General features: G+C 39.8%; 3 protein-coding genes across 5 annotated transcripts; 2 read left to right on the top strand and 1 right to left on the bottom strand.

Moving 5' to 3' along the window:
- The first annotated feature begins 15034 nt into the window (after positions 1–15034).
- LOC137276744 (adenylate cyclase type 3-like) lies at positions 15035–58573 on the top strand. The gene is made up of 20 exons (XM_067808382.1): positions 15035–16069; positions 16941–17090; positions 19252–19370; positions 33268–33379; positions 33587–33714; positions 35156–35314; positions 37147–37285; positions 37762–37905; positions 38857–38951; positions 39670–39831; positions 40688–40775; positions 40930–41049; positions 43668–43930; positions 47849–47933; positions 48257–48415; positions 48894–49040; positions 49984–50085; positions 54135–54255; positions 54396–54520; positions 55228–58573. The coding sequence occupies exons 1-20, from the start codon at positions 15425–15427 to the stop codon at positions 55381–55383; spliced, it is 3219 nt and encodes a 1072-aa protein (XP_067664483.1). The 5' UTR covers positions 15035–15424; the 3' UTR covers positions 55384–58573.
- Positions 58574–64607: 6034 nt separating this feature from the next.
- On the bottom strand, positions 64608–80105 carry LOC137276743 (uncharacterized). 2 transcript variants are annotated; one of them, XM_067808380.1, is made up of 10 exons: positions 79899–80105; positions 75187–75347; positions 73728–73896; positions 71556–71724; positions 70736–70927; positions 69763–69895; positions 67332–67507; positions 66632–66754; positions 65192–65409; positions 64608–65066 (listed from the first exon to the last, which is right to left on the bottom strand). In XM_067808380.1, the coding sequence occupies exons 1-10, from the start codon at positions 79901–79903 to the stop codon at positions 65045–65047; spliced, it is 1368 nt and encodes a 455-aa protein (XP_067664481.1). In that variant the 5' UTR covers positions 79904–80105; the 3' UTR covers positions 64608–65044. The 2 variants fall into 2 exon arrangements, with proteins under 2 accessions (XP_067664481.1, XP_067664482.1); XM_067808381.1 differs by lacking the exon at positions 64608–65066 and having other exon boundaries at positions 65094–65409; positions 79899–80075.
- A 3392-nt stretch (positions 80106–83497) lies between these two features.
- LOC137276741 (platelet-activating factor acetylhydrolase-like) lies at positions 83498–126780 on the top strand. Of its 2 annotated transcripts, XM_067808378.1 has the most exons (9): positions 83498–83796; positions 91386–91500; positions 93065–93230; positions 119011–119188; positions 120311–120424; positions 121960–122051; positions 123181–123354; positions 124208–124356; positions 125003–126780. In XM_067808378.1, exons 1-9 carry the CDS (start codon positions 83626–83628, stop codon positions 125101–125103), a joined length of 1260 nt encoding a protein of 419 aa, XP_067664479.1. In that variant the 5' UTR covers positions 83498–83625; the 3' UTR covers positions 125104–126780. The 2 variants fall into 2 exon arrangements, with proteins under 2 accessions (XP_067664479.1, XP_067664480.1); XM_067808379.1 differs by lacking the exon at positions 123181–123354 and having other exon boundaries at positions 125003–125183.
- Positions 126781–127212: the final 432 nt, after the last annotated feature.

The following is a 127212-nucleotide window of genomic DNA, read 5'->3' as shown; positions in this document are numbered from 1 at the left end:
TAAATCTATAATCTGTTTTGATATAAGTCTCCATTACACGGCATTAGCGTACTTTTTAGGAAGATTCTCTTGGCACAACGTAAATAATCGCCATGTGAATACATACACCAGCTGTCATGGGCAGCAGCAAGTGATAATGGAACCATGGAAAGATATACACTCTGACGTCATTTCACAAGGGGAACTGCTGGTAGTAGTCGCCCCCATCACCCACCCAACCCCCCCCCCCCCCCCACACACACACACACACTCTCGGCTACAGCTACCCTCCAGCTTGTCACGCCCACGCCTTGCTTTGTCTAGCAGTTACGTAAGGTATACTGCGCCAGTGACTTCGAACTTTCATATTTGGGCGTGCCTGTTGGTGGTGTTAACAAGAACAGCTTGATGAACAGAACATTGAACACAGAAGGTGTGATTTGGCGTAGACACCGGGATGCAGAGGGGCACATTTAGTGACTGTGTGGGTGTAGACTGCTGTTGACACCTCCAAGCTTTTATTGGAAGGTGCAATTTCCGAGTTTGTTCTGCGATTTGTATAGATTCTGTTTGATTGCCGCACCCAGTAATGTCCGAGCATTGTTGTGGCGTTCTGTAAATAATCGAGTCACACACACAATCCAATGATCAACACTATGAGCATATCAACACTATGAACATAATTCACGAAGAGAAAAACCGTGGTCACTCGGAGCAAAAAAATGACTCCGTCTTGTCGCCTTCAGCGACCTAAGCGCTCGAGTGTTAAGCAAAACGAGTGACCATGCGGTGTTGGTGATTACAGTAATCACAGGCTAAGGTGGTCCAGACCCCAATGGTTATAGGCTGGAATAATTATCAGGAATGATCCTCACTGCGACTGAAAATAAACTAACCACTAATAAGTGCTATAGACGCGAGAGAAACTACCCACTCACACAGCGCAGTGATGTAACGGCATGAGTGATATTGATCTTACTGAGGACCAGACCACAGGTAGTGATGGTAGCTCTTCTCACCTGAGCGTTAGCCGCTGGACTACTGAGCCGTGGTTACAAAGGCTTCTCAGTGTGCCCAGATGGCTATCTGTAATTGACGTACACAGATGACCCGGCAGGTTGTTTCACTGCGTGTGCATCGTGCACACTTTCCTAATACGAGGTGCTAAACGGATGAATAATTAAGTCGCTTACAACAACGTTGTTTGGCGTAAAGGTCGCACACCTCAATCATGAGGACATCGCCCCAACTGTTACTGTTGTTTCCACGATGTCTGGATAATGGTCAGTTTCGTTCCTTGCAGTAGTGTGTTTTGGCTCAGAGTGGAATTATTTCGGAGTATGTGACTTTGGGATTTACTTGAACATGGAATGATCCCTCAAATGCACGGTAAGTAGGGATATTGTAACCTTTGTTAATGTTTGACATGATCTTACCGGTTGATTTTTTCAGTGAAAGCTGTCTGAAGTAATTATTTTCTTGGATCAGAGGTCATAATCAGGGAACACTGTGGCCTAGGTGTTGTTGTACAAAACAACCATATGACTACCTTAAGTCTATGCAAGGGTATTGGGTTTACGATCGCCTTTGTGCTAAGAGCGCTTTGTACAGCAGGGCCTAGATCCTCGAAGCTGTCTTAGCTCTAAGATAGTCGTAAGTTAATGTTAAAGTATGGCACTTACGACTATCGTAGCGATAAGAGAGCTTCTAAAATCTAGGCCCAGCACCCTAGTGTCGTCTTCAAGCACTAAGATGACCGTAAGTCACTTAGGCGCCATCGGCGCAATGTAAAAGAATGGAGGTTAAGTTTAACGTTAGTGAAGGTTGCATCGTGAAGGGAGGCTCAAGTTTAGGAGTTGTAGATACAATGTAGATCCGACATACAGTAACACTGGTAACTAGGCCATTCGTTAACATCCAGACTGATCTACACCATACAATACAAGTTGACACACAAAGTGTTTTGCTTGAACGACCTTATTCAAACTGTCTGAAACAAATAGATTCTAGGAGCCCTGTTACCCTTTGTTACTAAACAATGGAATGCTATCACCATCCACAATGTTTTATTATTCTGGAGACATGCATGTTGTTATATAATGAAAAAAAAAGAATCAAGATGAGAAACACACTCCTCCTGGCTGGTTACAAAAGCATCACAACATGGACCTTATGTGGCAGAGACGTACTTGTGACTGTCAAAACAAAATGGATACGATTTTAGATTTCTTCCCACAACATTTTAATATACGATAGCATTCATCCCATTTCCTCTTTCCCCAACACGACGTTATAATGACAGTTTGTGAAGAAAAAATGCGTTATGCGTTGCAGCCGAGGTTTTGGTTTTACGGATTTGTTTCGATCTAAAACGAATGGATCGTCTTCTGTGATATGAAGATGTTTATAACTTGTCTCAACATAATAAGGACCAGTGTCTCAAGTTTCTGTCGAAATATTATGTCACGCAACCAAATTTAATCTTATATAAATATATAACCAGATATATTGAAATAAATCGTAACTTAGAAATGATAAGCAATTGGTATTTAACGAGATACAAACATTATGGATGTAGGGCCCGCTCGCACAAAGTGATCTTACTATCACTGAAAGTTTCGCGATATGCCTTCAACCCCCGAGGGAAGCGCTGAGTTGTTTGATTTGCTTGTATTCTTCAGTGTAGACTTACACTTGTCGTGGAACTCGGCCAGTGCTAGAGGCCAAAGCTCCCCTGAACTGTGCACATGGAACAATGACAAGACCAAAGTACTGAATACATACAGTTCTAGTCTTTTCAATTCCAGGTGTAGAACTGTCCTTAGATAGCTGTTTTAAAAAGGGTATAATCTATAAAAAGCGTTAAATATATACAAACAAGATAATCGTAATTATTTCCTACTGACAGTGCCCTCTCCTTGCAATATTCTCTCGCGCCATCGACGAGACCACTCGTAAGTCTATATAACATCATCCAGATAAGTGTGAAATGTGTACATAATGGTCTGTGCAAATCTGACAGCATTGACGGGTAACCTTGATGACGCGGTGACGTTTTGAAAATATCAATAATATGATTTTTTGGTCCACTTATATGAAGGTTGTCAATATATAATGTAAGGACTGTATTTCCTCACTGAATTCCATCGGAAGTCACCATCCAGGAAGTCCGCGTGAATGGTTCAGTGATGAAAGCTACCAATCAAGAGGACACAGTGAATTTCGTGAGGGATATGTGCTGCGGATAGATGACTGGCCAAAATCTCCCTTGGAAACAAATTAGCACGGTAACAAACCGTAGGGTCCTAGACAAATGTTGCATTTAACCACCAATTCTACCCAGATTTCAAACCAGGACCACACCCAATGCTTGTTGGTTGCTATGCAACAATGGTTACATATTCTGTTCATGTAACCGACAAATAGACTTTATAGTATTTGATCAGTGTCCCTACATGGGTTGGCATTATCACTGATGATTAACAAGTTGAGTTCTACAGGAAATGTATTGCTTAGGCATGAGTGAATTTTTGTCTTACCTAAAGCACATTATCACAGGCATTAAGAGTTATTTGTTTATCTATACTTACGAAATAACTAGGTGGATATCTCGAATGGGTGAAATGGTAAGCTCTACCACGGTACGGTACATATTGGAGTACAAGGCACTCGGTCCGTTTCGGTTCGGCATATGAGGTATGATCATAAGGCAGAAAAATGACAAGACCTAAATTTTGCAACGCTTCGGTAACATAAAAAAAATAAAAACATAATCTGCTATTTTGAATGAACAAAATTGTCATTTTATTGCTAGATAGAACTAAATCACTGGAACCTAGGAGCTCACAGTTGTGTGGCCAAATTGCAAATAGCCAAGTATGATTAGAAAGTTACTAACATCACATCAACGTTTGTTGCAGTGAAATCACCACAATGTCCCAGATATATTCATGTTTTGAAACAACAATGCACAAATCAGATCTTGTCGAATGTGACCCACAAATAAAATAAATAAAACAAATTTAATTAAAGTGGTCCGCACCCCCATCTGGATCCGCCCTTGCTTAAAACGGAATAGAGGCCAAGAAAATTGTATTTTCCATTGACATACCAAACTCTGTGAATGCAAATAGAAATGTGTATAGAAAACTTGTAATCAAACATCGTTAGAAAATGTTATGCTACCAGTTATATTCAGCTAGCAATCACAATCAGCAATCACGAAATGGCAATCAGCTGTGAGTACGTTTTGGTCCAATCTACCGCTGATCCAGTTAAAGTTAAAAACGACACGAACGTATACCACCAAAGAGTTTCCACTCAGTTACCAGAATAATTTATATCTCAAGCAGTTATTGTAACAGAGAAAATATATGTTGCTATCTCAAACAGTTACTGTAACAGAGATAATATATGTTGCTATCTCAAGCAGTTACTGTAACAGAGATAATATATGTTGCTATCTCAAACAGTTATTGTGGCAGAGATAATATATGTTGCTATCTCAAGCAGTTATTGTAGCAGAGATAATATATGTTGCTATCTCAAGCAGTTACTGTAACAGGGATAATATATATTGCTATCTCAAGCAGTTATTGTAACAGAGATAATATATGTTGCTATCTCAAGCAGTTATTGTAACAGAGATAATATATGTTGCTATCTCAAGCAGTTATTGTAGCAGAGATAATATATGTTGCTATCTCAAACAGTTACTGTAACAGAGATAATATATATTGCTATCTCAAGCAGTTATTGTGGCAGAGATAATACATGTTGCTATCTCAAGTAGTTATTGTAACAGAGATAATATATGTTGCTATCTCAAGCAGTTACTGTAACAGGGATAATATATATTGCTATCTCAAGCAGTTATTGTAACAGAGATAATATATGTTGCTATCTCAAGCAGTTATTGTAACAGAGATAATATATGTTGCTATCTCAAGCAGTTATTGTAAGAGAGATAATATATGTTGCTATCTCAAGCAGTTATTGTAGCAGAGATAATATATGTTGCTATCTCAAGCAGTTATTGTAACAGAGATAATATATGTTGCTATCTCAAGCAGTTATTGTAACAGAGATAATATATGTTGCTATCTCAAGCAGTTATTGTAGCAGAGATAATATATGTTGCTATCTCAAGCAGTTATTGTATTGAAGAGATAATATATGTTGCTACCTCAAGCAGTTATTGTATAGCAGAGATAATATATGTTGCTATCCTATTAGCATAATGAATGTTCTCTACAAACATATTCGACGTGGTATTTAACACTTTCTCAGCACTTTGAGTTACGTGGCTGGAAACATTTTAGGTAGAAGTCACTATTGACTTATCGAGTACGTGCCACGGTGTTTGTGAAAACAAAATGCTGGCAATTAATTGTGAAACATGACTTCACTGAGTCCATGGGTGACGAGGTGGTATTCAGTTTGTGATTGCTGAGAATAATGTGAAATCGGTGCTCTCTCAGTAGGCGCGAAAAGCGGACCATCACGAACCCGACAAGCGGAAGTGGTGATCGTATAGAATGTGGGGATGCCATTTCACATACATTTCCCCCACTGTTACTCTAAATAGTGGGAATGGAATTAAATGCAATCAAATAAAATGAAATCGAGGGAGATCGTTTTACTATGCGTTTTCTGTCAACATATCGGATGACAATTTCAACACGCGCTATAAGGCGGTGTGATGAATCGTAGGTACTTGGCTGATGGCGTTGGTATATGATAAGGTTGCGTTTTGTTAAGATTGTTATTAATAATTTCCGTTATTCGTCTGATTTAAATAACTGAAAAAAGAAATGGTACCGAGTTACAGATCTGGCATCTGCAGTTGCAGTCTGGGCGGTCTCTGCTTGTAAGGTGAGCAGACGACTTGAAGCGAGCTCGAACTTACTTCCGAGAAAATAGCGGCATAGATTTTGACAAAACGATTTGTTTTCTATACATTTGGAAAAAGTTTTAAAAAAGGTTAATAAAACTACGGCAGGAAAACCGTTTCACCCCTGATATCTCGCATCGCATATGTTTTAAAGAAAGTAGGTGTTTAAAACGAGTGTTTAATACGCGTTTCAACATTGTCCGAACAGAGGCATGGGAGATGGAGATGCAATTATTCATATTCAGTAAGTTGCCATAACTCAATAAGACTTTATTGCTCTACGGTCGTTACATAGACGTAAAACCACAGGGGGTAAACCCTGTCCATGATCAACCGGAAGTCGGTCGCCATCAACTGCCATTTCCCGATCTCGGTAGATAGTGAATCCCAAACTTTGTACGATATTGATATTTCCAAGCTATAAATGTTTATGAAATCGACTTGTCTTATAACCTGAATGACCATGGATTATAACCCCTATATCATTTGATCATGACACGTATTTCATTTACATTTGCAGCATTTCTTGACAAGTCTTTCGGTGCGAATCATAGAAACCGAGAAATCTACCACTTTCCACGTCTTTACATTCAACATCAATTGAATTCATTTAAGTACTGTGCATTTTTAGGCTAAATGCGGTTATGTAGTCCCTGTGTCAAGATTTTAGCTTCTTATGTACAAAACAAGATGTAAGTCCAATAGTTTTGGGTGAACGTCTAATAGATATTACCATACCCAAACTAAGTATTGAACAAAGTACTAATATGGAAGGTGAATTAACAAGAAGCGAAGTTTTGACAGCCTTAAGAAATATGACAAAGGTCCAGGTCCTGATGGTTTTACAGCAGGATTTTTAAAATTCTTTTGGAATGATCATGGTGAATTCTTGATAAGATCTCAAAAGTTTGCTTTATCCAAAAGAAATAAGCGTAAAAGGTTTTTAAAGAATTGGCGGCCACTTTCATATAAGATTGCTGCTGCAACCATTGCCAACAGAATCAAGCCTATCCTCCCACATATCATTAATGAAGACCAAAAGAGCTTTGTCAGTGGAAGATACACAGAAGTAACTAGACTAATTTATGACCTTATGGAACATACCGAAACATATCAAATCCCTGGACTACTCCTTTTGATTGACTGTGAGAAAGCCTTTGATTCGCTACCCGATGTTCTCAATTTCTATCATTTTGGAACATATTTGATTCAGTGGGTAAACCTTTTCTACCATGATATTGAATCTAATGCATTAAGAAATGGCTTGCATCACCTTTCTTTAAAATAGCTCGGGGCTGTCGTCAAGGGGATCCTCTGTCACCCTATGTATTTTTGGTTTGTGTAGAAATTTTGGCCTTAATGGTAGAAATAATAAGCACATAGGAGGAATAAAAGTTGACAATAGTGAACACATTACGTCACAATTTGCTGATGATACCACGATGACACTGGATAGTTCTGAAAGATGTCTTTATTCTGCTTTAAATACATTACAATCCTTTGCAAGATTCACTGAGCTAAAAACCAATATTGAAAAATCAAAGCTAATTTGGATAGGATAAAAAAGAAGAGATCAACACTAAAGTTATGTACAGAATGGAATTTCGACTGGTACCACACTGAATTTACACTTTTAGACATGATCACGTACTCCTTTTGGAGTTTTGAAATCACTTCTGCTTCCTAAATTAAATCCCCTATTTGCAATACTCCCAAATCCTCCAGACCATGCTCTAGATAAACTTCGAAAGCTATGAAGTTTTATATGGAGAGGAAAACCAAAAGACAAAGCTAAAAGGACATTATCGCATCTCTTCCAAAACATGGCGGATTTAAGGTACCCAAAATTAAAGAGACAATTGCTAGCCCAAAGCTTGAATGGGTAAGAAAATTATTACAGAAATCATATATCTTTTTTTAGACAGATAACAGGTAAAATTTACCTATGGTCCAGCAGATAGTAATTATATACTATCCCCCAAAAAGAAACGCATAGATCGGAAATCTGTTGCGAAAATGTTGTGTTTTGAAACATGTATAACTCGTCCACAAATAGATTTTCGTGTATGGATTTTTACACCAGTTTAGAAGAAGGTGATGTCTATACAACCAATTGGATACTTTTAGACAACGGAGACGCTGAACGTGATAGTGATGACGTAGCACGACCCGACGTCGGGGATGATGGCTCTCAGACCAATCTCTTTCAACCTGTTCCGCACAATTTGACCGGATATCCTGCGAAGTACAAGCACCCAAGCTGCTGTGATCTCACCCGTGGCAGTTCGATCACACAACTGTAGTACCCGAATGTACCGATCTTGAACTGCATTGGTAACTCGAGGTCTGCCTGTACAGGGACGGTCAATTGTTACACCTGTTTGGCTGGAACGAGCTGCAACCCCTGATATCTTGCTAAGACTAACATTAAGACTAACATTAAGGCTAACATTAAGACTAACATTAAGACTAACATTAAGACGCCGGCAACAAAAGATTGGTAATCTCCAGCGCGCAGTCTTTCAATGGCGTCGTTCCGTGTCGCCGAGTCAAGACGTTGCCTAGTGATTTGACCTTGAAACCCCTTCAAAATTAATGCCAATATTCAAAAGTAATCTCGATTTTTATTGTCAGATAATGCATGCTCTTTGCTGCACTATTCCAACTGGCAGGTGATTTCTGTTGCGGTGTGGCGATGCCTCTTTAATCCGTGTCAGAAATCTCATCAAAATCAACATTTCAGGGTAAAACCGATCTTTTACTAGTGCAATTGTGAAAACCATGACATCAACACTTGTCTTACATATTTTGACGACTTAATAGATTTTTTTTCAAAATACAAATCGCCTGTGCGTTTCTTTTTTTGGATAGTATATCAAAATTGTTGTTACTCCATCCTTAACTAATCCGTTTTGGAAGGATGTGTTACTTGCTTGGACCTGGTTCATATCTAAGTATAAAGATACTACTACAAGTGAATTTGAAATCCAGTCACAGGCTATCTGGTGTAATGACGACATACCGATACTAGATAATAAACCTGTTCTGCATTCATACTGGTATAAGAAGGGAGTTGTATTTGTATCCGACATGCTGACAGCAGAAGGGAAATGATTTGATGACTTTATGGATCTATTCAAACTCAAAACTAATTTCCTGAACTATGAAGGTGTCAAACAAGCAATTACTACTTATATGTTAAAGGCAAATATTTCACATTTCAGAACCCTGGGCACTAAACCGACACACCCTTTTAATTCGCCTAAACTTAAATTCAGTGGAAAAGGTAACAAATATTTCTCTGAAACACTCCCGTGCTCTAAATTCAAAACAAAATGCTATAATAAAAACTGTGACAGCTTGAATCTAAATATTTAATATTATCCCATGGAAATGCACTGATCTAAGATGGTTACAATACAGAATTATTCATAAAATTCTACCCCCAAAACAGCTTTTGGTTTAAGATAAAATATATAGACTCTCCCATATATAGTTTTTGTAAATATAAAATATCAATTACCTATCTCTTTTGGCACTGTGAAATTGTTCAAAATATGTGGAAAAAAATCGTCATGGCTCTTAACTGACTTGTGTATTCCGTTGCATTTCACAAAGCAGAATGTCTTGCTTGGGATCAAAGGGAAAAACAATAATTCAGTTAATGCCAGAATACTTCTTGTGGAGCAAGTTATCCTAAGACACAGTAGAAATTCAACTGTATTCTTTATGAGTCATGTGAAAAGGGAGATAAGTAAGTGTTATGATATTACAAAATATGTTTGTTCCTCTTCTTGTGGTGTTAACAAATTCTTTTCATTTTGGTCATCTCTACATGCACTTTTCCAGCACTATAAGGAGAGCAGCGATGGATAATTTCGTCAGTGTTATCTATGTTATCTATGTTATCTTTGTGTCACATACATCTATCCGACCGTCCGTCCATACATCCATCCATTCATGCATACATACATCCATTCATGCATGCATGCATGCATACATACATACATACATACATACATACATACATACATACATACATACATACATACATACATACATACATACATACATACATACATACAGCATGCAGCTGTGTACTGAATGACATATTTAGTCTGTTGTTACTCATTTCAATCTACGCAAACTTTTATTACGATACTACTGAAATATTCTGAAATCTTTGCAAGAACCTCATTTAAGATACCTGGGGCATCTGTTGTCCTTAACGTTTTTTCAACCTTGTCCAAACTGTTAAGTTAACCTTCGCCCTCTCGCTTTACATCACCATTATGAGATTAAGTGACCTGTGTTTTAACCCCACTCATAAAACAGAGAAAACTTCGGTGAAACAACCTTTAACCGATTCTCTGGGATTGTTGAATCTCACATCCGTATCTCATTTGAGTCCTCCAGATCCCGTTAGTCGCCTCTTACGACAAACATAGTCGCCTTTTATGGCAAGAATGGGTTGCTGAGTAATGAACTTTACAGAAGAAACAAACAGAAATTCACTTCAATGTTTATTCGTCAATGTGCATATTGCATCTGTCGTGTGTTTTCTGAAGCTGTAGCTGAAGAGCGTAGAAGAAAATCTCTGAAAGGTTTTACTGAAAACTCTGTGACACCAAGTTATAGGAAACGTTTTAACGTTGTGAGGAGCCCAAAGTACAACATTTCCTGAATGTTAATTATCAACGTTGCTATTACGTTGTGACGTTACGTTATAGAATAGCAAAATACTAACGTTATGATAATGATTTTACCAGTCTACGACCAAGTAAGGTGATCCAGTTCTTTCAATGACACCTATAAGAAGTTCGGTGACTCAGACGTGGGATCCTCCTCTGTATGTAAATGGGTCTGATGTACCCGACTTGCCACATGTTTGGATTTCTACGGGAATTTGTATTTTCAAATGCTTTTGTTTGGCGTATTTTCTGACTGCAACATCCGGGATTGAGCATGAACGGGGCTTACCCCTTGTGAATATGCATAATGCAATACACACTCCTATTGTCAAAAGTCACGATGACAAAGCAGTTTTAACGGAAAAATATTCAATAAAATAATATCGTTAAGGTCGAATGACGAGCCCAACAATTTACCAAACGATACATTGTAATAAAAGGATAAGAAATCAATCGGCAGATTACAAGCTGCACCCACTGTCACTCCAAGGTGCGACACGGACTAGTGGCGGTGGCAAGATGCTTCTTGTCTCAGCAACCGTTTGACTGACAGTTAAGCGGCATGGAGTTCACTATATAAAGGTGCGTTTCTAGAATTAACTTTCAGCAGAAAAGGGTGGTGCGCAGCCATGCATCCCCGTCTTGATCAGTCTGTGCATTACCCTGAATATACAAGTCCTCATGTGTTTATTGACATGTTAGCTGAGTGACCTGCACACTGATATTTCTTGCAGTTTATATTTTGTTGTCCACTTTGAATACATAACGATGCAATCTGGTTAGAGAAGACGAATATTCCCTTTAATGCATGACGTTTCTTTATGGAAAGAAGATGTTATTCATAAATACGTGTCATGTATTCATGTCCGTCAAACTTCTGAATGCCTTTCAAGAACTTCAGTATTCATTTGTGTATATTCTTTGAGGATACGAATTTGCATTGTAAAAGTAGTTGAAGCATAAAGTGCAACAAAACAGTCACCGTGGGATATTTAAAATATTCATTTTATACATATGCTATGGTACCATGTGCATCCAGAAACACGTTGCTCCTTAACATTCATATACGTCAGAGAATCATATATTCATGTGCAATATAGTTTCCAAATTCTGCTAGCTAGTCGCGCTAGTTCTGAATGAAATTCACTATCATACAACAGTATTCACCAGCCTGAAATTTGAATGTAGAAATAAAGCAAGATCTCTTAAAAATATATGAGAATAAGATATTGTGAGCATGACACGGGTTTCATCATTAAGTTGCGAACATTTGAACATGATGAACATGATGAACATTTTGTGTCAGGCCATAATCATGCATAAATCTGAAATTCAAAGAGTGATGTATTTACAAAAATGAACGCATGAAATTTCACTAGTCAGTTGGGCATGTGACCTACGAGATCTCCTGGCCAAACTGGAATTTTTCTAGGCACGAACCAGCGGGCCAGTAGCTATTTCGCACACTGGTTCAACTGCTGTTTTTCATTTTCCTCCCATTGGAATCATTTCCGTGTGTCTACATTCTTTGACCTCGATCTATTGGTAAACGCTACAACGAATGTATCTTTCAATATATTACAGTCACGTGACGGCATGTGGATTTGTTAAAATATTGTTCTTTTGACAAAATAACGACAGGCCGATACTTGTAATGAACGTTATCAATAGCACAACTGAGCAAACCGATAGCTCGATCAGTTTCTGAATACCTGCGATCTTTATTAAAAATTGTTAGATTAGACATGTCCCAGCTGTTTCCAGGTAGATACTGGCAGCGACAACGTTTACCAGATACTTTTGAATTCGGACGGCTGTGGAAGCACGTGCGTGAACCTTAACCGGCAATCAGTGAGTTATTGTTTTAATGTGATATAATCATGATAATACGTGATTAATGTGATACATTAATATGATTCGTGATTCTGAATACCAGGGTCCCTGTCAACAAAGCGTTCGTAACGTTCCGACCTGTCGTAACTCTAAGGTTTATTATAGGCTTACAAACGTCATAACGTTTCGAGGATCGGGAAACTGGATCCAAGAATAACCCTCTTGTCGGTGATGGGTATCCTAGAACTGACCTTTAACAATCAATCTTTTTCGTACGAGGCGATTAACTCGCAGACTTGGATGATCTACCAATCGCATCTCAGTTGCGTGGAGTGATACATACGACGCCACTCACTGGCTTTCTGATGAATACCTATTTGTTTACATACCGCCATCTTACACCTGGAATATTGCTGAGGGCGGTGTTAAACAACAAACAAACACTACTAAGTGTACATTTGTATGCATGTGTGCACTAGTGTGTGTACGGTGTGTGGAGCTAGCGGGGTGGGGGGGTGTTCCACAATCTTCTGTTGAATTTCAAGTTCTGAGCTATTAGTGCATTGGAACTGAGGCATTATCCCTTTGTGGCCATGACAGGTGTGAGTCGATGTATATGCTGCTAGGACCTTAAGCCTTGTCCCTTCACAGTGGTAAGAACGATTCATTAATCTTAAGAACGATCGCTACTACATGTGTTTGTAGTCAGAGCCATGAAAGATTTTAAATGCGAAAAATTATAACGTTACACACATATACATTCAAACAAACATAATGTGCTCAATGTATGGAGGTATGATCGGGATCCCGAGAAAACAGACCCCTCCCCCTCCTCCTCTCCCCTTCCAAAATCGAGAAAACGGCCACCGAGCAGGAGAGAACGGCCTCCGAACTCTCGGAAACGGCCAACATAGTTGCATCAAAGGAGATTATGTGATTATATATATCCTAAATAATTGGGATTTACTTCATTGCGGATAAGCTTTTAAGAATTGATTGGTTTTGTTAAGTTTCTACCTCCATAGCGATTTAACCTTAGAAGTCCGATTGGTTGTTTCGACAGTCACAAGGAACAAACAAATTTGATTGATTGTGGAGGAGGTGACGTCAGACACGCTTGACCCTGATCATCTAGACGGCATCCATTTATATCGCTTTAAGAAAGAATTGAAATAGTGTTATTTGATTGATAGGGTTCTTATCTGTTCTAGGTATCTCTTAAGCATACGTATGGCCACAATATTATCAATAGCAAGAAACTATGTAAAAACATAGCATGTTAGTATATTTTACATTGCTCTGAAACAAACAAATGAAGAGCGGTAAATAAATAATGCATAAGTAAAACTTGTAGATGTACGATATGAAACCATGACAGTGTTATCATTGCTATTATGGTACTTATTTATAGATGCATAAAAGTAACCTAAAATATATACATGCAGTTTTATGTATTATGGAGTAACTTTATATATATTTATTGCATATACACCTGCAGAAATCACTGTATATATCCACACACTGCTGTATTCATTCATCACCTCATGCTTGAATGCCATAAAAGGTGACTGTGCTTGTCGTAAGAGGCGACTAACGGGATCGGGTGGTCAGCCTCGTAGACTTGGTTGACACATGTCATCGGTTCCCAATTGCACAGATCGATGCTCACTGGATTGTCTGGTTCAGACACGATTATTTACAGACCGCCGCCATATAGCTGGAATATTGCTGAGTGCTGCGTAAAAATAAACTCACTCACTCACTCACTCATGCTTGAAAACGGGATAAGTATCTATACCGAAACGTCACTTTTTGCACAATGAAGAAGTTCATCATTCATTAAAAAAATTCACGAAAACATCCATGTCCAGCCAGTGCCCCGTCACAAACACATGCAAAGACAAATCAATTATTCACCTGGAAAAAAAAACCAGCAAAAAATAGTCAGAGGTGGTATAATTCAACACTGTGAATAGTTACACCCACAAAGGGAACTATGTTCACTACGACTACGTACGACGGCTGTCGTACCTCAAAGTTTAAACATACTTTAGTCAGTATTGACAGGGATTGGGCACAAGTTATTCACCTTATTAAACCCCGCTTCTGACAATTACTTGAAAAAAATATGTAATGGAAAATGAACATACGGGTTACACATTAATTGAAACGCTTACTGCGTACAATGAATTTAGACTTGCCGTAAAATATTTTCCTATATACTTTGTGTCACACTAAGACTGCCGCACAGAGTGGTGTCAGTATCTCAGCTAACGTTTAGGACTTTAAAGCCTTCTATCAAACCAAACCGACAGCTGACATACTTTGGACATGGTTGGTATGTTCTACCATGTTTCCTCGGATACCGTAACATAGACTTACGACAGTCGCAGTTCTACCTTAGCTTTGTGAAACAAATAAAAAAGAGATACACTTAATGGACATCGCAGAGCTTTGCATGTCTGAAAACGGTTAGCGATTTCGGGCCTTCGACTTCTAAGAGATCGTTAACTATAGGCATCTTTGATAAATGCTAACATCACTGGTAGTCACGTTTAAACCACTGATACTGAACATGATTTATGGACTTTCGGGTTAATCAATAATTTTGCATTATCATCGTGTGTTTTTGTTGCAGATACAACATGGAGGAAACAGATTCAAGTACAAATTCCCCAATGGGTCTGCGTATTGCGTTACCCTAATGGATTGTATCATTTGACTCACCTAATGTGATCAACAAAGCATCCGGATACGTCAATCATGTGGAAGAACATTGACATATACATATGTTCATTCCACAAGGAGTAAGACGGTATTATTTCCAAGTAAATAAGTGATGGTTTTGTGATTGGAGGCTGTTGCTTTTTGTGATTCCCGATATCGGATTTCGATGATTACCAGTCTTGTAATTGCAACTGGTGTCATTTGAACCTTCGCGAACAAAAGAAAAAACACGATTGTATCAAGGATTAACTATAATAACACTTCTCGATGAACCAGCTGGTCATTCAGTTAGTTCCTCAACATGACGAATGGCGATGTCTCTGACAACAGCAAGACGTGTGACGGCGTCATTGATGTTCCAGTGAAGGTCATGCATATTATGAACGCCCGTGTGGGGCCACTGAAAGACCCGGAAGTCATGTCAAACGATCCTACTGGCCGGTTATTCACCCACTTCCGGAACGTCATGGACGAGAAGCTGTATCGTATTTATTATAAACGACAGAAACTGCATCTGGTTGATTCGTTTGTGTTGTTGTCATGTATTTTCGACGTATATGTGCTCATCATGGCCATTCTGAAATATTCGGAAAACGAAATTACCAAAATAGCAATTGTTGCATTGCTTTTATTTGTCAATATAGTTATATTTGTCCTTTGCCACATCCAGAGGCTATTGGTGGTTGTGCGATCTAATGTGGTGTATGTGATCTGGATATTATTGATCATTCAAATATTTTTCGACTTGTCTTGGAACTCAAACTCAGGTTTACCTAGCGAGGGAGTCACGTGGATTGTGGTGCTCGTATACATGACCTATGTAATGCTTCCGGTTACGCTAGCGCTGTGTATTTTGCTCTCTTGCTTGGTCAGTGTAGGTCACGTGTGTGCTGTTAGCATCATCTGGATCCAGAAAACAAACAACGTCACTCTTCTAGGAAATCAGGTGTGTTGCTTTGTCAGATTCACTATTTTTTTTATTGTAAACGAGTCAAATTGAGAGAGAGGTAGAGAGAGAGAGAGAGAGGGGGGGGGGGGACAGAGAGACAGAGAGGGAGAGGGAGAGAGGTAGAGAGAGAGGTAGAGAGACAGTGAGACAGAGATAGACAGAGAGAGGTAGAGAGAGAGACACAGAGAGAGGTAGAGAGAGACAGAGAGAGAGGTAGAGAGGGAGAGAGAGACAGAGATAGGTAGTGAGGGAGAGAGAGGTAGAGAGAGAGACAGAGAGAGGGGAGAGAGGTAGCGAGAGAAAGGGTAGAGAGAGAGGTAGACAGAGAGACAGGGAGAGAGGAAAGAGAGAGAGAGACAGAGAGAGGTATAGAGAGGTAGAGAGACAGGGAGAGAGGCAGATAGGGAGAGAGAGAGAGAGAGACAGAGAGAGACAGAGATAGGGGGGAGACCGGGACTGGAGCTGGTTGTGTAGAGGGAGGGGGCATTGAGTTTCACATAACATGCAGGTGGTGTCACTTCGGGTGTTTTCTAACGCCACATCCAGCAATATTCTAGCTATGAAGCGGCGGTCTGTAAGTAATGAGCCAGTCTGGACCAGACAACCCAGTGATCAACAGCATGAGCATCGATCTACGCAAATGGGATACGATGACATGTGTAAACCCAGGGAGCAAACCTGACCAGCCGATCCCGTTAGTCACCTGTTAGGACAAACATGGGTTGCTGAAGACCAGTTCTAACCCGGATGTTCACAGGTATTCAGCACAACGACCCTAATTAACGGAAAGGCTCCATTAGATCCATTGGCGATCGATGTCCTCACCTGTTTAAATGACCGGTGTCCAGATATTTATTGTTGTTGACAGGTCGGAGCCAACATCCTGCTTATCACCTGTGCCCACGCTCTAGGCATCATCTCGTACGTCTTCTTGGACAAACAGCAGAGAAGGTCGTTTGTCCAGACCAAGTCCTCATTAAGCGTCAAGGTCACCATCGAGAAGGAATCTAAACAACAGGTAACAGTTAACCACACTGAAATATAACTGAATAAGGAAGTGACGTCGAATGCTATACAAGTGAAACATAGCAGGCTGCAGTCTTCCAGCAACGTCACGGAACCCGAAAATAGTCTTTATTCAGGAAATCCGACTAAATGGATGCAGATGGAGTCCAAATGGATGTCTCATTTGTAGAAATGCTTAGCTCAACGCTTTTCCTGATTTATTCCTCAACCTGACATCTCGACAGTGTAAAGGTTTGGGTTGATTTCCAAAACAGGACTCATTTGTGTCAAAGCAGTGCAAATATGCAGAAAGGTGCGTTTAACTTAAATATGTATGTGACTATCAGCACTAATTCCTCACGAGTTGTGTAACTATTCTATTGAACAAGTCAAGAATAGTCAAATGTAGTCACTTTGATCTTAAACCTTAGTGATATTATTTATGATGATGTTTATTTATATTGCCGATTGTCTGCAGATGACCCTTTTCGGCAAGTCGTTATTCACCAGTCCTATATATTCATTTCTAAGCACGCGTTGCAAGTGCGTGCGGTTGTGTATGTGCTCTTGGTAGAAATGAGTATGTGATGAAATTTGAGTTAGTCTGTCGTGTAACGCCGCTTCCAGCAATCTTCCAGTTACATTACGACGGTCAGTAAATATTTGACCCTTACCAGACGATCCGGTGATTGAAACCATGAACATCGATCTACGTTATTCGCTTACGATAACACGTGACAAGCAAGTCTGTGAACCCATCCTGTCAGTCATCCCTTACGACAGTCATGGATTTCTGAACACCGAGGCACACATTACTACGAAGCTTAATGTAAAATTAGGAATATAGCTTGGTTAACGCCGCTTTGAGAAATATTCCAATTATATGACGGCGGTCTTTAAATTATCATGTCCGAACAAATACAACGTTATCAATAGCATGAACATTGGACTAGACCAATTCTAACCTTGATCTTCACGGATATGAATACGAGTGTAGAAGCACATTGATAATTATGTCTTATACGATGATAACAATCGTCCAAAAACGGGTTTCTTGTGACCTAATGTTCCATGACTGTGTGTTGTGTAGATATCCGTCTGAACGCAAGACAGTGAAAATCGCCTTGTATAATCCGTATGGAGGACAGGTGTACTCAATGCTTCATTGTTCTCTATTCATATCACACGTGACATCCACTGACCTTATATGGAGTTACGTCGCACGACATCACCCATCACCTGTCGTTCAAAAGGTCTATTCAATACTGTAGCCATGGTGACAGCAATGCAGTAATTAGAACTAAATCGAACAACATAGGACTTTTTCTGGAACTTTTTCATTGAGCATTGATCCAATATCACAGTTTGATATGACTTATTCTAGATGTTGCTGTTGCTTCATTTTCTGTGCAGAGACAAATTAGAAATACTATAAAGAATTTTGGCAAGACGTTAGTGCTATTGATGAAGTAGTCGCTATTACTTGCCGGGGCACTGAGGGTAGCCTAATGGTTAATGTCTTCGCCCGTCACGCCGAATACCCTGGTTCGATTCCCCACATGGACACAATACGTGAAGCCCATTTCTACTATCCCCCGCAGTGATATTGCTTGAATATTACTAAAAGCGGCGTAAAACTAAACTCACTCATTCACTCACTCACTCATTCGGGATTATCTACCGACTGTGGACAATGATCCTAATTAGGGGAAATACAAATACAGAACAGTCATCCATCCAAATCATATTACATAGCTATTTGTAATGAAGACCCGCGATTCGCTGTACAGAGTTGCGTCCCTCGCCTACGATCAATGTGGGTTCGAAATTCCGGTTCTGTTATCATATGTCGACCGATTTATCAGCAAAGAAACCATGTTCATTTAATTGACGAAATTGACTGAGATCCACATCACTACGACAAGCCGCGAATACTCCTGATGATCACTGGATTGATTGATCACTGTAATATTGCTGATTGCGGCGTTAAACAATAAACAAACGTTAAATGTGGCGTTAAGCCAAAATAATTCACAGAACTGATTCACCTTGTTCCATCCAGCCCTATACGGGCATTGCAAATCAAACTTGATTCAACGTGTTTGAAATTTTTAAACCTCTACCGTTTCTCAATATTCCTGGTAATCAATCACTCGCTGTGATATTTTTTTCAGGAACGTCTTTTACTGTCAGTTCTACCAAAGCACGTTGCTAGCGAGATGTTGCGAGACTGGGGCGAGGGTGCAGACGGTCAGTTCCGAAAAATATTTTTGACCAGATATGAAAACGTGAGGTGAGTGTGATCTCAGCTATGACTGTATATTGTACGACATACACGCACGTGAGACGGGGTGTACCTTGTGTCTGCGACCCGTCTGTACTTCACAACATGGATGGCGGATTATCTCTTCAATGTAAATATTTATTTGGAGCAATATTCCAACAGCTTTAGCCTTTGGTTCGGGTTCGATTCCCAACATGGGCACAATGTGTGACGCCCAGCTCTGGTGTACAATGATATTGCTGGAATAGTGCTAGACGCGACGTAAGCCATACTGGCCCACTACCTCGGTGCAGGTCTCTAATGATAAAAAAGTGTTTTTGATTTTACATTTCGCATGTCATATCAAATGAACAAAACTGCAGACAATAAATAACAGAGAGAATATGGACAAAAAGCAGTGATAATCTCTAAAACTTACAACAGCTGTTTTGTTTTCACTGTATGTGAAGCCCATAGAAACGTGACGTCATGGCAACGCATTGTCCCAAATAACTGAGACGACGTCATCGCCAAGGCTTGGTACATGGTCACTTAGCAATTAATGCGTTCGTTGGGTACAAACAATATGTGTTTCCTTCTCTGTTCTACGTAGATGTACTCGCGAGATAATCGCACAAACTGTGAGTTTAACAAGCAATCTCAGGAGGGACGAATGTTGACTAGGTTCGTTCATGATGATTAATACAATCTAATGAAACAAGCACTGCTTATGGCGTGGTCGATGAATATGTAATGGACAAAATGTGCTTGTAATCTGTGTGTCTATACACATATGTCAACACATTAGTGAGTAGAGTGCCCCAAACATTTACCCTGAGACATTCCGCTGACGCGTTGCATACTTGGTTGCCTATGACACGCTGTCTCCATGGAGATTAAACTTTGGTGCATTACGTATTCGCGATACTGATAATATAAAATACGCATCTAGCTCAAAACCCACTTAATCTCAATTGTAGGATTATTAAAAGGGTTACAATCAAGGCTGACAGGTAATGCTCGCAGTTGCATGCCGGACACACCTGCAATCATTGCGGGTAACGTTATAGCAAATGTTGACATGTGATTTCTGAGGCAAGATTCTTCGCAACATTTACCATTTTTGCCATTTTGTCACTGGCATTTTGTTGTTCTGCTGCTATATTGCCTTTTTATTTGTATCTCCATTTTATATTTAGTGCTTTGATAAGATCGTTGTATCCAGTTGTATTTGGTTTTTGAGAGCAGTTACGTTCAACATACAATCGTTGATCATGTCACATTCTTTTATGTTTGTTGGTTAACCAATAATTTCAGATTTTTAATCAGCAGGTAACATCTGTCAGCAATGCACACAAAACCAATAGAGCTCATCCAAATTTCCGGGAACATTGATGTTTGATGCTAGCGCAAAATAAAAAAACCCCGAAAAATATTCAGTCGATGGTGTTTCAGTTGAAACAAGTACCGTAGTTTTTCGGTTTCTTTTCGGAAACTGTTTAAGCCTTGTGACGCTATGAGAATGCTTCCAATGTTTTGGTCAAATCCAGCAGTCAGTGGGTATTGTGAAGATTACAGTAAACTTACAGCTTCGCTGTCATTTCATATCTGATGATTAATGCACGACACGAATTTTCGCAATGTCTATAATAAAAATAGATGTTCAGGTTTTATCCATGCTACAGAACCATGCTAGCTATTCTCGAAACGTTCGTAGCCGGCTTACGAACGCCTTAAACGCTATTCTTAACGCACTGGCTAGCATCAAAGATGATTATCATTATACCCATTATATACACAGTTCATTATCAAGGCTATGGCTGACAACAGTTAACGCGCCACCATATATACAACAGCATACCGTTGTGCTTGGCCTTTGGTATTAGGATAATCACATCATACAATTTATTGGCCTGAACGTGTTTTCATTTCTCGAGATCAGCAATTATGAAATCGTTCCAAAGAGACGCTGATGTGTTTAGACACTGGCAAATAGTGGGATGTAGATGAAAGTATACTAAACAGTAAAACAAAAGCAAAAAAATGAAATCTTATAAAAGTTAGCGTTGATATTTACTTTTTTACATTAAAACCTGGCAAAAAGTAACAGAGTTGCGCTTTTTTTTCTGTTCAATATATATGTGTTTTGGCCCCCTTGTGAGACAAAAACACCAACATGTTCAACTGTATAACATTGTATTGAAGCGCTATTTGGAAGTTTATACCAAAATATTGTTAATGATGGGCCTTTTTTTATTAAGGTACCCCGGCAAATCAACCCACACCCTGATCCCCACCCATATTTGACTGCCTGGCCTCTCTCAGTATTCAAGATCCCTGTCGTATCATCTGTATATATTCTGTCTCAAACAATCTCCCAAACCAGTGCCCTCTTCTCCCATCTCACGCCCGTAAGACCGTTAAGTGACGTCAGAATAATTAATACACGAGGATTGTTTTTCCTTGGAAAATGTTACCAGCTCCTCCTATGAATATTAATTTATATTTACATAAAGTATTGAATTATTGATCAAATAGGTGTGGTGTTTGTTGAGAGAATCCAACCATGAGTAACCTTTTCATCCTTAAAAATAAATAAAAAAACAGTACCAAACGGATTCATTCTGTGTTAAAACTAGGGAGTCCACAAGCAGGCAACTTTATTTCCACTAGATTTCATGTAGGTGAGTCTGGGCAGCTAAGTTTATGGCAATGTTAGTGACTTATGGTAACAATGGCGTAACTTTCCATTAAAGCAAGCTGTATTAGAATAATGTTGATTGAGCGATTGAGTTTTAATTTTACGCCGCTTTTAGCAATATTTCAGCAATATCACGACGTTCACCAGAAATGGGTATTGGGAATGAAACCCTGGATTTCGGCGTGACAAAGAAAACCCTTAACCACTAAGCCACAACGTCGTCCCTAGAATAATGTTTTGTATCAACCAGTATTTGATTATATTATACCTTTCGTGGGGTGGTCCTGTGGCTCGCTTATCTAACAGCGGCGTGGCCACCCCCTCCACGCACGACATCTTCATAATATAATCACGTGCACCATCATCTCACCAAAACAAAACAATTTCCGATGATCAATGATAGTACTTTTGTAATTCTTAACAGCACTTATGTGTTATCATAATCCAAATTAACTCACATACTGGTATTTAAGTCAGTATGATTACAGTCTTTTGGCTTATCGACCACATGGAAATCTGATAAGACAGGTGCGAACTCTAGGACAGATGGGTTAAATGAATGGGCACAGGTGTTTTGTGTGAACGTGTGGGAGTAAATCTACCCAATGGAGGGGGAAAACAGGTGGCAACGGAAGCCAAGATCAAGGTGAGAATCAGGGCGAATGTCACTTCCTGGAAATGTGATTAGGGTCTATTTGTGACCTGTTCAACTCAAACGCACCCACACACGAACCAATACAAGTACGATCGTTCGCTCAAAATCACAAACGTACATACATAGGGTATAAAACTCCCCAAATCTTCAGCAATGCAGACCACAGTGCCGGTAAGATGTAATACTTGCCAGCCCTGACCAAAATTTACCTCCCCACAAAATATCTTCATATACAAGTCTAAATTTGGAAGTCCGTATTGAAAATAACTCTTCCCAAGACCAAGCAGTCTGACAGACGCTGACATAAAACCAAACGAATTGGTATTCGAATTTATGCTGTTTTGTTTTGAGATAGAATTTGATGACGTATTTCGAATAGTATCGCTTCTGTCCGGAAAATGGTACTTTTCATAAATAATGATTATATAACCTCATTACATGCCTCGTTAAGTTTAGGGTGGTCCCCACACTCCCCGAATGTTTCATTATCGCAGTAATACTCGCCCTAGTGTTACCTGATTTTAACGCCCTATACAGGTACTCTGTTAACAAGTGGTATGTTCAGGTAAATGTGACACCGACACATCGCTTTGAAGCACTTTTCCATCAGGTCTCTGTAGTCTATAGGAATATCGTTATCCGACCGGGGTTGTAGTGGAAGCAGTTCAATCGAAGTATATTGAACGATATATTACACTAACACAAACAGGAACCTTTGTGTAATGTGATCATTGGCAGGGAGATGACAAACGTGACCCCAATTAGGCATCGAGGTAATGGCGGATGAATTCACCTGTAATTAATTATCTGGACAGGTGAATCAATATGGACGTGCACCTACCAGGTAACGGAGCTCTCGGTGGTTATGTCGTTTGATCTTGCCTACGCCTTGTTAACAAAGCGTCCAGTACAGATGCAGAGACTTTATTTAGCACTAAATCAAGTCGACTGATCACACTGTAACAGCTGGTAATTTTGATGGGAGTTGCTGGTCACTTTACCCTAGACGGCAAACCCTGATTACGTTAATAGTGCAATATTACACAGCTAAGATGCAGACTTAGTTAGACATTATGACTGAGATGCAGACTGTAAGTAGGTAGTGTCACATTACAGAGCGGAGATGCTGACAGTAAGTAGGTAGTGTCACATTACAGAGCGGAGATGCTGACTGTAAGTAGGTAGTGTCATATTACAGAGCGGAAATGCAGACTGTAAGTAGGTAGTGTCACATTACACAGCTGAGATGCAGACTGTAAGTAGCTAGTGTCACATTGCAGAGCGGAAATGCAGACTGTAAGTAGGTAGTGTCACATTACACATCTGAGATGCAGACTGTAAGTAGGTAGTGTCACATTACACAGCTTAGATGCAGACTGTAACTAGACATTATGACTACACAGCTGAGATGCAGACTGTAAGTAGAGACTATGACTTTATTCAGCTGACGTGCAGACTGTAAGTAGGTAGTGTCACATTACAGAGCGGAGATGCTGACAGTAAGTAGGTAGTGTCACATTACAGAGCGGAGATGCTGACTGTAAGTAGGTAGTGTCATATTACAGAGCGGAAATGCAGACTGTAAGTAGGTAGTGTCACATTACACAGCTGAGATGCAGACTGTAAGTAGCTAGTGTCACATTGCAGAGCGGAAATGCAGACTGTAAGTAGGTAGTGTCACATTACACATCTGAGATGCAGACTGTAAGTAGGTAGTGTCACATTACACAGCTTAGATGCAGACTGTAACTAGACATTATGACTACACAGCTGAGATGCAGACTGTAAGTAGAGACTATGACTTTATTCAGCTGACGTGCAGACTGTAAGTAGGTAGTGTCACATTACACATCTGAGATGCAGATTGTAAGTAGGTAGTGTCACATTACACATCTGAGATGCATACTGTAAGTAGGTAGTGTCACATTACAGAGCGGAGATGCAGACTGTAAGTAGGTAGTGTCACATTACACAATCGAGATGCAGATTGCGAGTAGGTAGTGTCACATTACACAATCGAGATGCAGATTGCGAGTAGGTAGTGTCACATTACACATCTGAGATGCAGATTGTAAGTAGGTAGTGTCACATTACAGAGCGGAGATGCAGATTGGAAGTAGGTAGTGTCACATTACACATCTGAGATGCAGATTGCGAGTAGTTAGTGTCACATTACACATCTGAGATGCAGACTGTAAGTAGGTAGTGTCACATTACAGAGCGGAGATGCAGACTGTAAGTAGGTAGTGTCACATTACACAATCGAGATGCAGATTGCGAGTAGGTAGTGTCACATTACACAATCGAGATGCAGATTCCGAGTAGGTAGTGTCACATTACACATCTGAGATGCAGACTGTAGGTAGGTAGTGTCACATTACAGAACCGAGATGCAGATTGGAAGTAGGTAGTGTCACATTACACATCTGAGATGCAGATTGCGAGTAGGTAGTGTCACATTACACATCTGAGATGCAGACTGTAAGTAGGTAGTGTCACATTACAGAGCGGAGATGCAGATTGGAAGTAGGTAGTGTCACAGTACACATCTGAGATGCATTTTGCGAGTAGGTAGTGTCACATTACACATCTGATATGCAGACTGTAAGTAGGTAGTGTCACATTACAGAGCGGAGATGCAGACTGTAAGTAGGTAGTGTCACATTACACATCTGAGATGCAGATTGGAAGTAGGTAGTGTCACATTACACATCTGAGATGCATTTTGCGAGTAGGTAGTGTCACATTACACATCTGATATGCAGACTGTAGGTAGGTAGTGTCACATTACACATCTGAGATGCAGACTGTAAGTAGGTAGTGTCACATTACAGAGCGGAGATGCAGATTGGAAGTAGGTAGTGTCACAGTACACATCTGAGATGCATTTTGCGAGTAGGTAGTGTCACATTACACATCTGATATGCAGACTGTAAGTAGGTAGTGTCACATTACAGAGCGGAGATGCAGACTGTAAGTAGGTAGTGTCACATTACACATCTGAGATGCAGATTGGAAGTAGGTAGTGTCACATTACACATCTGAGATGCAGATTGGAAGTAGGTAGTGTCACATTACACATCTGAGATGCATTTTGCGAGTAGGTAGTGTCACATTACACATCTGATATGCAGACTGTAGGTAGGTAGTGTCACATTACAGAGCGGAGATGCAGACTGTAAGTAGGTAGTGTCACATTACACATCTGAGATGCAGACTGTAAGTAGGTAGTGTCACATTACAGAGCGGAGATGCAGACTGTAAGTAGGTAGTGTCACATTACACAATCGAGATGCAGATTCCGAGTAGGTAGTGTCACATTACACATCTGAGATGCAGATTGGAAGTAGATAATGTCACATTACAGAGCGGAGATGCAGATTGCGAGTAGGTTGTGTCACATTACACATCTGAGATGCAGACTGTAAGTAGGTAGTGTCACATTACAGAGCGGAGATGCAGATTGTAAGTAGGTAGTGTCACATTACACATCTGAGATGCAGGTTGGAAGTAGGTAGTGTCACATTACACAATCGAGATGCAGATTCCGAGTAGGTAGTGTCACATTACACATCTGAGATGCAGATTGCGAGTAGGTAGTGTCCCATTACACATCTGAGATGCAGACTGTAAGTAGGTAGTGTCACATTACACATCTGAGATGCAGGTTGGAAGTAGGTAGTGTCACATTACACAATCGAGATGCAGATTCCGAGTAGGTAGTGTCACATTACACATCTGAGATGCAGATTGCGAGTAGGTAGTGTCCCATTACACATCTGAGATGCAGACTGTAAGTAGGTACTGTCACATTACACATCTGAGATGCAGATTGCGAGTAGGTAGTGTCACATTACACAATCGAGATGCAGATTGCGAGTAGGTAGTGTCACATTACACATCTGAGATGCAGGTTGGAAGTAGGTAGTGTCACATTACACAACCGAGATGCAGATTGCGAGTAGGTAGTGTCACATTACACATCTGAGATGCAGACTGGAAGTAGATAATGTCACATTACACAACCGAGATGCAGATTGCGAGTAGGTTGTGTCACATTACAGAGCGGAGATGCAGGTTGGAAGTAGGTAGTGTCACATTACACATCTGAGATGCAGATTGCGAGTAGTTAGTGTCACATTACACAACCGAGATGCAGACTGCGAGTAAGTACTGTCATATTACACAGAGAAGGTGGAGTAGCCCAGTGGTTAAAGTGTTCGCTCGTAACACTGAAGACCGGGGTTTGATTCCATACTTGGTTACAGTGTGTGAAACCTATTTCTTGGGTACCCTGGAATAATTCTACCAGCGGTGGAAAACTAAACTCACTCACTCGCTTTACACAGCTTAGATGCAGACTGCACCTCGTAGGTGCATTCATCAATTGTTTAAAAAATACCGCCAGGTTTGTACGCTTTGGGTTTACAAAAAGAAATACCCTTAGATGTTTTGGGCAGTTTCAAAATCATTTCTCTGTGTCTAGCAAGAAGGGCTGGTATGACAAAATAGAAATGTACAGCATTAAAGATGGATATCGAGGTACACAGGTTACCAGGTGTTTATAATGATAACGGATCGTCATCCGAACAAAGAAAGTTGGTGTCCGTCAGGGTTCGCTCTTTGTTCCTTTTTGTTCCATTATTTTTGAACGCTATATCTGATGGAGATGATTGCGTAGCAACGGTGATTGCGACGATTCGCCGTTTGGTTCAGTATATAAGATACACGTTGCTCAAATTGGAAATCTAAAAGAATTTGAAATAATTATACATATATAGGCAATAGTTCATATCATGTAATAATGATAAAAGAGAAGCAGTAAATTTCTGGGGAGGACCAAATTTACGATATCACTGTGAAGCTAGAATTCTGCTATGTATCTTCCTCGGGATAAACATATAGTTTTCTTGGAAGGGTATCTCTAGATCCCTGGCCTATATATTGTTTGTGATGCATTGACAGGGCCTAAATTATTTGCCGAGAGTCAGAACAGAAGAATTTCCATTTGTTATTCAAACTTGCAGTGAAGTAAATTTCAACCAGTCGATAATGGCTACCAAATGTTTCCATACTCGTAAGGAATCTTAAAGAAACAGCTGCACGATCCCGATGTATGTGAAGTTTATGTTTATGAACCACTGTTAATGCTAAAAATCATTGGGGCAAAATAAGGACTCTCATATAGTTTCTGTCAACTGGGCGTCAAATGAGGAATGTCCTTGGTATAACGAACCACAAATATGACTTTGTGAAAGTTTTACTGACGTTTTGAAAGACTGAGTGAGTGAGTTTTGTTTTACGCTGCACTCAGCATATCACAGCTTTATGGCGGCGGCCTGTAAATAGTCGAGACCGGACCAGACAATCCTGTGATCTATGCAAATGGGATTCGAAGTAATATGTCAACCAAGTCTGACCATTCGATCCCGTTAGTCGTTTCTTACGACAAGCATAGGTTACTGAAGATCAATTCTATCCCGGATCTTCACTGGTTTGAAAGAGTGTAGAGATTCAATATACAATATGTCTTAACATAAAGGGAGATTCATTACGAGAACGAGTTTAACGGCAACCGTCTTGTCATACAGTCTTCTTGAAGGCTTCTTTTATCACTATCGATCTTTGTGCATGTATCTTAACTTGAAACAATGGAGAAGACTTTTCGACTTTTTTATATTTCAGTTCAGGTCGTGAAATCCGTGACAGCGACTTAACTGTTCGGCTGTTATTGAACTATGTCAGATCGTGGCCAACTTGCTTTGTTTTTATTTCACCTGGACACGCAAAAATCCAAACTCATAAGCATGAAAAATAAACATATCAGCAAAGGTGAGCACACAGTGTTTTCAGTGACGGCCTATCAGCGTTCTTGGGTTACAGAAACGCCAAGTAGCTGTAGTGTAACTCATTTTATAGACCAAACTTCAGTCCACGTACAAAGTTAATGCGCAGTAGTGGTGTGTTTTATTTTGATGGCAATCAATACCTATTCAATATCCCAGTGGACGTGGCACACTTATTAATTACTTTGTCAACAGCTGAGCGTGAGTGACGTGACGATTCACAGGTTTGTAGAGGCACAATTCCTAACGTCGGTATAGGTGTTAACGTATGTCGTTGCACGTCGTGTTACATGTGGAAGCGGTGATGTCCGTGGATGTAGTCTCAGGGAGCAGTAGACGTTTTATTTCATTCTAATGGGTTATTTCTCTTGTTCCCATTGTTCTCAGCTCATATCCATCCGACGTCGTTGCAATACATTTGACGTCGCAACCGTTTTGATGTGACGTCGCTCCACCTATAGTCTAAGGTGATATATAGAGAATCTCACCCATGTGTCTTCTGATATCAAATATATCAACACAAGTTGATAAAGTAACATATGTCCGAGGCTTGCCGAGATTATTTCATGACGTCATAGCCTTGTCAGGACATTGAGCAAAATCTACCATCAAAGCGATATCGTCCGATCTCACACAAGGGATATCTTCTGTGGTAATTATACTTATTATCCGGAAACACATATTTTACGTATTTTTGAAAGAGACCTTTTTGGGAATACATGATCGCCCACTCATGACGTTATGTGCAAGGATTTTGGCTAAGGCTCGCGACTTCCACAGTGATTTGCTCATGTAATGACTGACACTGGAGACTCAGTGCCAGCTTTGTCGAGCAATGAGAAAATTGTCAACATTCGTTAACATCCATGAGTTGTGTTTTACAGCAGTGGCGTTATGTTTCTCCATCTCCTCTAGGGACATTTGTATATTACGCTTTTCATTTCAATTACTTCACATCCATTAACTCTATTTAAGGCGATGTGTCGCAGGACAACCCTGAACCTTATGAACCGTGGTGGGCAGAAATGTGGTCAGCTGGTTGGCTTAGGTCACTGATATTTTATTTTCCCAGACAGTCAAGCTTATCACCTCTGATCGTATCTGAAACAAGCCATAAACATATATCTGGTGGGAACAGCTGCTTTTCAGATATACCACCTGTAAACGGAAGCTAGTAATTCGTTCCTGAATCTCGTCTGAATTCCTCCATGGAAGAAAGTAGTACGATGCCAGGCGTGTTAGTGTATGGACGTGAGAGCAATAGTGATTTGTTATAGTTAATTGTGGAATGATCGATCAAATATCACGATCAAATATCGGCGTCGTTGAAGGCAATGTGGTACCAATGATTAAGAATCTGGACATGAAACACTGAAAGCCTGAATAAATCAAATAAATGCACGATGTGGTGATTGTGTATATCTGGGTATTTAATCATTGCCATGGCTATAATGCATGTTGAAACTGAAAGATTACAGATTGGCCTTTTTAACGGCATTCTTTCAGCATGCAAAAATACAATGCCTGAAAATTACCAGACTCAGACTGTGTCGGTCACAAGAGGCAAAGCAAGGGTGAACGTTATGTCAAGGGATCGCTGAAAACCAGTGCATGCCAAGGGCATAGTTACCATTATAAAAGAAACCCTGGTGTACGCATGTGTGTTGCTAAAGATCACCAAACGTCGGCTTGCTCAAACCCTCAATACTATGGAGATATAAAAGTTTGCCACCTATCGAGCTGACAAAAAAGAATTGGTTTGCTTCGCGCCTTCAGGCAGCGAGGGTTATAGAGACAGATTCCCGAGACTTTGTGACATCCTACAACGTGAAAAAGCGGCGGTGGCTAGATGGTTGACTTTGTGTTCTGGCAATTTGGTGCGTTATTGTGAGGGTGTGTACCTAGAAGTACTAGTGTGTACTAGAAGTACTAGAATCTGTACTTTACTGAAAGAGCACGACCCCAAATACAACATGTGTTACTTATCACCGATTTCTAAATTGCAAATTACAGAAGAATGTTACAAGTTACAACCACCACGAATTATTAGTATCCTAGGCATACATGATCTAAACATTTTGACGTTGTTGTTAAATTATCAGATGTGTTTATACACTTGTACATTTGACCTTTTACAGTTCGAACAAGTGTCAGCCACAATTTCCTCAATACCCCGTGAGGACTAGTAATTACTATAACGGATGAGGTAGTGAGTGAGCGATTTGGTTTTTATGCCGCTTTTGGCAATATTCCAGCTATATCACTGCGCGGGACAAGAGAAATGAGCTTCACACATTGTACCCATATGGGAAATCGAACCCCGACGGGCGAACGCCCAAACCACTTGGCTACCCCATAGCCCCAGTCCAGTAGTAAGCGTCGGTGACTTGAAATGAAGAGCCCATGACATCAGTCACTGTTATAATCGGCCCAGGCATTTACAGGTAGCTGGGGTACTGGAAAGTGGGATGTTTTAGCAAGAAACATAACTATAGCCTCGTTACATGACCAAACCTGATAGCACGAGTTGCACTTTGGAAACTAAACAAGTGGCGGCACTTGGATTTATTGATTCTACAGACATTTATAATATCAGAAAACTGTAATCACACTTTAGTTGTCACGAAATCCATGTCAATGCTCAATCGCCCGGCAACCTGACATCAGTGTGTTCTGATCGCCGGTTCATTACAGCAAATGACCAAACACTGATGACAAGCTACGATACATGATGCCGACTGTGTAACAAAGATCTCATAATGATCCCGGTCTTCTAGGTTGTACATATTAAACCATCGTTACCCTGACCTACGACTTGATAAACAAACTACCCTTCCACACCGATGGGCAGCTAACCTCAATCTCCTTTGACATTTTGGTCTCGTTTGACGCGGTCCTACGGTACCAATATGCAATCAATATTGTAATGATTATCAAAGCATTTAGTGTGCAATGAGAGCGACATTTATCCATGTTAAGGGACGTGTAGTATCGAACTCTGAAAGAATACACCCAATGGCCCTAACGATGTGTGACAATGGGATCTCAGGGTTGTGGGGTGTTCATAAAGGTGCAATAGTTCAGCGACAAAACATTGTCGCTAACTAATTAGTACCTGCAGCTCGTAGGGTAAACATTGTGTTTCAAAGGATATTGATAACATCCTCAACCAGGGCCTGTGTTTGATTACCACCAGCCCCTAACGATGATAGGTTTCAGTACAGGCTGGTGAAGTGTTTTCTGGTCTTGTTTGAATCAATGGAAAGTAATGGTGCAAAACATTCGTCCACCGTGACATATGAGTACCATTGATGAATTTCCAAGTAGAGTGGTTTAGTACCAGAGTCGGGATATAAACTGGGTTTATATTGCGACTTTGAGATAATATATTAATGGTTGAGCGATTTATTACCGTGAGGTACAAAACCAGACCTGTTGATGAGACAGTTAGGAGCGATGCCACCCTCTCTGGACAAATATAATGGACATAGACAGGTACACGGAAGGATGCCTATAAACAGTAACTGTAGAGACATTATTCTCCATTATTCTCTATGAGAGACCACTCCTTGCCTGAAACGCAAGAGCTCTATTCTAATCGTTTTATTTAGTTTCATTAATGATACATGATTCCATTTTTTTTGTCAAACAAAAATACCTGTTTGCTGTTTAATGAAATAGTCTATGTTTGATAATGAGTTAAGTCTTTTAAATTCCACCGGCAGTCTGTTTCGTCGGTGAATAACTCCGCTTTTCTCATTTATGTTCGGTCTGTTTGTAATGTAAGCCTTTCTCTATAGTCACGAGAGTATAGTTTGCGATACAAACGGCAATCTGTAACTGTACGCATTATGTTTTGACAAGAATATCAATACTATATTAACATAATTCTAACATTCATAACAATTCAGTACATAAAAGACACACACACGCATTCACGCAGTAGAAGTCGATGTAGAAATCTTACACTTTCATTACACCTGTAATCAAGACGAGACTGGACATTTGCTTCTGTCGTATATACGGGTATGTACACGCATGTTTATTGGTACGGGTATGTACACGCATGTTTATTGGTACGGGTATGTACATTCATGGCTCGTATTTCTGTCTCCATCTTTAAAAAACATCTACGGCAATGAAGACTTTGGAAGTGTAGACATCAAATATGGTTTCCCTACACCGTTTAGATCCCCCAACCCCTCACATTGTTTAATACAAGAGGAATGACATTCAGTTTATTAAATCATTACGCGTATTATCATTCGTTTATAGTTACATTTAATACACTTGTTCATGTATCTTTTCGTGTTTATTATGTGAGTGAAAATTTATGTTATTGCAACATTATCTTTTTTGTTTTGTGTGTGTTTTTTTCACATCGGATTTAGGATTGTTTTTGTGCAAACACTTTGTTACATTTGTATTGAGCGAAAGCATAATTTCAGTCAAAAGAAGTTAAGAATTCGAAGTCAGTTCAAATCCTCCAGAATTTCCCTTTTGTCTCATCGGACAAAAAGTATGACGAATCATTACTTTTCAAAAATTACATGGAACAGGAGCATGTACACCAGAATGAATAATTTCATGCCATAATTTCCTAATTTACTCCTTAATAAATATATTTATCTTTCACTTAAGGTTATTAGGCTATGCAGTGTAAATAAATTGTCTGCATTGCTATAGTGAATCAAATCTGATCGGTGCTTATTCTACTCCTTACAGCATCCTGTTTGCCGACATCGTGGGTTTCACCGCCATCTCCTCGTCGTGCACAGCTGCGGAGCTCGTCAAGACACTAAATGAGTTATTTGCTAATTTCGACAAGCTCGCAAATGTAATTAGAATTACATTTTACGAAAGTCTTTTAAACTAATTTGTAAAATCTATTCAGACCACCGACCGAACATTTTACAAATCAAATGATTTAAGAATAACATTGAAGTATACTGATCAATAGACGACAGGTAAAAATACGCTTTCATTTTGCTGCAACAGTTGTCACCGATCAAATAATGAAGTGGTACTTTCTTCTTACTTACAGAAGTTTCACCAGCACCGGATAAAGATTCTAGGGGACTGTTACTACTGTGTATGCGGCGCTCCGGAACCACGACCAGACCACGCCGTTCTCTGCATACACATGGGTCTCAACGTCGTCGACGCTATAACGTACGTGCCCTCGTTAACGTCAGTAAAACATCGTCGGTGCATGAGTGAGTGAGTTTAGGTTTACGTCGGTTGTAGCAATATTCCAGGAAATGCACGGCGTCAGAAACCAGAGATGGGCTTCACACATTGTACCCATTGGGGGAATCGGGCCCGGTCAATCATGTTTTAGGCCGCAGTATTCCGGCAATATCACGTCAGTGGACCATGAAAACACACACCGCTTATTACAGTCTTGGGGGAAATAAGTTTAATCCTGGGTAGCCTAATTGATCCATTAGGGTATTCATTAGGTGATGCATCTTGCAGATTCCATATTGTGTTATCTCGGGGGATGGCTGTATCTCTTATCTCTGCTCGGTATAATCCTGCTGACATTCAGAAGGCCATTCCACTGTACCAGATAATGGACGATAACGAGGTTGCTGTTGCTACTACCTGCAGCCATCATATGGTTAAAACACGTTCATTTTCAGGAACCGAATACGTTTCTTATTGTTTGACATCGATGTCTGGCGACACCCAGTTTTTCTTTTCCGATCTAATTTAAGGGAGGACCAACAGTCTACCTATGATTTACATCCTCCAGTAAACGGTTACATGATCGACTTGTTTAAAAAATTACACACATGTGGTCGCATACTCACAATGTCTAGGACGCTGGGTAGTTATTTCATCAATTCAACACTTTTGGTATATCTATATACGAAAGATGTCAATGTGGATCTGAACTTGATCTTGACGATGGTTGTGCATGTTCCTGGAACTGCTGACAGCATCACTGACGGCATTTGCGCTTGAGGGATAACCTGTCTCACATTTCCATATTCATGAATTCCTGAAACGCTTTTCTTCTCTTAACCCTAAACTTGTGACATAAATAGATAAAATTTTATAATATCCCTTCGACCGATCCCATTTTTTTTATAATATTCCTTTACAAATTCAGACTATTCCATGATATCCCTTGACTGGACCTCTGTATTCCATGATATACCTTAACAAGATCCCAATATTCCTTAGTATCGCATGACTAGACCCAGTTATTTCACGATATCCCTTGACTAGATCCCTGTATTCCATGATATATCTTGGCAAGATCCCAGTAGTTCATAATATCGCATGACTGGACCCCGATATTTCATGATATCTCTTGACTAGACCCCTGTATTCCATGATGTATCTTGGCAAGATCCCAGTAGTCCATAACATCGCATAACTGGACCCCTATATTCCAGGATATACCACGACTAGGACCCGCTATTTCTTCATATCTTGAAATGATTTCAGTAGTTGATGTAAACATGCCCCAGAGTTTTATGGAACTCCTTATTCAGCATTTCCCCGAACTGACAAAGAACTGCAGTTCAAAGATGCGTTGAACGGCCCACATACAAACAGAAATTAACCACACATTGGGTGTCATGCCATGCTTACGTTCCAGATACGTGCGAGAAAAGACAAAGAGGGACGTTAACATGCGCGTAGGAATACACACCGGCGCAGTGTTAGGAGGAGTGCTGGGGCAGAAGCAATGGCAGTATGACGTGTTGGGAAAGGAGGTGATTCTAGCAAACAAAATGGAGAGTGGCGGAATCCCTGGGTAGGTGCCGTGGTTGCTACGTAAATAATAACCTAAGTTTCACTGTTTTTGTGTTCTATTTGTGTACTTGCCACAACCTTTTATATGTGGCGACTAACGGGTGGTCAGGCTCTCTGACTTGGTTGACACATGTCATTGTATCCCAGCTGCGTAGATCGATGCTCATACTGGTGATCACTGGATTGTCAGGTCCATCGTTGATTATTACAGACCGCCCCCATATAGCTGGAATATTATTAAATCTTAATATCAATATTAACCAACAAATCATTCAACCTTTTACGGTCATCGGAGTCCATTTTGAGCTGCTTATGAAGACCGATTGCTCCCTGGCAGCGATGTTTTATACATCCTCGATATCTCCAGGGTATACGTCCCGATAAGTCTCCACTATAGCCTGGACACATCTACAGCTCTGCCCGATAAATTTATTACCTCCCATTGCTGGTTCCGCCTTCTCACAGTAGCCAATCAGCTAGGTCGCCGTTATAACCGAGCTTGCTAGTGTCAACAAAGGCAGCGGTCGCAACTGCGAAGATTTGCTCGCAGTGCGTCCCACATGTTAGAGAAATCATACAAACAAATTGACAGGTCCGAAACTTTAAAACAACATTTGCAACAACGCCTTCTACCTCTTCCAGAGAACCTCTGCATGGTTTCTGTTGCCAAGTATAATCGGTCAAATAATTCAAAAAACGAAAGTGAGTTGTGATTGGTTCGCTCAACTTCCCAGCGTAGAGACCTGACTGGATCAAAAGACAATCAAGGCAGGTAATAAATTTATCGGGCAGAGCCGTAGATGCGTCCAGGTTATAGTGGAGACTCATCGGAACGTATACCCTGGAGATATCGAGGATGTGTTTTATAGAGTAAACACTTGACCTCAGTAGATCATTTTATTCGTTAAACACGAATGGCGATGGCACTTCAGAAGCAATGACCACTGTTACCATCATGGCTACGTTTTACCTCTAGGCTACCCCAGCGCACCCGCTGGCGAATGCTTCCTGGTTAGATAGTACCAATCGAAGCCAGAAGAAACAATTAATCAACTAATAAGCAATTATATTTTCCTTATTTACGTATTTCCACACTTTAGAGAGACGTTGATACCAAATATTTCCAAAGAAGACACAATCTCAATGAAGTATTCTTTATAATGATTGAAACATTTCCAGTGAAAGCAAACAGTGAAACACACAACAACAGACAAGCATTTGTCGCGGTCTTCATTGGACATGTGGCGGTTTTAATAAACAAATAATGCGTTGGGAGCAGGAAGTGTATTGTTTGTTCTAGTTGCATGTCTTGGTAGCCTTAGGTCTTTATTGTCGTAATTGCTAAGCCGGAACCAATACACTGTTGGTTATCTTCGATTGTTAGTGACTAACTGATTTGATATACGTTGGCTCATTTGTCCAAGGCGGATGGAGCTTTGTCTTATGTGTTGACATGACAGTAGCGATCGAAGTCATTGTTTTTCACCTTGGGTATCACCATATACTAATTAGGGACCCGACATATTGTCTTGTGATCACAATGCTTAATGTAATGGAAGAAGTCATAAATAATTGTTCGTTTAAGTGTAGAAAGACACAGACACAGACACCAACAAATAAAAAAAAACTAAAAGGGAAAAAAGGAGACCCCAACGTACAAGCACGTATACACGCACAAAAAAAACAGGCAGTTATTGCATATTCAGTCTTGTCCGTGTATCAGCGGCCGGTGCACCTTCAATAAGAAACACGTTTCTAGTTCAGAACCCAACATCTCCTATATGCGATCTTTAACTGAAGTGAATCTGTAAGTGACGTCAGACTTCTCTCCAGGCGGGTACACATTTCGGAGACCACCATGTCCTTCCTTCACGACGAGTTTGAACTAGAAGGCGGCAACGGGGACCAGCGAGAAGACTACATCCGTCTACTTGGTCTCAAGACATACCTGGTCAAGTCAGTCCTCAAACCGGTAGGTTCATGGTGTCCAATGATCTTTTGCCACGGTCCCACCTTACACTGTGTACGATACCCTATGCAATACGCATACACATTTGACGGTTGACAACACTGAACTGGTTATAATGTCTAAGTCCCCACAGTCACTGAGTTTTTGCTATTTTTTCCACACTCTGAGTTGATGAAGTGAATGAACTAAATAAATGTCTTCTTGACCCTCCGCTGAACAATCAGTGAAGATCAGCTGTAAAACTGATCTTCGGCAACGCACACCTGTTGAATGGGATCAGGTGGCTAGACTCTCCGATTTGGTTGATACATCCTATTCCAAATGCGTATATCAGACGCTAGATGTCTGGTCCTGACTCCATGACTTGCCTCGTACACATACATTTGGAATAAGTGCAGTGTTACATAGCATATAAGCAAACACACTCTGCTGAACAGTTAAGGAGTAAGGCCAGAGAATCATGGACTGGAATGTTTCAGCTACAACCGGAACAAGTTAACGGCACGTCCTCCAAGAACGACAAACAGGTCACCGCCAAGAAAAAGGTCTTCTCCAAGACTGGGTCTCCAGGAAACAGTCCTTCACTGGAGCAAGAGGACGGCATTCTCATGAACACATATGAGGTAAAGATGGACGTTTTGGGTAACTGTATGATATCTACACGTTTCTTAGAATATTATTGTCATCTCTTATCCGCTCTAATAAGGGACGTGAAGGCCCAGGGGTAGAATAGACCTTCAGCAACCCATGCTTGCCATGAAAGGCGACTATGCTTGTCGTGAGAGGCGACTAACGGGATCGGGTGGTCAGTCTCGCTGGCTTGGTTGACACATGTCATCGGTTCCCAAATGCGCAGATCGATGCTCACGTTGTTGCTCACTGGATTGCCTGGTCCAGGCTCGATGAGTTACTGGAATATTGCTGAGTGCAGCGTAAAACTAAACTCACTTATTCACGCTCTAATAAGGAAAGCGACAGCTCATATGATGCACTCTACTTGTTTCTGTGATCAATTATTACTTTCGTAATAGTTTAAAAATGGCAACCAATTAACAGACACTATAAAACTCCCGATTGTCTACATTTTCAGCTGATATGGTGGTGTAGACAACGTGTGTCATTTCTCACGGATTCAGGGTTAACTTCTGTCTTTTTAAATAGAAATAATGTTAGGAATAATTTTTATGGATATCAACCTCTTTATTATGAGAACACAACGTTGCTTACTCCTTCATCAGGTGAATGAGAATGGGGTACAGAGCTATATTATATATGTACAGGTAAAACAATAACAAAGTAACAAGTGGAGTGAATTAACGAAAGCTGGAAGCCAGTATAAACAAGCACTGATAGGAAGCCGACAGTTATGATAACAATGATGGAAGCCTATGGTAATACATTACAGATGATGGGATATGTTTACATAACACAGATAGGGGATAAGGACGATGTACATGATTGGGGATAAGGATGGAAGCCAATGGTGATACATAAAGAAGTTGATATCCATAAAAATCATTCTTATGTATTTCACTTCTGAATGCCCTTCAAAGAGAAATAATGTTATTTTTCAGACATCTGGCCAGCGAGAAGAAGGGGATCTTGGAAGTGATGGTGGAAAACTAGAACAGCGACTTCAAGAGGCACTTCTGGAAAGGGACAATGAACAGTAAGGCGACCCTGTGATTAAGAGAGTAAAGGGTTGCAGCTGGTTGGGGTGCAGGGTCACATGTGTGGGTACACGTTATAAAGGATGGGGTGCGGTGAGCAGTCCTGTAGGTAACATATATAAAGGAGGGAGCACTTTTGTTGGTACAAGTTAGTTGGGGAGAGGAGCGGGCTGGTGTGAGCACTTGTGATAAGGAATGAGGGACGTGAGTACTTCTGGTAAGGTACTGGGGAAGTGAGCGCTTCCGGAGAATGATAACACTGAGCACTGTGGAGAGACACTTAGTACATCTATGTTTCATATATGGGCTTTTTCGTATGTACAGTATGAATGTTTGTTTATTAAAACGATTGATAGAACAGATATCTCATCAGAAAGATATTGCTTGCTGATAGTGAAATGATTGTCGAATAAACATGGTGCTAGTCACGATCTGATGGCCAAAAACTCCTGTCGATTCTGAATGGCAGTTGATAATGTCACCGTCGATCTTTACAAATTGAAAACATTAAGATCATTAACAGTTAATGGAAGCTCAAAACCAACATATTTAGAATCTTCTTCATTAGTTAAACAATATCTGGGAGACTATATTAGTTAGTCCAATCGCTGATGAGTCTCCTCGTTTTTGCACGGATACGATAACACACGTTTGGCATAAGCTGATCCTGATAATGCATGTGTGTGGTAATACAATCTGCGCTGGTTGTTTTCACAGGGGCGTTTCCAAGCAACTGCATCATCTGAGCATGCGCTTTGTTGACCGGAAGCTGGAGACGCGTTATCAAGGCAGACGAGAACAGTTCAGCGACATGACTTCATTGGGGTTGTGTTTGGTCGCATTGTTCACGTTTCTGGCCCGACTTTGTGTTCTGCCTGTGTAAGAATATAATTCTATAATATCTATAGTATGTATATATCTGACTAAAACTGTTCCAAATATCTTCTTTTACATCCGATCTACCTTTATATTCGCACACACAGAACGTTCCTTTTGTATGTTCCTCAAAACTACGGCTGTTGTTTAGAGTGAATGAGTGAGTTAATATTAAAGGTCACATCGTAACGAGAACAATCTACAAATTAAACGAAAATAAATCTATACCATATGAACCTGTCGTCGAAAGAAAGTAGAAATGCAAGACCGTCACAAATTTGGTTTTTAACTTGCCTGTTCATAATGAGTGCCTCAGCATATTCGAAATAGGTACAGCTCCATAGCACTATTTCTGTTTTCTTGGAGGATCGTAGTATTGCTTCTGAAACCGATCCAAGTGCTAAGTTCGTAAGTTTGTGTTACGTCTACATTATGTTACGTCAGTCGGTGCGTGAGTTAATGTTATTTATCGCCTCGGCAAGGATTATCCTGGTTATATCCTTGTGGCATAAAGAATCGAGTCTGGACCAACACGCCGATGAACGTCACGCCGGCGCCTGTTGCTTCCTAACAGTGGAGTAAAACCATACCAAGTTTTACTTTGAGAAAACCATTAATCTTCGACAGAATGGTATTTGAGATGCATTATACATGCCTGTCAACTGTATCCAAAGTCCAGGTAAAGAACGTCCGAGTGTTTGCCATATTTAAACGGATTATTTACAGACCGCCGCCATATAGCTGGAATATTGCTGAGTGCGGCGTAAAACCGAACTCACTCACTCACCCATATTTAAACGTCCATGTTTTGCAAAGAAGCGTTGTTTTCTTGACAACATTTTGAATCTATCAATTTCAGCACATTCTTTGTCCTGTATTCATTCATTATTGGGATGCTGATACTGGTTGCTATGACAACATTTACAATGGCTGTCAACCACAATCCTGTAAGTAAAGCACATAAGATCCATATATTTGCTATGGCATTTCACAAAGCATATTAATACGATAATATCGCAATCTATTTTTCATGACTCAAGGCAGTTATTTTATGAAAATCAAATAGGGGTTATTTGGTTATTAATTTTCATTTGCTTTCAGAATTCATGTCCCAGCTGTTTACTGCGCCTCTCAGAAAGAGTGGCACAAAATATCGTCCTCCGGATCCTTTGGACTGGGTTCCTGGTCTTGGTACTCACCGCCACTGATGTTGTGGACATGGTATGCTTTACCGTGTGGAATGGCAAAATAACAGACTAGTATATTTTGCAGTCCCTTAAGTATATAGCTCTATACCCATACTACAGGAGCATGGAACTAATATTCCCTACGAACAAACCCACAGATGAGACCGAATAGCGAGTTTGTCGTTGTACAAGTCTCATTTTATGGTTGATCGAATTCCATTATTAGAAGCTGTCACTTTGCCGAAAGCGGCGTAGAATACCACTCAGTCTTACTAAATGTCTAGTAAATGTAGACATGTTGCCATAACACATTACCTGTTGGAATATATAAACAGATAAATGTTTTCTCATCTTTCAATTTTTGCCAACATTTAAATGAATGAAATTATTTAACATTTGGAGCAAATTATAATGTGTAAAAATGTAAGTAAATAGCAAAGTCGTAGTTCAACAGAGGCAAATAATAACTCATCATTGACCCCATAATTTGGCTACTCTAGTGACAAGGTTTTAATAATGTTAAAATTGACGTCAGTCTGAATGTTTTCACAATAACAATTTCTGTTTCAACACCATGTGAAATCTGCACATATTAACTATAATGCTTGTCCCGTTTAAGATCTATCCACACAACAACAGAATTCGCTGTTAGACACTTCTAGGAATAATTCAATGAACTATACTACCTGGAAGTTTCATTGTGACATTCGCAAGGTCACCAACAGCTCATACGATCTATATATTTTCATTTATGATCAAGGATGGTATTAGGTTTGTTTATCTATTGTTGTGCTTGATTATGATATTGTAAAGTTCGCTCCTCAGAAGCATTAGCACATTCACTGTGATCTCACTCGGCTACCCTCACTTCATTGTCATCACCAAATTGGAAGACGGCCATCTTGAAACTAGATTCGCACGTTTTACACGCTGCAATCACGTTATCCAATCTGTCGGCAGTTGTGGCGCATATGGTCAATATTACTTTGTATTCCTGTTATTGAATCATTAAGCGTTGTACGAACTGTATACAACAATATCATCTCATCTGTTCATTATCGGATATCAGTGTTTATGTGTCACAGTTGCAGTCTGCGAATCGTCACGCTGTTGCACAGAATCACAGCGTTCTCTTGCGTTTCAGACAAGTCATAAAATATGTTGTGACAAATTAACTATCTGGCTGAGAAAAGTATATATTTGACAACTGGATTGTACCTTCAAATTACAAACGACATGAAGACGTCACCTGTATGAAACAGTTGATGAAACACATTAAAAGTTAAAGTGAACGTCACAGCTATGACATTCGTTTCAAATTCATCCCTTCGAGGAGTTCTTTCTCCTTTCATGTCTAGCCAGCATTAAACATGGGTGTATACTTGGGATGTCACCAAAAACGGGCTTCACACCTTGTACCCATGTGTTGAATCGAGTCTTCAACGTGACTAGCAAGCACTTTTACTTTGACCTGCACACATTGTATCCATGTGGGGGATCGAACCCGGCTCTTCAACATGACGAGCGAACGCTTTAACCACTAAGCTCCCCCACGACCCCTGTAAGTTTAATTGAAATTGACATCTAGCTAGTGCCCGGATATTACGCAGGTGACGGACTAAACCCAGAACGTGTGTGGTCTAGGAGTGTTCCTTGTACAGATGGTGCTTCCTGCGATCCATACCACATATTATATGGACTAATTGTCGCCTCCGATGGAAACCACGATGGGCATTTATCTGACTAGTTTTGTAAACCAAGCGCCTAATGACTATCGACTGTGTGTGACATATGGTTTGTTTTCTAAACTAGTTGATATGAAACTCAGGTTATGGGGCAGTGAGGGTGGCCTAATGGTTATGTCGTTCGCTCGTCACACGAAAGACCTGGGGTCGATTCCCCACATGAATATACTGTGTGAAGCCCTATTCTGATATCCCCCGCCGTAATATTTCTTCAATATTGCTGAAAACAGCTTAAAAATAACCTCACTCATTCACTCGGGTTATGTTGTTGTTTTGTGTGTGTGTAACATTAATGGATGGGCTGTGAGAATTCAAGATAACGTATCTGACTACTGTACAAACTTTTGAGCTTCCTGATTCATACCCAGAAATACCGCCAGGATACAGCACGGGTGGGAGATGAGGTTGGCAGAAGTTCTGTCGCAAATACATCAAACTCGGCTATTTTAAAACCACTTTTCGGAGTTTAGTTGAAATGAGTTTTATATGGAAAAGGCCACACCTCTTCCCTGGATTACGCACATCGTACAGCAGAACAGCATCCCTCTACCGCACAAGGAGACGCTAGTTGTATTAGAATTCCGTTACTACCTCCTGTTCTAGCAACGTTTACTTTCTTCTTTCGTTGGTCGGGGCGATATAAATGTGGTCCACTGTAAAAGTTTGTTTTGAATTATCATGTGACGTAGGTCTTGACGCCAACTCGTCTGAGATGCCTTTACGAAAACAAACGAACAAAATAATTTTATTAATCCCCGCCACATACAGACACTTGCGGGGATAGAGAAGAATATTTTCTTTTTCACTTAAAATCTTTTCATACATATTCATCAGCTGTGTTTTCTCACACGTTGGTCTACTATTCGGTGTACTTGTCAATTTAATTTGTGTTTCTCTCTATTTCTAGTTTGGGTGCGCCATTACCAACCATGCAAACAGCACCAGTAACAAGTGGATGTTGCCATCCGATCCCACGTGTAAATACCCACCTTATTTCATTCATACCGGAACTCTCGTCCTTATGGGGATTGCAAGTCTCGTCCAGATTGGACAGTTTGTGAAAGTGGTGTTAGTGGTTTCCATAGCAACCCTGTACTGTGTTTTAGACGTCGTCGTAATGCCGCAGTTGTTTGACAGTTACGACATCTCCGTCTACAGCCAGTATGAAAGGTGAGCTCACTGGTGAGAATGTCAGGGCAGCAAAATACATAAGGAATAAGGCTATATGGCCTTAATACTATGAACTTATAGGCTACACTATAACGACATACTTCTCTAAAATCATTGCATTTCTGTCGCCAATACTATCAACCATAATTATACTTTATTCACAAATAAATGTATATATATATATATATATATATATATATATGTGTGTGTGTGTGTGTGTGTGTGTGTATTTATTTATAGACCAAAGCATTGTTGAAAAAGCGTGACATTGTGCCTTTAATATGAAACTATACGGATTACATTAAAAGCCATCCTTGATACTTCAGTGTTTTATGTCCTCACTCTATTTAGTCAATGTCTTGGTCACATTCGCCAGAATAGCTTCGTTTCTGTGACCTGTTTAACTAAACAACGCTGAACATATACTCTTTAAATGTTTCATAGATATTTGGGTATATTAAGTTCATTGGTCCATGATTACAAAATCTGATGTTTTTGGTTAAGAAACTGTCACACGGTCAGTAAAGACAAAAACTACATTTCTGTTTTTCATGACAGATCATCTCTTCACCATATTTTTCGGAAAATGACAGATCCATATTGAGCATTAAGAGACTCGGCATGAGATTCATCTGTTTCTGTCAGTATATAGTGGGCCACATTTTCAGGATTGTTACAAACTGTACTGTGTTTTTTGGGAACACCGCAATGTCCCAAGCAGTATTCGAGATAAGTGCCAGTCCCTGGGTCTGCTATAGATCTTGTGTTGGGTCACATTTCTGTGAAAACTTATGGTGGGCACTACATGTACAGGTTGATTTATTGGTCGCAAAAATCTGCAGTTTTTTTAAAGAGCTGGGTCGAAGTCGGCAGCATCTTAAAACTGTGTCCCGGCGCAGCTTGGATGTATTTTTGTAAAGTCATTACCCTAGACGAAGATCCTTCTATCCCCTTGTTGCTATCTGTTTGGACATCATCAGTAAGACTCGATTGCATAAAGACGATGTACTATTTATGTTGACACACATGGTCGTTGCCTTTTTGTTTTAGCGAACGGTAGAAAATTCTGTAGGGGAAGGTCAGCCTGTGGCATCCTTTTCTGACACTTAAAAAGTCTACAGCAATATTTGCCAAATTATCGACCCTGTCGTTTCCACGCAGACCAGCATGTGCAGGTCCCCGAGGAAAGTCAACATCCTAAAGATCTTTACTCGGTTCATTAAAAAGGATAAGTACGGAAGAACCGGATAACCAACCCATCGCTGTCCGAGTCAGTTGTAGAAACAGTTGACGCAGGCTTTATCATGGCTAGATTGTAAACTCTTTGTTGTGTTTGCCGTCTGTATTTGACCTTGGGACGATTATCTTCAACTGTCTCATTATTCAGGTGAGCAGTTATATATATCACGAGAAGCTTGTATCTGGCATTGACTTTAGATCAAGTTCAAGGAGGCATTGCTGGTCTTTATTTTCATCCTCATTAGCGAGGACATTCTGTGATTTGTTGATAACTGATGAGAATGACAGTGCAAGTAACAGCAGCGCACGGGTTTAGGGCATTATTATAACGCAAAATAACAATCGAGCATGATTCGAAATGAAACAAAACTGTAATATTAAACGTACTCTTGTTAGCTTTATACTTTTAGTTTTTACTTTTTCGCTGTGATTTGTTTAACGATACAATTACGTACTTGAAAAATACACTGACTGAAAGTCTCATAATTTTGGAGGCTGTTCTTACCTAGTAATGGTTTGATAATGCAGAGTAATGATGTTTGTGATAATACTATAATTTGTAATAATATATACTCTTCAAAAAAGAAACGCATACCCCAAATATTAGTGAAAATTTGGTTTTAAACAAGGACGTGTAGATCAGCGGAAAACAAAGGTACATGAATGAAATTTTGTGGAGCAATGTATTGTCCGTATGTCGTGAGACTAACAGTCATCACAGTCATTACTGCTGTCCACCAGGTGGCGTTGAAGTCAGTACTCCGTATGACCACCTCCAGCTGCTACCACTGCCCGACACTTCCTGGGTACATATTGAATCAGTCTTTGGATGTTTTGTTGTGGAATCCTTCTCCACTCCTCCTGCAACATGTGGAACAACTGTTTAAGGTTCTGTGGTGGACTGCGACATTGACGTATCCGTTTATCGATCTGATCCCACCCCAAAGTGTTCGATTGGGTTTAGACCCGGGGATCTAGAGGGCCAGGGAAGGGTACTGATGTTGGTATTGGCAAGGTAGTCCACGGTGGCACGTGTTGTGTGGGGCCTGGAATTGCCCCTTTGGAAGAGTTGCCGTTGACGGTCAACAAAGTGGAATCTGGTCGATGTATTGATTGGTCGTCAGATTGCCTTGCACAAACACAAGTTCCGATCTGCGGGTGTATGACATCTCTCCCTACATATACAACTTCCACCACCGAATCTGTCCACCTGTCTGATGCAGTTAAAAGCAAAACGTCCATGACGTCGTCTGTAAACACAGTCTCTATCATCACGTCGCTTGAGAGGATAACGGGACTCATCGCTAAACTATATGCGCCTCCAGTTTGCCAGGTTCCATGGCAGCACCGTGTTACACCATCTCACTCGTCGACGTCGATGTAGTTGTGTCAAGGAGGGGGCAACTTGAGGACTTTTGGCCCGTATTCGTACTTCTCAGAGACGATTCCTGATTGTCTGATCGACTCCAAACTGTTCTTGTGCTGTGTCCCGGGCACTACGGTGGGGCTCACATAGGTGGGTTACCCGGATGTACAGGTCTTGGCTAGGTGTGGTGACTCTAGGTCTTCCTGATCTTGGACGATCATTTGTCGAATTTGTTTGACGAAATCGATCCCACAATCGAGTTATTGTCCTGGGATGAACGTTGAAGTTCCTTGCCACTTCACTCTTTGATTCGACAACTTGCAATCGTCCGAATACTTGGTTTCGATCGGCAGCGTTGAGACGTCCCATTTTCGTGTGCAGTACTTGCAAAGATCGTGGATGAAATTGTGAGATTCATTTGGGTCTTTTATAGTCACATGCTGTACTCATGCTTTGCACTTGAGAAACAATCATTGTGCCTGATATTCCTGCTGCATTATATCCACGAACATCATGACAATCCTGATTGATAAAACCGTTCAAAGCATATTTGATTGCGTTTGGTCAAGGATGATCTTCTAAAGCATTCCAGAAACAATGTGCAACTCTACATATGTGTATGAAACATACACATATGTAGCCTCAGCCTTATCTAGCCTCATGTAAGAATGTCGAGTTTTGATTGGTCCACGTGACTCTGATAAAATACCATGTACATCCATCACGATCTGCCAGCGGGAGTATAAAAGTCGTAAACTCCCGCTGCGAAAGTCATATCACCCCACTACGCCTCGGTGACGACGCGAAGTGAGAAAAGCGTGCATCGACAAGCCTTTAGTAACGAGGTCAAACGATTAGCTGGTGTCAACATGGCAGCAAGTCGATTCGATGCGTGTTGTTTTGTTTGGATTTAGTGAAAACAATCAGCTAGATAAATGCGTTATCACATCGTGTCTCGGGAAACACGGGGTTTTATCAGTCCCTCGTAAGGTTGTATTCCCTTACAACCTTACTAGTTAAGCTATATGTTGTATTCCCTTACAACCTTACTTGGGACTGATAAAACACTGTATTTCCCTCGACACGATGTGATAACTTATAAAGTATCATTTTTGAATTCATTCGGCGTTCCTCTTTTTGAAGAGTGTATTATATTTCATATTTAGAAGTGTCTGGTTTCTTGTCGGTATATCTTCAGCTGTTATCTGGAGACTTCTTTGCTTCTGTTCAAGATTTGAGGTTGTAATGCATGGTTTGCAGATACATTATTAAGAGAGTAATAAATATGCTATAGTGTGTGCCTCTTTTCTTAGGGACCACGTGATTCTGCCGTCGAAGTACCGATTGGCAGCAGCGCTTACAGCGGTTGCTGTTGCTGTAATCTTTTTCTGCAGGCGGGTAAGTTAAGCTATATGTGAGCGGGTTTAGTTTTACGCTGTTTTTAGCAATATTCCAACAGTATCCCAGGAATGGGCATCGCGCATTGTACCTATGTTGGGAATCGAACCGGGGTCTTCAGTGTTACGTTAACATTTAGACTACCCCACCGCCGCCCCACTTGTCGTGCGAGATCGTAGATCAGGTGGCCAGGCTCTATGACATTTTGATTGCATGTCATCCTATTTCAATTCATTGAGCGATCCTCTCGGTGTCAGTAACTGGACGTGTCTCGCCACATTAACTAAAAAAATGGTAAAGTTACTTGAATTATCTCCCCATAGACGGACTCTACCTCTCGGAGCCTGTTCCTTTTGGCCGAGATATCCGACAAGCAGAAGGAACAAGTAACATTGCTCAGGATGAAAAACGAGGCTCTGGTCTACAATCTACTTCCGGGTCACGTGGCAAAGGACTTTTTAGGTTCCCAGAAGAAAGATGACGTAATTAGTTTCCTAATAATTTTTGAAAACAACGAATGCCATGAGAACGGTAGATTAATAGATTTTATTGCCTTCTTTGTGATCTCACGATGTCAAAGTCTAGTTTTCATTTTTAATCAGTGGTTTTAGAGGGATTCATGTGTTACGCTGAGGATAGTTTAAATCTGTTGAGTTGTATATTACACAAGTAGTATTCTGGGACAATGTGTGTGCTGTGTATAATTACACTGTTCTGAACTTGGATGGCGCTTTTTGGAATCATTAGGTGTGATATGTATAGGTAATAACAACGAATATAGACTAACGTGTACATGCTCATCAAGTTCAACATATCACCATTCATTTACATCATGTAACCAACTACGACTTCTGTCGTTGTCGTACAGCAACTGCTGCTGCTGCTGCTGCTGCTGCTGCTACTACTACTACTACTACTCTAACAACACTTTCTAATAACACCCCGTTTTGTGCATTGTAGGAATTGTACAGCCACGCCTACGACGAGGTCGGGGTGATATTCGCAGCCTGCCCCAACTTTCACGACTTCTACAACGAGAGCGCCGTCAACAACAACGGTCTTGAGTGTTTCCGGTTCCTCAACGAAATTATCTCCGACTACGACGAGGTGGGAAATATAACTGATCAATTTGTTGCCAAAATGTGTATGTGCTACAACTAAAACACTATAGTAACATGCTACTTGACAGTAACACTGAAAGGAATCTTACTGTCCTTCCAATACGTCTTTTTGATTTAATAAAGAGAACATATTCGCACTAATAACTTACATATATTTTTTTTCGTTTTATTTAATTTCCACGAAGGTAAACCTTTTCGTAACAACTTCCAGTCTTCCTTTTTGCTGAGTTGCGTCCCTTATCTGTACCGCGACCTGCTGATCGTAGATTAACGTCCCTGGTTAAAACAAGGCTTGTGTCAGCACCATAAGCATGTTTGTAGTTCCACTAAAGCAGTTCTTGGACCTGCATCTCTCTCTTTCCACGCACAGCTTCAATTGCAAATTCATCGGTTCCCAGTTGCACAGATCGATGTTCACTGGATTGTCTGGTCCAGACCCGATTATTTACAGACCGCCGCCATATAGTTAGAATATTGCTGAGTGCGGGGTAAAGCAGCACTCAATCGTTCACTCACGTTTGCGCATGGATTAGGTGGGTTCAACCTCATAGGTAAATATTTAAGAACTTGGTTGCATTAAAATATAGCCCCATTTGCGACAACACTGAAATTAGGTTTCTCACTTCCGTCTTTATAAGGGGGGAGGGATAGCATAGTGGTTAAGGTGTTCGCTTGTCTCACCAGCGACCCGGATTCAGTTCCCCAAGTAGGTACAGTTTGTGAAGTCCATTTCCAATTGTCTCCGTTGTGAGAGTGTCAAAACATTGTAAACCTTTACTCACACTGCACGCCAGTATATATCGACTACAGACGCTGTTGCTGTGCGACGCATGGCTGAAATTTGTAACTATCGTTCCAGTCCGGTTTCTTGTAGGTGAGGGTAGTAGTTACGAATGATGGTGAACTGAAATGTTAATATCTTTTTGCAGCTGCTGGAACAGCGTCGTTTCTCCTCCATATGTAAGATCAAGACTGTCGGTCCTACGTACATGGCGGCTAGCGGAATGACCGGAACTGTGCAGGTTACCAAGGTAACCCAGAACACACGGGCAATATCCAGGGCTCAATAGATCCTCGGCAGTGGGCATTATGACAAAATATGAAGTGTGTTTGTTTCTTTGTATAACCCCGCACTCAAGTATATTCCATATAAACATACACTACAGAGTCCTGATCCGCTAAGTCTTTGTGACGTTACGATTAGTCGTAGCTCCACGGTTTACCCACAGGCGGATCCTGAGGGACCCCCACTCCCTATTTTTGCCCCCCAAAGTTATTAAATTACCACTGACACTCTGCTGAAAGCGAGTGGAAATGAACTGTGAACAACCCCACCTCATTTTCTGATCTGTGCGCAACTTTTCTCAAAAAGCCGTATCAGATCCTGTAACGAACGCTTTGTGGATTCATACCCTTATTCTGTTGTCTTTTGGGATTAATTCCCAATCTGGGATTCGAAACTGTACTCACCGAGTGTGGCAACTAATTGACAGCACACTAAGTCAGTAATCTAACCCACTCAGCCACCTCTGATACAAATGTGAGATCGCGAGGGTCCAGGATGCCAGTCAGTTGACGTGGTTACGGCGCCTTAACATAGCCCCATGGCACGTGCCCTTTCTCTCATTAACCCTGGTTTCCTGAACCATTCTCGGTAATTCAAATGATGTTGTCATATTGCTGACAGAAATTTACCAAAAAAAACTAATCCATTACCTGTACTTACTTAAACATTGTACCTGTCTAGTTCATCATACGACCAGACCTATGGCAGTCTCCAGGTAGCTAGCGAAATAAAGAAGATAGGTCTACTGGTGGTATAGCAAGATGCATTTGGTACTGTTGGAAATGCTTGGAATGTCTCGTTTTCCCAAACTAATGTTGACTGAGAGTGTCAGTCCACCTGTCATTTTTGGGTGTTTCCATGGTAATCAAGGTCTAACAGTCTAACACTGAATCATGTCTAACAGTTTGGTCAGGGTCACAGTTATCCGATTTCTTGGTGTTCTTGCTTCCATGTTTGACACCAGAAACACAGTTATCCGATTTCTTGGTGTTCTTGCTTCCATGTTTGACACCAGAAACACAGTTATCCGATTTCTTGTTGTTCTTGCTTGAATGTTTGACACCAGAAACACAGTTATCCGATTTCTTGGTGTTCTTGCTTCCATGTTTGACACCAGAAACCATTGCTCTAATCTAGCCATCAATCAACTGGTAGGAATAGCGCAAAAAGTAAACAAACGTAACTAAGTGGAAAATCATTACAACAGACTTTCATGGTTGAAAATGACAGAACATAGAGATCCACGTCTTCAAAGAAACCAGATGTGAGTGGGAAATTGATTGTCCCATTTCAGGACGTCAGGTTTCAGCAAGAAGCCTTGTTTCAGCCCTGGCCAATTCCGTTTTAATGTATTTGGTGTTGTGTATAGTTCACAATGCCCATCACAGAATTATGCTAAATGTCAGTCTCAGTGCCCACTCAGCTGCTTGAGAGCCCATCTGGAAAAGAGATGTCTGCTTCAGAGAAATCGATGGATGGCGTTGATTGATCGGAAAGATGCTACCAATAGACCCCATGTAGTTATTTGATCAATTATTGCATTTTTATTTCTGAGTATAGTAAAATGAAAATAATTAATCACAGACTTAATGGTTACACAGCACAGAATTAGTAAAGAAAATAGATTGGATTGATGGTCGTTCTGTCGCAGCATACAATGAAATGCCTTGTGATCTTTTTATCCTAGATGACGAGATTAATTAGATATCACGCCATGACAGGGGTAAATGGATATCACTCTATGACAGGGATAAATGGATATCACTCCATGACAGGGATAAATGGATATCACCCCATGATGGGGTAGATGGATATCACTCCATGACTGGGTTAAATGGATATCACCAACGACAGGGGTAAATGGATATCACTCCATGACTGGGTTAAATGGATATCACTCCATGACAGGGGTAAATGGATATCACTCCATGACAGGGGTAAGTGGGTATCACTCCATGACAGGGGTAAATGGATATCACTCTATGACAGGGATAAATGGATATCACTCCATGACAGGGATAAATGGATATCACCCCATGATGGGGTAGATGGATATCACTCCATGACTGGGTTAAATGGATATCACCAACGACAGGGGTAAATGGATATCACTCCATGACTGGGTTAAATGGATATCACTCCATGACAGGGGTAAATGGATATCACTCCATGACAGGGGTAAGTGGGTATCACTCCATGACAGGGGTAAATGGATGTCAATCCATGACAGGGGTAAATGGGTATCACTCCATGACAGGGGTAAATGGGTATCACTCCATGACAGGGGTAAATGGGTATCACTCCATGACAGGGGTAAATGGATGTCACTCCATGACAGGGGTAAATGGATGTCACTCCATGACAGGGGTAAATGGATGTCACTCCATGACAGGGGTAAATGGATGTCACTCCATGACAGGGGTAAATGGGTATCACTCCATGACAGGGGTAAATGGATGTCACTCCATGACAGGGGTAAGTGGATGTCACTCCATGACAGGGGTAAATGGATATCACTCCATGGCCGAATTACATGGATATGGCCCTCGACTGCAATCGTGAACAAATGATCACACACCTAAAACACGGTTTTATTGTTCCGTGTAAGTAATAGTTTATGTCTCAATATTTTTACCTATCAGAACCAATTTGAACTTTTACGTACAATGTACATACATACGCCTTTTGCTGTTGTCTTTATCTCAAATTCTAAGATGTTCCACTAAAGGATCAAAGGCACCTGTGGTACCTTGTTAGAGTAGAAAGTGGACATGTTGCATTACGTCACACTGAATTGACCTCACTATGCCATTCTACTCTTCTCTTCGTAAATTTAATGTGGGGCTGTTGCAATCTGTCATTTAATCCTTAATTTGCATAGCCATGAGTCCTTTCACAAATGTTGACATAAACTACGACGATACCGATAGGTTTGTGGACATCAGGACAGGTTCTAGGTGAGCATACATCGTGTGTGAAGATTCGCCATCTTCTCTGGTATTTGGTAGTAAATGCGTTCTTTCATATGAATACCACGACGCATGACCCGTCAAGTGTCATGGCATCCCAATTTAGTAAAACGTTCCGGCATAACGAGGAGAGAAAAAGAATAAAGATAGCCACCTTCAAAACACTGTTAGACGAGTCTTTTAGTTAACAACTGATATCTCATGCTGTTGATTCACTGCCGTATCTTGGTGTAACGCTTGGTGTAACGCATCTAAATGGCAAAAGCGTTGGCTTGGTAGATAGCGCAGCGAGACAGTTTGAAGCTCTCTTAAAATCCCGTTGATATGTATTAAATAACTTCCTGTCCGTTTGTGGGATAAACCCGAGATAATACTTACTGTATGCTCTATTGTATGGACTCTGGATAGACTGACACATCAAATGCAACAGAGCTTGTGTGAGACATACTGAAACTATAAAGAAGCTGTACAATTTCTTTGACTCTTTCAAATGTTTGCATAAATGATGTTACAGAAATGACAGAAATAGGATTCACACATGGGGAATCGAACCCAGATCTTGCAGACAAGGGTAGAAAATAAGTTACCATTTTTGCCATCTTTGCATTTTCTGAGACCGATTTATGGTAACTTTATTTTAAACATAAATATAACCATTTACATGAGCCAGATCTTTCCTAGTCGATTCGACCCGTGCAGATCCGGAGTAGGATAGACCTTCATCAACCCAAATCGGGTGACTGTTCTTGTCGCAAGTGGCAACTAACGGGATCGGGGGGTTCCCAAATGTCATCGGTTCCCAATTGCGCAGACCGATTCTCATATTGTTGATCAATGGATTGTCTGGTGCAGACTCGATTATTTCCAGACCGCTGCCACATAACTTGAATATTGCTGAGTGCGGCATCAAACTAAATTCACTCTCTCACTCCTAGTCCTCCTTACCCCCTTCTTGTAATTAGAAGCACTGGGAACGTACTTTAGTTGGAAATGTCTCTTGAGGAAATAGGCTAGTCTCCTGATAACGCTATTTCTACACTTCCAGAGCTCTAGTGTACGCGAGCGATGGAAGCACCTTGACGACCTCGTCCAGTTCGCTTTCGCCATGAAGGAGACACTGCACAAAATAAACGAACAGTCGTTTAACAACTTCATTCTTAGAATAGGTGGGTATTGTCTTGTCTTGGCACGGCATTGTACCATTCATAATCGAGTATGTCATGGATTTAATTTTCATTATTCTTATTTCTCAAAATTTTACATGAAACGTATCCACGGACTTTAAATGTCAGTGATACTCTTCCAGGAATCAACCACGGTCCCGTTATAGCGGGGGTCATTGGTGCCCGGAAGCCACATTACGACATCTGGGGAAACACCGTTAACGTTTCCAGCCGAATGGAGTCGACAGGGCATGCGGGGAAGATCCAGGTATATTTCATTGCATTCCTTTAAAAAATCTACTGTTCCTTCATGATGCCTCTCAGCTTCAAGATCTGGCAAATGCTCTGGGCATGAATGAATCTGAGTGAAATTCTATCGCCCAATGTAAATATGTAACGTGCATGGTCTTGAGCCAACCATTCCACTGCTTTCGGAAACGATTCTGCTTCAAATGGCAGAGCTGAGTCCCTTGTGGCGTGCCAGAAACCTGTCAGTGAGTGAGTAGAATTTTACACAACTTTTAAGAGCAGTCCATCAAAATTCCTGAAATGGACTTCACAGATTCTACCCATAAGCGGAATCGAACCCGAGTCTTTGGCGTGACAGGTGAACGCTTTAGGCTACCACACAGCCCACAGAGACCTGTAACAGTGGGTGAGTCTCCGGTTCGCCTGATCGTGATCCAGGATTTGTCTGCAACGTAACAGTGCTCACAAGTTTCCTTGGTATTGTGGGGTAGCCTAGTGGTTAAAGCGTCTGTTCGTCACGCCGAAGATCCGGGTTTGACTCCCCAATGTGGTACAGTATATGAAGTCTATTTCTGGTGTCCCGCGCCGTGATTTCGCTGAAATATTGCTCTAAACGCCATAAAACGCCATAAAACCATACTCACTCCCTTAAGGGATAACTCGCTCACTCACTTTGGGGGGAAGACAGATGGCGCTGAAATACCGAAATATGATTTTGCATTGCAGGTGGTAGAGGAAACGATGGTCATATTGAAGGAGTTCGGGTACAAGTTCCAGAAACGAGGTCTTATCAAAGTTAAGGGCAAGGGCGAACTGATGACCTACTTCGTGGACAACCGAACAGAGGAGGAAGAAGTCATGCTAAATGGACTGCCATGTTAGGTTCAGGGCGTGGTTTCCAGACAAAACTTGTACAAGCAGGACTACGTTTTCATACAAACCGTGTGTTCTTGAAGATCAAAAAAGATATGATACATTTGTTGTTTGTTAGGGCAAACCTACAATGTAATAGAAATTATGAATATACCTGCTGTTGGAACCAGATATGACAATAGCTCGACTGGTTGTGACGTGGTGTGCAAATTTTGCATACTCAGTGAACTTAAGTGTGTTCTGTGCCTTTTTAAAATGACAATCAAGCTCTGTTCTATGTAGTAATTGCGGTGCAGTAGGTAGAAGATATCCTCAGAACTGACCGGCCAGTGACTGACTCGCAGAGAGCTTAAGACGTCTTTCATCAATAACAAAGGTAGCAAGGCAGTTATCATTCACACATCAAGATAAACGTACCCCGGCTACATGGTCTCTTATTCACACATCAAGACATAGACAAAGAGACCACGAGTACAGGGTCTCTTATTCACACATCAAGACATGGACAAAGAGACCACGAGTACAGGGTCACTTAACACGTCAGGACATGGATAAATACGTCCCCGTTTTAGGGTCTCTTATCACTTATAATGACTCGCTCGCTCACAACCATGCCTCACATCTCGGGGGTATTCGTGAGTCGTCGGTACTCTCCGGTTTTCTCTGTGAGGGAAAAACACAACATTAAGCGTTCCCAGCCGCTTGTGTCATTGGATGCAAAGCTGCAGACAAGGAATCCCCAGTATTCCAATAGTATCGCCACGAAGTATCATCATTTGGTACATGATGTTGTGTTTGTGATGAACCAGATGTTTGATCTTGTGTGTTTATTATTTAACTGTGTATAAACACTCGTTTGCTTTAAGTGGATGTGGCAGTCACGGCACAGACTGTAACTGGAGATGTGACAACTCCAGACACGCCAGTGATAACAGGGTGTGTATTTCTTTGGTTGAGTGCTCCGTCAGGGAAGACAATGGTATTACTGAAATCCCGAAACATTAGGAAAAGTTTCAGCAAAAGCACATGCATAATACATGCATAAATCTGACTGCATGCATAGATAGTTATTGGACTGACACGTATGAACCTGTATGCCCACTTACATACGCGCATGTGCGTGTATTTTTACACACGTCTGAAAGGGATGCATACATGATACCTTCAGATGTATATGTTCATGTCCAAGAATAAGCACACAGTTACACTCCACCATTGAGTCTAACAAAACCTAGTAGAAGGTCGCACCAGGTAACCTTTGAGCAACCAATGACAGTCTAATCAAATGCGAGACGGTTAAAGCGATTTAACCAATCAGACAACGGCTACTATTTAGGGATCGGAGGGACTTTCAAAATATTCAGGTCACCGACACAGATCTCTCCACAAACAAAAATCAGCATATAACACAGTTATTTGACCTGCGGCATATACGCTTTGGGGTTTCTGTTGACATGGTTACCATTAGCTAATATTTCCGCAAGATAACATCCTTGAATATTGTCAAAAACACTATTTTCAACGACTGTTTACTCACCGTTGTCATGGCAGTACGTACGCCGTGTGCATCACCCGGAAGCGATCGTACGCTAAATAGCATTCGGAATCGTTCGGGTACGAACCTTTTCGAGATAAAAAGTTCATAAGGGATGCACAAATGTGCACTTTTGCGATTTGGTAAACTGTGGTCTGATTGGTCAATCTCAAAGGTTACCTGACGCGACCTGCCATAAGGTTTTGTTAGACTCAGTGGTGGAGTGTAACGAAAAGTACTGAGGATAAGTTTACTTAGACTGTGGACCGGAAATGGCAAGTGGCAGGTATATGTGCCAGAAATGAAGCTGTTGTGTCGACTGAATATCCCAGAAATAATAAGAGCAGAACGTTTCTAGCCACCATCTCCTCCTACAAAGTGCCTTGTTGCTGGAAGCGACACGACGTGCAGCTGTGGCTACACCGACTGTGTGTGGCTATAACGTCTCTATATATTATGTTTTACCGGGAGTGATTGAGGACCTTCCGTCACAGGGATCAAACTCTTTGAAGTGTGTTAATTCTGTAATAAGACATAAAACGTACCGGAACGAATAATGAGGGACTGAAGCCGAAATATTTCACACTTGGCTTCAATTTCTTGACAAGCAGGGGATCATTCGTTGTATTGGTTTGATGGGAAAATGAAAAATGTGTATATGCAATTATGACTTACACTGGAAATAATGTATTTATTGTTTTACAGGGTCCCAGGACAGTTTCAGTCTTGACTTCCTTTTAGATACGCATGCATAGTCTCAAAACCTGAATTTATTTATTGACACGGCGCCGTTTATGAGATCCGACACCTGTTTTTTCTTAGAATCTAATGGGTTAGAAAGTCCGGAGGGCGAGGGGACATGAACAAACACAGAGTGTACAGTTACCGTGGGACCAGTTAACAACATATTTATCTACCGAACAGTTAATTTTGAACTGTTTGAAGCACGCGTATTGATCATAATAAAGTACCAGCGTTAGGCAACAGGCCAAACACTACGTACATGCGTTGTGTCGGCGTAAATAATACGTACTCTGTGCATGGCAATAAGCAAACCTGTTTGGTTTGTAAAAGGGAAAGCAGATGTAGGCTAGTGTACGTGCAATGCATGACGATGAAATTGCCACGCTTCATAACACGCTCACGTGGTCAGTGTAGAACTTGATCGCGGAAACTGGGGGCCCTTCGCACACAATAGCAAGCGCCAGTGGACGGCACCCATACAAGCTAATACGGGTCAGATGTCAGGGCAATTGTTCAACTTAAACTTATTTGCCAGTATCACGCCCATGAGTATGTTTTGAGGTTGATGAAGCGACTTATTATGAGATTTACGTTTTGACGTGTTGTCCCGCGTTACACATCATCAACATCATCTGTTATTAACGCCCGTTGTTGTGCCGTATTTACTCAAATCAGACTTCTGAATTTATGTTTATTTCAGACGCGTTATATATTCAGCAATATATCGTAGAGGTATTAATTTCAAGCCCAAAGGAACAAACAATACGGTAGACTGTTCAAGTATGGGAGCTGGGACAACAACATCATTTCACTTTATGCAAATGGGTCCTGGTGTTAATTCCATATTTTCACGTACATATTGATTTCCCGGGTTTTTTTTATTCCGGTTATATTTGAATGTAAATAAAGTATAATTCATCAAAACCAAGAGTTTGTAATGTTGTGAGATCTTTTCGTACCATTCTTTACCCCTGTGTATCGAACGTTCCGACAGTTCTTACCGTCCATTACCCCGATGTGTCGGGCGTTCAGGCAGATCCACGAGTTAGTGATGTGAGATCTATATGAACCATCCTATACCCCGATGTATAGAACGTTCAGGCAGATCCACGAGTTTGTGATGTGAGATCTATATGAAACATCCTATACCCCGATGTATAGAACGTTCAGGCAGATCCACGAGTTTGTGATGTGAGATCTATATGAAACACCCTATACCCCGATGTATAGAACGTTCAGAGAGATTCACGAGTTTGTGATGTGAGATCTATATGAACCATCCTATACCCCGATGTATAGAACGTTCAGGCAGATCCACGAGTTTGTGATGTGGTGACGATACAATGTTCATCAGGGTCATGTCAAATGCCTCGCTATAGCGAACACTCTGGTGTTTCTTCTTCACTGTTATCGTCTTCACGTATAAACCGTGCAAGCAAGTCTGCGGCATACTCCCTTTCAAGAAACTCACTCCATTTTCGCCTTTAACCTTTTGGATTACGTTTTATCAGTGCAGTACAGATACTGGTACTTTTGGGTAGGGGTGAAACGGTATAGCGCAGTATTAGAAGAATCACGGTATTTTGGCTTCGGTTCTGTGTACCTTTATGCAATCAAAGAAATCGGTATTTTCGGTTTTCTACCGTAGTTATATTAAGTAAACCTTTTTCTAAATGTCTAGAAATGAAATCATTTTGTCAACCTCTATGCCGCTATTTTCTTCGAAGTAAGTTCAAGCTCGCCAAAAGTCCTCTAGTTACATCTAGTAGAGACCACCCAGACAGTAATTGCAGATACCCGATCAGTAACTCGGTTCAGCACTGCTATCCGATATGTAAACAGAAAACAAAGTAAAACGATCTCCCTCGATTTCATTATTTGATTACATTTAATCCCATTTTTACTGTTTACAACAACATGGGAGAAAATCTGTGCGAAATGCCATCACTTCATTCTATACGCTCACCACTTCCGCTTGTCATGTTCATGAGGGTCCACTTTTCGCGCCTACTGAGATAGCACCGATTTCACATTAGTCTCAGCAGTCACAAACCGAATACCGTCATCCATGGTGTCACTGAACTCAAATGTCACAATTAATTGCCAAGTACCGGGGGAAGTCAGCGGTGACTCGTCAAACTGTCTCCTACGTAAAATGTATCCAGCCACATAAACCAAAGTACTGAGCCTGTGTTAATTATTGTGTTAAATGTGTTCGTAGAAAACATGCATTATACTAATACGATAGCAATACGTATTATCTGTGTTAAAATAACTGCTTGCGATATAAATTAATCTGATAATTGAGTGGAAACTCGTTCATTGTATGTTTTAACTGAATCACCGGAACATTGGTGCAAAGCGTGTACACAGCTAATTTCCAGTTTAGCTAAGTAACAGGTAAACCCCTAACGACCATATTTAAGTTAATGTTTTGCATTGGCGGGAACTTGAAAACCCCTTGAAAATTACCGGATCCTAGTGTAAAGGCCATATAACTTTAAGACAAATGGAGCCACAGTCCAGGTTGGTGATGTTGTATTGGTGCGCCAACATACGTGGGAAGCAAAGATCTGTGGGAAGATGTTTACTAGTCGGGTGAGTCTCAACATCACGGTACCATTCCTGTTTTATTGTCTGCAAGGAATGAACCAAATATGGTCATGTACGTCATCGTTACCCCTGCCTATGTCGCGGTTCCCATGTTGTGGTGAACACAGCGACACAGGTGACGATGCAACATTGAGTATATCAACAACCAGCATGGATCTTGATAATATTTCTTCTCCAGTATCGAGGGGCACTCACGTGGACTAGTGGTTTAAGCGTCACACTGAAGACCCGGGTTCTATTCTCCACATGGGTACAATGTGTGAAGCCCATTTCTGCTGTTCCCCGCTGTGATGTTCCTGGAATATTGCTAAAAGCGGCGTGATATCGTTACCACTCCTTGTGTCACCGCTGAGAGGGGTCAGTTCGCCACCTACAAGTCGGTCACTCATACCTACACCATCCACACCATCCGTTTTCGTTGAGCTTTACTACAGATCGATCGACCCTGCCTCTTGGTTGACCCGGCACGCCCATAACTGATCGATCAGTTTGGGTTCTTTGGTGCATGTTCCAGTGCTAATCACAAACTGTGAAATATGGAAGATATTGACCACAGCTGACGTCTACCAGTGTCTAGTTCACCAACAGCCAATGGGGGGGGCACGTCTATTAGACGTGGCATCGCTCCTTCCACAGAATGATGTAAATGATGAAAACAGACAGGTAAGACTGACAAATGGTCCACGGAGACTAAAGGACCTTCCTCGTTAGTGTCAAGGTCAGGAACGATGATGATGCAAGTGTGTCAAAAAAAGGACGTGTGCTGGTGTTTAGTTTTACAAATGTTCTCGTAAACGATGCATGTCGTCAACATAAATCAATGGTAGCAGAGATTATATTATGTGATCACTCTTAGGCGTTTGACAGTATGTAGTAGGGCTCGTTGATAAAATATGTGGGCACTCTTGGAAATATAAACCGCCGTGGGTTCGATCCACGGCTGCGTCACACCAAAAGACGTAAAAATATGGTACTTGTCGGTCCCTGCCTGGCTCTCGGTATTAATGGGTAGCACAAGCACTCGGAGTCGGTACATGTATCTGAGTTGGGCATTCATGCTTAACTGCGGCATGGTATCTGAGTGAGCTATCACTATAAAAGCAGCTGAAGCCTGCGCTAGGACAAACCGCTGCACGTACATACGCATGCGCGTCGTCGGGAGATGTATTCTCAAGTGTGACGTTAAACTCCATTTCCTCTCACATGTTAGAAATACATGTCTTCACTTAATTCTTTGAATAATTTCATGAAAACTTCAATCCCGGATGCTCGGTAATGTGGAAGTCGCAATAATGAAAACTAGGCGCAGGCTAGCGAACGCACTTGCCTTAAGGAGAGTTTTTGCCACATGCTCATGGGAGTACAATTTCGTTATTATTGCTACAAGTTAAACTGTCCGTGTAATTATATAGAGTAAGTTTATTTCAGTTTGTAGGCCATCGGCCCATGTACATTTAAGAAGTACATAATATTAGATTACAGTGTAAGACAATATGTGGACACACATTGATATCATATTACAGTAACTGAGATCGGGTTTTCAAAGCAGCTTTGACATACCTAGCACAATTCAGCAATGTTACTACATCTTTTGAGGCAATTAATCTTCTAAATCTACAGTCATTTGTTAGGGTGTCCCAAGGTGGTAAATACATTTTCCTAAGGGCAGCATAATTGTCACATTCAAATAAGAAATGTACCTCATTTTCAATACAGTTTCTATTACACATCTTGCATATTACGTCAGGATAAGTAGATTCTCTCCATCTCTTATTACATCGTACTGGCAGGGAATTAAACCTTAACAAACACAGATATCTTCTTAAGTCTCTAATATTGATGTTTAAGATGTATTTATCAAAAGGGTATGATGTTATGATATTTTTGAAAATAACAAGACTACGTGAGTCCATGATATTACTAGTAATAATTTGTTTCGAACAATCAATCAATCTCTGTTTAAATAATGCTAAGAACAGTGAAACATTTCCAATGTCCTGAGTATGCCAAACATATCCAAAACCATACTCACTCAGCAGTTTACGTATACTAGAAGCCCAAGTAATTCTACCAACAGAATCTAATCTATACATGTAATTGTAGCATTGTTTTGGATAACAATTTTCAGACTTTCGTAATATTTTACACCAGTATGTAACACATTTAAGATGATAGTCAACAGCCATATTATATCTCCCACATTCCGCTAGTGCTACGTTACTTGAGGTATGTTTACCAACTCCTAAAACAAATTTACAAAAATTATTGCGAAATTTGTCTATAACACTTCTTTCTTGAAACCCCCATACTTCAGCCCCATATAATAATATTGGTTTTTATCTTACTGTCAAAGAGTTTAAATAAGACATGAGCTGGGATATTAATGAGACTATATTGCAACTGTTTTATGCCTAATAAGGCTTTACTGGCTTTAGCTACTAAAGTTCTAGTACAGACAGTCCATGATAATCTGGTGGAAAATATAATACCAAGGTAATTATAATATGTTGACGTTTTATGTTGCACGCCATCGAAAGACCATTTTTCACAACTACGAAGGTATCCTCCATTTCGGAAAACCAAAATTTCTGTCTTGTCCATGTTAACTTGCAAACCCTAAGACTTGCAGAACTTACATAGAACGTCAATTTTTCGTTGTAACCCAACAACACTATCATCAAAAACACACAAATCATGTGCATACAGTAACAACAATAACTCTAAATAATCCTCACCGATAAATATACCTCTGGTACCTGAATCTTCTAACATAATTTGAAATTCTGACACAAATATCGAAAACAGGAAAGGACTTAAAATACATCCTTGCCTTACCCCACTCAGACAATCAAAATACTCACTTATAGAAGTACCAAATAACCGTACTGACGCTTTAACTTTAGAATACATATCCTGTAAAACTGACAACATCTTCCCATGAACACCCTTTTTCATTAAGGAAAACCATAATAAATTTCTGTTTACAGAATCAAAAGCATTTTTAAGGTCTACATATAAACAGAAAAATCTTCCTCCTGTTTTCGACAAATATTTTTGTATAAGACATTGTAGCGTAAAAACATTATCCATGGTACAATATTCCTTTCTAAATCCTGCCTGGGATTCCGGGACACAATTAAAGAGAGCGGCAAACTGTTGTAAACGTGAATTAAGAATAGAGCAGAAAACCTTTCCTAAGACATCCATGAGCGAAATACCCCTATAATTATCAACACAATCACGCCGTCCCTTCTTATGGAGAGGAACAATCAGGCCTTTACACCACTCAGTGGGGAAATTACCTGTAAATAAAATTTTATTATACAACACACGCAGATATGGAACAAGAAGACTGCCACAACTCTGAATCATCTCCGGTAAAACACCATCCGGGCCTGCTGATTTACCCAACTTGAGAACATATATAGTCGCTTCAACCTCTCCCAGGGTGATCTCCGAGTTAAGTACAGCGTGGATATCATCATCCGTACAACTCTCACATTGTGATTACCAATAAAACTTTCTACATGCTCAATAATATCACTATCCATTATATAGAATGTTTACAAAACCAGAGTCCCGTGCAAAGTCCCACTATATCCTTGGCATGTGTTTACGAATTACCATTAAGTAGATATGACACCAGGTGTTCGCGAAAGGATTGCCATGCCTATGGTTGGCACCAAACAAAAATACATGCAAAGGAAAGTAAATACTTCTAATTGTATGATCGGCATTTAAGAAGTTGGTGACTCAAAAATGAAACATACAACTTTATGAATGACAACTTCTCATTCATTGCACAGAGCGACATTTCGAGGTAGATTCTAAACTCGTTATCAAGACAGCGATGAAACAATCTATATCGAAACGTCGCTATATGCAATAGATAAGGCGTTGTCATTAATAATGTTGCATATTTCATTATTAAATATTTTTAACTGAAGCAACACTGAACAACACCCAAAAACCCGAACAAAACAATTGCCCGGATTACTGAGCCCACAAATTGTCCGTACTATACGGAGCAACACAGGGTACATTTGACCACTTTCTTAAAGGTATTGTGTATTCAAAACAAAAATCTGCAAACCTTTTAAACAAATGGAAGCAAATCTCATACGAACAGAAATTTGAGAATCGTGCCCCCATAGATGTTTTTCTCGTCTCACAGTTAGGGTCATCGTTTTCTGCCGCGTCAATGGGACGCAACTCTTCTACGACATATCGACGAAATTTTACTTAACAAGAACTGCAACCAGAGCTTATCGTTTAAAGAAAGGGCTATGCTGTCCATAATGGATACAACGTACCCTCTCACAATAACACGGGTATAAATACATACTAGGAAACGTATTTATTGCAAACAGTAAGTACATCCATTGCCGTGGTAAACACATGTATAGAGTGATTAATAATTATATTGCAGCGTGCATTTTTGGTTATTGAAGAATGCAGTTATCATCACATATGTACTGATTCTACCAATACTCTTATCTGGAAACACCTAACATTCGCACTTCTCTCTTTAAGCTTGGGGAGAGATATGGTGCTATCTCCACTTGTTCCTCATTCATTAACTACCCATAGTCTGGTTATCGATTCGTGATATCTGTGTTGGCGGGTTTGAAATGTAATAGTACTTGGATTTCTATAACGCTAGAAACTGTAAACAATGATATTCCTCTGCGATCCTACACAAGAAGCAGTATATCAATGGTGAAGAATTTAAAAACTAAAATATTTTTAAATTCCTAAAATAATACACACTAACAAACCTCATACATTCCGATTTAACTGCCTCATAAAATTATAATCCTTACTTATATTTCATTTTTCACAACACATTTACTCTGCGAATAACCGTGTTATAAATACTGACATCAAGAGACAAACTTTATGAGACAGTTAAACTGTCATAACTACAACTCTTCCTTTTTCAGTTTCGATTTGTCCTTCTGAGTCTTTCCTTCGTTGGGATTATTAAAGATATTAGCGACCCTCATCAGTTGGTCGTCACTCAGTTGATGTATGTCGACCCGAGTGATGTAGTTGAGACCTCGCTTTTTGTCTCTCTTCTGTATGTTAATGATTTTCTCTTTGAAGATATCAAACACTTGCTGGGCAGGGGGTGCGTCTTTTGCCTGAAAGGATACGGATATAAGTATAATGAGTGAGAAGGTTTTACGGATCACTCAGCAATATTCCAGCTATATGGCGGCGGTCTGTAAATAATCGAGTCTGGACCAGACAATCCAGTGATCAACAGCGCGAGCATTGATCTGCACAGCTGGGATACGATGACATGTGTCAACCATGTCATCAAGCCTGACCACTCAGTCCCGCCAGCTGCCCCTTATGACAAGCTTGAATTACTGAAGATCAACCCGGATCTTCTCGTGTCGTATGGATATAAATTATACAGATGATTATTTATTTAATAACATTTACATTCTAACTTATACTGACAAACAAGACGTATTAAGTCCAGAGTGTGCGTGGTGGGGTTTTGTTATATTCCAGAAATGTCATCACAGGGCAGACTGGATGATTTTCTCACTTTGAATCAGTACGGGAAAAAAAACAAGGGATTTCGGCTGGACAAAAGAACGATTTAACCATTAGGCTAACTAACGCCCCCAATCTGTGAAGAATAGACAAATGTAATTATCAAACATCCGACCATTTAGATACAGACTGTTTCCTTCAAATTAACAATTTATATTTCATTAAGAGAGGATACTCTTTTGGGGGATAGAGTGAGACTCCAGTACCCAAATGCTCTTTGCAGCAAGGGCCTATTGCCACCGTATCCCCATGGCATGGGTTCTTTTTGTTGGTTTGCTTTGTTAGTTATTCCAATTACATGGCTACGGTCTGTACATAATCAAATCTGGAGCAGATAATCCAGTGATCAACGCCATGAGTATCGATATACGCAAACGATATACGATGACATCAAGTCAGCAAGCCTGACCATCCGATGCCGTTAGTCGCCTCTTACGACAAGCTTGGGTTGCAACAACAGTTATAACCCAAATATTCAGTGTATCAATCACAGGTATTTCAGGTCCAGAATTAGTTACATGTTGCAGTGAGAGCCTATGACAAGTAAGTGTAGGCGCATGTTTGGTGGTGGTATAAGGGAAAAGAACAAGAAACGGTTTCTATGGAGACGGAGGAGATGGAGATGCAGTAGTTGCGTCTTGGACCTTGCGTTTCAGATAGTTGTTGTCATTTTCAGGTATGTAAGGTTTTGGTCAAATCCATTGCTCGGGTGTGTAGTGTTTGTGGCTGGAAGTCTTCACCCTCTGAATATCTGTCAACACTTCTCATAAATACGGTAGAAGAATTGGATGGACATACCCCAGCTGTTGCGTCTTTGTAAAAATGGTCAAACTTCTCAAAGTAGATCTGACTATCGTCTCGGAGGAGTGACATGAGGTGGTGTCGCATGCTGTCTGCATCTAGCTGCCGGTCAGTCAGACGCTGTCGTGTAAAAGAAGCTGGTATAGAGGATTTCTGAACACACTGGTCATCAGTGGCATTAAGTGCAACCATAAGTAACTGAATTTGATTTACAAATCTTTTCACATTCTATTTCAGAAAACACATTCCTCCTAGTTATGTGTTTGGCGGGTATCACATGTAAACTAGTTAACTCTCTCCAAACAAGTCTTGCACCTACATTCGATAGCATACACGTGGAAATACACAAGGATTTACAATACATATTATTTCAAGATTCTTTGTCTTTCCTGGCATATTTTTTTGTAGAATGTAACAATATGATTATTTTCATTTTCTTCCTTATGAGTCCAGGGCCCAGATTTTCGAAGCTCTCTTAGCGCTAAGATAGTCGTAAGTGCCATACATTAACATTGACTTACGTCTATCTTAGCGCTAAGGGAGCTTCGAAAATCTGGGTGCAGATCAATCTATACACAGTTTAGGCATCGTACAGTTCCTGATCCTTTTGGACTTCTGGTCAGTACACAGGCATGTCAGCACATGCAGCGGTCACTGGTTTGCCAGGTTTTGACTTGAAGCCCCAGACCATACATACCGTCTTCCCGCCATCGTAGCTCCATGTGAAGGTTCCTTCTGACATCGGCTTCAGTGTATCCGCTGCGCCCTTCTTACACGGAGGCTCGTCCACGTCCTCGTCGGTGTCGGAGGTCGGGGAGAACAGGATGGAGTAGGAGATGCTGCGGCCGTAGGCGTGGACGTAGTGGAGGTAACCTGGAACAGAGTTATCCATGAAGAAATGCCGATCTTGCCGGTATGCTTGACATAAGACCTTCCATTAACAACTTAACTCGACTTGATCACATCACTTGATTATCAAGTGACACCTTATGTATTATGAATACAAGGTCAATTTAGCCGAAAGTTCAGTCAGTCCTCAAAATGTGTGAAACGCTTGAAGCACATTTGTGGGGCTTGTATATGACTGCAATTATTAAACCTAATTACGCCAACATTCTGTTAAATTCTCAATTTTCCCTGAATGTGCAAAATGCACTTAAACTCCCAAGTTCCAACCTACAGTCCCTATAGTGGTCATATTGCGTTCATGACAAAGTCATGATGATGAGTAAAATAACTCCGCCATCAAACATCGTTACAACGAAAAGTGAACTTGATATCCTTAACATCGTCATGTATTGATTTTCCTCTGTGTTCTCACTGCTTCAGAGTGTTCTGACTTTGTGTAACTAGATTAGAACGTCAACATGTATGTAAGGGACCGTTCGTGTTTATGGCTAAGAGTGCACGTGTGCGTGTGCGTGTGCGTGTGCGTGTGCGTGTGCGTGTGCGTGTGCGTGTGTAAATCATGTAGAATTTGAAAGACACCCCACTCAACAAATGTATGTAAAAAGCAAGTCCCCCTCCCCCAGCATGTCAAGTCCAAAATCAATTACAATTACACCCCCAAATAATGATCTATTTATTCATTGGCACAATGATGAAATATCAATCATGAAAATATCAACTAACATCCCTAACTTATGTTGTCCAGTATGTACAAAAGTGTACATGTATACAAAAATGATGACCACCCCGACCTTAGCAGAACAAAATGGGTGACCATGCTTAAATGTTTCATCATCATCATCACACCACACACCCCCACCCCCACCCCCTGGTCATATATTTGAACGCTCCCAACACCAGCTAGTACGAGCGGATGTCAATATGTTTTGAGCCTTGCATAGAAAAACACAAAATATTGGTATGAACCACACTTATTTTTTAACATAGTCCCCTTGTGAGTCAAGACACTTGTTCCATCTTTTCTGCCAGGCGCTGATGCCATCTCTGTAGAAGGCGCCATTTTTGTCCTCAAACCAAGCCTCAGTAGCAGAAATAAGCTCATTATCATCCTGAAATCTACGACCACGCAAGTGTTTCTTGAGATTTGGGAACAGATGGTAATCACTTGGTGCCAGGTCTGGAGAGTAGGGGGGATGCAGCAGGATTTCGTACCCGCATTCCTGGACAGCAGCGGCTGCAACGCGAGAGGTGTGTACTGGAGCATTGTCTTGATGTAGAAGAATACCACGTCTGATCTTGCCCCGGCGCTTCTCCTTGATTCACTGTCGCACTTGCCTCACAAGTTAGCGTAATATTCCCCATTCATTGTTCTTCCTTTCGGTAAGTCATCTTTGTGGATGACGCCTTTGCTATCCCAGAAGACTGTCGCCATTAGCTTCTGCACTGATCTGGAGGCTTTGAACTTTTTGGTCCTGGGAGAAGTGACATGTTTCCATTCCATGGATTCTTGTTTGCTCTCAGGATCATAGTGGTGGATCCAGGTTTCATCACAGGTTACTAGCCTAAAGTGAAAATCTTCTGGATTCTTGTTGTATCTGGTTAGCACGGAGTTGCTGATGGTGACCTTTGTTTGCTTCATTTCATCTGTAAGCATTCTTGGCACCCATCTTGCGCACACCTTAGACATGTCGAGATGTTCATGAAGAATAGTCTCGATGGATCCGTGTGAAATGCCTGTTGTCTCCTCTAACTCGTGGAGTGTGATTCGACGATTTTCCAGCACAAGTCTATGCACTCTGTCAATGTTTTCCTGACTAGTGCTGGTTGTTGGGCGACCAGGCTGGGGTCATCTTCAAGACTCTCTCTACCATGCTAAATTCACTGACCCATCGTTTGATGGTAGCAGATGAAGGGGAAGACTTCCCACAAACTGCTGAAAGCCTTTCTTCAATGTTCTTCGCCGAGTTTCCTTCAAGAACTAAAAACTTAATTACTGCTCTCTACTCAATTTTATTCATTTTCACTATCGTGAGGGCGGTCTCTTTCTGTCAGTGTGAGCTGTTCAATAACTTCTGTGGATACCACATCAGCTACACCCCAAGGTTCAATGTCGTACCATAGGCTGTGACACCTGGGTATGAAAAATGCTCAAGGCTCAAAACTTATTGACATTCCCTCGTGTTTACACCTGGTTAAGTGGAATACCAAAAAGTCGTTACCTGAGGGTATGAGAATACAGTCTCCCTGTCTGAGAGTGGCCCATGTCCAGGGTGTCTCCTTGATCTTCTTGTGTTTGTAGACGTTGATGTTCTCCATGTCGATGGGGGAGTAGCCTTCGCCTGAGTTGATGTACTGAAAAGATACCAGATACCAGGAGACGGTTTCTTGTCATCATCCTGCCGGTGAACTTGATGCAGAGGTCATAGAACTGATGCGGACGCACATTTTCCTTTCATATATCAGATGTCTCAAATGGCAGATTTGGATACATATGGTACATTAGGACTTTCTATGAAAGGTGCAAATTGTAGTCAGTAGTTTTTAGCAAATAGTAATGAAGCTTGCAAATATCATGTATAAACACCGGAAAACAGTATTTTGCCGAACAACTACAATGTGGAAACATTGCGACTTTAGAGTGTAAAACACAACCGTAATGTCCATAGTTTTTCGTTCTTGTTTGCCTCAGATTTAGTCACCGTGAGATGGGTGTACAGGTTCAGGTACACTGCAGTTTCTGTACTCGAACACATACGTGGGGTCTTCACGCTTCAAACGCTTCCCAAGATAATCTTACACACATCCATTGAAACAAAGTGTAATAACACTACAGAAGTTTCTTATTGTCTGAAACTATGTATATATTATATAACACCTATCTTCTACATCCGTGCTTCATGCAAGGAATTTTATTGAAAAGTTATTGTAATCCAGAATTTACTATGGTAGCTTTCTGAATGAATTTTGTTTTGCAAGCCAGAACTTCAAAATCGACATCTTTATCGTATAAATGTTTATTGTGTGTTTTGTCCATTACCCTACGTTCGGAGTCAAAGGTCTTGCAAGAAGACCCCACATAACACAGAACTGCTATTGGTCATCCAGAGACAGGTTTAGGTCGTTGCTCAAGACCAGTCAGGGCAGCCGAAATCCAATGAGGCAAATGTAATGAGACTACGATGAGAGACTTACTGTTTCCTTGAAGTCAAAGTTGTATCTGTACTTGTTTCGGATGATGACGTAGTCGCGTCTGCCGAAGAGGACGCAGTGGAGGTTGTGGTCGTGATGGCTGTGGAGCTTGGAGGAGATGCTGCCGCTGGACATCCATATTTCCGGCTTCTGTAGGTAACGGCTCACTACACCACAGTTGAAGATGGTCGGCAGCTGCAACCATAAGATCTTACATGATCTATTGTGGTGTTGATATCCACGTATGTAGTTATTTTTAAAGTCCATCTGCACCCGAATGTTCACTTAACGCAATTCACATTTGTACCATGCAGACCACAGTTCGGAGCGGAGTTGTACACCTTGTCAGTATCAGGGTATTAGGGTAATATGTGTGTGTGTGAGTGCGTGCGTGCGTGTGTGTGCACGCGCGTGTTTGTGAACAAGAGCATTGTTCATTGACTGCTTTTCTCTGATATTTCTCATCCAGCTAACTGCTGTGTTAATGTGCTCTCTTGCTACTAAATAGTAAGGAGTGAGTGAGTTAATTTAGTTTTATGCAGCTTTTAGCAATATTATGCTGAACCAATAGCCTGGTGTCAGTTATGTATTATATGTCGATATTATAATGTATAATTTTACTACAAGGCAAAACCCCCAACAGTTTATCCAAATAGTTCGTCATGTTGCAGGAACTATAGGCGGAGGGATCATCGGTCGTTATGCGGTTGACGGTAAAATGATCTACTCCATTGCTACTTGAGCTTTAGTGACAAACTCATTGTTTAGGACCAGCCGGCAATGGACGAATGTAGGTTTCTGAATAAGTTCAGTGGAGACTGACCGACAGTTGCTGCTGGATCTCCGCTGGGATGACGGAAGAGATGTACCAGTCCTCATACTCGTACTCAGACAGGAAGCGCTTCATCTTCACCACCTGGGTGGTCCGCTTGATCTCGTCCTTGTGGAAGATGGGCCGCTGGGTGACAACTGTGATGTTGAGCTTGCCGAACCTGTAGACAAGGTGAACTGTGTAGACAAGGTGAACTGTGTAGACAAGGTGAACTGTGTAGACAAAGTGAACTGTGTAGACAAGGTGAACTGTGTAGACAAGGTGAACTGTGTAGACAAAGTGAACTGTGTAGACAAGGTGAACTGTGTAGACAAGGTGAACTGTGTAGACAAGGTGAACTGTGTAGACAAGGTGAACTGTGTAGACAAGGTGAACTGTGTAGACAAAGTGAACTGTGTAGACAAGGTGAACTGTGTAGACAAGGTGAACTGTGTAGACAAAGTGAACTGTGTAGACAAGGTGAACTGTGTAGACAAGGTGAACTGTGTAGACAAGGTGAACTGTGTAGACAAGGTGAACTGTGTAGACAAGGTGAACTGTGAACTGTGTAGACAAGGTGAACTGTGTAGACAAGGTGAACTGTGTAGACAAGGTGAACTGTGTAGACAAGGTGAACTGTGTAGACAAGGTGAACTGTGTAGACAAGGTGAACTGTGTAGACAAGGTGAACTGTGTAGACAAGGTGAACTGTGTAGACAAAGTGAACTGTGTAGACAAGGTGAACTGTGTAGACAAGGTGAACTGTGTAGACAAAGTGAACTGTGTAGACAAGGTGAACTGTGTAGACAAGGTGAACTGTGTAGACAAGGTGAACTGTGTAGACAAGGTGAACTGTGTAGACAAGGTGAACTGTGTAGACAAAGTGAACTGTGTAGACAAGGTGAATTGTGTAGACAAGGTGAACTGTGTAGACAAGGTGAACTGTGTAGACAAGGTGAACTGTGTAGACAAGGTGAACTGTGTAGACAAGGTGAACTGTGTAGACAAGGTGAACTGTGTAGACAAGGTGAACTGTGTAGACAAGGTGAACTGTGTAGACAAGGTGAACTGTGTGGAGTAGACGGCATGAAGGAAGTCAGACGTATTTGTAGCCTTGTCGTAATGCCAGAATATTTCAGAATTCATTTCACTAGTTCTTGCATCTATGGTGTAAGAACCCTAAAGATTAGCGTTCAGGCTCGTCGCAACCAGTTTCTTAGTGTAACCCCGATAGTTTTAACTTTAGATAGTACTGAAGACTTGACCAACTTTCATGGCGATCTTTGGCAAGAATCATGTGTGAACCTTGGGTGTTGTTTTTCATGATTGTAACAACGCTCTTTGCGTGTACGTTGCGTGAATTGATTCTTGTTTTGCTTGATTCAAATCTGCCGAGACTGTTTTTTAATCTAAGTAATTCCTGTGAAATGGGGTTCAGTCAGTCACATTTCATTTAAATATCGGTATGGCGAGAAGCTTCAGGGTTCACCAGGTTCATAAGCTAGAAAAGCACGTCGAAAAGTTGTAGAGATTACAAATGGATATAATTAGGGAATATTCTTTCTAACATGTCCCTGAGCATGTGCCTAATAAACACAGGCGCTCCCATTCCTCGTTTCCTCCCATCGTCGTCTCCTTCAGCCTCGATCAGCACTTTCCTGCCTCTACTGATGCCAGACTTTAGCTTGCCCTAATAGAATCCTGTTAACCTTACGCATTACTGATTTATTGGCTAACTGGGATAACGGTCAAGAGATCCTATTGTTTGTGAAACATAACGTTGATATATCATATACTGTATTAAACTTACGCCTAACATTTTCATTTCGAATATTGTGGAATCAAAAATTGAAGTTGATATACGAAGAAATTCCAAATTAGAGCTACGACTGCTGTAAGTCTGTCTCAGCGTACGAGAGATACGATCGTCTTCGCACTACGACTGTCGTAAGTCCGTCTTAGAGTACGGATGATACTATCCTCTTAGCTCTGAGATCGCGTTGTGGAAATGTGTCCTGCTCAAAGAAATGTTGTTCATATTAGATGTGGAACTTGACCAATGTTTCGCCAGAGGGCGCTGAATTGCTGTTCGCATGACGTGGTTTCGTATGAATGAGTTATGGGATTTTCACATAGACAGGTGCAGGTTGGGACAGACACGGGGACATACAGCACTATCCTTACGTGTCTCTGAGGTATTTGTCCTTTTCCCAGTTCTTGAACACCTCCTCGTCCTTCAGAGCTTTCCGGAACACCACGGGTGTCCGCTGTTTGGAGTAGCCGTGGTAGAACACCCTGATGTCCGGGAACCCGTCCAGCTCTTCTGCGGGGGAATCTGCCGGACGCTGGTAGCCTGGATAATGAGGATCACACGTCAGTTATCTGGGGTGAATGAGTGTTGAAGCAGTCAACATGTGAAACTATTACCTGACATACAGCAACATTACACCTATAATACTCCCCACGCAACATATTCCATGTCCACTGTTTCATCTAAAGCAATTTATGTCTATCTGATCCAAGACCAGGCTCGTCATTTGAGTTCGCTGCCAGACATCTCCTCTATTCTAATCGGCGCGAGGAAACATATGAACACAAGTAACCACTGTCAATAGTAGCCACTGCCCATAGTAACCACTGCCCATAGTAACCACTGCCCATAGTAACATCTGCCCATAGTAACCACTGCCCATAGTAACCACTGCCCATAGTAACATCTGTCCATAGTAACCACTGTCAGTAGTGCAACCTTCATTGCATAAGTTTTGGTGGGATTGAGTGAATGTATGCATGTATTGCGATTTCTTTGGTCACGTGCAGTGGGCCATCGTTTGATAAAATGCTTTGGGAACAGTGAGCGAGTGAGTGAATATGGTTTTACGCCGTTTGTAGCAATATTCCAGCAATATCACGGCGGGGACAACATCTTTTTTTTAAACAGGGCTGTCAAAACAGTGCGTTGGGTTCCTGCCTGTACCGAACTAAGAATGTAAATAGTCGACACGGTCAAACAGTCATGTATTTATTGGTACGTCCACAAGGCTGTCCTTGCAGCTAAACGTGCAGATCTTCAGACGGTCCTGTTTGGAAATATACTACCTGTCAAAAGTTTAGACCCACTATTGCAAATATAGCCACTTACTTCAGTCACCTGTTCTAAACTCAATTTGCAAAATACATTCAGTACAGTCTGCACATGAAGTGATGTATTGTAAACAAATTCGTACAGACGAAAAGACCATTGTCATGAGTTCAAGAAATGATAAAAGTCAATGAAATTAGGCGAATTCTTCACAAACATTTACACCCAAAACAAAGCTGTTCACATGCATGGTATTTGTATATCCTTTTCAGCAAATTGATGCATGATCCTCAGGCAGTTAATCTGCACAGGGTTTGCAGCAGGTGCCCCAATTTATTGGGGAAATCAACCTTCGATGCGACCATATATATAGTGAGTGTTTCTAAGTGAGTCTAAACTTTTGATAGGAACTATAGAATCTTGGGTCTTCAGCTGATCCTTTCATTTTCTAGGGATGTTTATCTATACAAGATACGTTGGAATTTCTTCGTCATTACATCACGAAAGTGTCCTGTCCTTCTTTATGTGCCTTGTCTGGTAGGTATGACTGGAAGCAATTACCCAGGGGTCGGAGATGCCCCTCCGGCAGCCCTGCATCTCGTCTGATGGGAGCGGGGAAGACAGCATCCATTGACAGGTCCTTCTTAAATCCAATCCTAGCGTCCGTCGTCCATGTCACCATCAACAGCAGCAACAACAACGACATTTTGATTGATAGTGGGCTGAAATATATAAATTATTCACTTTAAAGATTGTGTAGGAAATGTGCGCTTAAATGTGTAATATGACAGTCAGTTTAACATATCGACAGTGGATGAAATGAACAAAAACCAATCACGACACGCTACTACGTTTTGTCCATCCGATCCTCTTTCTCACGACATGCTCTCTGTCACAATGCTGAATGGCGACAAACGCTGATTATTCTCGTGGACGTGGTTGTGCCGTCATCAAATGTTCATAACGTCAATCACTATGAGTTTTTTGTTGTATTTATGTGTCAACATGTTCTTGTAACAAACACTGAAAGACTATTCACACTTGATCACAAAGACTTCTGACAATATATATATATACAGCAAAAGAAAAGCAACTTTCGAAAAAATCTCATAAAAGTAAACGTTTGTGTTTTTATACCTATTTGAAAACTAAATAAAAAGACAGAGCTGATTTTCGTTCAGTTTATATTGCATTTCTTACCTATAACAACCAGATGAATATGAATTATTATGAAAACAACATAAGTATATTTTCTATTACATATTGCTTCAAAGTCTATAAACAGCAGCGACAGATCGATGCACTGTAACCGTATGAATTACACCGTATGCCTTGTCGATCGAATGTTCTGGAAAGCTTCCGGCTGTTTGTGCTATACGGGGATACAGTTGCACATGTGTTCCACTTCAGATCGAATAATCAATGAAACCCGAGCAAAGGCACATTTTCACAACCGGTTGATCTAATGCAACGTACCCATTAACATATCAGACATACTCAATAGCGGCCAGCAAAGGTGACATTTCCGGAAGGCCTACAGAAAACTATTGTTTCTGTTATTAAAGTCTTGGTATTAAATCACGCTGTCAATATACGTGATCGGATCACTGCTCAACAAGGTATTTATAAATAGTAGTGTTCCTGCATTAAGATGTACTTCATATTTACATAGGGCGGTGGGGCGGTTGGGCGGTTGGGAGGGGCCTAGTGGATAAAGCGTTCGCTCGTCACACCGAAGACCCTGGTTCGATTCCCCTCATGTGCATAATTCGTGAAAGCCATTTCAGGAATCCCCTGCCGCGATGTTGATGGATCATTACTAAAAGCCGCGTAGAACTGGACTCACTCACTCATAGTTAAACTTGAGAGGAAGTATGGATGCGATGTGATGGTGACGATCCTATATCTGGACCTGATTGGTTCATCTTCGAAGAATTCCTATAACCTTTGTCATGGTTACATCAAGTTTCTTTTGGTTTCTAGTGAATGAAAGTGATCGAATTATTTTATGGGCAATTTCTTGACCAAAACGGAATTGTAGTCATTTTGTCAACGTCTCTGCATGCTTGAGCTAAGTGATCTCACTAACGCTGTTTTCTACGAGTGAGTGGGTGTGGTTTTACAAAGCTTTTAGCAGCATTTCAACAATAGCAATGCAGAATTTACACAAAGTATCCACGTTAGGAATCGTACCCGGGTCTTTGGTGCCAAGGGAAAACCACCAATATACCTCGTCGTACCAAATGTGTTTTTGTTACTGCTTTGATAATAATTTTAACCATAGTATTACCAATTAACGTGGTTTAAACACACAGTTAGTGTGTTGATGGTCACAGTGATGATCATAGTGACTTCATTACACACTTATACAGAAACGTGTCTTTATCACCTTTCACGTTTACTTTGAAAGAGATCTTGCATGTGTAGGGCAGTCGAGTAGCCCAACTGTTTAAGCATTTGCTCGTCCTTCTGTAGAACCGGGTTTTGTTTCCCACATGGGTAGAGTGTACGAAGTTCACCACTGGAGACTCCCCGTGATATTGCTGGATTATTGCTTAAAGAGACTTCAGCATATACTCACTAACTGTAGCATCAGTAAACGGAGACGTGTATCTATAATACATTATATCGATGTTACGTAATATCATAGTGCAGTACAGGTGTCTGCAAGGACAAAGTTACAACTTATCCTCACACAGCCACAGGTGTGTGAGTGAGCACTTCAGTTAGATCACGGAGTGTCCGCCTTATTGACCTGGAGGAAGGCCACTGACCAAGGTTGGTGAGATCGGTAGTGTAGCCTAGTGGTTACAGTGTTCGCTCAGCTCACCAAAGACCCGATTCCCCACATGAGTACAATGTGTGAAGTACATGGTTGATGGCCCGCCTCGATATTGATGAAAAATTGCTAAAGCCGACGAAAAACCAAACTCAGTCACTCAGTGTTGGAGACCTAAGGATGCGGGCATGTTACTAAAAAAAACCTGGAAACGTGCTGTAAATGTGAGATAAGAGCTGAATAATGAAATGTGGCGCTGAAAACGACTTATAGACAGCACTAAGATATATGTACAGTAAGCCCGTTTCTGGTGTCCCACGTGGTGATATTGCTGGAATACTGCTAAAAGCGGCGTAAAACCCAACTCACTCAATCACTCAATCTGTACAGTGAAGACCATTTGTAGACAACTATCTTGTGGTTGTACAAAGCCCACTCATATTACCTTCAAAAAACCATATCAAATTCCCTCGCAAAACATAAGCTGTTCAGCATGACCCTTAAGTGTGTTACTTGTCCCTAATCCATACAATGTTTTGTAATAAACTAAGCTTAATATATAATCTCTTGCGACATGCCACAAATGTTAATTTAAAAATATAACATTTCAAAGCAGTGTACCCTCGCTAAGAAATCTGTAATAAAAATACCAAATGCCACGAATACGGATTAACTTACTTACTTTGATAATACAGCTGTAGCAGCCATTTCTGACCTTCACCTTCAAAACCTAATTGACTGAGCAGCTAACAAGTTAATGAGCCATTTCAGATAGTTTTGTGCAATACGTCTGAAGACTAATTCAAAGGTCAGTATGAAAGGCAGCTGCTTGCATTGATTCCAACAGGAATGTGAATATATATACAATTAGATACATTAGGGTGTGTCTGGCGCGTTCATATTATTATTCACATCTCCAGTAACCTAGTGAACGCTTGCAATATTATATGTCGTGACTCGACGCTTTACAATTGTTCGGAGATTTGCTTTCACTCATCGGAAAATAACATTAACGACACTCCGATACTTCGTAACTATTACCTGAGAATAAATGTAAAGCATTTGTCTTAAATAATTGTTGTGCTAGTAAAGAAGTCATAAGCATACTACCAATAATTCCATATAAATTTATGAAAGCTGTGACAGTAACATAATATATGCAAGAAAAATGCCGACAGAGATGTAGACCCAGGAACCCATGCTTTGACTAATTTAAGGAATGCTTATCGGAAGTTACACATTATTGAATGCCAACAGCTGTGCTAATCGAAGCGCTGTAAAAGAAGACAAAGGGACGTAACTCTTAAAAGTCACGATTCACGTAGTGTCAAAGATGCTTGGCTCCTTTTTAGCAACGTAGTTGAAACATAATAATTTCACACAAACGTAAATAATATCTATTTACCTCACTTTACTTTATTTTACTGATGATGTTATCATAGTACTCAGAAAATGTTCTACGTGACCTCTTTTCACCTACATTTTCTTATCAATGACACGAAGCTATTGACGTGGACCTTAAGGAAATGCTTCAGACAGGATTTGATGTAACAAGGCAAACACAACAATCTTTAGTTCATCTGTTGTTTTAGTCTCAGTTCTGATTCCAGCAACAGTTAATAACGAGTAGGTCTATCGTGTCATTAATATCTTGCATGTATACCTCACTCACACTTAACACTTGGAATTAGGAGCTAATATACCACTGCTTCTAGTCCTAGGTTTTTTTAAAAATATTTCTCTACGAAAGTCAATGTGTTGGTCTAGAAGTTAAGATAGACATAAAAAACACAAATATTTGTATGACTCGCATTTTGGCTAGTGTACGTTTGGAATAGTATGGGAGACTAATCTCCCTTCAGACGCTAAACATTGTTATAAAACAAACTGCACATGCCCTTCATTGTCCTTCTTAACTGATAATAACAGAGGATCGTGATTGTAGTTAACCTTACACATGTAGATCAGACCTAGACAGAGCATGGTAAGGAATTATACAGCATCCGTGTTGGTATATACTGCTACAACCCTGCATCTTCCACCCCGAGGGCAGAGAGATCTTCCATGGCCACCCAACTATCAAATTCATATTACGGACGGGGATAAATCGCTTAGAATGTATTATAAGATAACACTAAGATAGTAATTGTATTATTGTTACATGGTGACGATGTGACGAATTATGTACTTATATTATATTTCTCAACATGATCTTGAAATATTTGTTAAAACAGGCCTAGTTTGAAATTACGATAATGTATAGAAAACATAATCGTAATTGATATAATGCAATAATCATAATAATATGTTTGAAGCATGAAAACCCCTTGTAATACAATGAAAAACTGTTCTGAGATAAGAAAGATTTAGTAATTATGATACATTTGAGACTTCAAGCAAAATGATCGAATATTTAGTGCGAATTATATTTACTTCTTCAAGCATGATTGAAACTTCGCATTTTAACACTGAAAACCATTCCAGCAATACCTACCTCATTTCTAGAGCAGGGGTGTGACTACCTGTAATTATCCCAGGTGAGAAATATTCCCCAGATACCCTTCCTAATACGTGAACAACGTGGAGGTAGAGTGTAGACGTCCACGCAGGAAGTGAGGCACAGCGCCACGTTGTTGATCAACGTAACAGGGCCGTCGACATTTGACAAAGAGTTGTGGCCGGTGATAAATCGAATCTGAATATCGAAGTCTTGGCGACAGATGTGACGTGTGGTATTTGGGGGGTGAGCGGGGGAGGCAGTGCACGCTCGCGATAACGCTGTGCCTGCCGGATATTGAAATAGTTCTTTTTAAATAGTTTGTATTAAATAAATCATGGTGACATGTTCTGTGGTTCTCTTTAACTTAAACGTTTAGTATTGTTTCCAATGTTGAGCTTCGTGTTTATTGTGATGCTTTCTTGCATCGAGGTGAGTTTAGAGAAATACGTATTGACCTTAGACGTATTACTTCGGAATGTATCACACATGCAGTGACACAGGGTAGATATTTATATACACTTCAAGTTGTATTTCTCATGAAAAGAATGCTATAATTCAATTATTTTACAAAGTATGTTGTATAATCAGTAAGACAGAAGGCTGCGGTTTTTCATATTCTTCGAAACGACAATAGTCAACCTCCTGGGAGTGAGTCCCATTCGCTGTCTGGGCTGCGTGCAGGGGGCAAGGGCGGATGAGGAGTCTTACCAGCTTGACTGCGTCAGGATCACCCGAAGGCTCTCTGCTGCATACTCTCTTTAATCTGTAAAACATAGTACAGTAATAATGATAATGTAGGTTCTGTTTATCGCCTCCCTGAGTGATATCATAGCTATATGACAGAGTCTGTAAATATTCGAATCTGCACCCGACATTCCAGTGATTGACATCATGAACCTCGACCTGTGCAGCTGGGATGCGATGACATGTATCAACAAAGTCATTCCCCATGACCGGTCGATCCCGCTAGTGGGTCTTATGACAAACAGGGGTTGCTGAAGACCAATTCTAACCCGGAGCATCGCGGTTCTAAAGTGAAGTAATAATTTATGAAACTATACGTACCTCCTTGTTTTACAACTGGACGATATCCAACGAGACAGATCATAGTTACTGCCCACGTGAATTCTCTTACTGAAAATTGCCACCGTTTATGTAATGTATGGAATTTGAAAATGAAAACTAATTTTGATTTTTCGTGTGTTTGTTATTAACTTATTTCGTCATTGATAGTAGGAATTTGTGGCTTTTCTCTGGTAACACTTTCTAGACCGCTCTTATTCTCCTAATGTGGCTTTGAACCTTTGACCCGTCTTTTCAAAAGGAATGCACACAACATCTTCAAAATTCATGTATGTTAAAACTGAAAAAAAATTATTTACCACAATGGCATATGAAAGTTGTCACAACTGCAATGTTCCAAAAGGCGGACAGAATATGTCTTTCCTGTAAGTGCTTGTGTGTTTCAGATAAGACAGCAGTCTATGGCTGACGACATGCCCATGATTCACTGTCTGAAACCCAGCCTATCAATTATTTTTAACTCTTCTGTTGTACCATACAAATGGAGTTTCTCTATTTTTGTGGTTGTTCCAAGCGTGAAAGGTTAATCGAAGGATGTATGCTAAAGACATCAACTAATCTCTAAATCATTGTCACTCAAGAATACAAGAAATTAAATTGATTACGATGTGGGGGGATGTTTATTGAAGGTTTTGTGTTGATGTCGGATTATACAGTGTGCGTTTGCTCTTGGGACCTGTATTTTTCCTCTCTTTTTAAAAAGATAATGTGCGCCAGGACTTTTCAAAGATTTGACAGCATGTCAGATTACAAAAGCGGATTTTAAGTCTACTTCACATCGCGTTTTTGGGTCATCACTGCAATAAAGATAATTTCAAACCTAGAACTAAACCCATTAGATACGTGTGGTGCGATACGAAAGCTCACACGAGAGTCAATCTGGACTGAAACCCGACAAGAACTTTCAAGGGACGCAACTCTGTGCAGCTTCGTCGTATTTTAGCGAGACTTCAACAGTTACTGTTAGTGTCAATCAGAAGAACAGAAGACTCGTGTTGTAGATCATCCCTGTATCAATGAAGGTTAAGTCTCTGTTGTAAATATGAAGGATCAAAGAGGTCACTGGTTGCCTGAAAGCTTTTTTTAACGTGTTCTCTGGGATTATTGGCTAAGGCAGTGTCACGTAATACTAAATGAGATTAGTTAGTCTCGCAGGTCCAACATTCTAGTGTTTTCTTATGAGACTGAGGTTCTAACAGATTAATAGATTAATCCAATATTGTTATATATATGGATTATATATGAGCATATAAATACATACACTCGCGCGTTTACAGACACAATGAATCTAAAATAACTATATAGGACCCTTAGATAAGAGAAAAACAGATACATCTCCTTCAAGACCCTAAACCAGAGCTGGCATTCTTTGGTCACAGATCATTCATCTCCGCGTGTCATATTGTCTAGAACTCTCTTCACAGCTTTAACATAACTGGAAACATTGCTCTTCAGTAAAGTCTGTGAAAAATATTTATGAATTTCTTTGCGTAAATGTGGTGAAGTACAGCGTTTTGCAATCACCTTATCAAACTACGTTTTGTAGTTTGTGGTACTTGAAGAATTCGGCACGTGTATGAAATTGTACTTTATCATCATCATCATCATCATCATCATCATCATCATCATTGACATGACTAGGAAATCGCTGAGGCTACAATAAGTAGAATACCTCCCCAATAAAACAAAGAACAAAACAAAACCCTTAAACGCACAAACATCAACAACAAACAAAACAAACAAACGAAAAAAAAGACACACAACAAACCAAACAACCAACATAAAAAAACAACTACGACAACAAGGAATCGACATAACATTTACAAACTGCATGACATAATACACACAATATGGGATATGTTCTGATATTGGCAAACATTACTTTAAAGGACAAGTGTAATTCACTCATTCTTTGTTGTAAACAGTTCTCGTGTCCTACTTAACATCCAGCTAAGAATAAAAACAATCAAAAAATATCTGGATGTATGTTCATCGCTCCTTTGAGAAACAAGACATTTTACTGAAAACATTAGAACTTTATTTGTTTACAACCCGGCTAACTTTGGTTAATTTTAACTTTAACAATATCTTTTCATTCTTGATACAGCGAAAGGCGTGTATGTAATTCTGAATGGTACGATGAATTTGGTTAAATATACAGGATATTTGTGTACCCGACTGACACCTCATATGTTATGTTTTTCCCATATAAAGCTATTGCATTTTATTGACTTAAGCTTTGATACGCCTTTCTCTGCGGATTGGAAATGACTTTTCTACCATGATTAGCATTCCTGCTTAGATTTCCTTTCAATCGATCTTGTTACTTCACACTCGGCAATAATAAAATAGCAATGTCGCAATATCATGAAACACGTCTCAGGGGACTGTCCTGGGGGTAAGTTCAGGTTACAGAGGTTAATCGCTGCGCTTTCCTTTCAAGGTGAAGGTTGCCGGCTCCGGAATGTGAAGGCCGCCCCCGCACGGTGGGTCAGAGTTGAGCGACTTTGGAAACAGTGTTGTGTTTTGGCCGGTGGAGTTAGGAGACAGTTCCCGCGAGTGTGTCGTGGATGACGGAGGCGACTTGACGGGCCAGGTGAGAAGGACTCCACCATCCTCACCTCGTCAATGGTTAGATATGGAAGGGGAACCCTCACATAGGATGGAAAAGGGCCAAAGGAAAGTTCGTCGACACCTGCCTCCGGGCAGAGGCCCCTATACCGTGGGGACTGTGGATTTAATGTGTGGCCACAATGAAAATGGATCGTTCTTTAGGTTATTTTACCCAACAAACGATACTGACATATACGTAAGTAAAATGTTTTCACCACACCTTTCATATCTGCATGTTATGTCAAAATAACCAAAATCACAGCGTACGCATGTCGCGTTATAACGGTGACCTGAGGTATACATTTCACAGAACCCGTTAGACTGCAGTCAGCTGTCTTCACTGACAGGCTTAGAGTAAGCCCGTTCGGAAAAACTATACGGTACAGGTTTATAGCTCCGTAGACCAGCCATTTCAGTGATTTTATTGGTATATGAAAGAAATGTTTTGAGTTGAACAAGTGCAGGGTGGACAGACGAAGCTGGCTGCTTGGTCAGCTTTCACAGAAGAAGAAGCTTGGTGCGGAAATAGCTTCTTATGATAACGCTTCCCATAGCTATATATGCATAAGTGAATGGTACCGACAAACTCGGGTGTGGTCAACACATCAACTGTTGGACTGTGGAACGTTGAACTTGAAAACAAGATTTCACGCCCAAGTTACAAACTTAGCGGAAACGTTAATAGGGAATGTAACCTTTGATCGACAAGACCTCTGCTGTATCAAACCCTTGAATATCGCGTTAGAATTGATCTTCAGTAACCCATGCTTGTTGTAAAAGGCATCGGGTGGTCAGGCTGGCTAACTTTGTTGAAACATGTCTTTTTATCCCATTTGTGTAGATTGATGCTCATACTGTTGATCACTGGATTGGCTGGTCCAGACTCTATGTGTATAGCTGTCATATAGCTAGGAAATTGCTGGGTTCGATATTAAACAACAACCAAACCAAACCAACCTCTATGAAGTACATCACCTTCACAAAACCGTTTCCTTTTTTCCTAAAATAAACATAAGGGATGGGTCAGGGTGTTTGCCTAAAATGGTCGTACTACCTTCCCCACCCTATCAACCACACAGATAGACAAACAGACCCTTCCACATAAGTAATGAAAACTGATAACAAATAAAAGAGTAGTTAAGGTGTAAAAATGTATACTTCTCAGTTTGCTGAGTATATTAATACAGATGCCCTAAGTGATATTCTCATTGTACATAGGTAAGTAGACGAACACATCGTCCCTGAATCTAGAAAAGTTTGAAAATTAAAAAGGAAGACACCTGACTGAAATGGAGCCCCAGTGAGTTGGGAGATTTGGACCGGGAACTGAAATTAGAGCTGCTTCATTTAGGGCTTTATAGTTGTTTAGTTGGATGTTCATTATATGAGTCGCTTGTTTGTCTGGTCCAGATTTGATTATTTAAAAACTGCTGTCATACAGCTAGAATATTGCTGAGTGTGAATTTGAACTTCAAATGTTGAGCATACAATGGATGTCCCTTTAAAGCTTAATAAGTTTTACTCATTGGAGATTTAAATCACATCTAGTGAATTAGACAGATATGTCAATGGAGTTACTTATTCCCAGGGTAGTGAATGGAGTGACATTAAAGCCCATTCATAATTCACATTCAATCACTCATTTTAACCCTAACAGCACTGGGTAAGGTCATGGAAAGGACAATGTGAAATGAGGTTTTATGTCAAGTTGAAGATAATATCAGTTACAAAGCAATGCATGTTTCTTTGGGGTGATCTTGTCACTTTTAAAGACAAACTTATGTCACATTGAAAGATGTTTTATGGTGAAATCCTACAGTGATACATGACTGTTTTAACCTGGAAAGCCCACTCAGACACTTTATACACTCTCTCACTAGATGGTTGAAGATTCTTTGGAATCAAATATGTTTGTGCCAGGAATCTATTATTTTTATCTCATATTGGAGTGGTGTGATCAGACTCAAGTTTACTTTAGTCATTTGTAATGTAGCAAAGATATACTATAGTAACATCTCCATTCTGATGGTTGGGTGCTCTGTTATGTAATACTGGAGTTTGGAACTTTGTGAGAAATTGATTTAACATTGTTGCAACAATGTACTAGTATGTATAGTTTTGCAGATTTATAGGCAGTACAGAAGTTGAGTTAAGTTTTTCATGCTTGTTGACACATACTTGTTACACTTTGTCCAAATTGTTAATACAATGTTGACAACAGATCTCTGTATTTTTATGTAAAGTTTTGCAGATTAATAAGCAGTACAGGATTTGAATAAGTATTTCACAGTTTACATTGCAACAAATACAGGTTAACACTTTGAGCCAAATTACAGTTCCCTGTATCAAAGTGAGTGTCTTTGTTAATTTTCTGAGCATTTATAACTTATGAGCTCAAAGAGACCTGCAAATGCAAGACACTGGCTGTGTTTTTGTAAACTGTACGAACACAACAAATAATGTAATGCATCAATAACATGTCCAGTTTATCGGATTTTATTTTATCAACAGTACATGCTGTTTAATGTATCTTATCTCCTGTCACATACATTTTAGTGAAATATATGAACATGCAGGAAGTAAAACCTCCTATCAGTTTAATGGGATGGTATGTTTCATAAATATTCATGAAGTTTCCTTTCAAAGTCTTATTTTCAAGTTGACTAGATTGTTGCTATTTATGACAGAAGAAAAGTATTCTCTGTAGGCAGAAAACCTTTAATATGCACAGGACTATAAACACAGTGTTTTCATGAATAGATTCAGCTCTTCATAACTAAGAGGATATCATTTTAATCCTGACAGAATGATAGTCATTACCAAACCAGTGATATAATGATCACATCTGAAAACTTTCAAAATGGAATGGGTGGTAACTGCAGCATCTCTGTGCAACAGTTCTGGGCGTGGTGCCCTGGAAAACGTGACGTTCCCAAGTGTTTCACATCTAGATTCACTACAAGCATTGTGCTGGTGTGTGTGGGTGGCAACTCTAGTCATTTACCCGTCATCAAATTCTTGAATTTGTTTTTTTAAAGAAACCAGAAGAATTTTGACAGCAACACATGTTTGGTTATAATGTCAGAAACTCCACGAAAAGAGAAGAGTGAAATGGTCAAAAGGAAATGTATAATCTGATGGAGGTGAACTGATAGTGCCATGGATTTTGTCTGTAGTAATACTAATACAATCAGATTTCCCACTTGTACATACAAATCTAAATGAATAAGGTTACTGGCAGTTAATTTACTCTCTTTTGTGTTTTTAGTATGTATTTTGTTAATCAGTGGTAAATATGAACACTTACAGTGTTCATTAAGTAATAGTAATGTATCAGTTTATTAAAACTTTTAAGTGTAAAATAAGCAAACACTATAAAACCATGTCTTTGAACCCCTTGACAAATATGTAGATTTGATACCAGTAAACAGCACTATTTGCATTGCTCCTTGTGAACCCCCAAATGAATAATCTCAATATCTATCCATCAGATTTTCAGTTTTTGAAATTTAAAGTTTTGAAGCCCATGGGCCAACAAGGTAATCTGGCAGTTTCCTTTGTGAGTACCTGTCGTGCCCATTGATGTTCATATTAAATATATATATACAGATGCGTGGTTCGACACAATCAGACAACACATGTATGCTTCAAGTGTGTGAAGCTCACCTGTGAATCTATCCAGGTGAACAACTGAAGCTGATAATGAGGTAACTAATTAAGTTCTTTGTACTGGTTATGTGTCGCTAGGTGCTGGGATGGAACATTAACCTTTGCATGGGAAACACTCGCCCATTCTTCATTACATTGCATTGATGTGGACAAAGGGAGGATTGAAGCCAGAGTATAAATGAGTTGATTAGTAAACACCAGTTAGTACCTGTCAGGTGTCATATTGATTTAGTTATTTCATATTTAAGCTGGGAGTCAATGAAGACCACATGTGGAGTACCTGTGATTCAGTTCAAGACATGGGACTGCCTGCGAGTGTTCTAATGCCCATATTCAGTGTATGTCTAGGTATTGTGTTGAGGTAATAATTATGATAATTATCTGTTTAAAGTACCAAATATGCCATTTTTGCTGCGGAAAATGCTGGTCCAATAAGTGGGTCCCAGCTGAAGAAAAAGTCCTGAGTTTTGAGTGCTGAGTGAGTATTGCTTAATGCTGTATCACCAGGTTTGCAACTGTTTGCATCGAGAAAATTCTTTTTGTTTCACAATACACTGGAAAGGGTAAACTTGACATTGAATCACTAAAACATCAGCAAAGTATTACATTCAAGGGTAAAAATTTCTCAGTTATAAGAATCTATATTTTTTCCACACAGTTTGAAATCTTTTGAATCTGATAAATCAAGTGTAATTGGAAACATTTCTAAAACGTTCACATGAATTAGGAACATTATCATAAAAATGTTGTGTAATATATGAAAAATATGACATAATGTAGAACGTATCCTTGTGTACAGTGTACAGTGTACAGTGTACATTCATTAAAGAGCCTATGAGAGCAGGGGCTAACCTCGACATTCATGCTATCCCACTGGCTTGGGTCTAGTAAACTGTTGACAGGGCCAGTGCAACTTTGATAAGTGCTATCCTGCTGGTCTAGTAGATCTTTACAGCTGTTATTATAATTTAAATAAACAACTGAATGAATGAATAAAAAAGATGAGTGAACATGACATTTGAATGCAAGTTTAGAACTACAAATAAGAATATGTAAGAGACCAGTAATTTTTACATGGTAGTGATCTGTGGACTTGTTCGGGAATTTAGATAAATGTCAAGATCTGGTGGGGGATATATGTCTTGAAGTTGTGCAAAAAAAAAAAAAAAGAAAAGAAATTTTATAAATATTTGAACTAAGTTTGTTTCTCTCAGCATGATCACTTAAAACTAATTGAACTTTGTGTGATCTAAAGAGCATACTCATGTTTATGGTCCTTTTAATAAGGTAACTCTGTCAGAGTACATGTGTACCAAGGTCTCCATCATTAAATGTGTAACTGCAGAGGCTGATCAAGTCTCTGTGAAAAAAAGGATGAAAAAAGAACATATAAACTATTTCAAAGAAATTCATAATATTGATACACAGTCTTTAACAATAACCGTTTAATTATCAGGAACTGAAATGTTGGACAAACTCAAAATTTCTCGGATTCTGATGATTCCATTTCCTCTTAAAGACGTCAGATGTCCAACAGCTGCTTGCAACTATTCAATCCCAGTGAATCCTAATCATGTGTCAGGTGTTAACTCACTGATATACAACACATGGATTTCTGCTTCTGTACTCCTTCATTATATAACACCCTAGTTTATATTCAAGATCAAAGTTATGTTTCATAGGGTAATTATGACCACTTTCATATCCAGATCAATTATCATCTTTGTTCAAGGCTCTGAAGATGCAAACCAAGCTGGTGGTCCAGATAGTGCCATGAACATCATATTCCTGTTACACTGGTTGTACATTTCCTTAATCAACTACATACCTCCTTGTCAGGAAGCTGCTGGGGCGGTATGACAGTTTATACCACCCCTCCTCATTATAAGGGTAACCAAAGCTGCCAAGCCCAATATGGTGCTAGCATTGCTATGATCATGTCACATGGCTTAGTGACTTTGTGTGATGTAACTAATAATTTAAATGTCAATTGGAAACTAATTAAGAGCGTGATGAACATGATATTATAAGACATCTCGGAGAAATATGCCCCAAGGCTGTGGGTTGTTTATTTGCAGAGGGAATCTGTATGTTCATTCTATCATATTTATTGGCAGTTTATGCCCATGGGGAAAGTTTGCTTGCTAATTTTGCACTTACTTCAGCTTTATTACTTTAAAATATATTGAGAGTTGTAAGGATGTTTCTCTTTTTAATTCTTTTACCATTAGCTTTGTCATATTGTGCGTTCAAAAATGGGTAGATGATCAAAAATATTTTTTTGTTAACATTGTGAATAATGTTATTGCAATTACTTTTGTTATAGAGTGTTTTCTGTATTTTCCATACTTGAGTACAATACACACATCCTGTTCTTATATTTCATAGAAAGGTGCTATTTTATGTAGTATGCACTGTTTAAAGATTCTTCCATATGAAAGATTAGGAGATAACTGACTAGGTCAAAGAGAATGTGAATTTTGAGATAAAAGAATACTAGTGATGATTCATGGAAATATCTTTCTCATGTTGGAGGCAAATACTGTTTTTGTCCTTGTATATCATGTGTACTCCTGTTCATGCAGCTGTGTTTTGAGGGAACATATTCACTATGCACAAGGAAATATGGAGATATATAATACAGTACTCAGACGAGATATGTATAGTGATATTTTACTGTTATTCTATGGACAAAGAATTGAGTGAGCAACACATTTGCCAATCAAAGAAAATGTTTTTGTTACTTTGTTGTAGCACTCAATGGAGATCCAAAATACATGCATGATGGATGAATGTTTTGTTTGTTTGCTTAAAACCTCACTCACTCACTCACTCACTCACTCTCATGACAAGGATAGGTTGCTGAATACCAGCTCTACTCCGTTTAATTTAAACAATATTTTATTTCCATTACTGTTTACATTTTTAATCTCATATAACGATACTTGACATACTGGAAAATGGATTAGCAAACAGGCCATAAGGCCTATATCAACAGTTCCCCGCAAAAAGTACATGTTACATCTTTAAAAATTCTAAGGAGCAGACATTAAAACGTTAATGAATGAGTAAAATAAAATAGAAAGCAAGATACTAAGTGCATTTGTATTCATTTACTATTACTTTGATTATTAGCATATTTATTCTATACTGACTTTCATGGAAATAATGATTCTTGCATAGTTATGTGTTGTGCTATGGAACATTGTATGTTCAATTAGTTCTGTCAATAGTAATTTTGTTTTGAACCTGAATAAATTTACCTAACATTTTCAGCACCTCAGTAGTCCTTTTATAGAAACCAGTAAAGACCCATGTTAGGATTGCTTTTCAGTACCTCACGCATGTCAGCAGAGGTGACTAACATGATCAGGTGGTCAGGCTGACTTGGTGTCATCGTATACCAACTGCGTAGATCGATGCTCACGTTGTTCATCACTGGATTGTCTGGTCCTACTATAGAAGCAGCTGGTCCTGAATAGTTACACTTCTTGTAATTACAGGAATCAGTTCCTCATTTTTTAATTTACTAATCTGACTTATCACTTTTGTAAACTTTGTCACAATATGACAGTCAAAACTCAATATACAGCACATTTCAAATGTATTGTGTTACATATTCATCATTGTTTCAAATCTGGCAATATCCGTACAGTGAGTGAGTGATATGAGTTTAGTTTTATGTAGCTTTTTGCAATATTCCAGCAGTATCCCATTGGGGGGCAGCAGAAATGGGCTTCACACATTGTGTCCATGTGTGGAATTGAACCTGGGTCTTCAGCCTGATGAGTGAATGCCTTTACCACTGTGCTACCCCACCTCCCCATATTGGTATAGAGATAACACAGCATACCTCACAATCACTTCATAATTGGTTCAAAGTTATTGGCCATCTTTACAGGTTGTAACAAAACTGGAATTATGTTGACTTACTGCATTATGTTCATTGACTCAAATTTTTGGAAATTTTAGAGAGGTTATGCATCTTTCACAGTATGATGTATGACTTGTGATGTTTTTTTCAGTTATGTCGAGTGGGAGGACTGTATGTAATTCTGTAATCTTATTTGTCATGTTATTTTTATTGATAAAAAACATTTTCTGCTTTTCCCTCAGAAACGAGATAGGCAGTGGCCATTGTGGATACCTCGGCGCCAGTATGGAATTGGCTACATGTACTTTCTCGGAAGAAATCCAAAAATATTTGGAAAACTGTTCAATTGGTTAGGAGGTGAGTGGAATTTTGATGTGTACTTTTTGAGTTTCCTCTTGAAAAATAATTTAAAAACCCACTTTCTGTGCTAGTCATTACAGTAAAAGTTACATGACTGGATATAAACACATTGTAGAGGTTAGGGGATGTGCATCTCTCTAAACAAGACAGTTTCATTTCTCTTTTTGAAAGAGTTGAACCAGGGGTCAAAGCTGTTGGTGGAAGTTTGATTCAGGACATGGGAGAAATCCCAAAATGCTTCAGAAGAATGTGAAGGTCACCACCATGTGTTTGTGAATCTTGCCATCACCTCTTTTTGACAGCCGTTGGCTGAGAATAGGCTTGAGGATGTTATGTCACAGGCACCTGTTGAGCCAGATGGGGAATCCGACTGGGGTTCTGTCATACTTGGTGTTCCCTTGAAGTGAACGGCTTGGGGGTTTGCAAAGTAAAAGGGGAGGAATATCCAAGGATATGTAATGATATTTATGTACTTTTTAAACTTATGTCTTTCATGAAGGCACACATTGATGGTTGTGTGTCAGAGAGGGAGTTTTGATTTTGTTAGCAATATTCCAGCAGCATCACAACGGGACACTGGAAGTGGACTCCATCCCTCCAGACTATCCCTATGAAAGAGAATGTTTATAGTTTCCATCACAGACAATGTAAATACTTGGTCTGATAAAAGACAGTGTGAATGTGAGATTTGATGAAAGACAGTGTAAATATGAGATTTGATGAAAGACAGTATGAATGTGAGATTTGATAAAAGACAGTGTGAATGTGAGATTTGATAAAAGACAGTGTGAATGTGAGATTTGATGAAAGACAATGTGAATTTGAGATTTGATAAAAGACAATGTGAATGTGAGATTTGATGAAAGACAATGTGAATTTGAGATTTGATGAAAGACAATGTGAATCTGAGATTTGATGAAAGACAGTGTGAATGTGAGATTTGATGAAAGACATGCCATGATGATTACAGACAATGTGTGAGTTTTTATCATAGACAATGTGAATGCTTTTTCTGGTGACAGACAATGTGAATGCTTGTCCTGATGATGGAGTTCTGGTGAAAGACAATGTGAATGCTTTCTCTGATGACAGACAGTGTGAATGCTTGTCCTGATGATAGTGTTCTGGTGAAAGACAATGTGAATGCTTTCTCTGATGACAGACAGTGTGAATGCTTGTCCTGATGATAGTTTTCTGGTGAAAGACAATGTGAATGCTTTCTCTGATGACAGACAGTGTGAATGCTTGTCCTGATGATAGTGTTCTGGTGAAAGACAATGTGAATGCTTTCTCTGATGACAGACATTGTGAATAGTTGTCCTGATGATAGTGTTCTGGTGAAAGACAATGTGAATGCTTTCTCTGATGACAGACAGTGTGAATGCTTGTCCTGATGATAGTGTTCTGGTGAAAGACAATGTGAATGCTTTCTCTGATGACAGACATTGTGAATAGTTGTTCTGATTTTAAGCAATGCTAAACTAATTTCTGATGACAATATGAATGTAGCTCTGACGACACTGATGTGAATGCCATGTCTGATATGTCTGTTCTGTGGCAGGTGATGTTTATGTCCCGGCATTGTGGCAGGCTCCAGTGCTGCAAAACGGGAAGAAGTTTCCTGTGATTGTACTGTCCCATGGTTTGGGAGGAAACCGGACCACATACACCACCCTGTGTCTCGAGCTTGCATCTCAGGGCTTCATAATTGCAGCAGTGGAACACAGGTGAGAACCATAGCTGATATAACTCGTTTAGCTGACGTGGTTCTTTCCCAGCCTAGTCCAGGCTAGCCATTTGTGAAATGTTCTTGCCCAAGGAACTTCTGAAGCCCATTCATAATACATTGGCTACAATCAAAGTTAAGAATTCTAAGGGCTATGAAAGTTTCAAGAATGAAAGCCCAGGCCTGCTTCTTACCTGATGAGGCCCATTTAGATTCTGCTCTTGGCTAAATATCAGCCACAAAGCTGAATGAGATTGAGAATTGGAAAGATGTTTTCAGTAATGACTCCCCAAGTTCTATTGAAACTTTAGTACAGTGATAATTTGATAGTTTGCTTACTGGTACATCATAACCTTGACTCACCATTCTCTAGACATTTTGACCCATTCCAGCAGAAAGTATTTAGCCGCTGTCTGTTGGAACACACACTCTGAGCATTACTGAAAATGGCTGTGAGGCTCACAAGTACACTAACATTTAGTCTCGGAACTATAGTTGTATTTGAGCTAAAATATAACCCCTTAAAAAGGGGATAAAGGAACTGGGGTTATGTTTTTGTTAAATGTATACCGTCTGGTCCATAAACATGGAAAGAGATATGCACAAAGCAGTTTTGAAGCTGTGGTTGTTGTAAGTCTATGTTTAAGGTGGGACAAGAAACCCTAGCAACAAAATCACTTTTTACAGTTGAACCAGACAACAACATAAGTATTTTAAAAATTATAATCTAAAATCAGTGCTTATTGATCTACATGTGTCATTGTATCCTGATGTGTTACTCCATTTAATCCCGTCCACCCACATTGAATCGCAGCTCACCCATTGGTTTATTTATGTACAGGAAATAGACTATTCTGAACATGGACTACTCACGCTAACGAGCCATGCATGCACATATTGTCCCAGATTATTTGGTGGTTGAGATCAGACTGTTGCATCACAAGTACCTCACATCACACATCAAGAAAGCCATTAGCTATGTCTACTCTTGTCCTTGACTGAATGTCTTTAAAACGCCCATGTGGGCTGTAAAATAATGATTTGCTCAAGGCGATGTTAGATTCTGCAATATTTTTTCAAGAAACAATCTCTGTATTATGGGAATAGTCATAGTTTTCAATAAGTTGAGCGAAGTGATCTCATTTTCAAAAAGATTAACAAGATTGGTTTGACATTTGAGCAATTATTGTGTAGCGTCATCATTGACTCTAATTACTGAAAGTACAGGAAGACTCTTTACTGAACTGCATTATGTCACTTCTTTGATTGGCATTTTAGTATTATATGACTGTTGGAAAGCATTTTGTAGCTAAAATTGTGATTAGCTTGTATAAATACTTATGCAGATGGGATTACGGCAGTTCTTGAAATATGAAATGAATCATCCTGCTTGTTTCAAAGTGCTATTTCTGGAAAATACAATAATCAGTGTAGTAAGCTCTTGAACAAATATGGGTTTTTATTGTAAGGCCAAATATAAGAAATGATGTAGTTCTGATTACACCACTTTCAAATTTAGCATGGGTAGGTAGGATTTTGTTTTTACTCATTTTAAGAAGTAAAGTAAAAACTAATAACACATTTATCAATGTGTAATTGTTTATTTAATCAAGCAAGCAGCCATCATATCGACTTTCTCTATCAATGTCCATTGGTGCCTGGAAAAAAAATGGTATCTGAAATCTTTTTTAATTCATACTGTTGAAAAATTAGAGTTGCCACCAGAATTGTTTCTTGTAAGACAACCAATGATGATGCATCATATTGTATGACTAAGGTCATGCATATACGTTTTGACGCAAGGCCAAGGATAATATGTGGGCTTCTGGTTCATCGATCTCAATTTAGAGCCTCCTACTGAATCAAAATGTCAGTTACAATAAAATGTAATCAACGTCCTCATCATTTTCTATATTTTCTGGCAGGAGTTTGTTGTGTTTTGTCACATAATATTATAAACCAGGTTTTTTTTAATATTGAAATAGAGGAAACTACCAACCAATCTGTTTTGGACAGCCAGATATTGCAATGAATGTCTTTTGTCCCCATTAGTTCGTACAGAGATGATAGTTTTGCCTGTGACCCTGAAATAGTAGACTTGCACATGTCTGTGTGGCTATAATTGATTGTTTACATGGTAATTTCTAAAAAAGATATAAATATCCCTGTATCTCACAGAAGCATCCTTTAAACCTGTAGACTTTCTGCTTATCTAGACTCGCCTCTCAAAGGATAGAAATACTATACATCTATTGGTTTAGCTGTCAGTACAGCCGTGGAAAACACTGCTGTAATACTAGTTTTACAGTCCCTGAACCACATTATTTTCACTACAGCCTAGCCCACCCTAAAGCTAAAGCCCTAAATGAGGCAAGTTCCCTGGTCTCCATGGTGCTCCTTTTCAAGTTAAATGGATTTATTTGTTACAATCAAAATTACGTATACACAGAGGCTAAGTGTTAGTCTAGTCTACCTACGACACTGGTTAGAGAACATCTGTGTTCCGCCCACTGACAGGACAGAATAACTACAGTCCATGGGTGTTCTTTACTCAGTATATTATTGCTTTACCTCCTTACTGAACCATGTCTGTTAGTGTCTGTTATCTGAAAACAAATCTCTTCCCCTCCCCAAGTGATGGTCCCTGCATAAATAAACAATGAACTGCTTATCAGCTAACGAATGTAGAGGACAGATGTCTTGAATATTTCCCCATTTCCATGAGGCAGTGGTATTTATACAGGGGAACTGGATGCTGACTCTTGTTCAGGGTCTCTACTTAGACTAACAGCTAGTCTCTGAAATGAACATATTTTACTGAAAAAATGTTCATAGTGAAAAAAAATAATATAATGAAATGGAGCCCTGAGGCTTTCTTCATTTCTCAACTTGCCACATTTTCTAGACTTGCATGGGCTTTCTTGGATACATATACTTCAGGGTCTGTACGACAGACTAGATTTCTGCTGCACCAGATACCATTGGTAGGTCGGCCTTAAAGTCACCTTAGACATGCATCCCAGTCCAAGATGCTGCTTGATGAGATATATTTCATGTTAATAAATTTTTTGAATGCTCAATTTGCTGTTTTCTTTCATGTATTAAAAAAATAGTTACGACTGAAGACTGAAAACTGCGTATGGTTTCATGGGATTGAATCTCAGAAATTGTATGCATTTTTTATTGCCTGTGAGTGTTTTCTTGACAGGTACCATTTTTTCTCAATTCTAATTTTGAAAAGAGATGTTGGCATAATGGATATCTCATTAACTAAATATTAAGAAGACAAATTTGTTTTAGTGTTTTCCCCACATTTCAGTGGGATTTAGTCATGACATCATCAGTTATTTTGGTAAGTCAGTATTCCATCATAATGGCATTCAAGCATGATGTCACAGGTTTCCACCATGCCAGACTGTTTTTTTAAAATTAATGATAACTTATGTTGACAAAATGAGATCCTGTCACATTTTTGGGCACTGACATATCATGGATTATTTCATGACCAGCAGATGCTGGATTGTGATTGGTTAAGTAAAGTTATTCAGAAGTATATAATCATGTTATGTACATTTGATTTTCCAATACAGTATGTATATGTTTAAAAATCTTATTAATGTAGTTATGGTAGAATGGTCTCCCTGAAATTATAATAGCCCTGAATAAATTTAAAACCGAATGCGTAACTTGAGGTTTTTAATTTACTGCATGTTACGTGTATGGTTTTAAATTATGTTTGGAGTTGTTATGCTTTGTTGTATACATTTCTGATTTATCTCCTTATTCAATAATGTTGTATACATTTCTGATTTATCTCCTTATTCAATAATGTTGTATACATTTCTGATTTATCTCCTTATTCAATAATGTTGTATACATTTCTGATTTATCTCCTTATTCAATAATGCTGTGACAAAATTATGTTTACTTTGTTGTACTGTCTTGTTAAACTTTCAGTGTAATTGAACAGAACCTGCCCATCTTTTCAAACAGTGTTGTAGAAACTGGTATACAGTCAGACTGACATTAAAATTTAAATGTTTTAAAAACTGTTTTCCTTTTTGGCAGTAAATGTAAAAAAAACAATTGTGAAACATCCCCCACCCCTTTTAACAGGTCTTGAATTGGTTTACCTAACAATGCATCTTAAGATGGAGATTGACACGACCAGTTTGTTAATGAGCAGAACCCGCTTGACTGGTTATAGTCTGTCTCCCAGTCCCTGAACCACATTGTGTTCCCTACTGTATGGCCCTCTCTGTAATGCAAGCAGTCATATAAGTAGTCTGTCTCACAGTCCCTAAACCGCATTGTCTCCCCTACTGCCAAATCGTCTCTCAAATGCTGAAGCCTGAAATGAAGCAAGTCAATTCCTCAGGTTCTGGTTTCCCTGAGGCTCCTTTTCAATTTATACGGGTTAGTTTGTTACTATCAAAATTATATGTATTCAGAGACTAAGCATTAGTCTAGACTGGTTACTGTGCGTAGCCATCATAACAACAGAATGAATAAAAAGGTTGATTTCGTGTTCTTATGTCATCAGCCTTTATACTGAAACATGCCCTAAAGAAAAGAGAGGTGTGATATAGGAAAACATCACAACATCTTCGTGAGTGAGAACTTGTCTTGCATGTGTTAAGAAACGATGTAATGACTGTCAGGTGGTGCTGATTTCATGTCATTGTAACCCAGCGACAATGGCTGGTAAGAAAGGCTGGTATAAAACATAAATATATGAAGGAAACTATAAAAATATTTATAAACCACGTGCTGGTACCATGATGGCGTTGAAATATTGCTTGAAGCATGAAAACACATGCCCAAAACATGCAAACCATAAGAGGTCTGTCCTGTGTATACTATTCAAAAGAAGTTAAGAAATCCTAATGGTGGCATACAAGCATTATCAGCTTGTCTTATGAAAAAATCCTTTCAGTAAATGTATGCATGAAGTCATCAATTGCCATCCCAACTTAACAAAATGATAATGTCAGTTACATATGTGCCAGGATGTAAACTGTTTTCATAGTGGAGAATATAAACAGAATCAACATGATTTTGGTAAGGGATGACTGATTTTACAAAAAACTGTTATCGTTACAAACATGTAAGGTTCAAATAAAATTCATGCTAAATGAAAATTGTATAGAAGTTAAGCAGAATACCAGAGTTGAACCTTACATATAAATGACATTTAATTATGCATGTGTGTTTATGTCCATTTATGTGCTACATACACGCATTCCATGTAGTGAAAGGACTGCCTTTGATGTCATGTACCAGGGAATGTGCTAATGGTGTAACCTTGTAAGTCTTTCCTGTTAACTAGCTCAGCTAAATGTTACTTTGGTAAAACCTAATGATTGGTAATGCTGAATCAGGCAGCCAATATAGAATGTCATTTTAGCTGATTTGTTGTTTGGAAATGAAAGACCCTATATTTTCAGTCTGAGAGAATTGAAGATTCATTTTTCAAAAAACTTGGTTGGCATGTAGACTATTTATTTTGTGTATTATATTTCTTGAAAATGTATAAAAACATGTAGGAGTGTAATGCTTTTGTTTGCTCATTGTTTTCAAGGTGTGCATTAACAGTAAGAGGGCTAGTATTAAGTATATTAGAAGTCCTAGTCTATAGAACCACATATATGAAGATTGGTAAGTTTTCTCTCTGTTGTGCAACCCTATTTGCACTACATTTTGCCTGTGATCTAACAGACACAGAAACATCTATCCAATACCATGCTTATAGTCTGAAATCAATCTAGGCATGTTCAGAAAAATTAAAGTTCCGTATTATCAGATTTTACATAAGTTAACAACTGTTGGTTTTTTTAACTGTAAGATGTGTTCATTCATAGATGATATGTTAGTTGGACTTGTGCATGAAGATCTGAGTTAGACTTGATCTTCGAATTCATTAACCCATGCTTGTTGTAAGAGCCAACTAACATAGTAAAGTTAGTGGTTCAGGTTTGCTGACACATGACATTGTATCCCAAATTCGTAGATTGATTCTCAGACAGTTGATCACTGGATTGTCTGGTCCAGAGTACAGACTGCTGCCATGTTGAGTGCAGCGTAAAACAACAAGCATTTAAATGATACATACTGCACAGGGGCAGCTGACAGTCCTTCTGTGAAATAAGTTGTACATTGTATACCCATCCTGAATCAAAGTCATGTGAATAAGGAAGGGTTACACTGCAAGTGATAAAGTTCATGATTCAGCGTCACATGACATGATTTAACCCATGTCTGTCCAAATTACCAACTTATGATGACTGTAAGCTTATAGTCAGAATCACAGTGGGATCTCCCCTGTAGGAGCAGTAGATACTGATGTGCACACTGTGTGGCGATGGCCTTTGTTGGGATGTCAGGGGAGCCAGCAAACAGCCTGTGACTGACACAAGCTGTGGTGGCTGATTGATGTAATTATGGGGGCGGCTGTTGGCAGTGAAGGGGAGTTACTGTAGAGGATTGCTGAGGTTGCCAGTGTTGCAGGTCATGAGGAATCACTTGGTGTAGTGATGGAAGGGGAAGTGGATGATGGCTGAGGTCACCGATGTTGCTGATCACTTGGAGTAGTTGTCCAAGGTTTGGAACAGAAAGTATCTGATGGCTGAGGTCACCGATGTTGCTGAACTGTGACTTTGAGTAGTTGTCCAGAGTTTGGGACAGGAAGTATGTGATGGCTGAGGTCACCGATGTTGCTGATCACTTGGAGTAGTTGTTCAGAGTTTGGGACAGGAAGTATGTGATGGCTGAGGTCACCGATGTTGCTGATCACTTGGAGTAGTTATCCAGGGTTTGGAACAGAAAGTATGTGATGGCTGAGGTCACCGATGTTGCTGAACACTTTGAGTAGTTGTCAAGAGTTTGGGACAGGAAGTATGTGATGGCTGAGGTCACCGATGTTGCTGATCACTTGGAGTAGTTGTCCAAGGTTTGGAACAGAAAGTATCTGATGGCTGAGGTCACCGATGTTGCTGAACTGTGACTTTGAGTAGTTGTCCAGAGTTTGGGACAGGAAGTATGTGATGGCTGAGGTCACCGATGTTGCTGATCACTTGGAGTAGTTGTTCAGAGTTTGGGACAGGAAGTATGTGATGGCTGAGGTCACCGATGTTGCTGATCACTTGGAGTAGTTGTTCAGAGTTTGGGACAGGAAGTATGTGATGACTGAGGTCACTGATGTTGCTGATCACTTGGAGTAGTTGTCCAAGGTTTGGAACAGACAGTATGTGATGGCTGAGGTCACCGATGTTGCTGATCACTTGGAGTAGTTGTTCAGAGTTTGGGACAGGAAGTATGTGATGGCTGAGGTCACCGATGTTGCTGATCACTTGGAGTAGTTATCCAGGGTTTGGGACAGGAAGTATGTGATGACTGAGGTCACTGATGTTGCTGAACACTTGGAGTAGTTATCAAGGGTTTGGGACAGGAAGTATGTGATGGCTGAGGTCACTGATGTTGCTGAACACTTTGAGTAGTTGTTCAGAGTTTGGGACAGGATGTATGTGACGGCTGAGGTCACCGATGTTGCTGATCACTTGGAGTAGTTGTCCAAGGTTTGGAACAGAAAGTATGTGATGGCTGAGGTCACTGATGTTGCTGATCACTTGGAGTAGTTGTTCAGAGTTTGGGACAGGAAGTATGTGATGGCTGAGGTCACCGATGTTGCTGAACTGTGACTTTGAGTAGTTGTCCAGAGTTTGGGACAGGAAGTATGTGATGGCTGAGGTCACCGATGTTGCTGATCACTTGGAGTAGTTGTTCAGAGTTTGGGACAGGAAGTATGTGATGACTGAGGTCACCGATGTTGCTGATCACTTGGAGTAGTTATCCAGGGTTTGGAACAGAAAGTATGTGATGGCTGAAGTCACCGATGTTGCTGAACACTTTGAGTAGTTGTCAAGAGTTTGGGACAGGAAGTATGTGATGGCTGAGGTCACCGATGTTGCTGATCACTTGGAGTAGTTATCCAGGGTTTGGGACAGGAAGTATGTGATGACTGAGGTGACTGATGTTGCTGAACACTTGGAGTAGTTATCCAGGGTTTGGGACAGGAAGTATGTGATGGTTGAGGTCACTGATGTTGCTGAACACTTGGAGTAGTTGTTCAGAGTTTGGGACAGGAAGTATGTGATGGCTGAGGTCACCGATGTTGCTGATCACTTGGAGTAGTTGTTCAGAGTTTGGGACAGGAAGTATGTGATGGCTGAGGTCACTGATGTTGCTGATCACTTGGAGTAGTTGTCCAAGGTTTGGAACAGACAGTATGTGATGGCTGAGGTCACCGATGTTGCTGATCACTTGGAGTAGTTGTTCAGAGTTTGGGACAGGAAGTATGTGATGGCTGAGGTCACCGATGTTGCTGATCACTTGGAGTAGTTATCCAGGGTTTGGGACAGGAAGTATGTGATGACTGAGGTCACTGATGTTGCTGAACACTTGGAGTAGTTATCAAGGGTTTGGGACAGGAAGTATGTGATGGCTGAGGTCACTGATGTTGCTGAACACTTTGAGTAGTTGTTCAGAGTTTGGGACAGGATGTATGTGATGGCTGAGGTCACCGATGTTGCTGATCACTTGGAGTAGTTGTCCAAGGTTTGGGACAGGAAGTATGTGATGGTTGAGGTCACTGATGTTGCTGAACACTTGGAGTAGTTGTTCAGAGTTTGGGACAGGATGTATGTGATGGCTGAGGTCACCGATGTTGCTGATCACTTGGAGTAGTTGTCCAAGGTTTGGAACAGAAAGTATGTGATGGCTGAGGTCACCGATGTTGCTGATCACTTGGAGTAGTTGTTCAGAGTTTGGGACAGGAAGTATGTGATGGCTGAGGTCACCGATGTTGCTGATCACTTGGAGTAGTTGTTCAGAGTTTGGGACAGGAAGTATGTGATGGCTGAGGTCACCGATGTTGCTGATCACTTGGAGTAGTTATCCAGGGTTTGGGACAGGAAGTATGTGATGGCTGAGGTCACCGATGTTGCTGAACACTTGGAGTAGTTATCCAGGGTTTGGAACAGAAAGTATGTGATGGCTGAGGTCACTGATGTTGCTGATCACTTGGAGTAGTTGTTCAGAGTTTGGGACAGGAAGTATGTGATGGCTGAGGTCACCGATGTTGCTGATCACTTGGAGTAGTTATCCAGGGTTTGGAACAGAAAGTATGTGATGGCTGAGGTCACCGATGTTGCTGAACACTTTGAGTAGTTGTCCAGAGTTTGGGACAGGAAGTATGTGATGGCAGAGGTCACCGATGTTGCTGATCACTTGGAGTAGTTATCCAGGGTTTGGGACAGGAAGTATGTGATGGCTGAGGTCACCGATGTTGCTGAACACTTTGAGTAGTTGTTCAGAGTTTGGGACAGGAAGTATGTGATGGCTGAGGTCACCGATGTTGCTGATCACTTTGAGTAGTTGTCCAAGGTTTGGAACAGAAAGTATGTGATGGCTGAGGTCACTGATGTTGCTGATCACTTGGAGTAGTTGTTCAGAGTTTGGGACAGAAAGTATGTGATGGCTGAGGTCACTGATGTTGCTGATCACTTTGAGTAGTTGTCCAAGGTTTGGAACAGACAGTATGTGATGGCTGAGGTCACTGATGTTGCTGAACACTTGGAGTAGTTGTTCAGAGTTTGGGACAGGATGTATGTGATGGCTGAGGTCACCGATGTTGCTGATCACTTGGAGTAGTTATCCAGGGTTTGGGACAGGAAGTATGTGATGGCTGAGGTCACTGATGTTGCTGAACACTTTGAGTAGTTGTCCAGAGTTTGGGACAGGAAGTATGTGATGGCAGAGGTCACCGATGTTGCTGATCACTTTGAGTAGTTGTCCAAGGTTTGGAACAGAAAGTATGTGATGGCTGAGGTCACCGATGTTGCTGATCACTTTGAGTAGTTGTCCAAGGTTTGGGACAGAAAGTATGTGATGGCTGAGGTCACTGATGTTGCTGATCACTTGGAGTAGTTGTCCAGGGTTTGGGACAGCAAGTATGTGATGGTTGAGGTCACCGATGTTGCTGATCACTTGGAGTAGTTGTCCAGGGTTTGGGACAGGAAGTATGTGATGGTTGAGGTCACCGATGTTGCTGATCACTTTGAGTAGTTATCCAGGGTTTGAGACAGGAAGTATGTGATGGTTGAGGTCACCGATGTTGCTGATCACTTTGAGTAGTTATCCAGGGTTTGAGACAGGAAGTACGTGATGGCTGAGGTCACTGATGGTGCTGATCACATGGAGTAGTTATCCAGGGTTTGGAACAAGAATTGAAGTGGGTGGTGGTTGAGGCCACCGATGTTGCAGGTCACAGAGGGTCACCTGGAGTAGTTGTCCAGGTTTTGGGATAGGAAGTAAGTAATTGCTGAGGTCACTGATGTTGCAGATCACGGAGGGTCACCTGGTATAGTTGGAATGGGAGGTATGATGGTCAGGCCACAGTTCCTGTGTGTCACAAGGGGTCACCTGCTACAATTGTCCAGTGTTTGAAAGAGGAAGTGGGAGATTAAGCAGGGGAAGTGATGGGACAGAGGATTGTTCTTGAGACTGTCATATTCATGCGATTTCTTATCATGATTATTTATAAGTTGTGTTCAATGACAGCTGACTATTACAGGTATTATCAAAGGTTCCAATTCATGGTTCTCCTTAGACAGATGCATCCTTACTTTGTGTGTTATTTCTTACATTAGCAAACAGTCAACATTGCGTTACAGTTTGAAAAGTTAGCTTGATTCTACAAGCTGTATGTCTTTCCTAAATTGGTCTCACTGCATACTGATAAGACTGACTTGGTTGACACATATCATCGTATCTAAATTGTGTAGATTGATGTTGAGTATCGGATGCCAGAACATTGTATTTAGAACCCAGCTACTGGATAGAAAGTAGCAGTAATTCTTACACTGCAAGTTAGATTTGCAATCTGCAATGTAGACTTTGTTTGTATTGGATTTAATACAGGGTGATACTTGTCATGCAAACCTTGGTTCCCAGCATAAAGTAGAGTAATGAGATAGCTGACAGGTGCCTGTTGACTGTACCCAGTACTTCTCTGTTGATGAGTCAGCTTGTCCCACATACAAGTAACAATGTCAGCAGGCGGTAGTGTCACTTAGAGTTAGGTATCGAGACATCACTCTTAGAATGTGTGGAAGCTGCCATTAAACAAGTAGATGGTATACCTATCCAAGATAGAAGTAACACATTCAACTAGTACATTGTATACCCATTCTAGACAAGAGCTGCACATTCAACCAGTACATTATTGTATACCCATCCTAGAAGAGTTGCACATTCAACCAGTACATTGTATACCCATCCTAGACAAGAGTTTCACATTCAATCAGTACATTGTATACCCATCCTAGACAAGAGTTTCACATTCAATCAGTACATTTTATACCCATCCTAGACAAGAGTTTCACATTCAACAAGAGTTTCACATTCAACCAGTACATTATTGTATACCCATCCTAGACAAGAGTTTCACATTCAACCAGTACATTGTATACCCATCCTAGACAAGAGTTTCACATTCAACCAGTACATTGTATACCCATTCTAGACAAGTGTTTCACATTCAACCAGTACATTGTATACCCATCCTAGACAAGAGTTTCACATTCAACCAGTACATTGTATACCCATCCTAGACAAGAGTTTCACATTCAACCAGTACATGGTATACCCATCCTAGACAAGAGTTTCACATTCAACCAGTACATTGTATACCCATCCTAGACAAGAGTTTCACATTCAACCAGTACATGGTATACCCATCCTAGACAAGAGTTTCACATTCAACTAGTACATGGTATACCCATCCTAGACAAGAGTTTCACATTCAACCAGTACATGGTATACCCATCCTAGACAAGAGTTTCACATTCAACCAGTACATTGTATACCCATCCTAGACAAGAGTTTCACATTCAACCAGTACATTGTATACCCATCCTAGACAAGAGTTTCACATTCAACCAGTACATTGTATACCCATCCTAGACAAGAGTTTCACATTCAACCAGTACATGGTATACCCATCCTAGACAAGAGTTTCACATTCACCCAGTACATTGTATACCCATCCTAGACAAGAGTTTCACATTCAACCAGTACATTGTATACCCATCCTAGACAAGAGTTTCACATTCAACCAGTACATGGTATACCCATCCTAGACAAGAGTTTCACATTCAACCAGTACATTGTATACCCATCCTAGACAAGAGTTTCACATTCAACCAGTACATGGTATACCCATCCTAGACAAGAGTTTCACATTCAACCAGTACATGGTATACCCATCCTAGACAAGAGTTTCACATTCAACCAGTACATGGTATACCCATCCTAGACAAGAGTTTCACATTCAACCAGTACATTGTATACCCATCCTAGACAAGAGTTTCACATTCAACCAGTACATGGTATACCCATCCTAGACAAGAGTTTCACATTCAACCAGTACATGGTATACCCATCCTAGACAAGAGTTTCAGATTCAACCAGTACATGGTATACCCATCCTAGACAAGAGTTTCACATTCAACCAGTACATGGTGTGCCCATCCTAGACAAGAGTTTCACATTCAACCAGTACATTGTATACCCATCCTAGACAAGAGTTTCACATTCAACCAGTACATGGTATACCCATCCTAGACAAGAGTTTCACATTCAACCAGTACATGGTGTGCCCATCCTAGACAAGAGTTTCACATTCAACCAGTACATTGTATACCCATCCTAGACAAGAGTTTCACATTCAACCAGTACATGGTATACCCATCCTAGACAAGAGTTTCACATTCAACCAGTACATGGTATACCCATCCTGGACAAGAGTTTCACATTCAACCAGTACATGGTATACCCATCCTAGACAAGAATTTCACATTCAACTAGTACATGGTATACCCATCCTAGACAAGAGTTTCACATTCACCCAGTACATGGTATACCCATCCTAGACAAGAGTTTCACATTCAACCAGTACATTGTATACCCATCCTAGACAAGAGTTTCACATTCAACTAGTACATTGTATACCCATCCTAGACAAGAGTTTCACATTCAACTAGTGCATTGTATACCCATCCTAGACAAGAGTTTCACATTCAACCAGTACATGGTATACCCATCCTAGACAAGAGTTTCACATTCAACCAGTACATTGTATACCCATCCTAGACAAGAGTTTCACATTCAACCAGTACATTGTATACCCATTCTAGACAAGTGTTTCACATTCAACCAGTACATTGTATACCCATCCTAGACAAGAGTTTCACATTCAACCAGATATGTTTTCACCCTGGACAGACAGGGTGAGTAGCCCCATCCTGAATGTCATCCATGCTGGGTTGATACCTTAAATGTCTCAGCTGAATATTATAAGTTGTTCACTGGTCATGAGGAGGGCATGGGTTCAGGGAACATATACAAACATCAAGGGTAAATCAACCCATTGGCCAAGAGGCACCAGTGAATAATGTATTTATCTTACCGAACACCTCAATGTTAATTTTGAACTGTTTCAAGCATGGGTATTTGATCGTATACTTCAGCAAACCTGTCTGAATCAAATGATTTGAATCTTGCATCTTGCTGTTTTTCCTGCAGGTATTGTGTTAGTAAAGTCGCTGCAGTGTAATTCCCCTATTAATAATATTCACAGGGACTACATATGAACGTTTTGTCAAAATTTATTTATTGGAATTGCGAGGCAAATCTTTTCATAGCCATCGCTAGATTTTGCAGATGAAACAAGAAAAACAAATTTATCTCACTTCCATCTGTTTGCCTTTGCACAACATCGGTAATTTCCATGCATCATGCATGATTCAATGTTATGCTACCTGTTATCAAAGACGTATATTCACGTGAATATACATCTTTGCTGATATTCAACCAGAAATAGCGATCAGCTGTGCACAGATGTTTTGGTCCAACGTACCGGTGATTCAGGTAAAAATGATCCCATAATATTACATCAAAGAACTTCTATTCCATTATCAGAATATGTTACATATTATGCAGTTATTGTAACAGATAATTTTCATTGCTAGCATATAATGCATGTTTTCTGCAACCATATTTAATATATCAGTGAACACAAGCCATTACCTGTCTGGATACATTTTACGTAGGAGACAGTTTGACAAGTCACTGCTGACTTCCTGCTGTACTTGCAACTCTGATTGTGAAAAAACAAAATGTTGGCCATTTAGCTGTTGAAAATGATTTCAATGAGTAAATAACACGGGTCTCAGAGTCCATGGATTACGAGACTGTAATCTGTCATGATTGCTAAGAATAACGTAAAATTGGTGCTGATAGGCGCGAAAAACGGACCCTCAAGAATGTGGTAATCGGAAGTTGTACGTGTATGGAATGAAGTAATGCCAATCTCTTGCTGTGTTTCGGTTGTTTTGGTCAACAGTTTTAATAAATAAAGTTGGGATTGAATTTAATCAAGTAAAATGTGGTTTCTGATACCATACATTCTGGGATGAATGTGTTTTACCACGCTAGAGCATGGTGTGTTGCATTACTGCAAACATTGTAAATACTCCTTGTAACTGGACTGATAGCATGTCTTGTCTTTCATAAGTTACTACTGCGATGTTGGTATGATTATTATTGAGGAAGCCCTGTATGTTTTAAGCAACTGAAACACAATGAATATGTACGATAAACACTGTCAGTTGCCAGCCACACTGAATTTCACTAGTTCGCATAATTTATAAAGGGGTGAAGGGGTGTGATCACAGTTCAACTTTTTTATGGGAGCCACGGATTACCCCGCGGTTTAACCAAATCCGCGGTATCCCGAAGCGCATTATTGAGAGGGATGACTGTATTTTCAGATTATACTTCATGTTAATTTTGAACCCATAGATGTATATGACAGGGATTCATATACTTGGGAAAATATAGACGTGTCCACAAGATCAGCTTGTACGATGACTGTCAAAAGCTGCCAGTAACTTGTATATGATTCAGGTGAACGGCACCAATGATGCGAACATCGTCATACGGGTAGATGAATAATTTGTAATGGGACATCCTGCACTGTTCCCACTAGTATCAAAGAAGTTGTTGAAGAATAGTGTATAGAAGAATGTAAACATATTTTTTAATCTTCTTGAATCCTCTCTTTGAAAAGTGTACATGAACATTTGCTTTGGTAAGTAACTTTGTGTGATTATAGATCTCTTTGTGTCATGTGTAAACTTAGTCTTGTCACTCACTCACTCACTCACTCACTCACTCACTCACTCACTCACTCACTCACACACTCACCCACCCACCCACACACACACTCACTCACTCACTCACTCACTCACCCACCCACCCACCCACCCACTCACTCACTCACTCACTCACTCACTCAAAGTAAGTCAGGCTGAATTTACAAATAAAGAATGTAACTAGTTATTATTCATTCTGACATATGAGCCAGTCAACACAGGTAAGATATCACTAATGAAATAACATGATGCAGGGTTTAACATCAGAGACAAGATTATGACACCTACAATATGTATATATATGTGTGAGAGGTGTCGGCACAGTTTCTTTACAAATGCTTGACAAATCCCCGTAGAAAGCACCTCTGTTACAGAAATAATCCCGAAACAAGCAGACAAAATATGACAGACTGTGATGTAAGTGTTGTAACATAACAAGTGCTTCCTGCCTTCATTGCATGATTAGCTTCCTCCAGTGGGTTGATCCTGCCCTTGTTTGCTGAAGCGTGACCATGATCACAATGGCTGCTAGCTGACATACAGTTCACTGATTCAATCTCACACAAAGATATGACCATTACACCGTAAACCCTCAATGGAGTTGGTCATGCAGAATAAGAACATTTGTGTTATTTGTGCTAACCACATATTTGGATAATTTTGGGTGCTTTTCAGCCCCAGATCTTGGATTGTAATAGATCTAGACATGCATGAAATCTGTACTTGATCAGTAAATAAAAGTATGAGATACTGTTTGGAAATAGTGATTTGCTTCTTGAGTTTGGGTCTTGCATATTTTCAGTTGTTACTTTGAGCACAATGTGTGAAATCCCTTTTTCATTTCCCCTGTTGTAAATTGCTGGAATATTGCTAAATATGGCATCATAGAACTGACTCAATCAGTTGTTACTCAACATGTATTCGCATGATGTCTGGTCCAGACTCAATTACTTCCAGACCGCCGCTATAAAGCTGGAATATTTTTGAGTGCAGTGTAATAAAACTAAACTCCCTCACTCACTCTTTCATTATCTTAGTCTGTTGTAGAAGTCCTGGGAATCAAGGGGATGTTGATTTGACTTCTCTATGACAACAGGGATGTAATCATGGTGTTCACAGTCCGTATGAACCTGAGGAGCACACCTGTGTGATCATATAATGAAGGCATATGTTCCACAACACTACTGATACACCACAAACGTTACTTTTGACGTAATATAGATATTGCTTCTCTGCTCTAGGGTCATGTTTGTACTGGAAGCTGCTTGACACATGTCCCGAATGTGAAGTCTCCATTTGTCTGGAATGAAGAATCTTTTACGAGTCAGGATATTTTTACATTTGTGCATATACCATACTCATCTTGTATAATTGAATAAAGTGGACAATGTTTTTCTATGAACAAAAAATAATAATATAAGTTTTCAATGTTTCAATCAGTGTTTGGATTTGTTATAAAAGGTTATGGAATAATGGTTTATCTGAGGGATTTACAAAACCATATATACTCTGTGTGATACAAGTACAACAATTGTATATATTTATTTCATATTTGTTGTACCTATTTATGTTTCAGTCTAAAATTGTAAAAACATTGAAACAAATTCAGAATCGATAGAGAAAAGGTTTTTGAGATGAAGTTAATTTGCACTGTGTTCTGTAAGTTTTAGTGACGGAGTATGGTGTTTTGTTTGGATGCTGAGTATAAGGGATATATTCTTATCCTCATAAATACAGATACACCCTGATTTCTTCATGGTTGATATTCTGATATGGGTTTCTTGTAATTTCTGCTGAAGCGTGAAGATCCTGGCTAGAATTGGTCATCAGAAGATGTATTATGAGTGCGTTAAAGCATAAAGACTAGAATTTGTCATCAGAAGTCTGTTTTGTCAGATGTGGCTACATGAATTACTGTTTTCTTAAAAAAAATGTTGAAAAAAAGTAAGTGTAAGGCCACATGCTTTTATAATTTACAGATTCCACTAACCTAAGTCAGCAGAAAATTAACGCATGATGAATCAAGTGAATTTTATGTAGTCAACTTCATCAATGCGGGAATATTGCTGGAATATTGCTAAAAGTAGTGTAAATCCCAATTCACTCGCTCACTCATATTTGATAGATACTCAATAATACATTTTCAAAATTCAAGGAATATGTACTGGTAACCTTTACATTCTCGATTAGTGTAGTCTTTTTAACACACTACAGTAATGTGTTTTCCTCACTAAACTGACCAAAATACCTTCATTCATGAAACAAAACACAATTATCATTTGAAAAATGTGAATTTCCATTTTGGTTTTGACCACATAAAGTGTTACTGATTAATAAATATCCTCGAACAATGAACTAGATAAATGTAGTCTTCAGTCACATATGTAGCCATGTTAAAATTAAAATAGATGCAAAATAGATACTGTCTCCAGCCATGCCTGCTGTGGCTCCCTGTGTGCCTGCTTGGTTTAACTGATGCATGCTCCCACCCCTACTGATCTGTCAGATAAAGAATTCAGCCCCTCAAACAGTTTGTGTAGAGACGCTTGACCTTCACCCAGGGTGACAGGAAAACAGAAAACTGGTTCTAGGTACACAGAAGGTTAGGTATTTAACTAGTATCATATGACTGTCCTTATATGGCAGCAATACTGCCTCTGAGATATTGTTTTTATGTGTCAGTTACATGACAACTGAGTATTTCAGAAAGTATGTATTTATCACACAGTGATCCCAACCATTACCATTTGGGCAGAGTGAGTGAGTTCAGTTTTACGCCTCATTTAACAATATTCCAGCTATATGGCGGCGGTCTGTAAATAATCGAGTCTGGACCAGACAATCCAGTCATCAACAACATGAGAATCGATCTGCGCAATTGGGAACCAATGACATGTGTCAACCAAGTCAGCGAGCCTGACCACTCGATCCCGTTAGTCACCTCTTACAACAAGCATAGTCGCCTTTTGTGGCAAGCATAGGTTGCTGAAGCCCTTTTCTACCACGGGACCTTCACGGGTCACCATTTGGGCAGAAACATTAGAATAATTTGCATGAAATTGCATCAACAGGGTGAAATGGAATATGTTTCAAATTTCTGAGCAATCTGACTTGTCAACATGTTGTGTTTGGGATTACACTAATCTGTCATATAGAGCCTGAAGCTAATACATCAAGGAAAGCCCATGCAAGTCTAGAATATATGGCAAGTCTGGTGTTCTAAAGTCTCAAAATGAAGAAAGACTCAGGGCTCCTTTTTCATCATGGAATAGTTTTTTTCTTTGTGACTTTTTCTGTAAAATATGCTCATTTCAGAGACTTGTTAGTGCAGGATTATACTTTCTGAGTAGAGTACCTATTCTAATACTTTTGTTGGGTTGAATAAATCTAGGATTCAAACCCAAGGGAGTGAGGGATCTAATTGCTGAATCCTGGATGGAATTGAAGCCAATAAGTGTGGGACTGGCATCAATCTATCTCACTAGGAGACATGAGAGGTGACTTCACATGTTGTACCCATGTAAGAATAGAACTCGGGGCTTCAGTGTTACAAATGAATACTTTAACCACTAGACTACCTTACCAGGCACTCCCTGTGATATGACATGAAGCTGATATAGACGAACCTCACTTGGACATTGCAATGTCTGAAATAATACAGTATTCTTTACTCAGAGAGTGTAAGGGTCAGTTTATTGACATTGGCTACCATTTTAGAACTGTCCACACTCAGGGTGATTGTGTCCAGCTGATCCCCAGTTTGAAACAACAGTGGGGTAACATGGTCAAGTAGAACATAGTGAGCACTGGTTAGTATTTCAGAGTCCCTAGTCTTTGTCTATACATGATTTGTATGTCTTGTCAAACACAGACTGGTTCGTGTATACGAAGTTGACTATGTCAGTAATCCAGAGGTTTTGTGTATGTACAGAGGAAGCACCTTGAGACCAGGAACACTGATTGTCAGGGATACCCTGCACTGCACTTAATGTCATCCTTTATCTAAATAGGTTGATAGGTCAATATCTTGTCATCATATTACCCCATGGTGTGCCATAAGCCACACCGTTCAGTCCTGACATGCAAGCACTTGTCCAGCTGAGTGTAGGTGTGGGTAAGGTCGACCTCCAGTATAGCAAGTGTAGGTGTAGATAAGGATGGAGTTGACCTCCAGCATGGGAAGACTGAGAGGAATGCTGTGTCTGTCAACAGAGGCGGAACAATATATACAGAGGTACTACTATCCCTCACTATAAGGACGCCAGTGATGGCTTAAGCTGACAGGTTGTGGTGACCCTTTGTGTTGACATTAACAGTTTATATTGAACTTATAAGGACATCACTTCCTATAGGAGATAGTATTTGTGATGTAGGGACACAGTGATTATAGCTTTGGCTTTAGCATTAGTTGATGTCAGGGGCATCTTTTGTAGCTTTTGTATTGTGGCACTTTGGTTGTTGGCATTAGTTGCACTGTTCTTCATAATGGGGGAGCATCAGGTCCATAGAAGAGATTAATAGATTGTGTGGTTAGTGTTTTCAGAAACTGGGATTGCATGGATATTTAAACAGCTGATTTACTGACTGACATTTATGCAGGATATATATACAAGTGCTACACTTGACACCAGAGTGATGATTTTAAGCATGTATATTATACAATAAACAGCAGATTATAAGATGAAAGAGAATGAAATGTACAAAGGCAGATATGGTGGTGTTACAGTGGGTTAAGTGGGTAAGCATTAGAGGCCAATGAGTGTACATCGGGTGGCTGATGGTCTACAATATACAAAAGCTGGGAAAAGATACACAAGGTACGGATGAAGTTGTTACAGTGAATTAATAGGTGATTGATGAAGCCTTTAAAGTCTAATTAATTTCCTGGACATTGGATAAGTAAACATGCACATTACTGGTATAAATATTCTGTATGACTGTCTGTTAGCTTCCACTTGATGAGGGGGCAAGGAATAGCCCAGAAACATTGTGTAAACAATAAAGAAGAAGTTGACATCCATAGCATTTTGTCATACTCCCCAAATGTTGGATGTTGGATTCACTTGTCAGTTAGCTTTGCAACCATACTTCTGTGATGGCAGAGAGACCTGCAACCATCTGAACATTTGCGTAATTCTGACAGTAGCCAGTGACATCACTTAGAAGAACACTACCAAACCAGCTGTCGTTTATTGTCTGATGAATGTCATGTCATGTCATTATATTACTATTCAAGCAGACAGTGACAGAACTGTTGATATCTTATGCATCATTAAATTTGTTCACAGGCACAATTGCTGATGTCAGCAAATACAACTGCAATTAATAAGTATTTACAGTAACCATAGTAGCCACAGTACCAAGCCAGCTGTTGTCCATGGCCACATATTTTGGGTCCGTACATGTTACTTGATCACACTGTCAATCAAGTGGAGAGATACATGAGGGAATTCCTCAAAAAACATGAATAAGGTGCCGTCAGGAAAGTATCATTAGTCAGTATTAAGATCGATCATGCATAGTACAGGGGAAGCATCACCCAAATTATGCAGTTAATTAACAGAAGAAATCACACAACTCTACACTGGCATATGTAGCATTTAGAACTGCAAATACTTTACCTCAAGTGGTTACCTATGTCTTCAGCAGCTTGTCTAACTCTCGTATGATTCAAATATGCACCACAAGTTAAAAAAACGTTCATATCATACTCGTTTCAACATGGAATGGGTCATTCAGTTGCAACTGAGATGGGCAAAACTTCCATTTCAAGAGAGTGAAGAAGCCTTTGAAACACCATGGGATGTCAAAAGAGTTCATTTTAAAAAAGAAATATGCTAAGAATTAAAGGTAAGTAAAACATTGCAATATTCCCTAAACTACACAATTTCATTTTTTTCCTGTTGCTATCTGGTTATCTAAGTGCCTTTGCACAAAGTCACGGATACCACCCCTACGATGATCGTAACATACCTTAACAGGCAGACTGGGGACAAAGCTGAAACTCCTTTGTACAACCTAACTCTGATCAGAAGGCATAGGTAAAGGTAACTCATCTGAAACACCTTATGTTGTTGTGCAGAGTTGTGTCCCTTGGGCATCCCACACACATATAATCACAGGTTTGAATCTCAGTTTGTGCTAGGTACACTTCAGTAATAATTTGTGACCATCATGGGCCATGGGTGTCACCAAAATTATGAAACATCTAAGATATTCATCACTTCAGATTTTCTTTCCATATTAAGCTGGCATTCCATAATATTACTGGAGTCTGTTCACATAATGGAGTTAAACCTAGCCTTTCACCGACTTTTATCTGATCAAACTATTGTAAGAATTCAACAGTAAAGAAGTGGGCAATCTCAAAAGGAATGTCAATAAGGGTTCAAACATTTGCCTTGTGTCAAGTGAAGATAAACAAATATCGGTGGTATTATTGTCAAGCTAGGTTTGTTGTCTAATTTATGAGCATGCTTTTTGGTATTCCCTGTCATGAGACATCAATTATGAAGTACCTCCAGACATTCGTTGCATGGAAGAGACCCTCCCTGATGGTTTAGAGTGTTCTAGACTGGTGCCGTCAAAGGGAAATATGTCACGAACACTTCACACTCATGCAAATTCAGCTGTGAACATCCTTGAACTTACTTAATTCAACAAGTTATTGTTATTCAATCATGTAGAATTTATTTGGCTTGCTGTGGTATTTTATCTACATTTTTTTTTATTGTTTATTAAATTCTGTCTGTCTGAAGGTTTAAATGAGTCATTTTGTCCAATATTATGTCAGCATGTGTATGTTTGATTTTGTGAAAAAAGGTTTTTGGGATGAATGATTTGAGGAACTCTTCTTACATGCATACAACGTCCAGTAAACAACTATGACTACAACTACACATTTCCTTTTAGTGATCTAGATGTGGACATGGATTTGATATGTTATTAAGTTTCCAGGTCAAACAGAGATTCAATGGTAGTTTACTTATCACATGTATGGAAATGCCATCATGTCTCGATTAATGAAAGTGAATGGCCCATGAAATTAAATTGGACATCTATATCAGCAATATTTGCAGTGTTTTGAAAACTTGACATTGCCTTACAAACTGTATTGCGACCCACTGATACCACTTTTGGACTTAGTGTCCTTGAATGTATGGAATGACTAAATCAACAGCGACAGACTGTGAGAACAAAAGATAGTCTTCTGTTCAGGATTTCATGCGTCAGCAAAAGTGTTTGAATGGAGAATGACTTAATTGTTACAACGTGGCAATGCTTCCTAAAACTCAGACACTCAGAGTCAAAAGTCCAGATATGAAAAGACTCCAAAATGATCACATAAAGACTTAGCAGTAAATGTTTATATTGTTGCCATTGACGACCAGTGATAAGGGTGTTAACAGGTTGGTTGCCAAAAGGGGGGAAATATTGACTACACAACACCTGCTATACACGTACTGTGTTAACACACTGTGATGGACATGAAAGAGGTTAATAAGCTCCATGTCCTGTTGTTGTTATTCAATAAATGTTCATTGTGTTGTCATTGGTGATGATGTGGTGTAACGTGTATGTAAAAATATGGCTGATTTGGTTGGGCACTATATTGACCACATGTCAGCAGGGGATTAGTGCAGATGAATTATATACTCATTTATTTTGTTGCCAGGTGTGTCAGATTTGTGTTAATTGAACAGAAATTCAGTTGCATAGAGCCTAAAGTGGTGATTTTCGCTTTGTTAGAATCCTAGACTTTATATTCACAACCGAATAACTCCAGATACCGATTTTCTAAACTCTTCAACAGTATTGGTCAGTGGTGAAAGTGGTAATAACACTTTGATCAGCAAATCCAGACATGACTAAGGGAGGTACATTCTATGAGTAAGTGTTATCTCACCTCTCCTCTAGCCTTCACAGGTCCAGTGGATAGAGCACCTGCCCTGAGAGTAGAATGTTGGTAGTTCGATTCCAGGCCATGCTATACCCAAAGATGTTGCATGATGTTGTTTGTTGTTACCCTGCCTGATCCTAGTTGTTTGTGTGAGTTATGGTCACCTTAGCACTAAGATCATTTTGTACAGTGACATCCTAGACTTTAAACCTGTTTCACATCAGTCTACTTCATACTGACAAACACTGGTTTGTCTGCCTGAAGCAGTTATTTAACAATCAAACAGGATATTTCTTGAATACAGCCGTATATTGTGGCATACAGCATCCACTCGGCATGCGACCATGTTTCTGGCTCCAAGCTACAGCATCAGATGAGATAAGAAGACCCCCCTCACTGTTACACCTAGTCTTCACAGATTCGGTGCCTGTTGGGAGTCATTCGAGCCAAACATATCAAACCTTTAGAAGCGTAACTGAATGTTGTCAATCTTTAATCAGCTACTCAAGAAGTTACTGTTTTTATATCATCAGTAAATGATGTCACATCAAGTCTGCTGTGTGTGTGGAAGGAGGGTGAACTTGTTAATCAAGTCTGTCTTCCCATGTTTTATTTAATTACTGGCAAGATTCATCTGGACAAACAGCACATATAGCAGAGGCCAGTTCAGTGCAAATACATGAACACGTCCTATACAGACTTGACTTTGATAAAACTTGACAAGCTACTGCAGTGGCACAGAGGCCCCCTTTTATCATGGTAGAAACAAGGGGGTCTGTTAGATGAAAGTCTGGTGCAAGTCTCTGCGTCTATGAGTATATGTTTAAATCATAATTTCTAGATTAAATAAACAGTAAGAATAGATTGACTTTAAAAGCCCGTATATCTAGACTATTAAAAATAGACTGATTATATATCAGGGGACTTTTCATTCAGTGGACATAGAGCAAGGCTAAGTGAAAGACATGATTTGTTTTAGTTTCAGAATGAAGTGCATGGGATTTGGTAACTATGTGAGTGATAAGTTGAGGATTGAACTAGATAGGCTCAGTGTTGTACATATGCTGCAGGACAGCTAGTTTGTCTCATGCCCCACATATTACATCCTTCTCTTCCCCCTATCACCACCCCACTAAACCCCCCCACCTCCACCCCCACCCCCCACCCCACCCCACCCCAGCATTTGCAGGAATACAGGGAACAATCAAATAAGGGAAAGTCTAGAGCAACAGGCTCTAGGGTCAAGGGGTCCTGATTTATTTAAATAGGGTTGTTTGTTTCTGCTGCAATTGTCTGATGGAACTATCAGGGGGGTTTTGGAGAGGTTCAGCACAACGAATGTAGCGCTAAAATGATCTTAACTCACATACTTTACCATAGACTTACAACTGTCATAGCGCTATTATGGCTTTGAGGAATGAGGTGCTGATGGGCCTGTGTTCTGCAGATGTCAATGGAATGTTCTTGGTGATTTTGTCGAAGCTGCATGGACATTGTCTTGGCATATGTAGCTATTACAAGCAAAACAGTGCTGGATGAGCATGGCAGTACATTATATAACAAGACAAAAGTAGATCTGTGAAACAGCAAGAGGTGATAAGGAATGGGTGAAGGAGAGGTAAAGTGCAAATGAGAACCCTGTGTTGCCCCAAGTGTTAATGATCACTCAATGAGTTGCTATAGGATTCAGGAAGTAGGCCATAGTGCACAGATGGGATCTCTTTGAGATTACCATTGCTCTAACAAGTAGAATGGATTCTCTGTGCCAAACACTGGATGTACTGGAAGACATGTTAGAACGTTTTTGAAATGTGGTCATGACACGTCTTCATTTGATCAACACATAAAAGTGACACTGAATAAACTTCATTGATGTGTTTTTTTTCTAAATGTTGTTATAAAGATCATCTCCATGACCTTACAAAGCATTATTAGAATTTGTAATTGATGACCTTTTTGGAGAAAATACAGATAACTTTAAAGTCATATTTTTCAAACTGTATTTTTAATTAATTATAAAAGAATCTTTAATTGTAGATTACTGATCGTCATACAAACCAGTGGGGAAATTTTGATAATATAATTAATGTGATAAATATGATTGAAGTCTTATTAAGACCATTATATGAGCTCCGATAAGTTCTCAGTTTGGGATAGGAAAGCAGTGGCTATTACCCAAGCCAAGTGTAGTCAACATAGCCTTGTCAGACACACCCAGATGGAGTGGGTAAGCGTGTTTCTGATAGTGAACATTGATTATTACACTATCGGGGTACTAGGCCACACTGGCTTAGCTGAAATAGCTGTTTGGGTTCCAAGCAGTCATTGGTGTAATCTTGAGTCCTTAGACCACCTGATCCTCTTAAAAACATGATCAATAGTTTCTTGGAAAGTATGCGTTGAGATACTGACAGATATCATGAACATGTTTATAAATATGGTGAAAAGGTGTTAAATATGTTATGAGGTAGTCTGGCTCACAATCCTGGAATATTTTCTAAACCAAGTAAAACAAGCAAATCTAGATTTCCTCAGTTTCCATAATTACATTACATCAAGGAGTAACTTTTCAGGGCTTTGTTGAATTAAAAACCAAAGTTATTTTGCAGGGATGGATCTGCTTCCATGACTCTCTGCCTCCGAGAGAGCTTCCGTCACTCCGTCCGACATGCTGACGACAGCAGCCACAGTCATCATCACCATCGCAACAGCTTCAGTGAGGACTGGAAAAAATTTGACAAACCAAAACACATCCAGTGGGACGACTTTGACTACAGAAATAAGCAGGTTAAAAGAGATTCCTACCAGAACGTTTAATAATGATGTGTCTGTGAGAGGTCTCCAACAGAAGACGTCATTTGTACAGATTACAATGATTAGTAACAAATAGCTGTTTAAGGTGTTGCAGATTGAAGTTAAGGGATAGTCATCACAATTATGTCTGAGGTTGGCAGCTGATAACAGATCATGATTACCATATGACTACCTCTAATCATTACAGTTAGTGGTGTCTAATATCTCATGGATATCAGGTTGAGCATATCTATATGTGATCCCCACCTCATGGAGAGATGCCTACATATCCACCTTAGTGTCATGTTTCAGCTTCATAGTAAACTGATCTGCAAATATGAAAGTCATTTGATTGATATGTAGCTAGTTGTAACCTAATAGTACCCCATGAGATTACCGACAGAGACTGTGGTGTTTGATAACACAGTGATATAACACTAATAGACAACAAGAGTAGTTTGATATGTATTAGAAAATTAGCAATATTTGTTAAATACAAAGAGTATAGATCTTTAGATTAGTGGAATCACAATGTAAGTCATGTCAAAAAACATCTACAGTTGAAAAACTGTGTGCCAAGACCTTTCAATCATGACATATTAACTATAACCCTATTAAAGCGTTTTATTTTGAGTGGCTCATATAGTCATGTTCTTTGACATGGTTAAGAAAACTGGTTTGAGTGAGTGAGTTTAGTCTTACACTACTCTCAGCAATATTCCAGCGATCTGTGAATAATCACGTCTGTACCAGACAATCTAGTGATCAACAGCATGAACAAGTTAGTAATGGTATAGCTGAAGTACTGCCGATAAGACTTAAAATGTTAGCTAACTCACTGTCTAAGTTTATAAAAGTGGATCCCTCCTTAAGTTTTATTTTTTGGACTGTTACTTGATATTTTCTTAAACCCAGTGTAAATGTAACATGGTAGAGAAACTGAAAATTTTGGGCAGTGAAATATGAAAACATAATAGTATGTTAGTCAAGGACTTAAAACAAGCACTTCAGTGTAAGTTGCATGATTTCAGAATGTCAAATAGTAACTCAATGCTAATCAAGTAGAATGCTTCATCAGTTGTGTTGCATCAACACCATGTTGTTTTGTTATCACAGGTTCACCAAAGAGCAGGGGAGTGCAGCCGTGTATTAGATATCCTCAAGGATCTGAATGACGGCAAACCACTGTACAACTCCCTTGGAATAATAATCAACACAAGTCACTTTAAGGTAAATGCTTGAATGTACCAAAAATCAGTAGTCACCTTTTATTGGTGACACCTGTTTCTTTCTTGCTTGGCTGAATTACATTTTCGGTAATTCGAAAATTATATTTAAAAAATCTGTTATCATTTAAAAGTCAGATGATCACAAAGAGAGAATAAAAATATGTTATAGTATTCTGACTATTATGAGATCAGCATTTGTTTACACGAGTACCTGTTGACTGATTTTTGTATTGGATACACAAAAAGTGATTTCTGTACAAATATTACAAGACAAATTATCTTCATTTTGCTAATCAAATCTTAGGTAAAGTTGTGTAGCTTACGATGTCAAGACTATAAAATACTGTGTGTTAAAAAAACTGATTTCCATAAAACAGTAATCAGCTCTGTTTCTTATGTTAATGTCATTGTTAGCCTCACAGCTCATTAGGTAAAATGAACAAGTCTGTGTGTGGTATAAAGAGGCAGTGGTATTGATCCTGACTCGGGTATCTTAACACATTGTATAGAAGAAATACAGGTATTGTGGTCAGTATTGATACATGATCAACCCCCGACACTGTAGCATATTATAGCACATTGAACTGAATGTGCTCTGATTACTGAGATCAATAATCGATTTTCCTGTATGTTTGGTATATATACATACGGAGATGGTGGTTAGGACAATATCATTTACTGTTTCATAGAAATTCAAGAGCTTTATGCGCTAATTAATTTCTTAGATATTGTAAAATGGTTTGCTGTACCATTGGGTTGACATTTGATGTGGTATGAACATTTTTAAACATGATCTCTTGAAATTATTCTGTTGTTTATTTATATGCCATAATGTTTGTATACAAATGTTTGAACTGAAGTGGAAAGAAAGATGCATTGATACACTGTATTTCAATACATTGATTAACTGATACACATATATTTTGAATAGATAATATCCTTCTGAAATAATACAGGTCTATGCAGCTATAGAAGCATCTGTTTTTTGGATGTACACATTTCAAATGGCTGGACTCGGATTCCAACTCGATATTTTTACAGTGACCAGTAGCAAAGCTGCATCATTGTTGATAGTGGCATGAAACAACTTTTACGCATCAGGCACTTTTTGAATGATTTGTTTTCAATTATCATGATTAGGAAACAAACATATTGGTTTCTGGGTGATTTGCAAATGTTTTGCTAATACTTTACTTATGTTTTCAAATTTTACAACAGGTGCATGACAATGGGTACGAGAACATTTGTGTTTCTGAAAAGATTCATACTATGATAAGATGTTAACAACTGCATGATATGTATGTATCAAAATTGCATTTTGCATGAATTTGAATCTATTCAGGAAATTTTACTTGTAGTTCACTACCTCAGTTTCTATCAATTTGCGTTGGAAGTAAGAAACAGAGTACTAAACTTGCTTCCATAAGATACCATTTTTATTAAACTTGTGAAAGTTTTAATGTCAAATCATTAACTCGATTAATGACAATGGTATTACATGGAAGATGTTTAGTATCCTCCTCGTGTTTCCTTCAGGATACCATGAACATCACAGAAGCTTCCATCATAGGTCACTCGTTTGGTGGTGCCACCTGTGTCTGTGCGCTGGCAGATGATGAAAGGTTTAAGTAAGTAGCATGAGAACAACACACACTTCTTGGATGAATATTGAATAAACATCATGTAATGAAGTGGCTCACTTGATCCCAAAACATATGCATACATCTTTGCTTGATAAGACCCCAACCTTCATAAAGTAATTTACAGGGTTGACTTCAATTTCTTTTTCTCATGTTAAAGGTAGAGATTTCGTGACTCAAATGTTGCATTAGTAGGAAAAGAAAAGAAATCTACCCTCATTCCAACCTTGATGAAGCTCAAAGCAGATCATCCTTTGTTTATTGTTATGTCTGAAAATATGGTCACGGCGGGTAATCCTCCTTCCCACTGAGATTGCTTGAAATTCACTCCATCAGGTGCTAGCTGGTCGGCTTGAGTTTTGCTGGCATTCTTAATCTCTTTTAATTCAGATCTTAGTTCTTTCTACCAACAGACTATAGTAGTCTAGTGGTTAAAGTGTTCACTCATCATGCCGAAGACCAGATTCAATTCCCCACATGGGTACAATATGTGAAGCCCATTTCTGGTGTCCCCCAGTATGATATATTGCAGAAAGCAGCGCTCACTCTTGCTATCACTAAAGACAGATCTAAGAACATGTCATTACAGGTCACAGCTGAACTGCCTTTCAGGAACTTTGTCTGACCAATGAAATAACAGTTAGGCAACAATAACACCCGCCAGTCCGCAGAAAGTTTTATACTGGCAACCTCCATTTCAGACATTGCTTTAAAAACAGTCAGTTCAAAATTTGATAGCTGAACATTGTTGAATGTGGAAAAGATGTGGAAAAGATAGCAGAGGTTGTATGGAAAGTGTTTTTCATTTCAAACTACTGGTTTGGAATACAGGGTTTAACTTTTCTAAGTTGCACTATGAGGAATATATCCTGTATGTCATGATGGTGATTTGACAAGGTCCAGTGGTATGTCTTAGGATGTTTGTTTAGTGGTAGCATCAGTTGCAAGTGTGATAACATGGTTTGCCAGACGTAGTCATAAGATGCAGATGTTGCCAGCTTGAAACAATGACTGGACAAAGTATTCAGTGGTATAACCTAGGGCTTTGGAGACTGTGACATTCTTTTGGATGTATTAGCCATCATCACCTGTATTCATTGTAGCATGTTGTGTACAGGGCTGGTGTGGTGGTGGATGGGTGGATGCATCCTTTAGATGACAGGGTATATGAGACAGTGAGTCAGCCCATCCTGATGCTCAACATGGAGACGTTCCAGTGGAAGAAGAATGTGCAGCAGATGATGCGTCTGAAGACTGACAACAATGTGGAGAGGCTCATGTTGACGATTAAGTGAGTTTTGGAAGACGCATTGAGCACAACAGGTCTTATTGTGTTTACCTGATATAAATGTGTCTGGGGTTACATCGAGTGTAATAGGTCATATGGAAGGTCAAGGATGCATCAAGGTTAAAAGGTCACCCAGATGTTCATGGGTCATGTAGCAAAATTTAGCCTAGCGTGTCATATTAAACAGTGACATGATGTCACATAAATGTTCGGTGGTCACCATAAGAGTAACAAGTTACAAAGTCTTTCGCAAATTGCATCAAGTGTGTCAGGTCAGTTGAACTTGTCATGAAAAGGTTCAGGGGTCACATGTAGAGGAACAGGTCACCTATAACATAGCATTCCATTTCAAGTGTGCCAGATCACATAGAAAGTCAAGGTCAGACCAAGTTTAAAGGTCATTTAGAGAATAATACATGAACGTGACATTGGTCATATTGTGTAACAGGTGACATGAATGGCCATAGAGTGTGGCAGCTTTCTCGAGGGTCATGCGTGACTAAGAGGGTTGAAGTTCATGGGTCAAATGAAAGGTCAGGGTCACATGCATGGTCAGTGGGCTAATAAGCAGTAGAGCAGGAGTAGCAAGTCACATAGGCCACACCTGTAAAGGGTCACAGCGTAACAGGTCAGGTAGAGGTGCATGCTGGAAGATGAGGACTATTTTTATGGATATACAACATCATTATTCTGTATAAGCAATGTTTACAATGTAACATTTTTTACTTTGTCTGAATCTCTCATTTATGTATATTGTGAGTGGTATATCCTGATGGAAATGTCTTCTGTCACTTGATTTATTTTGGTTTACCTGCAATTGACGTCCTCAGTTTGTATGCCCGTGTTTGTCCTGCAGGGGGACGTGCCACCAGAGTGTCTCTGACTTCCAATTCCTCACCAGCAAGGCAATGGGTCTCCTGTTTAATCTGCGGAACAAGCTCACGCCACATGTAGCCATGGACATCATCCGGTGCGGAACTCTGGGATTCCTCTGGAAACACCTTGGTATGAAAATGAAACTTCAAGTATGTTATAGAAAGGTGATAACAGAAAGGAGATTGTTATCAGAACCTGTCAACCCTCCCCACCTGCCCAGTGCAGCTTACATACTTTTTGAAACAAAACATTGAAGTTGTGATTTGATTCTTCATGTCATACCTTGCTTAGGCAGACACTTACCTTTTCTGAAATACATGTTTTATACTAATCAACTAATTTCAAGTTCTTCTACTGATGTCATTTGAAATTCACTTTCTGAATTCAATGAGGCAATTCATGTGGTTAATATTTTGATTCACGTAAATTTTGTCCAGAAGGTGAGGTTTGGCTGAATCAGAAATATCAGTCACTCTTGTGATGCATTAACCCGTGAAGATCTGGGTTAGAATTGATCTTCAATTCTTGATGACTAAAGGGATCAGGTAGTCAGACTTGCTGACTTGGTTGACACATGTCATTGTGTCCCAATTTCATAAATCATTGTTCATGCTGTTGATCACTGGATTGTCTGGTCCAGATTTGATTATTTACAGACCCCCGCCATATGACTGGAATATTGCATTATAAAACTAAACTCACTCATAGACATCAGTAATTTAGTAATAGATGTGTAAATTATTTGTCACCAGCATATTTTGTGTTTACTCTTCAGGCCAGGACTGTACTGACTCAGGCAAAGGGAACCAGTTTGATAGCGTGTTGGCGGGGACACGGGAACATGTTGTCATGGGAACCACACTAGATCTCAGCTGATTTAGATGCTGAGACATCACAGAGGTCACACACATCTGGGATAGAATCTTGGATCATGGCAACAAGTTCTGACTTGACACCACCATAGCTTTCATCAGCAGTATGTTCACATTCAGGTTCTCCAAGTGTGTAGGGAGGAACACTTTCCACAGCTAATGCATACAAGACAACTGAAGTTCATGCAATGATATTTACTGTTTACATTGTGTACATGGAAATTCACACCTAATGCATGCTTGGTAACATTTCAGTCAGTGCTTGAACTTTCAAGAACCCATTGCCTTCATGTGCAAGGCCATGCATTAAAGGCATGCCGTATGAAAATATAAGTTGTAAGAGCTTTTTGTGACTGGATAGGTTTAAAGAACTGGATATCAATGTACAGTATTGAAACCTTTGGTCAAGAATTATTTAAGAGTATAATTCAGGATGTGACATAATATTAATGTTGTTAAGTGTGATAATACGACAGCACAAGGCTAGCATTGTAGCATTGAAAAAGCTGTAAGAGAGTTATATTATTTTGGTAGATTCATTGACAAAATGATGAACAATTTATTTTCATTTTCAATCAAAGATGAGTTTTTGCATTACAGCATTGCAGTTTTTAGTTATACAAGAATTTGTTTAGTGCAGATATTTCATTTTGATGTAAAATAGCAGAAAAGTGACACAGAGAATGAGGTTTTATGAATATTATGTGATGAAGAAAGTCCTAACATTGTTGCCTTACAAAGCCTTACAATCCCTGTGATGTTCACAAATATTACCCTGCTCTTTCAATCCTTCGTCGAGTCAGTGAATTGTTCTTCGCTCATGACACAACAGTTATATATTTCCAAACACATGTTATTTATACTTTAAATTTCATGTCTGTGTACCACAAGCCATAATGTTATTTTGTCCTATTTGTGTTGTATTTATTTGCACTGGCAGTCAGTCTTTGGCCATAATAGTTGTGTTTTATTATTTGATGCTCTGCTCCATTTTTTGTAGATACTATGGTAAACATTAGTACCTCATACTCTCAGGCATTAGGATGTAAGATGTTGGGTGATAGAACAGTTGTGTTATGGCTAGATCATTACGTATAAGGTATGGCTTGGATGGGTAACCCAAATTCCTCCTCTCTTTTGATCATGTGACTAGATTAAACAATGTAATATGTTATTCTTTCATGATTAATTAGTTGTATTGCCTTTGAAGATTTAGACATGATTTCAGTCACTTCTTTTGAACAAAACGTATGGTTACGATATTGAAAAACTCTCACTTTTAGCCTCTGAGCTGAAAAATATACTGATTTCTTATAAATTTGACATGAGGAATTAAATAATGGGTATCTGGGTAGGGTAGGGTAATAGAGGATGGGGTACCTGGGTAGAAAATTTGGACCCATCCTAGCCCTAGTATAAGGTACCCCAAAGGATGTTGAAATATGAGATCCTAACTACATCTACATCTACACTACATTATGATTACCGTAAATCCTTGTATAAATGCTGACCTTTTGAATATTGCACTGTCCAAGAATAAATGTCAGGTGAGTCTGTATTTCTTTGAAACCTGTGAAATTCTAGAAGAGACTTTTAATATATCAAGGGAAAACATTTGAAACAAAATCTGGAAAAAGATTGATGACAGAAGAGATTACAAAGTGTTTCAAAGAATTAAAAAGGAAGATTTATCCATAAAAGATCTTGGTTAAAAGTCAGGTTGGAAAAATCTGACTTTGCAAAGTAAATAACAGGTTTGAAGACTTCCAGCATGTATTGTATAGTAATGTACATAGAGGGGTCAGGACCTACAAGAACAATTGTCTGACCACAGTTGTCAGTTTTATACATGACACAATCAGACACAATAAAAAAATAACAGCAAAGTTGACCTCATTTTTGGAAATCTCCCATTCACAAATAAGGGCATTTCTGGTCCTGAATTTTCATTTTGGCATACTGAACATCCAAAGTGGCATGTTGAACAGGATGGGGATGTGTCCATGTGTTCTGTTTTTCATTATCTGTTTATTATTTTCTCACTTATTATATTGACTCACAGTGGGCATTTGCTACACTTTGCCATAGATCTGAAGATTACACAAGTCTGTGA

This window comes from Haliotis asinina, chromosome 3 (assembly GCF_037392515.1).
Source record: "Haliotis asinina isolate JCU_RB_2024 chromosome 3, JCU_Hal_asi_v2, whole genome shotgun sequence".
NCBI classification, from domain to species: domain Eukaryota; kingdom Metazoa; phylum Mollusca; class Gastropoda; order Lepetellida; family Haliotidae; genus Haliotis; species Haliotis asinina.
This window is presented reverse-complemented; position numbering and strand designations above follow the sequence as displayed.

What these genes read in the sequence shown, in the direction of transcription:
- LOC137276744 (XM_067808382.1), top strand. Translation starts at nt 15,425, where the DNA reads ATGACGAATGGCGATGTCTCTGACAACAGCAAGACGTGTGACGGCGTC. An exon ending in GAGAGTGGCGGAATCCCTGG is followed by an intron (nt 35,315 to 37,146) that starts GTAGGTGCCGTG and finishes ACTTCTCTCCAG; the next exon opens with GCGGGTACACATTTCGGAGA. An exon ending in CAACTTCATTCTTAGAATAG is followed by an intron (nt 54,256 to 54,395) that starts GTGGGTATTGTC and finishes ATACTCTTCCAG; the next exon opens with GAATCAACCACGGTCCCGTT.
- LOC137276743 (XM_067808380.1), bottom strand. An exon ending in CTGTATTCTCATACCCTCAG is followed by an intron (nt 67,508 to 69,762) that starts GTAACGACTTTT and finishes ACTCTGTTCCAG; the next exon opens with GTTACCTCCACTACGTCCAC. An exon ending in ACAAAGACGCAACAGCTGGG is followed by an intron (nt 65,410 to 66,631) that starts GTATGTCCATCC and finishes GTATCCTTTCAG; the next exon opens with GCAAAAGACGCACCCCCTGC.
- LOC137276741 (XM_067808378.1), top strand. Translation starts at nt 83,626, where the DNA reads ATGGAAGGGGAACCCTCACATAGGATGGAAAAGGGCCAAAGGAAAGTT. An exon ending in ACTGTTCAATTGGTTAGGAG is followed by an intron (nt 91,501 to 93,064) that starts GTGAGTGGAATT and finishes GTTCTGTGGCAG; the next exon opens with GTGATGTTTATGTCCCGGCA. An exon ending in ATTGCAGCAGTGGAACACAG is followed by an intron (nt 93,231 to 119,010) that starts GTGAGAACCATA and finishes GTTATTTTGCAG; the next exon opens with GGATGGATCTGCTTCCATGA.